This window comes from Mixophyes fleayi, chromosome 1 (genome assembly GCF_038048845.1).
Source record: "Mixophyes fleayi isolate aMixFle1 chromosome 1, aMixFle1.hap1, whole genome shotgun sequence".
Classification (NCBI taxonomy): domain Eukaryota; kingdom Metazoa; phylum Chordata; class Amphibia; order Anura; family Limnodynastidae; genus Mixophyes; species Mixophyes fleayi.
Window position 1 is genome coordinate 160972263 of NC_134402.1, and position 144179 is coordinate 161116441.

Below are 144179 nucleotides of genomic sequence, written 5' to 3' on the forward strand. Positions count from 1 at the left end.
TTGATGAGGAAACAAGTGATTCTGCAGTAAATAGCCATATTATTTGAACAAAAATACAAGAAACTCCACGCATAACGCAAGATAATTTATTGATTTAGCTGATGAACTTCTCTTCACATTTTACAAATTCACAGTATGACTGGATTATAATGCCATTACTCAAGCATGACATTAGTGTACATCTGTAAATAAAGTGTACAGATGAAATTGAGTCTTGGAGGGTATGAATACTTATAGTGTACTAAGATCTCTATGATCAACCAAGGTGAAATAAACTTTTTTTTTATCGCAAGTGGATTTATTGACTTAGTTGGTCAACTTCTCTTACCATTACACAATTTCACATTATGATTACATTACACTGTCATGTACTGATAAAAGCTGGACATTAGTGAACATCTGTAAGTGCAAGCCAGGTCAGTCCAATCCAAATACATAATTTCCTAGAAACTTGAGATGCTATGTGGGACTTAAAGTGGTGCAGCTTCTAAATAAAATGCTACGAGGCAAATATTACTTGTAGAATAAATTCTAAGTATATTAAGGTTAGACATTTCACCTCATTTCCTATCTAACCCAACTTCATCCCAATTTGTTAGCAACATAGTAATTAAATTAGACAGCAAACAAATTAATCCCCCATGCAGTATAGTTGAAAATGAATCTTGAAGGGCATTAAGACTTACAGTTTGGTGGGATCTAAATGTTCAACCAAGGGACAATCAAAGCTTTGTGCATCCTGAGACCTTCCAACCAAGCCTTTCGGCTCACACTTTACAGAACATTGGCCACGATTAAATTAGCATTGGTTACAGAACTGCCCATTTTCCAGATGAGTAGAAGACAAAAAGAGAGCCTGGATAGCTCAGTCGGTAGAGCATCAGACTTTTAATCTGAGGGTCCAGGGTTCAAGTCCCTGTTCAGGTGTGTATGCCTTTTAACCGATGGCAATCTATATTCTCTGTGCCATGCAAAACGTATGCTGTGAAGGATTTCCACGATAAAAGTGAAAAAGGTCATTATCATCATTTCTCACATTGTTGATAAGGAAACAAGTGATTCTGCAGTAAATAGCCATATTATTTGGACAATAATACCAGAAACTTCACGCATAACGCAAGATAATTTATTGATTTAGCTGATGAACTTCTCTTCACATTTTACAAATTCACAGTATGACTGGATTATAATGCCATTACTCAAGCATGACATTAGTGTACATCTGTAAATAAAGTGTACAGATGAAATTGAGTCTTGAAGGGTATGAATACTTATAGTGTACTAAGATCTCTATGATCAACCAAGGTGAAATAAACTTTTTTTTTTATCGCAAGTGGATTTATTGACTTAGTTGGTCAACTTCTCTTACCATTACACAATTTCACAGTATGATTACATTACACTGTCATGTACTGATAAAAGCTGGACATTAGTGAACATCTGTAAGTGCAAGTCAGGTCAGTCCAATCCAAATACATAATTTCCTAGAAACTTGAGATGCTATGTGGGACTTAAAGTGGTGCAGCATCTAAATAAAATGCTACGAGGCAAATATTACTTGTAGATTAAATTCTAAGTATATTAAGGTTAGACATTTCACCTCATTTCCTATCTAACCCAACTTCATCCCAATTTGTTAGCAACATAGTAATTAAATTAGACAGCAAACAAATTAATCCCCCATGCTGTATAGTTGAAAATGAATCTTGAAGGGCATTAAGACTTACAGTTTGGTGGGATCTAAATGTTCAACCAAGGGACAATCAAAGCTTTGTGCATCCTGAGACCTTCCAACCAAGCCTTTCGGCTCACACTTTACAGAACATTGGCCACGATTAAATTAGCATTGGTTACAGAACTGCCCATTTTCCAGATGAGTAGAAGACAAAAAGAGAGCCTGGATAGCTCAGTCGGTAGAGCATCAGACTTTTAATCTGAGGGTCCAGGGTTCAAGTCCCTGTTCATGCCTTTTAAACAATGGCAATCTATATTCTCTGTGCCATGCAAAACGTATGCTGTGAAGGATTTCCGCGATAAAAGTGAAAAAGGTCATTATCATCATTTCTCAAATTGTTGTTGAGGAAACAAGTGATTCTGCAGTAAATAGCCATATTATTTGAACAAAAATACAAGAAACTCCACGCATAACGCAAGATAATTTATTGATTTAGCTGATGAACTTCTCTTCACATTTTACAAATTCACAGTATGACTGGATTATAATGCCATTACTCAAGCATGACATTAGTGTACATCTGTAAATAAAGTGTACAGATGAAATTGAGTCTTGAAGGGTATGAATACTTATAGTGTACTAAGATCTCTATGATCAACCAAGGTGAAATAAACTTTTTTTTTATCGCAAGTGGATTTATTGACTTAGTTGTTCAACTTCTCTTACCATTACACAATTTCACAGTATGATTACATTACACTGTCATGTACTGATAAAAGCTGGACATTAGTGAACATCTGTAAGTGCAAGTCAGGTCAGTCCAATCTAAATACATAATTTCCTAGAAACTTGAGATGCTATGTGGGACTTAAAGTGGTGCAGCATCTAAATAAAATGCTACGAGGCAAATATTACTTGTAGATTAAATTCTAAGTATATTAAGGTTAGACATTTCACCTCATTTCCTATCTAACCCAACTTCATCCCAATTTGTTAGCAACATAGTAATTAAATTAGACAGCAAACAAATTAATCCCCCAAGCAGTATAGTTGAAAATGAATCTTGAATGGCATTAAGTCTTACAGTTTGGTGGGATCTAAATGTTCAACCAAGGGACAATCAAAGCTTTTTGCATCCTGAGACCTTCCAACCAAGCCTTTCGGCTCACACTTTACAGAACATTGGCCACGATTAAATTGGCATTGGTTACAGAACTGCCCATTTTCCAGATGAGTACAAGATGAAAAGAGAGCGTGGATAGCTCAGTCGGTAGAGCATCAGACTTTTAATCTGAGGGTCCAGGCTTCAAGTCCCTGTTCAGGCATGTATGCCTTTTAAACGATGGCAATCTATATTCTCTGTGCCATGCAAAACGTATGCTGTGAAGGATTTCCGCAATAAAAGTGAAAAAGGTCATTATCATCATTTCTCAAATTGTTGATGAGGAAACAAGTGATTCTGCAGTAAATAGCCATATTATTTGAACAAAAATACAAGAAACTCCACGCATAACGCAAGATAATTTATTGATTTAGCTGATGAACTTCTCTTCACATTTTACAAATTCACAGTATGACTGGATTATAATACCACTACACAAGCATGACATTAGTGTACATCTGTAAATTAGGTGTACAGATGAAATTGAGTCTTGAAGGGTATGAATACTTATAGTGTACTAAGATCTCTATGATCAATGAAGGTGAAATAAACTTTTTTTTTATCGCAAGTGGATTTATTGATTTAGTTGGTCAACTTTTCTTACTATTTCACAAATTCACAGTATGATTACATTACACTGTCATGTACTGATAAAAGCTGGACATTAGTGAACATCTGTAAGTGCAAGTCAGGTCAGTCCAATCCAAATACATAATTTCCTAGAAACTTGAGATGCTATGTGGGACTTAAAGTGGTGCAGCATCTAAATAAAATGCTACAAGGCAAATATTACTTGTAGATTAAATTCTAAGTATATTAAGGTTAGACATTTCACCTCATTTCCTATCTAACCCAACTTCATCCCAATTTGTTAGCAACATAGTAATTAAATTAGACAGCAAACAAATTAATCCCCCAAGCAGTAAAGTTGAAAATGAATCTTGAATGGCATTAAGTCTTACAGTTTGGTGGGATCTAAATGTTCAACCAAGGGACAATCAAAGCTTTTTGCATCCTGAGACCTTCCAACCAAGCCTTTCGGCTCACACTTTACAGAACATTGGCCACGATTAAATTGGCATTGGTTACAGAACTGCCCATTTTCCAGATGAGTACAAGATAAATAGAGAGCGTGGATAGCTCAGTCGGTAGAGCATCAGACTTTTAATGTGAGGGTCCAGGCTTCAAATCCCTGTTCAGGCAAGTATGCCTTTTAAACGATGGCAATCTATATTCTCTGTGCCATGCAAAACGTATGCTGTGAAGGATTTCCGCGATAAAAGTGAAAAAGGTCATTATCATCATTTCTCAAATTGTTGATGAGGACACAAGTGATTCTGCAGTAAATAGCCATATTATTTGGACAATAATACCAGAAACTTCACGCATAACGCAAGATAATTTATTGATTTAGCTGATGAACTTCTCTTCACATTTTACAAATTCACAGTATGACTGGATTATAATGCCATTACTCAAGCATGACATTAGTGTACATCTGTAAATAAAGTGTACAGATGAAATTGAGTCTTGAAGGGTATGAATACTTATAGTGTACTAAGATCTCTATGATCAACCAAGGTGAAATAAACTTTTTTTTTTATCGCAAGTGGATTTATTGACTTAGTTGGTCAACTTCTCTTACCATTACACAATTTCACAGTATGATTACATTACACTGTCATGTACTGATAAAAGCTGGACATTAGTGAACATCTGTAAGTGCAAGTCAGGTCAGTCCAATCCAAATACATAATTTCCTAGAAACTTGAGATGCTATGTGGGACTTAAAGTGGTGCAGCATCTAAATAAAATGCTACGAGGCAAATATTACTTGTAGATTAAATTCTAAGTATATTAAGGTTAGACATTTCACCTCATTTCCTATCTAACCCAACTTCATCCCAATTTGTTAGCAACATAGTAATTAAATTAGACAGCAAACAAATTAATCCTCCATGCAGTATAGTTAAAAATGAATCTTGAAGGGCATTAAGACTTACAGTTTGGTGGGATCTAAATGTTCAACCAAGGGACAATCAAAGCTTTGTGCATCCTGAGACCTTCCAACCAAGCCTTTCGGCTCACACTTTACAGAACATTGGCCACGATTAAATTAGCATTGGTTACAGAACTGCCCATTTTCCAGATGAGTAGAAGACAAAAAGAGAGCCTGGATAGCTCAGTCGGTAGAGCATCAGACTTTTAATCTGAGGGTCCAGGGTTCAAGTCCCTGTTCATGCCTTTTAAACAATGGCAATCTATATTCTCTGTGCCATGCAAAACGTATGCTGTGAAGGATTTCCGCGATAAAAGTGAAAAAGGTCATTATCATCATTTCTCAAATTGTTGTTGAGGAAACAAGTGATTCTGCAGTAAATAGCCATATTATTTGAACAAAAATACAAGAAACTCCACGCATAACGCAAGATAATTTATTGATTTAGCTGATGAACTTCTCTTCACATTTTACAAATTCACAGTATGACTGGATTATAATGCCATTACTCAAGCATGACATTAGTGTACATCTGTAAATAAAGTGTACAGATGAAATTGAGTCTTGAAGGGTATGAATACTTATAGTGTACTAAGATCTCTATGATCAACCAAGGTGAAATAAACTTTTTTTTTATCGCAAGTGGATTTATTGACTTAGTTGGTCAACTTCTCTTACCATTACACAATTTCACAGTATGATTACATTACACTGTCATGTACTGATAAAAGCTGGACATTAGTGAACATCTGTAAGTGCAAGTCAGGTCAGTCCAATCTAAATACATAATTTCCTAGAAACTTGAGATGCTATGTGGGACTTAAAGTGGTGCAGCATCTAAATAAAATGCTACGAGGCAAATATTACTTGTAGATTAAATTCTAAGTATATTAAGGTTAGACATTTCACCTCATTTCCTATCTAACCCAACTTCATCCCAATTTGTTAGCAACATAGTAATTAAATTAGACAGCAAACAATTTAATCCCCCAAGCAGTATAGTTGAAAATGAATCTTGAATGGCATTAAGACTTACAGTTTGGTGGGATCTAAATGTTCAACCAAGGGACAATCAAAGCTTTTTGCATCCTGAGACCTTCCAACCAAGCCTTTCGGCTCACACTTTACAGAACATTGGCCACGATTAAATTGGCATTGGTTACAGAACTGCCCATTTTCCAGATGAGTACAAGATAAAAAGAGAGCCTGGATAGCTCAGTCGGTAGAGCATCAGACTTTTAATCTGAGGGTCCAGGCTTCAAGTCCCTGTTCAGGCATGTATGCCTTTTAAACGATGGCAATCTATATTCTCTGTGCCATGCAAAACGTATGCTGTGAAGGATTTCCGCGATAAAAGTGAAAAAGGTCATTATCATCATTTCTCAAATTGTTGATGAGGAAACAAGTGATTCTGCAGTAAATAGCCATATTATTTAAACAAAAATACAAGAAACTCCACGCATAACGCAAGATAATTTATTGATTTAGCTGATGAACTTCTCTTCACATTTTACAAATTCACAGTATGACTGGATTATAATGCCATTACTCAAGCATGACATTAGTGTACATCTGTAAATAAAGTGTACAGATGAAATTGAGTCTTGAAGGGTATGAATACTTATAGTGAACTAAGATCTCTATGATCAACCAAGGTGAAATAAACTTTTTTTTTATCGCAAGTGGATTTATTGACTTAGTTGGTCAACTTCTCTTACCATTACACAATTTCACAGTATGATTACATTACACTGTCATGTACTGATAAAAGCTGGACATTAGTGAACATCTGTAAGTGCAAGTCAGGTCAGTCCAATCTAAATACATAATTTCCTAGAAACTTGAGATGCTATGTGGGACTTAAAGTGGTGCAGCATCTAAATAAAATGCTACGAGGCAAATATTACTTGTAGATTAAATTCTAAGTATATTAAGGTTAGACATTTCACCTCATTTCCTATCTAACCCAACTTCATCCCAATTTGTTAGCAACATAGTAATTAAATTAGACAGCAAACAATTTAATCCCCCAAGCAGTATAGTTGAAAATGAATCTTGAATGGCATTAAGACTTACAGTTTGGTGGGATCTAAATGTTCAACCAAGGGACAATCAAAGCTTTTTGCATCCTGAGACCTTCCAACCAAGCCTTTCGGCTCACACTTTACAGAACATTGGCCACGATTAAATTGGCATTGGTTACAGAACTGCCCATTTTCCAGATGAGTACAAGATAAAAAGAGAGCCTGGATAGCTCAGTCGGTAGAGCATCAGACTTTTAATCTGAGGGTCCAGGCTTCAAGTCCCTGTTCAGGCATGTATGCCTTTTAAACGATGGCAATCTATATTCTCTGTGCCATGCAAAACGTATGCTGTGAAGGATTTCCGCGATAAAAGTGAAAAAGGTCATTATCATCATTTCTCAAATTGTTGATGAGGAAACAAGTGATTCTGCAGTAAATAGCCATATTATTTAAACAAAAATACAAGAAACTCCACGCATAACGCAAGATAATTTATTGATTTAGCTGATGAACTTCTCTTCACATTTTACAAATTCACAGTATGACTGGATTATAATGCCATTACTCAAGCATGACATTAGTGTACATCTGTAAATAAAGTGTACAGATGAAATTGAGTCTTGAAGGGTATGAATACTTATAGTGAACTAAGATCTCTATGATCAACCAAGGTGAAATAAACTTTTTTTTTATCGCAAGTGGATTTATTGACTTAGTTGGTCAACTTCTCTTACCATTACACAATTTCACAGTATGATTACATTACACTGTCATGTACTGATAAAAGCTGGACATTAGTGAACATCTGTAAGTGCAAGTCAGGTCAGTCCAATCTAAATACATAATTTCTTAGAAACTTGAGATGCTATGTGGGACTTAAAGTGGTGCAGCATCTAAATAAAATGCTATGAGGCAAATATTACTTGTAGATTAAATTCTAAGTATATTAAGGTTAGACATTTCACCTCATTTCCTATCTAACCCAACTTCATCCCAATTTGTTAGCACCATAGTAATTAAATTAGACAGCAAACAAATTAATCCCCCAAGCAGTATAGTTGAAAATGAATCTTGAATGGCATTAAGACTTACAGTTTGGTGGGATCTAAATGTTCAACCAAGGGACAATCAAAGGTTTTTGCATCCTGAGACCTTCCAACCAAGCCTTTCGGCTCACACTTTACAGAACATTGGCCACGATTAAATTGGCATTGGTTACAGAACTGCCCATTTTCCAGATGAGTACAAGATGAAAAGAGAGCCTGGATAGCTCAGTCGGTAGAGCATCAGACTTTTAATCTGAGGGTCCAGGCTTCAAGTCCCTGTTCAGGCATGTATGCCTTTTAAACGATGGCAATCTATATTCTCTGTGCCATGCAAAACGTATGCTGTGAAGGATTTCCGCAATAAAAGTGAAAAAGGTCATTATCATCATTTCTCAAATTGTTGATGAGGAAACAAGTGATTCTGCAGTAAATAGCCATATTATTTGAACAAAAATACAAGAAACTCCACGCATAACGCAAGATAATTTATTGATTTAGCTGATGAACTTCTCTTCACATTTTACAAATTCACAGTATGACTGGATTATAATGCCATTACTCAAGCATGACATTAGTGTACATCTGTAAATAAAGTGTACAGATGAAATTGAGTCTTGAAGGGTATGAATACTTATAGTGAACTAAGATCTCTATGATCAACCAAGGTGAAATAAACTTTTTTTTTATCGCAAGTGGATTTATTGACTTAGTTGGTCAACTTCTCTTACCATTACACAATTTCACAGTATGATTACATTACACTGTCATGTACTGATAAAAGCTGGACATTAGTGAACATCTGTAAGTGCAAGTCAGGTCAGTCCAATCTAAATACATAATTTCCTAGAAACTTGAGATGCTATGTGGGACTTAAAGTGGTGCAGCATCTAAATAAAATGCTACGAGGCAAATATTACTTGTAGATTAAATTCTAAGTATATTAAGGTTAGACATTTCACCTCATTTCCTATCTAACCCAACTTCATCCCAATTTGTTAGCAACATAGTAATTAAATTAGACAGCAAACAATTTAATCCCCCAAGCAGTATAGTTGAAAATGAATCTTGAATGGCATTAAGACTTACAGTTTGGTGGGATCTAAATGTTCAACCAAGGGACAATCAAAGCTTTTTGCATCCTGAGACCTTCCAACCAAGCCTTTCGGCTCACACTTTACAGAACATTGGCCACGATTAAATTGGCATTGGTTACAGAACTGCCCATTTTCCAGATGAGTACAAGATAAAAAGAGAGCCTGGATAGCTCAGTCGGTAGAGCATCAGACTTTTAATCTGAGGGTCCAGGCTTCAAGTCCCTGTTCAGGCATGTATGCCTTTTAAACGATGGCAATCTATATTCTCTGTGCCATGCAAAACGTATGCTGTGAAGGATTTCCGCGATAAAAGTGAAAAAGGTCATTATCATCATTTCTCAAATTGTTGATGAGGAAACAAGTGATTCTGCAGTAAATAGCCATATTATTTAAACAAAAATACAAGAAACTCCACGCATAACGCAAGATAATTTATTGATTTAGCTGATGAACTTCTCTTCACATTTTACAAATTCACAGTATGACTGGATTATAATGCCATTACTCAAGCATGACATTAGTGTACATCTGTAAATAAAGTGTACAGATGAAATTGAGTCTTGAAGGGTATGAATACTTATAGTGAACTAAGATCTCTATGATCAACCAAGGTGAAATAAACTTTTTTTTTATCGCAAGTGGATTTATTGACTTAGTTGGTCAACTTCTCTTACCATTACACAATTTCACAGTATGATTACATTACACTGTCATGTACTGATAAAAGCTGGACATTAGTGAACATCTGTAAGTGCAAGTCAGGTCAGTCCAATCTAAATACATAATTTCTTAGAAACTTGAGATGCTATGTGGGACTTAAAGTGGTGCAGCATCTAAATAAAATGCTACGAGGCAAATATTACTTGTAGATTAAATTCTAAGTATATTAAGGTTAGACATTTCACCTCATTTCCTATCTAACCCAACTTCATCCCAATTTGTTAGCACCATAGTAATTAAATTAGACAGCAAACAAATTAATCCCCCAAGCAGTATAGTTGAAAATGAATCTTGAATGGCATTAAGACTTACAGTTTGGTGGGATCTAAATGTTCAACCAAGGGACAATCAAAGGTTTTTGCATCCTGAGACCTTCCAACCAAGCCTTTCGGCTCACACTTTACAGAACATTGGCCACGATTAAATTGGCATTGGTTACAGAACTGCCCATTTTCCAGATGAGTACAAGATGAAAAGAGAGCCTGGATAGCTCAGTCGGTAGAGCATCAGACTTTTAATCTGAGGGTCCAGGCTTCAAGTCCCTGTTCAGGCATGTATGCCTTTTAAACGATGGCAATCTATATTCTCTGTGCCATGCAAAACGTATGCTGTGAAGGATTTCCGCAATAAAAGTGAAAAAGGTCATTATCATCATTTCTCAAATTGTTGATGAGGAAACAAGTGATTCTGCAGTAAATAGCCATATTATTTGAACAAAAATACAAGAAACTCCACGCATAACGCAAGATAATTTATTGATTTAGCTGATGAACTTCTCTTCACATTTTACAAATTCACAGTATGACTGGATTATAATACCACTACACAAGCATGACATTAGTGTACATCTGTAAATTAGGTGTACAGATGAAATTGAGTCTTGAAGGGTATGAATACTTATAGTGTACTAAGATCTCTATGATCAATGAAGGTGAAATAAACTTTTTTTTTATCGCAAGTGGATTTATTGATTTAGTTGGTCAACTTCTCTTACTATTTCACAAATTCACAGTATGATTACATTACACTGTCATGTACTGATAAAAGCTGGACATTAGTGAACATCTGTAAGTGCAAGTCAGGTCAGTCCAATCCAAATACATAATTTCCTAGAAACTTGAGATGCTATGTGGGACTTAAAGTGGTGCAGCATCTAAATAAAATGCTACAAGGCAAATATTACTTGTAGATTAAATTCTAAGTATATTAAGGTTAGACATTTCACCTCATTTCCTATCTAACCCAACTTCATCCCAATTTGTTAGCAACATAGTAATTAAATTAGACAGCAAACAAATTAATCCCCCAAGCAGTATAGTTGAAAATGAATCTTGAATGGCATTAAGTCTTACAGTTTGGTGGGATCTAAATGTTCAACCAAGGGACAATCAAAGCTTTTTGCATCCTGAGACCTTCCAACCAAGCCTTTCGGCTCACACTTTACAGAACATTGGCCACGATTAAATTGGCATTGGTTACAGAACTGCCCATTTTCCAGATGAGTACAAGATAAATAGAGAGCGTGGATAGCTCAGTCGGTAGAGCATCAGACTTTTAATGTGAGGGTCCAGGCTTCAAATCCCTGTTCAGGCAAGTATGCCTTTTAAACGATGGCAATCTATATTCTCTGTGCCATGCAAAACGTATGCTGTGAAGGATTTCCGCGATAAAAGTGAAAAAGGTCATTATCATCATTTCTCAAATTGTTGATGAGGAAACAAGTGATTCTGCAGTAAATAGCCATATTATTTGAACAAAAATACAAGAAACTCCACGCATAACGCAAGATAATTTATTGATTTAGCTGATGAACTTCTCTTCACATTTTACAAATTCACAGTATGACTGGATTATAATGCCATTACTCAAGCATGACATTAGTGTACATCTGTAAATAAAGTGTACAGATGAAATTGAGTCTTGGAGGGTATGAATACTTATAGTGTACTAAGATCTCTATGATCAACCAAGGTGAAATAAACTTTTTTTTTATCGCAAGTGGATTTATTGACTTAGTTGGTCAACTTCTCTTACCATTACACAATTTCACATTATGATTACATTACACTGTCATGTACTGATAAAAGCTGGACATTAGTGAACATCTGTAAGTGCAAGTCAGGTCAGTCCAATCCAAATACATAATTTCCTAGAAACTTGAGATGCTATGTGGGACTTAAAGTGGTGCAGCTTCTAAATAAAATGCTACGAGGCAAATATTACTTGTAGAATAAATTCTAAGTATATTAAGGTTAGACATTTCACCTCATTTCCTATCTAACCCAACCTTATCCCAATTTGTTAGCAACATAGTAATTAAATTAGACAGCAAACAAATTAATACCCCATGCAGTATAGTTGAAAATGAATCTTGAAGGGCATTAAGACTTACAGTTTGGTGGGATCTAAATGTTCAACCAAGGGACAATCAAAGCTTTGTGCATCCTGAGACCTTCCAACCAAGCCTTTCGGCTCACACTTTACAGAACATTGGCCACGATTAAATTAGCATTGGTTACAGAACTGCCCATTTTCCAGATGAGTAGAAGACAAAAAGAGAGCCTGGATAGTTCAGTCAGTAGAGCATCAGACTTTTAATCTGAGGGTCCAGGGTTCAAGTCCCTGTTCATGCCTTTTAAACGATGGCAATCTATATTCTCTGTGCCATGCAAAACGTATGCTGTGAAGGATTTCCGCGATAAAAGTGAAAAAGGTCATTATCATCATTTCTCAAATTGTTGATGAGGAAACAAGTGATTCTGCAGTAAATAGCCATATTATTTGAACAAAAATACAAGAAACTCCACGCATAACGCAAGATAATTTATTGATTTAGCTGATGAACTTCTCTTCACATTTTACAAATTCACAGTATGACTGGATTATAATACCACTACACAAGCATGACATTAGTGTACATCTGTAAATAAAGTGTACAGATGAAATTGAGTATTGAAGGGTATGAATACTTATAGTGTACTAAGATCTCTATGATCAACCAAGGTGAAATAAACTTTTTTTTTTATCGCAAGTGGATTTATTGACTTAGTTGGTCAACTTCTGTTACCATTACACAATTTCACAGTATGATTACATTACACTGTCATGTACTGATAAAAGCTGGACATTAGTGAACATCTGTAAGTGCAAGTCAGGTCAGTCCAATCCAAATACATAATTTCCTAGAAACTTGAGATGCTATGTGGGACTTAAAGTGGTGAAGCATCTAAATAAAATGCTACGAGGCAAATATTACTTGTAGATTAAATTCTAAGTATATTAAGGTTAGACATTTCACCTCATTTCCTATCTAACCCAACTTCATCCCAATTTGTTAGCAACATAGTAATTAAATTAGACAGCAAACAAATTAATCCCCCAAGCAGTATAGTTGAAAATGAATCTTGAATGGCATTAAGACTTACAGTTTGGTGGGATCTAAATGTTCAACCAAGGGACAATCAAAGCTTTTTGAATCCTGAGACCTTCCAACCAAGCCTTTCGGCTCACACTTTACAGAACATTGGCCACGATTAAATTGGCATTGGTTACAGAACTGCCCCGTTTCCAGATGAGTACAAGATAAAAAGAGAGCCTGGATAGCTCAGTCGGTAGAGCATCAGACTTTTAATCTGAGGGTCCAGGCTTCAAGTCCCTGTTCAGGCATGTATGCCTTTTAAACGATGGCAATCTATATTCTCTGTGCCATGCAAAACGTATGCTGTGAAGGATTTCCGCGATAAAAGTGAAAAAGGTCATTATCATCATTTCTCAAATTGTTGATGAGGAAACAAGTGATTCTGCAGTAAATAGCCATATTATTTGAATAATAATACAAGAAACTCCACGCATAACGCAAGATAATTTATTAATTTAGCTGATGAACTTCTCTTCACATTTTAGAAATTCACAGTATGACTGGATTATAATACCACTACACAAGCATGACATTAGTGTACATCTGTAAATTAGGTGTACAGATGAAATTGTGTCTTGAAGGGTATGAATACTTATAGTGTACTAAGATCTCTATGATCAACCAAGGTGAAATAAACTTTTTTTTTATCGCAAGTGGATTTATTGATTTAGTTGGTCAACTTCTCTTACTATTTCACAAATTCACAGTATGATTACATTACACTGCCATGTACTGATAAAAGCTGGACATTAGTGAACATCTGTAAGTGCAAGTCAGGTCAGTCCAATCCAAATACATAATTTCCTAGAAACTTGAGATGCTATGTGGGACTTAAAGAGGTGCAGTATCTAAACAAAATGCTACGAGGCAAATATTACTTGTAGAATAAATTCTAAGTATATTAAGGTTAGACATTTCACCTCATTTCCTATCTAACCCAACTTCATCCCAATTTGTTAGCAACATAGTAATTAAATTATACAGCTAACAAATTAATCCCCCAAGCAGTATAGTTGAAATTGAATCTTGAAGGGCATTAAGACTTACAGTTTGGTGGGATCTAAATGTTCAACCAAGGGACAATCAAAGCTTTTTGCATCCTGAGACCTTCCAACCAAGCCTTTCGGCTCACACTTTACAGAACATTGGCCACGATTAAATTGGCATTGGTTACAGAACTGCCCATTTTCCAGATGAGTACAAGATAAAAAGAGAGCCTGGATAGCTCAGTCGGTAGAGCATCAGACTTTTAATCTGAGGGTCCAGGCTTCAAGTCCCTGTTCAGGCATGTATGCCTTTAAAACGATGGCAATCTATATTCTCTGTGCCGTGCAAAACATATGCTGTGAAGGATTTCCGTGATAAAAGTGAAAAAGGTCATTATCATCATTTCTCAAATTGTTGATGAGGAAACAAGTGATTCTGCAGTAAATAGCCATATTATTTGAACAAAAATACCAGAAACTCCAAGCATAACGCAAGATAATTTATTGATTTAGCTGATGAACTTCTCTTCACATTTTACAAATTCACAGTATGACTGGATTATAATACCACTACACAAGCATGACATTAGTGTACATCTGTATATTAAATGTACAGATGAAATTGAGTCTTGAAGGGTATGAATACTTATAGTGTACTAAGATCTCTATGATCAACCAAGGTGAAATAAACTTTTTTTTTATCGCAAGTGGATTTATTGATTTAGTTGGTCAACTTCTCTTACTATTTCACAAATTCACAGTATGATTACATTACACTGTCATGTACTGATAAAAGCTGGACATTAGTGAACATCTGTAAGTGCAAGTCAGGTCAGTCCAATCCAAATACATAATTTCCTAGAAACTTGAGATGCTATGTGGGACTTAAAGAGGTGCAGTATCTAAACAAAATGCTACGAGGCAAATATTACTTGTAGATTAAATTCTAAGTATATTAAGGTTAGACATTTCACCTCATTTCCTATCTAACCCAACTTCATCCCAATTTGTTAGCAACATAGTAATTAAATTATACAGCTAACAAATTAATCCCCCAAGCAGTATAGTTGAAATTGAATCTTGAAGGGCATTAAGACTTACAGTTTGGTGGGATCTAAATGTTCAACCAAGGGACAATCAAAGCTTTTTGCATCCTGAGACCTTCCAACCAAGCCTTTCGGCTCACACTTTACAGAACATTGGCCACGATTAAATTGGCATTGGTTACAGAACTGCCCATTTTCCAGATGAGTACAAGATGAAAAGAGAGCCTGGATAGCTCAGTCGGTAGAGCATCAGACTTTTAATCTGAGGGTCCAGGCTTCAAGTCCCTGTTCAGGCATGTATGCCTTTTAAACGATGGCAATCTATATTCTCTGTGCCGTGCAAAACATATGCTGTGAAGGATTTCCGTGATAAAAGTGAAAAAGGTCATTATCATCATTTCTCAAATTGTTGATGAGGAAACAAGTGATTCTGCAGTAAATAGCCATATTATTTGAACAAAAATACCAGAAACTCCAAGCATAACGCAAGATAATTTATTGATTTAGCTGATGAACTTCTCTTCACATTTTACAAATTCACAGTATGACTGGATTATAATACCACTACACAAGCATGACATTAGTGTACATCTGTAAATTAGGTGTACAGATGAAATTGAGTCTTGAAGGGTATGAATACTTATAGTGTACTAAGATCTCTATGATCAACCAAGGTGAAATAAACTTTTTTTTTATCGCAAGTGGATTTATTGATTTAGTTGGTCAACTTCTCTTACTATTTCACAAATTCACAGTATGATTACATTACACTGTCATGTACTGATAAAAGCTGGACATTAGTGAACATCTGTAAGTGCAAGTCAGGTCAGTCCAATCCAAATACATAATTTCCTAGAAACTTGAGATGCTATGTGGGACTTAAAGTGGTGCAGCATCTAAATAAAATGCTACGAGGCAAATATTACTTGTAGATTAAATTCTAAGTATATTAAGGTTAGACATTTCACCTCATTTCCTATCTAACCCAACTTCATCCCAATTTGTTAGCAACATAGTAATTAAATTAGACAGCAAACAAATTAATCCCCCAAGCAGTATAGTTGAAATTGAATCTTGAAGGGCATTAAGACTTACAGTTTGGTGGGATCTAAATGTTCAACCAAGGGACAATCAAAGCTTTTTGCATCCTGAGACCTTCCAACCAAGCCTTTCGGCTCACACTTTACAGAACATTGGCCACGATTAAATTGGCATTGGTTACAGAACTGCCCATTTTCCAGATGAGTACAAGATAAAAAGAGAGCCTGGATAGCTCAGTCGGTAGAGCATCAGACTTTTAATCTGAGGGTCCAGGCTTCAAGTCCCTGTTCAGGCATGTATGCCTTTAAAACGATGGCAATCTATATTCTCTGTGCCGTGCAAAATATATGCTGTGAAGGATTTCCGCGATAAAAGTGAAAAAGGTCATTATCATCATTTCTCAAATTGTTGATGAGGAAACAAGTGATTCTGCAGTAAATAGCCATATTATTTGAACAAAAATACCAGAAACTCCACGCATAACGCAAGATAATTTATTGATTTAGCTGATGAACTTCTCTTCACATTTTACAAATTCACAGTATGACTGGATTATAATGCCATTACACAAGCATGACATTAGTGTACATCTGTAAATTAAGTGTACAGGTGAAATTGAGTCTTAAAGGGTATGAATACTTATAGTGTACTAAGATCTCTATGATCAACCAAGGTGAAATAAACTTTTTTTTTTATCGCAAGTGGATTTATTGACTTAGTTGGTCAACTTCTCTTACCATTACACAATTTCACAGTATGATTACATTACACTGTCATGTACTGATAAAAGCTGGACATTAGTGAACATCTGTAAGTGCAAGTCAGGTCAGTCCAATCCAAATACATAATTTCCTAGAAACTTGAGATGCTATGTGGGACTTAAAGTGGTGCAGTATCTAAACAAAATGCTACGAGGCAAATATTACTTTTAGATTAAATTCTAAGTATATTAAGGCTAGACATTTCACCTCAATTCCTATGTAACCCAACTTCATCCCAATTTGTTAGCAACATAGTAATTAAATTAGACAGCTAAGAAATTAATCCGGTAGAGCATCAGACTTTTAATCTGAGGGTCCAGGCTTCAAGTCCCTGTTCAGGCATGTATGCCTTTTAAACGATGGCAATCTATATTCTCTGTGCCATGCAAAACGTATGCTGTGAAGGATTTCCGCGATAAAAGTGAAAAAGGTCATTATCATCATTTCTCAAATTGTTGATGAGAAAACAAGTGATTCTGCAGTAAATAGACATATTATTTGAACAAAATTACAAGAAACTCCACGCATAACGCAAGATAATTTATTGATTTAGCTGATGAACTTCTCTTCACATTTTACAAATTCACAGTATGACTGGATTATAATGCCATTACACAAGCATGACATTAGTGTACATCTGTAAATTAAGTGTACAGGTGAAATTGAGTCTTAAAGGGTATGAATACTTATAGTGTACTAAGATCTCTATGATCAACCAAGGTGAAATAAACTTTTTTTTTTATCGCAAGTGGATTTATTGACTTAGTTGGTCAACTTCTCTTACCATTACACAATTTCACAGTATGATTACATTACACTGTCATGTACTGATAAAAGCTGGACATTAGTGAACATCTGTAAGTGCAAGTCAGGTCAGTCCAATCCAAATACATAATTTCCTAGAAACTTGAGATGCTATGTGGGACTTAAAGTGGTGCAGCATCTAAATAAAATGCTACGAGGCAAATATTACTTGTAGATTAAATTCTAAGTATATTAAGGTTAGACATTTCACCTCATTTCCTATCTAACCCAACTTCATCCCAATTTGTTAGCAACATAGTAATTAAATTATACAGCTAACAAATTAATCCCCCAAGCAGTATAGTTGAAATTGAATCTTAAAGGGCATTAAGACTTACAGTTTGGTGGGATCTAAATGTTCAACCAAGGGACAATCAAAGCTTTTTGCATCCTGAGACCTTCCAACCAAGCCTTTCGGCTCACACTTTACAGAACATTGGCCACGATTAAATTGGCATTGGTTACAGAACTGCCCATTTTCCAGATGAGTACAAGATAAAAAGAGAGCCTGGATAGCTCAGTCAGTAGAGCATCAGACTTTTAATCTGAGGGTCCAGGCTTCAAGTCCCTGTTCAGGCATGTATGCCTTTAAAACGATGGCAATCTATATTCTCTGTGCCGTGCAAAACATATGCTGTGAAGGATTTCCGCGATAAAAGTGAAAAAGGTCATTATCATCATTTCTCAAATTGTTGATGAGGAAACAAGTGATTCTGCAGTAAATAGCCATATTATTTGAACAAAAATACCAGAAACTCCAAGCATAACGCAAGATAATTTATTGATTTAGCTGATGAACTTCTCTTCACATTTTAGAAATTCACAGTATGACTGGATTATAATACCACTACACATGCATGACATTAGTGTACATCTGTAAATTAGGTGTACAGATGAAATTGAGTCTTGAAGGGTATGAATACTTATAGTGTACTAAGATCTCTATGATCAACCAAGGTGAAATAAACTTTTTTTTTATCGCAAGTGGATTTATTGATTTAGTTGGTCAACTTCTCTTACTATTTCACAAATTCACAGTATGATTACATTACACTGTCATGTACTGATAAAAGCTGGACATTAGTGAACATCTGTAAGTGCAAGTCAGGTCAGTCCAATCCAAATACATAATTTCCTAGAAACTTGAGATGCTATGTGGGACTTAAAGAGGTGCAGTATCTAAACAAAATGCTACGAGGCAAATATTACTTGTAGATTAAATTCTAAGTATATTAAGGTTAGACATTTCACCTCATTTCCTATCTAACCCAACTTCATCCCAATTTGTTAGCAACATAGTAATTAAATTATACAGCTAACAAATTAATCCCCCAAGCAGTATAGTTGAAATTGAATCTTGAAGGGCATTAAGACTTACAGTTTGGTGGGATCTAAATGTTCAACCAAGGGACAATCAAAGCTTTTTGCATCCTGAGACCTTCCAACCAAGCCTTTCGGCTCACACTTTACAGAACATTGGCCACGATTAAATTGGCATTGGTTACAGAACTGCCCATTTTCCAGATGAGTACAAGATAAAAAGAGAGCCTGGATAGCTCAGTCGGTAGAGCATCAGACTTTTAATCTGAGGGTCCAGGCTTCAAGTCCCTGTTCAGGCATGTATGCCTTTTAAACGATGGCAATCTATATTCTCTGTGCCATGCAAAACGTATGCTGTGAAGGATTTCCGCGATAAAAGTGAAAAAGGTCATTATCATCATTTCTCAAATTGTTGATGAGAAAACAAGTGATTCTGCAGTAAATAGCCATATTATTTGAACAAAAATACAAGAAACTCCACGCATAACGCAAGATAATTTATTGATTTAGCTGATGAACTTCTCTTCACATTTTACAAATTCACAGTATGACTGGATTATAATACCACTACACAAGCATGACATTAGTGTACATCTGTAAATTAGGTGTACAGATGAAATTGAGTCTTGAAGGGTATGAATACTTATAGTGTACTAAGATCTCTATGATCAACCAAGGTGAAATAAACTTTTTTTTTATCGCAAGTGGATTTATTAATTTAGTTGGTCAACTTCTCTTACTATTTCACAAATTCACAGTATGATTACATTACACTGTCATGTACTGATAAAAGCTGGACATTAGTGAACATCTGTAAGTGCAAGTCAGGTCAGTCCAATCCAAATACATAATTTCCTAGAAACTTGAGATGCTATGTGGGACTTAAAGTGGTGCAGTATCTAAACAAAATGCTACGAGGCAAATATTACTTTTAGATTAAATTCTAAGTATATGAAGGCTAGACATTTCACCTCAATTCCTATGTAACCCAACTTCATCCCAATTTGTTAGCAACATAGTAATTAAATTAGACAGCTAAGAAATTAATCCGGTAGAGCATCAGACTTTTAATCTGAGGGTCCAGGCTTCAAGTCCCTGTTCAGGCATGTATGCCTTTTAAACGATGGCAATCTATATTCTCTGTGCCATGCAAAACGTATGCTGTGAAGGATTTCCGCGATAAAAGTGAAAAAGGTCATTATCATCATTTCTCAAATTGTTGATGAGAAAACAAGTGATTCTGCAGTAAATAGACATATTATTTGAACAAAATTACAAGAAACTCCACGCATAACGCAAGATAATTTATTGATTTAGCTGATGAACTTCTCTTCACATTTTACAAATTCACAGTATGACTGGATTATAATGCCATTACACAAGCATGACATTAGTGTACATCTGTAAATTAAGTGTACAGGTGAAATTGAGTCTTAAAGGGTATGAATACTTATAGTGTACTAAGATCTCTATGATCAACCAAGGTGAAATAAACTTTTTTTTTTATCGCAAGTGGATTTATTAATTTAGTTGGTCAACTTCTCTTACTATTTCACAAATTCACAGTATGATTACATTACACTGTCATGTACTGATAAAAGCTGGACATTAGTGAACATCTGTAAGTGCAAGTCAGGTCAGTCCAATCCAAATACATAATTTCCTAGAAACTTGAGATGCTATGTGGGACTTAAAGTTGTGCAGCATCTAAATAAAATGCTACGAGGCAAATATTACTTGTAGATTAAATTCTAAGTATATTAAGGTTAGACATTTCAACTCATTTCCTATCTAACCCAACTTCATCCCAATTTGTTAGCAACATAGTAATTAAATTAGACAGCAAACAAATTAATTCCCCAAGCAGTATAGTTGAAAATGAATCTTGAAGGGCATTAAGACTTACAGTTTGGTGGGATCTAAATGTTCAACCAAGGGACAATCAAAGCTTTTTGCTTCCTGAGACCTTCCAACCAAGCCTTTCGGCTCACACTTTACAGAACATTGGCCACGATTAAATTGGCATTGGTTACAGAACTGCCCATTTTCCAGATGAGTACAAGATAAAAAGAGAGCCTGGATAGCTCAGTCGGTAGAGCATCAGACTTTTAATCTGAGGGTCCAGGGTTTAAGTCCCTGTTCAGGCGTGTATGCCTTTTAAACGATGGCAATCTATATTCTCTGTGCCATGCAAAACGTATACTGTGAATGATTTCAGCGATAAAAGTGAAAAAGGTCATTATCATCATTTCTCAAATTGTTGATAAGGAAACAAGTGATTCTGCAGTAAATAGCCATATTATTTGGACAAAAATACCAGAAACTCCACGCATAACGCAAGATAATTTGTTGATTTAGCTGATGAACTAATCTTCACATTTTACAAATTCACAGTATGACTGGATTATAATGCCATTACACAAGCATGACATTAGTGTACATCTGTAAATTAAGTGTACAGATGAAATTGAGTCTTGAAGGGTATGAATACTTATAGTGTACTAAGATCTCTATGATCAACCAAGGTGAAATAAACTTTTTTTTTTATCGCAAGTGGATTTATTGATTTAGTTGGTCCACTTCTCTTACCATTTCACAATTTCACAGTATGATTACATTACACTGTCATGTACTGATAAAAGCTGGACATTAGTTAACATCTGTAAGTGCAAGTCAGGTTAGTCCAATCCAAATACATAATTTCCTAGAAACTTGAGATGCTATGTGGGACTTAAAGTGGTGCAGCATCTAAACAAAATGCTATGAGGCAAATATTACTTGTAGATTAAATGCTAAGTATATTAAGGTTAGACATTTCACCTCATTTCCTATCTAACCCAACTTCATCCCAATTTGTTAGCAACATAGTAATTAAATTAGTCAGCTAACAAATTAATCCCCCAAGCAGTATAGTTGAAAATGAATCTTGATGGGCATTAAGACTTACAGTTTTGTGGGATCTAAATGTTCAACCAAGGGATAATGAAAGCTTTTTGCATCCTGAGACCTTCCAACCAAGCCTTTTGGCTCACACTTTACAGAACATTGGCCACGATTAAATTGGCATTGGTTACAGAACTGCCCATTTTGCAGATGAGTACAAGATAAAAAGAGAGCCTGGATAGCTCTATATGGCAATCTATATTCTCTGTGCCATGCAAAACGTATACTGTGAATGATTTCCGCGATAAAAGTGAAAAAGGTCATTATCATCATTTCTCAAATTGTTGATAAGGAAACAAGTGATTCTGCAGTAAATAGCCATATTATTTGGACAAAAATACCAGAAACTCCACGCATAACGCAAGATAATTTGTTGATTTAGCTGATGAACTAATCTTCACATTTTACAAATTCACAGTATGACTGGATTATAATGCCATTACACAAGCATGACATTAGTGTACATCTGTAAATTAAGTGTACAGATGAAATTGAGTCTTGAAGGGTATGAATACTTATAGTGTACTAAGATCTCTATGATCAACCAAGGTGAAATAAACTTTTTTTTTTATCGCAAGTGGATTTATTGATTTAGTTGGTCAACTTCTCTTACCATTTCACAATTTCACAGTATGATTACATTACACTGTCATGTACTGATAAAAGCTGGACATTAGTTAACATCTGTAAGTGCAAGTCAGGTCAGTCCAATCCAAATACATAATTTCCTAGAAACTTGAGATGCTATGTGGGACTTAAAGTGGTGCAGCATCTAAACAAAATGCTATGAGGCAAATATTACTTGTAGATTAAATGCTAAGTATATTAAGGTTAGACATTTCACCTCATTTCCTATCTAACCCAACTTCATCCCAATTTGTTAGCAACATAGTAATTAAATTAGACAGCAAACAAATTAATCCCCCAAGCAGTATAGTTGAAAATGAATCTTGAAGGGCATTAAGACTTACAGTTTTGTGGGATCTAAATGTTCAACCAAGGGATAATCAAAGCTTTTTGCATCCTGAGACCTTCCAACCAAGCCTTTTGGCTCACACTTTACAGAACATTGGCCACGATTAAATTGGCATTGGTTACAGAACTGCCCATTTTCCAGATGAGTACAAGATAAAAAGAGAGCCTGGATAGCTCTATATGGCAATCTATATTCTCTGTGCCATGCAAAACGTATACTGTGAATGATTTCCGCGATAAAAGTGAAAAAGGTCATTATCATCATTTCTTAAATTGTTGATAAGGAAACAAGTGATTCTGCAGTAAATAGCCATATTATTTGGACAAAAATACCAGAAACTCCACGCATAACGCAAGATAATTTGTTGATTTAGCTGATGAACTAATCTTCACATTTTACAAATTCACAGTATGACTGGATTATAATGCCATTACACAAGCATGACATTAGTGTACATCTGTAAATTAAGTGTACAGATGAAATTGAGTCTTGAAGGGTATGAATACTTATAGTGTACTAAGATCTCTATGATCAACCAAGGTGAAATAAACTTTTTTTTTTATCGCAAGTGGATTTATTGATTTAGTTGGTCAACTTCTCTTACCATTTCACTATTTCACAGTATGATTACATTACACTGTCATGTACTGATAAAAGCTGGACATTAGTTAACATCTGTAAGTGCAAGTCAGGTCAGTCCAATCCAAATACATAATTTCCTAGAAACTTGAGATGCTATGTGGGACTTAAAGTGGTGCAGCATCTAAACAAAATGCTATGAGGCAAATATTACTTGTAGATTAAATGCTAAGTATATTAAGGTTAGACATTTCACCTCATTTCCTATCTAACCCAACTTCATCCCAATTTGTTAGCAACATAGTAATTAAATTATTTAGCTAACAAATTAATCCCCCAAGCAGTATAGTTGAAAATGAATCTTGAAGGGCATTAAGACTTACAGTTTGGTGGGATCTAAATGTTCAACCAAGGGACAATCAAAGGTTTTTGCATCCTGAGACCTTCCAACCAAGCCTTTCGGCTCACACTTTACAGAACATTGGCCACGATTAAATTGGCATTGGTTACAGAACTGCCCATTTTCCAGATGAGTACAAGATAAAAAGAGAGCCTGGATAGCTCAGTCGGTAGAGCATCAGACTTTTAATCTGATGGTCCAGGGTTCAAGTCCATGTTCAGGTGTGTATGCCTTTTAAACCATGGCAATCTATATTCTCTGTGCCATGCAAAACGTATACTGTGAATGATTTCCGCGATAAAAGTGAAAAAGGTCATTATCATCATTTCTGAAATTGTTGATAAGGAAACAAGTGATTCTGCAGTAAATAGCCATATTATTTGGACAAAAATACCAGAAACTCCACGCATAACGCAAGATAATTTGTTGATTTAGCTGATGAACTACTCTTCACATTTTACAAATTCACAGTATGACTGGATTATAATGCAATTACACAAGCATGACATTAGTGTACATCTGTAAATTAGGTGTACAGATGAAATTGAGTCTTGAAGGGTATGAATACTTATAGAGTACTAAGATCTCTATGATCAACCAAGGTGAAATAAACTTTTTTTTTATCGCAAGTGGATTTATTGACTTAGTTGGTCAACTTCTCTTACCATTACACAATTTCACAGTATGATTACATTACACTGTCATGTACTGATAAAAGCTGGACATTAGAGAACATCTGTAAGTGCAAGTCAGGTCAGTCCAATCCAAATACATAACTTCCTAGAAACTTGAGATGCTATGTGGGACTTAAAGTGGTGCAGCATCTAAATAAAATGCTACGAGGCAAATATTACTTGTAGATTAAATTCTAAGTATATTAAGGTTAGACATTTCACCTCATTTCCTATCTAACCCAACTTCATCCCAATTTGTTAGCAACATAGTAATTAAATTAGACAGCAAACAAATTAATCCCCCAAGCAGTATAGTTGAAAATGAATCTTGAAGGGCATTAAGACTTACAGTTTGGTGGGATCTAAATGTTCAACCAAGGGACAATCAAAGCTTTTTGCATCCTGAGACCTTCCAACCAAGCCTTTCGGCTCACACTTTACAGAACATTGGCCACGATTAAATTGGCATTGGTTACAGAACTGCCCATTTTCCAGATGAGTACAAGATAATAAGAGAGCCTGGATAGCTCAGTCGGTAGAGCATCAGACTTTTAATCTCAGGGTCCAGGGTTCAAGTCCCTGTTCAGGCATGTATGCCTTTTAAACGATGGCAATCTATATTCTCTGTGCCATGCAAAACGTATGCTGTGAAGGATTTCCGCAATAAAAGTGAAAAAGGTCATTATCATCATTTCTCAAATTGTTGATGAGGAAACAAGTGATTCTGAAGTAAATAGCCATATTATTTGAACAAAAATACAAGAAACTCAACGCATAACGCAAGATAATTTATTGATTTAGCTGATGAACTTCTCTTCACATTTTAGAAATTCACAGTATGACTGGATTATAATGCCATTACACAAGCATGACATTAGTGTACATCTGTAAATTAAGTGTACAGATGAAATTGAGTCTTGGAGGGTATGAATACTTATAGTGTACTAAGATCTCTATGATCAACCAAGGTGAAATAAACTTTTTTTTTTATCGCAAGTGGATTTATTGACTTAGTTGGTCAACTTCTCTTACCATTACACAATTTCACAGTATGATTACATTACACTGTCATGTACTGATAAAAGCTGGACATTAGAGAACATCTGTAAGTGCAAGTCAGGTCAGTCCAATCCAAATACATAACTTCCTAGAAACTTGAGATGCTATGTGGGACTTAAAGTGGTGCAGCATCTAAATAAAATGCTACGAGGCAAATATTACTTGTAGATTAAATTCTAAGTATATTAAGGTTAGACATTTCACCTCATTTCCTATCTAACCCAACTTCATCCCAATTTGTTAGCAACATAGTAATTAAATTAGACAGCAAACAAATTAATCCCCCAAGCAGTATAGTTGAAAATGAATCTTGAAGGGCATTAAGACTTACAGTTTGGTGGGATCTAAATGTTCAACCAAGGGATAATGAAAGCTTTTTGCATCCTGAGACCTTCCAACCAAGCCTTTTGGCTCACACTTTACAGAACATTGGCCACGATTAAATTGGCATTGGTTACAGAACTGCCCATTTTCCAGATGAGTACAAGATAAAAAGAGAGCCTGGATAGCTCTATATGGCAATCTATATTCTCTGTGCCATGCAAAACGTATACTGTGAATGATTTCCGCGATAAAAGTGAAAAAGGTCATTATCATCATTTCTCAAATTGTTGATAAGGAAACAAGTGATTCTGCAGTAAATAGCCATATTATTTGGACAAAAATACCAGAAACTCCACGCATAACGCAAGATAATTTGTTGATTTAGCTGATGAACTAATCTTCACATTTTACAAATTCACAGTATGACTGGATTATAATGCCATTACACAAGCATGACATTAGTGTACATCTGTAAATTAAGTGTACAGATGAAATTGAGTCTTGAAGGGTATGAATACTTATAGTGTACTAAGATCTCTATGATCAACCAAGGTGAAATAAACTTTTTTTTTTATCGCAAGTGGATTTATTGATTTAGTTGGTCAACTTCTCTTACCATTTCACAATTTCACAGTATGATTACATTACACTGTCATGTACTGATAAAAGCTGGACATTAGTTAACATCTGTAAGTGCAAGTCAGGTCAGTCCAATCCAAATACATAATTTCCTAGAAACTTGAGATGCTATGTGGGACTTAAAGTGGTGCAGCATCTAAATAAAATGCTACGAGGCAAATATTACTTGTAGATTAAATTCTAAGTATATTAAGGTTAGACATTTCAACTCATTTCCTATCTAACCCAACTTCATCCCAATTTGTTAGCAACATAGTAATTAAATTAGACAGCAAACAAATTAATTCCCCAAGCAGTATAGTTGAAAATGAATCTTGAAGGGCATTAAGACTTACAGTTTGGTGGGATCTAAATGTTCAACCAAGGGACAATCAAAGCTTTTTGCTTCCTGAGACCTTCCAACCAAGCCTTTCGGCTCACACTTTACAGAACATTGGCCACGATTAAATTGGCATTGGTTACAGAACTGCCCATTTTCCAGATGAGTACAAGATAAAAAGAGAGCCTGGATAGCTTAGTCGGTAGAGCATCAGACTTTTAATCTGAGGGTCCAGGGTTTAAGTCCCTGTTCAGGCGTGTATGCCTTTTAAACGATGGCAATCTATATTCTCTGTGCCATGCAAAACGTATACTGTGAATGATTTCAGCGATAAAAGTGAAAAAGGTCATTATCATCATTTCTCAAATTGTTGATAAGGAAACAAGTGATTCTGCAGTAAATAGCCATATTATTTGGACAAAAATACCAGAAACTCCACGCATAACGCAAGATAATTTGTTGATTTAGCTGATGAACTAATCTTCACATTTTACAAATTCACAGTATGACTGGATTATAATGCCATTACACAAGCATGACATTAGTGTACATCTGTAAATTAAGTGTACAGATGAAATTGAGTCTTGAAGGGTATGAATACTTATAGTGTACTAAGATCTCTATGATCAACCAAGGTGAAATAAACTTTTTTTTTTATCGCAAGTGGATTTATTGATTTAGTTGGTCCACTTCTCTTACCATTTCACAATTTCACAGTATGATTACATTACACTGTCATGTACTGATAAAAGCTGGACATTAGTTAACATCTGTAAGTGCAAGTCAGGTTAGTCCAATCCAAATACATAATTTCCTAGAAACTTGAGATGCTATGTGGGACTTAAAGTGGTGCAGCATCTAAACAAAATGCTATGAGGCAAATATTACTTGTAGATTAAATGCTAAGTATATTAAGGTTAGACATTTCACCTCATTTCCTATCTAACCCAACTTCATCCCAATTTGTTAGCAACATAGTAATTAAATTAGTCAGCTAACAAATTAATCCCCCAAGCAGTATAGTTGAAAATGAATCTTGATGGGCATTAAGACTTACAGTTTTGTGGGATCTAAATGTTCAACCAAGGGATAATGAAAGCTTTTTGCATCCTGAGACCTTCCAACCAAGCCTTTTGGCTCACACTTTACAGAACATTGGCCACGATTAAATTGGCATTGGTTACAGAACTGCCCATTTTGCAGATGAGTACAAGATAAAAAGAGAGCCTGGATAGCTCTATATGGCAATCTATATTCTCTGTGCCATGCAAAACGTATACTGTGAATGATTTCCGCGATAAAAGTGAAAAAGGTCATTATCATCATTTCTCAAATTGTTGATAAGGAAACAAGTGATTCTGCAGTAAATAGCCATATTATTTGGACAAAAATACCAGAAACTCCACGCATAACGCAAGATAATTTGTTGATTTAGCTGATGAACTAATCTTCACATTTTACAAATTCACAGTATGACTGGATTATAATGCCATTACACAAGCATGACATTAGTGTACATCTGTAAATTAAGTGTACAGATGAAATTGAGTCTTGAAGGGTATGAATACTTATAGTGTACTAAGATCTCTATGATCAACCAAGGTGAAATAAACTTTTTTTTTTATCGCAAGTGGATTTATTGATTTAGTTGGTCAACTTCTCTTACCATTTCACAATTTCACAGTATGATTACATTACACTGTCATGTACTGATAAAAGCTGGACATTAGTTAACATCTGTAAGTGCAAGTCAGGTCAGTCCAATCCAAATACATAATTTCCTAGAAACTTGAGATGCTATGTGGGACTTAAAGTGGTGCAGCATCTAAACAAAATGCTATGAGGCAAATATTACTTGTAGATTAAATGCTAAGTATATTAAGGTTAGACATTTCACCTCATTTCCTATCTAACCCAACTTCATCCCAATTTGTTAGCAACATAGTAATTAAATTAGACAGCAAACAAATTAATCCCCCAAGCAGTATAGTTGAAAATGAATCTTGAAGGGCATTAAGACTTACAGTTTTGTGGGATCTAAATGTTCAACCAAGGGATAATCAAAGCTTTTTGCATCCTGAGACCTTCCAACCAAGCCTTTTGGCTCACACTTTACAGAACATTGGCCACGATTAAATTGGCATTGGTTACAGAACTGCCCATTTTCCAGATGAGTACAAGATAAAAAGAGAGCCTGGATAGCTCTATATGGCAATCTATATTCTCTGTGCCATGCAAAACGTATACTGTGAATGATTTCCGCGATAAAAGTGAAAAAGGTCATTATCATCATTTCTTAAATTGTTGATAAGGAAACAAGTGATTCTGCAGTAAATAGCCATATTATTTGGACAAAAATACCAGAAACTCCACGCATAACGCAAGATAATTTGTTGATTTAGCTGATGAACTAATCTTCACATTTTACAAATTCACAGTATGACTGGATTATAATGCCATTACACAAGCATGACATTAGTGTACATCTGTAAATTAAGTGTACAGATGAAATTGAGTCTTGAAGGGTATGAATACTTATAGTGTACTAAGATCTCTATGATCAACCAAGGTGAAATAAACTTTTTTTTTTATCGCAAGTGGATTTATTGATTTAGTTGGTCAACTTCTCTTACCATTTCACTATTTCACAGTATGATTACATTACACTGTCATGTACTGATAAAAGCTGGACATTAGTTAACATCTGTAAGTGCAAGTCAGGTCAGTCCAATCCAAATACATAATTTCCTAGAAACTTGAGATGCTATGTGGGACTTAAAGTGGTGCAGCATCTAAACAAAATGCTATGAGGCAAATATTACTTGTAGATTAAATGCTAAGTATATTAAGGTTAGACATTTCACCTCATTTCCTATCTAACCCAACTTCATCCCAATTTGTTAGCAACATAGTAATTAAATTATTTAGCTAACAAATTAATCCCCCAAGCAGTATAGTTGAAAATGAATCTTGAAGGGCATTAAGACTTACAGTTTGGTGGGATCTAAATGTTCAACCAAGGGACAATCAAAGGTTTTTGCATCCTGAGACCTTCCAACCAAGCCTTTCGGCTCACACTTTACAGAACATTGGCCACGATTAAATTGGCATTGGTTACAGAACTGCCCATTTTCCAGATGAGTACAAGATAAAAAGAGAGCCTGGATAGCTCAGTCGGTAGAGCATCAGACTTTTAATCTGATGGTCCAGGGTTCAAGTCCATGTTCAGGTGTGTATGCCTTTTAAACGATGGCAATCTATATTCTCTGTGCCATGCAAAACGTATACTGTGAATGATTTCCGCGATAAAAGTGAAAAAGGTCATTATCATCATTTCTGAAATTGTTGATAAGGAAACAAGTGATTCTGCAGTAAATAGCCATATTATTTGGACAAAAATACCAGAAACTCCACGCATAACGCAAGATAATTTGTTGATTTAGCTGATGAACTACTCTTCACATTTTACAAATTCACAGTATGACTGGATTATAATGCCATTACACAAGCATGACATTAGTGTACATCTGTAAATTAGGTGTACAGATGAAATTGAGTCTTGAAGGGTATGAATACTTATAGAGTACTAAGATCTCTATGATCAACCAAGGTGAAATAAACTTTTTTTTTATCGCAAGTGGATTTATTGACTTAGTTGGTCAACTTCTCTTACCATTACACAATTTCACAGTATGATTACATTACACTGTCATGTACTGATAAAAGCTGGACATTAGAGAACATCTGTAAGTGCAAGTCAGGTCAGTCCAATCCAAATACATAACTTCCTAGAAACTTGAGATGCTATGTGGGACTTAAAGTGGTGCAGCATCTAAATAAAATGCTACGAGGCAAATATTACTTGTAGATTAAATTCTAAGTATATTAAGGTTAGACATTTCACCTCATTTCCTATCTAACCCAACTTCATCCCAATTTGTTAGCAACATAGTAATTAAATTAGACAGCAAACAAATTAATCCCCCAAGCAGTATAGTTGAAAATGAATCTTGAAGGGCATTAAGACTTACAGTTTGGTGGGATCTAAATGTTCAACCAAGGGACAATCAAAGCTTTTTGCATCCTGAGACCTTCCAACCAAGCCTTTCGGCTCACACTTTACAGAACATTGGCCACGATTAAATTGGCATTGGTTACAGAACTGCCCATTTTCCAGATGAGTACAAGATAATAAGAGAGCCTGGATAGCTCAGTCGGTAGAGCATCAGACTTTTAATCTCAGGGTCCAGGGTTCAAGTCCCTGTTCAGGCATGTATGCCTTTTAAACGATGGCAATCTATATTCTCTGTGCCATGCAAAACGTATGCTGTGAAGGATTTCCGCGATAAAAGTGAAAAAGGTCATTATCATCATTTCTCAAATTGTTGATGAGGAAACAAGTGATTCTGAAGTAAATAGCCATATTATTTGAACAAAAATACAAGAAACTCAACGCATAACGCAAGATAATTTGTTGATTTAGCTGATGAACTAATCTTCACATTTTACAAATTCACAGTATGACTGGATTATAATGCCATTACACAAGCATGACATTAGTGTACATCTGTAAATTAGGTGTACAGATGAAATTGAGTCTTGAAGGGTATGAATACTTATAGTGTACTAAGATCTCTATGATCAACCAAGGTGAAATAAACTTTTTTTTTATCGCAAGTGGATTTATTGACTTAGTTGGTCAACTTCTCTTACCATTACACAATTTCACAGTATGATTACATTACACTGTCATGTACTGATAAAAGCTGGACATTAGTGAACATCTGTAAGTGCAAGTCAGGTCAGTCCAATCCAAATACATAATTTCCTAGAAACTTGAGATGCTATGTGGGACTTAAAGTGGTGCAGCATCTAAATAAAATGCTACGAGGCAAATATTACTTGTAGATTAAATTCTAAGTATATTAAGGTTAGACATTTCACCTCATTTCCTATCTAACCCAACTTCATCCCAATTTGTTAGCAACATAGTAATTAAATTAGACAGCAAACAAATTAATCCCCCAAGCAGTATAGTTGAAAATGAATCTTGAAGGGCATTAAGACTTACAGTTTGGTGGGATCTAAATGTTCAACCAAGGGACAATCAAAGGTTTTTGCATCCTGAGACCTTCCAACCAAGCCTTTCGGCTCACACTTTACAGAACATTGGCCACGATTAAATTGGCATTGGTTACAGAACTGCCCATTTTCCAGATGAGGACAAGATAATAAGAGAGCCTGGATAGCTCAGTCGGTAGAGCATCAGACTTTTAATCTGAGGGTCCAGGGTTCAAGTCCCTGTTCAGGCGTGTATGCCTTTTAAACAATGGCAATCTATATTCTCTGTGCCATGCAAAACGTATGCTGTGAAGGATTTCCGCGATAAAAGTGAAAAAGGTCATTATCATCATTTCTCAAATTGTTGATGAGGAAACAAGTGATTCTGAAGTAAATAGCCATATTATTTGAACAAAAATACAAGAAACTCAACGCATAACGCAAGATAATTTATTGATTTAGCTGATGAACTTCTCTTCACATTTTAGAAATTCACAGTATGACTGGATTATAATGCCATTACACAAGCATGACATTAGTGTACATCTGTAAATTAAGTGTACAGATGAAATTGAGTCTTGGAGGGTATGAATACTTATAGTGTACTAATATCTCTATGATCAACCAAGGTGAAATAAACTTTGTTTTTATCGCAAGTGGATTTATTGACTTAGTTGGTCAACTTCTCTTACCATTACACAATTTCACAGTACGATTACATTACACTGTCATGTACTGATAAAAGCTGGACATTAGTGAACATCTGTAAGTGCAAGTCAGGTCAGTCCAATCCAAATACATAATTTCCTAGAAACTTGAGATGCTATGTGGGACTTAAAGTGGTGCAGCATCTAAATAAAATGCTACGAGGCAAATATTACTTGTAGATTAAATTCTAAGTATATTAAGGTTAGACATTTCACCTCATTTCCTATCTAACCCAACTTCATCCCAATTTGTTAGCAAAATAGTAATTAAATTAGACAGCAAACAAATTAATCCCCCAAGCAGTATAGTTGAAAATGAATCTTGAAGGGCATTAAGACTTACAGTTTGGTGGGATCTAAATGTTCAACCAAGGGAGAATCAAAGGTTTTTGCATCCTGAGACCTTCCAACCAAGCCTTTCGGCTCACACTTTACAGAACATTGGCCACGATTAAATTGGCATTGGTTACAGAACTGCCCATTTTCCAGATGAGTAGAAGACAAAAAGAGAGCCTGGATAACTCAGTCGGTAGAGCATCAGACTTTTAATCTGAGGGTCCAGGGTTCAAGTCCCTGTTCAGGCATGTATGCCTTTTAAACGATGGCAATCTATATTCTCTGTGCCATGCAAAACGTATGCTGTGAAGGATTTCCGCGATAAAAGTGAAAAAGGTCATTATCATCATTTCTCAAATTGTTGATGAGGAAACAAGTGATTCTGAAGTAAATAGCCATATTATTTGAACAAAAATACAAGAAACTCAACGCATAACGCAAGATAATTTGTTGATTTAGCTGATGAACTAATCTTCACATTTTACAAATTCACAGTATGACTGGATTATAATGCCATTACACAAGCATGACATTAGTGTACATCTGTAAATTAGGTGTACAGATGAAATTGAGTCTTGAAGGGTATGAATACTTATAGTGTACTAAGATCTCTATGATCAACCAAGGTGAAATAAACTTTTTTTTTATCGCAAGTGGATTTATTGACTTAGTTGGTCAACTTCTCTTACCATTACACAATTTCACAGTATGATTACATTACACTGTCATGTACTGATAAAAGCTGGACATTAGTGAACATCTGTAAGTGCAAGTCAGGTCAGTCCAATCCAAATACATAATTTCCTAGAAACTTGAGATGCTATGTGGGACTTAAAGTGGTGCAGCATCTAAATAAAATGCTACGAGGCAAATATTACTTGTAGATTAAATTCTAAGTATATTAAGGTTAGACATTTCACCTCATTTCCTATCTAACCCAACTTCATCCCAATTTGTTAGCAACATAGTAATTAAATTAGACAGCAAACAAATTAATCCCCCAAGCAGTATAGTTGAAAATGAATCTTGAAGGGCATTAAGACTTACAGTTTGGTGGGATCTAAATGTTCAACCAAGGGACAATCAAAGGTTTTTGCATCCTGAGACCTTCCAACCAAGCCTTTCGGCTCACACTTTACAGAACATTGGCCACGATTAAATTGGCATTGGTTACAGAACTGCCCATTTTCCAGATGAGGACAAGATAATAAGAGAGCCTGGATAGCTCAGTCGGTAGAGCATCAGACTTTTAATCTGAGGGTCCAGGGTTCAAGTCCCTGTTCAGGCGTGTATGCCTTTTAAACAATGGCAATCTATATTCTCTGTGCCATGCAAAACGTATGCTGTGAAGGATTTCCGCGATAAAAGTGAAAAAGGTCATTATCATCATTTCTCAAATTGTTGATGAGGAAACAAGTGATTCTGAAGTAAATAGCCATATTATTTGAACAAAAATACAAGAAACTCAACGCATAACGCAAGATAATTTATTGATTTAGCTGATGAACTTCTCTTCACATTTTAGAAATTCACAGTATGACTGGATTATAATGCCATTACACAAGCATGACATTAGTGTACATCTGTAAATTAAGTGTACAGATGAAATTGAGTCTTGGAGGGTATGAATACTTATAGTGTACTAAGATCTCTATGATCAACCAAGGTGAAATAAACTTTGTTTTTATCGCAAGTGGATTTATTGACTTAGTTGGTCAACTTCTCTTACCATTACACAATTTCACAGTACGATTACATTACACTGTCATGTACTGATAAAAGCTGGACATTAGTGAACATCTGTAAGTGCAAGTCAGGTCAGTCCAATCCAAATACATAATTTCCTAGAAACTTGAGATGCTATGTGGGACTTAAAGTGGTGCAGCATCTAAATAAAATGCTACGAGGCAAATATTACTTGTAGATTAAATTCTAAGTATATTAAGGTTAGACATTTCACCTCATTTCCTATCTAACCCAACTTCATCCCAATTTGTTAGCAAAATAGTAATTAAATTAGACAGCAAACAAATTAATCCCCCAAGCAGTATAGTTGAAAATGAATCTTGAAGGGCATTAAGACTTACAGTTTGGTGGGATCTAAATGTTCAACCAAGGGAGAATCAAAGGTTTTTGCATCCTGAGACCTTCCAACCAAGCCTTTCGGCTCACACTTTACAGAACATTGGCCACGATTAAATTGGCATTGGTTACAGAACTGCCCATTTTCCAGATGAGTAGAAGACAAAAAGAGAGCCTGGATAACTCAGTCGGTAGAGCATCAGACTTTTAATCTGAGGGTCCAGGGTTCAAGTCCCTGTTCAGGCATGTATGCCTTTTAAACGATGGCAATCTATATTCTCTGTGCCATGCAAAACGTATGCTGTGAAGGATTTCCGCGATAAAAGTGAAAAAGGTCATTATCATCATTTCTCAAATTGTTGATGAGGAAACAAGTGATTCTGAAGTAAATAGCCATATTATTTGAACAAAAATACAAGAAACTCAACGCATAACGCAAGATAATTTATTGATTTAGCTGATGAACTTCTCTTCACATTTTAGAAATTCACAGTATGACTGGATTATAATGCCATTACACAAGCATGACATTAGTGTACATCTGTAAATTAGGTGTACAGATGAAATTGAGTCTTGAAGGGTATGAATACTTATAGTGTACTAAGATCTCTATGATCAACCAAGGTGAAATAAACTTTTTTTTTTATCGCAAGTGGATTTATTGACTTAGTTGGTCAACTTCTCTTACCATTACACAATTTCACAGTATGATTACATTACACTGTCATGTACTGATAAAAGCTGGACATTAGAGAACATCTGTAAGTGCAAGTCAGGTCAGTCCAATCCAAATACATAACTTCCTAGAAACTTGAGATGCTATGTGGGACTTAAAGTGGTGCAGCATCTAAATAAAATGCTACGAGGCAAATATTACTTGTAGATTAAATTCTAAGTATATTAAGGTTAGACATTTCACCTCATTTCCTATCTAACCCAACTTCATCCCAATTTGTTAGCAACATAGTAATTAAATTAGACAGCAAACAAATTAATCCCCCAAGCAGTATAGTTGAAAATGAATCTTGAAGGGCATTAAGACTTACAGTTTCGTGGGATCTAAATGTTCAACCAAGGGACAATCAAAGGTTTTTGCATCCTGAGACCTTCCAACCAAGCCTTTCGGCTCACACTTTACAGAACATTGGCCACGATTAAATTGGCATTGGTTACAGAACTGCCCATTTTCCAGATGAGTACAAGACAATAAGAGAGCCTGGATAGCTCAGTCGGTAGAGCATCAGACTTTTAATCTGAGGGTCCAGGGTTCAAGTCCCTGTTCAGGCGTGTATGCCTTTTAAACAATGGCAATCTATATTCTCTGTGCCATGCAAAACGTATGCTGTGAAGGATTTCCGCGATAAAAGTGAAAAAGGTCATTATCATCATTTCTCAAATTGTTGATGAGGAAACAAGTGATTCTGAAGTAAATAGCCATATTATTTGAACAAAAATACAAGAAACTCAACGCATAACGCAAGATAATTTATTGATTTAGCTGATGAACTTCTCTTCACATTTTAGAAATTCACAGTATGACTGGATTATAATGCCATTACACAAGCATGACATTAGTGTACATCTGTAAATTAAGTGTACAGATGAAATTGAGTCTTGGAGGGTATGAATACTTATAGTGTACTAAGATCTCTATGATCAACCAAGGTGAAATAAACTTTGTTTTTATCGCAAGTGGATTTATTGACTTAGTTGGTCAACTTCTCTTACCATTACACAATTTCACAGTACGATTACATTACACTGTCATGTACTGATAAAAGCTGGACATTAGTGAACATCTGTAAGTGCAAGTCAGGTCAGTCCAATCCAAATACATAATTTCCTAGAAACTTGAGATGCTATGTGGGACTTAAAGTGGTGCAGCATCTAAATAAAATGCTACGAGGCAAATATTACTTGTAGATTAAATTCTAAGTATATTAAGGTTAGACATTTCACCTCATTTCCTATCTAACCCAACTTCATCCCAATTTGTTAGCAAAATAGTAATTAAATTAGACAGCAAACAAATTAATCCCCCAAGCAGTATAGTTGAAAATGAATCTTGAAGGGCATTAAGACTTACAGTTTGGTGGGATCTAAATGTTCAACCAAGGGAGAATCAAAGGTTTTTGCATCCTGAGACCTTCCAACCAAGCCTTTCGGCTCACACTTTACAGAACATTGGCCACGATTAAATTGGCATTGGTTACAGAACTGCCCATTTTCCAGATGAGTAGAAGACAAAAAGAGAGCCTGGATAACTCAGTCGGTAGAGCATCAGACTTTTAATCTGAGGGTCCAGGGTTCAAGTCCCTGTTCAGGCGTGTATGCCTTTTAAACGATGGCAATCTATATTCTCTGTGCCATGCAAAACGTATGCTGTGAAGGATTTCCGCGATAAAAGTGAAAAAGGTCATTATCATCATTTCTGAAATTGTTGATAAGGAAACAAGTGATTCTGCAGTAAATAGCTATATTATTTGGACAAAAATACCAGAAACTCCACGCATAACGCAAGATAATTTGTTGATTTAGCTGATGAACTAATCTTCACATTTTACAAATTCACAGTATGACTGGATTATAATGCCATTACACAAGCATGACATTAGTGTACATCTGTAAATTAGGTGTACAGATGAAATTGAGTCTTGAAGGGTATGAATACTTATAGTGTACTAAGATCTCTATGATCAACCAAGGTGAAATAAACTTTTTTTTTATCGCAAGTGGATTTATTGACTTAGTTGGTCAACTTCTCTTACCATTACACAATTTCACAGTATGATTACATTACACTGTCATGTACTGATAAAAGCTGGACATTAGTGAACATCTGTAAGTGCAAGTCAGGTCAGTCCAATCCAAATACATAATTTCCTAGAAACTTGAGATGCTATGTGGGACTTAAAGTGGTGCAGCATCTAAATAAAATGCTACGAGGCAAATATTACTTGTAGATTAAATTCTAAGTATATTAAGGTTAGACATTTCACCTCATTTCCTATCTAACCCAACTTCATCCCAATTTGTTAGCAACATAGTAATTAAATTAGACAGCAAACAAATTAATCCCCCAAGCAGTATAGTTGAAAATGAATCTTGAAGGGCATTAAGACTTACAGTTTCGTGGGATCTAAATGTTCAACCAAGGGACAATCAAAGGTTTTTGCATCCTGAGACCTTCCAACCAAGCCTTTCGGCTCACACTTTACAGAACATTGGCCACGATTAAATTGGCATTGGTTACAGAACTGCCCATTTTCCAGATGAGTACAAGACAATAAGAGAGCCTGGATAGCTCAGTCGGTAGAGCATCAGACTTTTAATCTGAGGGTCCAGGGTTCAAGTCCCTGTTCAGGCGTGTATGCCTTTTAAACAATGGCAATCTATATTCTCTGTGCCATGCAAAACGTATGCTGTGAAGGATTTCCGCGATAAAAGTGAAAAAGGTCATTATCATCATTTCTCAAATTGTTGATGAGGAAACAAGTGATTCTGAAGTAAATAGCCATATTATTTGAACAAAAATACAAGAAACTCAACGCATAACGCAAGATAATTTATTGATTTAGCTGATGAACTTCTCTTCACATTTTAGAAATTCACAGTATGACTGGATTATAATGCCATTACACAAGCATGACATTAGTGTACATCTGTAAATTAAGTGTACAGATGAAATTGAGTCTTGAAGGGTATGAATACTTATAGTGTACTAAGATCTCTATGATCAACCAAGGTGAAATAAACTTTTTTTTTAATCGCAAGTGGATTTATTGATTTAGTTGGTCAACTTCTCTTACCATTACACAATTTCACAGTATGATTACATTACACTGTCATGTACTGATAAAAGCTGGACATTAGTGAACATCTGTAAGTGCAAGTCAGGTCAGTCCAATCCAAATACATAATTTCCTAGAAACTTGAGATGCTATGCGAGATTTAAAGTGGTGCAGCATCTAAATAAAATGCTACGAGGCAAATATTACTTGTAGATTAAATTCTAAGTATATTAAGGTTAGACATTTCACCTCATTTCCTATCTAACCCAACTTCATCCCAATTTGTTAGCAACATAGTAATTAAATTAGACAGCAAAAAAATTAATCCCCCAAGCAGTATAGTTGAAAATGAATCTTGAAGGGCATTATGACTTGCAGTTTGGTGGGATCTAAATGTTCAACCAAGGGACAATCAAAGCTTTTTGCATCCTGAGACCTTCCAAACAAGCCTTTCGGCTCACACTTTACAGAACATTGGCCACGATTAAATTGGCATTGGTTACAGAACTGCCCATTTTCCAGATGAGTACAAGATGAAAGGAGAGAGCCTGGATAGCTCAGTCGGTAGAGCATCAGACTTTTAATCTGAGGGTCCAGGGTTCAAGTCCCTGTTCAGGCGTGTATGCCTTTTAAACAATGGCAATCTATGTTCTCTGTGCCATGCAAAACGTATGCTGTGAAGGATTTCCGCGATAAAAGTGAAAAAGGTCATTATCATCATTTCTCAAATTGTTGATGAGGAAACAAGTGATTCTGAAGTAAATAGCCATATTATTTGAACAAAAATACAAGAAACTCCACGCATAACGCAAGATAATTTATTGATTTAGCTGATGAACTTCTCTTCACATTTTAGAAATTCACAGTATGACTGGATTATAATGCCATTACACAAGCATGACATTAGTGTACATCTGTAAATTAAGTGTACAGATGAAATTGAGTCTTGAAGGGTATGAATACTTATAGTGTACTAAGATCTCTATGATCAACCAAGGTGAAATAAACTTTTTTTTTAATCGCAAGTGGATTTATTGATTTAGTTGGTCAACTTCTCTTACCATTACACAATTTCACAGTATGATTACATTACACTGTCATGTACTGATAAAAGCTGGACATTAGTGAACATCTGTAAGTGCAAGTCAGGTCAGTCCAATCCAAATACATAATTTCCTAGAAACTTGAGATGCTATGCGAGATTTAAAGTGGTGCAGCATCTAAATAAAATGCTACGAGGCAAATATTACTTGTAGATTAAATTCTAAGTATATTAAGGTTAGACATTTCACCTCATTTCCTATCTAACCCAACTTCATCCCAATTTGTTAGCAACATAGTAATTAAATTAGACAGCAAAAAAATTAATCCCCCAAGCAGTATAGTTGAAAATGAATCTTGAAGGGCATTATGACTTGCAGTTTGGTGGGATCTAAATGTTCAACCAAGGGACAATCAAAGCTTTTTGCATCCTGAGACCTTCCAAACAAGCCTTTCGGCTCACACTTTACAGAACATTGGCCACGATTAAATTGGCATTGGTTACAGAACTGCCCATTTTCCAGATGAGTACAAGATGAAAGGAGAGAGCCTGGATAGCTCAGTCGGTAGAGCATCAGACTTTTAATCTGAGGGTCCAGGGTTCAAGTCCCTGTTCAGGCGTGTATGCCTTTTAAACAATGGCAATCTATGTTCTCTGTGCCATGCAAAACGTATGCTGTGAAGGATTTCCGCGATAAAAGTGAAAAAGGTCATTATCATCATTTCTCAAATTGTTGATGAGGAAACAAGTGATTCTGCAGTAAATAGCCATATTATTTGAACAAAAATACAAGAAACTCCACGCATAACGCAAGATAATTTATTGATTTAGCTGATGAACTTCTCTTCACATTTTACAAATTCACAGTAAGACTGGATTATAATGCCATTACACAAGCATGACATTAGTGTACATCTGTAAATTAAGTGTAAAGATGAAATTGAGTCTTGAAGGGTATAAATACTTATAGTGTACTAAGATCTCTATGATCAACCAAGGTGAAATAAACTTTTTTTTTTATCGCAAGTGGATTTATTGACTTAGTTGGTCAACTTCTCTTACTATTTCACAAATTCACAGTATGATTACATTACACTGTCATGTACTGATAAAAGCTGGACATTAGTGAACATCTGTAAGTGCAAGTCAGGTCAGTCCAATCCAAATACATAATTTCCTAGAAACTTGAGATGCAATGCGAGATTTAAAGTGGTGCAGCATCTAAATAAAATGCTACGAGGCAAATATTACTTGTAGATTAAATTCTAAGTATATTAAGGTTAGACATTTCACCTCATTTCCTATCTAACCCAACTTCATCCCAATTTGTTAGCAACATAGTAATTAAATTAGACAGCAAAAAAATTAATCCCCCAAGCAGTATAGTTGAAAATGAATCTTGAAGGGCATTATGACTTGCAGTTTGGTGGGATCTAAATGTTCAACCAAGGGACAATCCAAGCTTTTTGCATCCTGAGACCTTCCAAACAAGCCTTTCGGCTCACACTTTACAGAACATTGGCCACGATTAAATTGGCATTGGTTACAGAACTGCCCATTTTCCAGATGAGTACAAGATGAAAGAAGAGAGCCTGGATAGCTCAGTCGGTAGAGCATCAGACTTTTAATCTGAGGGTCCAGGGTTCAAGTCCCTGTTCAGGTGTGTATGCCTTTTAAACGATGGCAATCTATGTTCTCTGTGCCATGCAAAACGTATGCTGTGAAGGATTTCCGCGATAAAAGTGAAAAAGGTCATTATCATCATTTCTCAAATTGTTGATGAGGAAACAAGTGATTCTGCAGTAAATAGCCATATTATTTGAACAAAAATACAAGAAACTCCACGCATAACGCAAGATAATTTATTGATTTAGCTGATGAACTTCTCTTCACATTTTACAAATTCACAGTATGACTGGATTATAATGCCATTACACAAGCATGACATTAGTGTACATCTGTAAATTAAGTGTACAGATGAAATTGAGTCTTGGAGGGTATGAATACTTATAGTGTACTAAGATCTCTATGATCAACCAAGGTGAAATAAACTTTTTTTTTTATCGCAAGTGGATTTATTGACTTAGTTGGTCAACTTCTCTTACCATTACACAATTTCACAGTATGATTACATTACACTGTCATGTACTGATAAAAGCTGGACATTAGTGAACAGCTGTAAGTGCAAGTCAGGTCAGTCCAATCCAAATACATAATTTCCTAGAAACTTGAGATGCTATGCGAGATTTAAAGTGGTGCAGCATCTAAATAAAATGCTACGAGGCAAATATTACTTGTAGATTAAATTCTAAGTATATTAAGGTTAGACATTTCACCTCATTTCCTATCTAACCCAACTTCATCCCAATTTGTTAGCAACATAATAATTAAATTAGACAGCAAACAAATTAATCCCCCAAGCAGTATAGTTGAAAATGAATCTTGAAGGGCATTATGACTTGCAGTTTGGTGGGATCTAAATGTTCAACCAAGGGACAATCAAAGCCTTTGGCATCCTGAGACCTTCCAAACAAGCCTTTCGGCTCACACTTTACAGAACATTGGCCACGATTAAATTGGCATTGGTTACAGAACTGCCCATTTTCCAGATGAGTACAAGATGAAAGGAGAGAGCCTGGATAGCTCAGTCGGTAGAGCATCAGACTTTTAATCTGAGGGTCCAGGGTTCAAGTCCCTGTTCAGGCATGTATGCCTTTTAAACGATGGCAATCTATGTTCTCTGTGCCATGCAAAACGTATGCTGTGAAGGATTTCCGCGATAAAAGTGAAAAAGGTCATTATCATCATTTCTCAAATTGTTGATGAGGAAACAAGTGATTCTGCAGTAAATAGCCATATTATTTGAACAAAAATACAAGAAACTCCACGCATAACGCAAGATAATTTATTGATTTAGCTGATGAACTTCTCTTCACATTTTACAAATTCACAGTAAGACTGGATTATAATGCCATTACACAAGCATGACATTAGTGTACATCTGTAAATTAAGTGTAAAGATGAAATTGAGTCTTGAAGGGTATAAATACTTATAGTGTACTAAGATCTCTATGATCAACCAAGGTGAAATAAACTTTTTTTTTTATCGCATGTGGATTTATTGATTTAGTTGGTCAACTTCTCTTACTATTTCACAAATTCACAGTATGATTACATTACACTGTCATGTACTGATAAAAGCTGGACATTAGTGAACATCTGTAAGTGCAAGCCAGGTCAGTCCAATCCAAATACATAATTTCCAAGAAACTTGAGATGCTATGTGGGACTTAAAGTGGTGCAGCATCTAAATAAAATGCTACGAGGCAAATATTACTTGTAGATTAAATTCTAAGTATATTAAGGTTAGACATTTCACCTCATTTCCTATCTAACCCAACTTCATCCCAATTTGTTAGCAACATAATAATTAAATTAGACAGCAAACAAATTAATCCCCCAAGCAGTATAGTTGAAAATGAATCTTGAAGGGCATTAAGACTTACAGTTTGGTGGGATCTAAATGTTCAACCAAGGGACAATCAAAGGTTTTTGCATCCTGAGACCTTCCAACCAAGCCTTTCGGCTCACACTTTACAGAACATTGGCCACGATTAAATTGGCATTGGTTACAGAACTGCCCATTTTCCAGATGAGTACAAGATGAAAGGAGAGAGCCTGAATAGCTCAGTCGGTAGAGCATCAGACTTTTAATCTGAGGGTCCAGGGTTCAAGTCCCTGTTCAGGTGTGTATGCCTCTTAAACGATGGCAATCTATGTTCTCTGTGCCATGCAAAACGTATGCTGTGAAGGATTTCCGCGATAAAAGTGAAAAAGGTCATTATCATCATTTCTCAAATTGTTGATGAGGAAACAAGTGATTCTGCAGTAAATAGCCATATTATTTGAACAAAAATACAAGAAACTCCACGCATAACGCAAGATAATTTATTGATTTAGCTGATGAACTTCTCTTCACATTTTACAAATTCACAGTATGACTGGATTATAATGCCATTACACAAGCATGACATTAGTGTACATCTGTAAATTAAGTGTACAGATGAAATTGAGTCTTGGAGGGTATGAATACTTATAGTGTACTAAGATCTCTATGATCAACCAAGGTGAAATAAACTTTTTTTTTTATCGCAAGTGGATTTATTGACTTAGTTGGTCAACTTCTCTTACCATTACACAATTTCACAGTATGATTACATTACACTGTCATGTACTGATAAAAGATGGACATTAGTGAACATCTGTAAGTGCAAGTCAGGTCAGTCCAATCCAAATACATAATTTCCTAGAAACTTGAGATGCTATGCGAGATTTAAAGTGGTGCAGCATCTAAATAAAATGCTACGAGGCAAATATTACTTGTAGATTAAATTCTAAGTATATTAAGGTTAGACATTTCACCTCATTTCCTATCTAACCCAACTTCATCCCAATTTGTTAGCAACATAGTAATTAAATTAGACAGCAAAAAAAATAATCCCCCAAGCAGTATAGTTGAAAATGAATCTTGAAGGGCATTATGACTTGCAGTTTGGTGGGATCTAAATGTTCAACCAAGGGACAATCAAAGCTTTTTGCATCCTGAGACCTTCCAAACAAGCCTTTCGGCTCACACTTTACAGAACATTGGCCACGATTAAATTGGCATTGGTTACAGAACTGCCCATTTTCCAGATGAGTACAAGATGAAAGGAGAGAGCCTGGATAGCTCAGTCGGTAGAGCATCAGACTTTTAATCTGAGGGTCCAGGGTTCAAGTCCCTGTTCAGGTGTGTATGCCTTTTAAACGATGGCAATCTATGTTCTCTGTGCCATGCAAAACGTATGCTGTGAAGGATTTCCGCGATAAAAGTGAAAAAGGTCATTATCATCATTTCTCAAATTGTTGATGAGGAAACAAGTGATTCTGCAGTAAATAGCCATATTATTTGAACAAAAATACAAGAAACTCCACGCATAACGCAAGATAATTTATTGATTTAGCTGATGAACTTCTCTTCACATTTTACAAATTCACAGTAAGACTGGATTATAATGCCATTACACAAGCATGACATTAGTGTACATCTGTAAATTAAGTGTAAAGATGAAATTGAGTCTTGAAGGGTATAAATACTTATAGTGTACTAAGATCTCTATGATCAACCAAGGTGAAATAAACTTTTTTTTTTATCGCAAGTGGATTTATTGACTTAGTTGGTCAACTTCTCTTACTATTTCACAAATTCACAGTATGATTACATTACACTGTCATGTACTGATAAAAGCTGGACATTAGTGAACATCTGTAAGTGCAAGTCAGGTCAGTCCAATCCAAATACATAATTTCCTAGAAACTTGAGATGCAATGCGAGATTTAAAGTGGTGCAGCATCTAAATAAAATGCTACGAGGCAAATATTACTTGTAGATTAAATTCTAAGTATATTAAGGTTAGACATTTCACCTCATTTCCTATCTAACCCAACTTCATCCCAATTTGTTAGCAACATAGTAATTAAATTAGACAGCAAAAAAATTAATCCCCCAAGCAGTATAGTTGAAAATGAATCTTGAAGGGCATTATGACTTGCAGTTTGGTGGGATCTAAATGTTCAACCAAGGGACAATCCAAGCTTTTTGCATCCTGAGACCTTCCAAACAAGCCTTTCGGCTCACACTTTACAGAACATTGGCCACGATTAAATTGGCATTGGTTACAGAACTGCCCATTTTCCAGATGAGTACAAGATGAAAGAAGAGAGCCTGGATAGCTCAGTCGGTAGAGCATCAGACTTTTAATCTGAGGGTCCAGGGTTCAAGTCCCTGTTCAGGTGTGTATGCCTTTTAAACGATGGCAATCTATGTTCTCTGTGCCATGCAAAACGTATGCTGTGAAGGATTTCCGCGATAAAAGTGAAAAAGGTCATTATCATCATTTCTCAAATTGTTGATGAGGAAACAAGTGATTCTGCAGTAAATAGCCATATTATTTGAACAAAAATACAAGAAACTCCACGCATAACGCAAGATAATTTATTGATTTAGCTGATGAACTTCTCTTCACATTTTACAAATTCACAGTATGACTGGATTATAATGCCATTACACAAGCATGACATTAGTGTACATCTGTAAATTAAGTGTACAGATGAAATTGAGTCTTGGAGGGTATGAATACTTATAGTGTACTAAGATCTCTATGATCAACCAAGGTGAAATAAACTTTTTTTTTTATCGCAAGTGGATTTATTGACTTAGTTGGTCAACTTCTCTTACCATTACACAATTTCACAGTATGATTACATTACACTGTCATGTACTGATAAAAGCTGGACATTAGTGAACAGCTGTAAGTGCAAGTCAGGTCAGTCCAATCCAAATACATAATTTCCTAGAAACTTGAGATGCTATGCGAGATTTAAAGTGGTGCAGCATCTAAATAAAATGCTACGAGGCAAATATTACTTGTAGATTAAATTCTAAGTATATTAAGGTTAGACATTTCACCTCATTTCCTATCTAACCCAACTTCATCCCAATTTGTTAGCAACATAATAATTAAATTAGACAGCAAACAAATTAATCCCCCAAGCAGTATAGTTGAAAATGAATCTTGAAGGGCATTATGACTTGCAGTTTGGTGGGATCTAAATGTTCAACCAAGGGACAATCAAAGCCTTTGGCATCCTGAGACCTTCCAAACAAGCCTTTCGGCTCACACTTTACAGAACATTGGCCACGATTAAATTGGCATTGGTTACAGAACTGCCCATTTTCCAGATGAGTACAAGATGAAAGGAGAGAGCCTGGATAGCTCAGTCGGTAGAGCATCAGACTTTTAATCTGAGGGTCCAGGGTTCAAGTTCCTGTTCAGGCGTGTATGCCTTTTAAACGATGGCAATCTATGTTCTCTGTGCCATGCAAAACGTATGCTGTGAAGGATTTCCGCGATAAAAGTGAAAAAGGTCATTATCATCATTTCTCAAATTGTTGATGAGGAAACAAGTGATTCTGCAGTAAATAGCCATATTATTTGAACAAAAATACAAGAAACTCCACGCATAACGCAAGATAATTTATTGATTTAGCTGATGAACTTCTCTTCACATTTTACAAATTCACAGTAAGACTGGATTATAATGCCATTACACAAGCATGACATTAGTGTACATCTGTAAATTAAGTGTAAAGATGAAATTGAGTCTTGAAGGGTATAAATACTTATAGTGTACTAAGATCTCTATGATCAACCAAGGTGAAATAAACTTTTTTTTTTATCGCATGTGGATTTATTGATTTAGTTGGTCAACTTCTCTTACTATTTCACAAATTCACAGTATGATTACATTACACTGTCATGTACTGATAAAAGCTGGACATTAGTGAACATCTGTAAGTGCAAGCCAGGTCAGTCCAATCCAAATACATAATTTCCAAGAAACTTGAGATGCTATGTGGGACTTAAAGTGGTGCAGCATCTAAATAAAATGCTACGAGGCAAATATTACTTGTAGATTAAATTCTAAGTATATTAAGGTTAGACATTTCACCTCATTTCCTATCTAACCCAACTTCATCCCAATTTGTTAGCAACATAATAATTAAATTAGACAGCAAACAAATTAATCCCCCAAGCAGTATAGTTGAAAATGAATCTTGAAGGGCATTAAGACTTACAGTTTGGTGGGATCTAAATGTTCAACCAAGGGACAATCAAAGGTTTTTGCATCCTGAGACCTTCCAACCAAGCCTTTCGGCTCACACTTTACAGAACATTGGCCACGATTAAATTGGCATTGGTTACAGAACTGCCCATTTTCCAGATGAGTACAAGATGAAAGGAGAGAGCCTGAATAGCTCAGTCGGTAGAGCATCAGACTTTTAATCTGAGGGTCCAGGGTTCAAGTCCCTGTTCAGGTGTGTATGCCTCTTAAACAATGGCAATCTATGTTCTCTGTGCCATGCAAAACGTATGCTGTGAAGGATTTCCGCGATAAAAGTGAAAAAGGTCATTATCATCATTTCTCAAATTGTTGATGAGGAAACAAGTGATTCTGCAGTAAATAGCCATATTATTTGAACAAAAATACAAGAAACTCCACGCATAACGCAAGATAATTTATTGATTTAGCTGATGAACTTCTCTTCACATTTTACAAATTCACAGTAAGACTGGATTATAATGCCATTACACAAGCATGACATTAGTGTACATCTGTAAATTAAGTGTAAAGATGAAATTGAGTCTTGAAGGGTATAAATACTTATAGTGTACTAAGATCTCTATGATCAACCAAGGTGAAATAAACTTTTTTTTTTATCGCAAGTGGATTTATTGACTTAGTTGGTCAACTTCTCTTACTATTTCACAAATTCACAGTATGATTACATTACACTGTCATGTACTGATAAAAGCTGGACATTAGTGAACATCTGTAAGTGCAAGTCAGGTCAGTCCAATCCAAATACATAATTTCCTAGAAACTTGAGATGCAATGCGAGATTTAAAGTGGTGCAGCATCTAAATAAAATGCTACGAGGCAAATATTACTTGTAGATTAAATTCTAAGTATATTAAGGTTAGACATTTCACCTCATTTCCTATCTAACCCAACTTCATCCCAATTTGTTAGCAACATAGTAATTAAATTAGACAGCAAAAAAATTAATCCCCCAAGCAGTATAGTTGAAAATGAATCTTGAAGGGCATTATGACTTGCAGTTTGGTGGGATCTAAATGTTCAACCAAGGGACAATCCAAGCTTTTTGCATCCTGAGACCTTCCAAACAAGCCTTTCGGCTCACACTTTACAGAACATTGGCCACGATTAAATTGGCATTGGTTACAGAACTGCCCATTTTCCAGATGAGTACAAGATGAAAGAAGAGAGCCTGGATAGCTCAGTCGGTAGAGCATCAGACTTTTAATCTGAGGGTCCAGGGTTCAAGTCCCTGTTCAGGTGTGTATGCCTTTTAAACGATGGCAATCTATGTTCTCTGTGCCATGCAAAACGTATGCTGTGAAGGATTTCCGCGATAAAAGTGAAAAAGGTCATTATCATCATTTCTCAAATTGTTGATGAGGAAACAAGTGATTCTGCAGTAAATAGCCATATTATTTGAACAAAAATACAAGAAACTCCACGCATAACGCAAGATAATTTATTGATTTAGCTGATGAACTTCTCTTCACATTTTACAAATTCACAGTATGACTGGATTATAATGCCATTACACAAGCATGACATTAGTGTACATCTGTAAATTAAGTGTACAGATGAAATTGAGTCTTGGAGGGTATGAATACTTATAGTGTACTAAGATCTCTATGATCAACCAAGGTGAAATAAACTTTTTTTTTTATCGCAAATGGATTTATTGACTTAGTTGGTCAACTTCTCTTACCATTACACAATTTCACAGTATGATTACATTACACTGTCATGTACTGATAAAAGCTGGACATTAGTGAACAGCTGTAAGTGCAAGTCAGGTCAGTCCAATCCAAATACATAATTTCCTAGAAACTTGAGATGCTATGCGAGATTTAAAGTGGTGCAGCATCTAAATAAAATGCTACGAGGCAAATATTACTTGTAGATTAAATTCTAAGTATATTAAGGTTAGACATTTCACCTCATTTCCTATCTAACCCAACTTCATCCCAATTTGTTAGCAACATAATAATTAAATTAGACAGCAAACAAATTAATCCCCCAAGCAGTATAGTTGAAAATGAATCTTGAAGGGCATTATGACTTGCAGTTTGGTGGGATCTAAATGTTCAACCAAGGGACAATCAAAGCCTTTGGCATCCTGAGACCTTCCAAACAAGCCTTTCGGCTCACACTTTACAGAACATTGGCCACGATTAAATTGGCATTGGTTACAGAACTGCCCATTTTCCAGATGAGTACAAGATGAAAGGAGAGAGCCTGGATAGCTCAGTCGGTAGAGCATCAGACTTTTAATCTGAGGGTCCAGGGTTCAAGTCCCTGTTCAGGCGTGTATGCCTTTTAAACGATGGCAATCTATGTTCTCTGTGCCATGCAAAACGTATGCTGTGAAGGATTTCCGCGATAAAAGTGAAAAAGGTCATTATCATCATTTCTCAAATTGTTGATGAGGAAACAAGTGATTCTGCAGTAAATAGCCATATTATTTGAACAAAAATACAAGAAACTCCACGCATAACGCAAGATAATTTATTGATTTAGCTGATGAACTTCTCTTCACATTTTACAAATTCACAGTAAGACTGGATTATAATGCCATTACACAAGCATGACATTAGTGTACATCTGTAAATTAAGTGTAAAGATGAAATTGAGTCTTGAAGGGTATAAATACTTATAGTGTACTAAGATCTCTATGATCAACCAAGGTGAAATAAACTTTTTTTTTTATCGCATGTGGATTTATTGATTTAGTTGGTCAACTTCTCTTACTATTTCACAAATTCACAGTATGATTACATTACACTGTCATGTACTGATAAAAGCTGGACATTAGTGAACATCTGTAAGTGCAAGCCAGGTCAGTCCAATCCAAATACATAATTTCCAAGAAACTTGAGATGCTATGTGGGACTTAAAGTGGTGCAGCATCTAAATAAAATGCTACGAGGCAAATATTACTTGTAGATTAAATTCTAAGTATATTAAGGTTAGACATTTCACCTCATTTCCTATCTAACCCAACTTCATCCCAATTTGTTAGCAACATAATAATTAAATTAGACAGCAAACAAATTAATCCCCCAAGCAGTATAGTTGAAAATGAATCTTGAAGGGCATTAAGACTTACAGTTTGGTGGGATCTAAATGTTCAACCAAGGGACAATCAAAGGTTTTTGCATCCTGAGACCTTCCAACCAAGCCTTTCGGCTCACACTTTACAGAACATTGGCCACGATTAAATTGGCATTGGTTACAGAACTGCCCATTTTCCAGATGAGTACAAGATGAAAGGAGAGAGCCTGAATAGCTCAGTCGGTAGAGCATCAGACTTTTAATCTGAGGGTCCAGGGTTCAAGTCCCTGTTCAGGTGTGTATGCCTCTTAAACGATGGCAATCTATGTTCTCTGTGCCATGCAAAACGTATGCTGTGAAGGATTTCCGCGATAAAAGTGAAAAAGGTCATTATCATCATTTCTCAAATTGTTGATGAGGAAACAAGTGATTCTGCAGTAAATAGCCATATTATTTGAACAAAAATACAAGAAACTCCACGCATAACGCAAGATAATTTATTGATTTAGCTGATGAACTTCTCTTCACATTTTACAAATTCACAGTATGACTGGATTATAATGCCATTACACAAGCATGACATTAGTGTACATCTGTAAATTAAGTGTACAGATGAAATTGAGTCTTGGAGGGTATGAATACTTATAGTGTACTAAGATCTCTATGATCAACCAAGGTGAAATAAACTTTTTTTTTTATCGCAAGTGGATTTATTGACTTAGTTGGTCAACTTCTCTTACCATTACACAATTTCACAGTATGATTACATTACACTGTCATGTACTGATAAAAGATGGACATTAGTGAACATCTGTAAGTGCAAGTCAGGTCAGTCCAATCCAAATACATAATTTCCTAGAAACTTGAGATGCTATGCGAGATTTAAAGTGGTGCAGCATCTAAATAAAATGCTACGAGGCAAATATTACTTGTAGATTAAATTCTAAGTATATTAAGGTTAGACATTTCACCTCATTTCCTATCTAACCCAACTTCATCCCAATTTGTTAGCAACATAGTAATTAAATTAGACAGCAAAAAAAATAATCCCCCAAGCAGTATAGTTGAAAATGAATCTTGAAGGGCATTATGACTTGCAGTTTGGTGGGATCTAAATGTTCAACCAAGGGACAATCAAAGCTTTTTGCATCCTGAGACCTTCCAAACAAGCCTTTCGGCTCACACTTTACAGAACATTGGCCACGATTAAATTGGCATTGGTTACAGAACTGCCCATTTTCCAGATGAGTACAAGATGAAAGGAGAGAGCCTGGATAGCTCAGTCGGTAGAGCATCAGACTTTTAATCTGAGGGTCCAGGGTTCAAGTCCCTGTTCAGGTGTGTATGCCTTTTAAACGATGGCAATCTATGTTCTCTGTGCCATGCAAAACGTATGCTGTGAAGGATTTCCGCGATAAAAGTGAAAAAGGTCATTATCATCATTTCTCAAATTGTTGATGAGGAAACAAGTGATTCTGCAGTAAATAGCCATATTATTTGAACAAAATACAAGAAACTCCACGCATAACGCAAGATAATTTATTGATTTAGCTGATGAACTTCTCTTCACATTTTACAAATTCACAGTAAGACTGGATTATAATGCCATTACACAAGCATGACATTAGTGTACATCTGTAAATTAAGTGTAAAGATGAAATTGAGTCTTGAAGGGTATAAATACTTATAGTGTACTAAGATCTCTATGATTAACCAAGGTGAAATAAACTTTTTTTTTTTATCGCAAGTGGATTTATTGACTTAGTTGGTCAACTTCTCTTACTATTTCACAAATTCACAGTATGATTACATTACACTGTCATGTACTGATAAAAGCTGGACATTAGTGAACATCTGTAAGTGCAAGTCAGGTCAGTCCAATCCAAATACATAATTTCCTAGAAACTTGAGATGCAATGCGAGATTTAAAGTGGTGCAGCATCTAAATAAAATGCTACGAGGCAAATATTACTTGTAGATTAAATTCTAAGTATATTAAGGTTAGACATTTCACCTCATTACCTATCTAACCCAACTTCATCCCAATTTGTTAGCAACATAGTAATTAAATTAGACAGCAAAAAAATTAATCCCCCAAGCAGTATAGTTGAAAATGAATCTTGAAGGGCATTATGACTTGCAGTTTGGTGGGATCTAAATGTTCAACCAAGGGACAATCCAAGCTTTTTGCATCCTGAGACCTTCCAAACAAGCCTTTCGGCTCACACTTTACAGAACATTGGCCACGATTAAATTGGCATTGGTTACAGAACTGCCCATTTTCCAGATGAGTACAAGATGAAAGAAGAGAGCCTGGATAGCTCAGTCGGTAGAGCATCAGACTTTTAATCTGAGGGTCCAGGGTTCAAGTCCCTGTTCAGGTGTGTATGCCTTTTAAACGATGGCAATCTATGTTCTCTGTGCCATGCAAAACGTATGCTGTGAAGGATTTCCGCGATAAAAGTGAAAAAGGTCATTATCATCATTTCTCAAATTGTTGATGAGGAAACAAGTGATTCTGCAGTAAATAGCCATATTATTTGAACAAAAATACAAGAAACTCCACGCATAACGCAAGATAATTTATTGATTTAGCTGATGAACTTCTCTTCACATTTTACAAATTCACAGTATGACTGGATTATAATGCCATTACACAAGCATGACATTAGTGTACATCTGTAAATTAAGTGTACAGATGAAATTGAGTCTTGGAGGGTATGAATACTTATAGTGTACTAAGATCTCTATGATCAACCAAGGTGAAATAAACTTTTTTTTTTATCGCAAGTGGATTTATTGACTTAGTTGGTCAACTTCTCTTACCATTACACAATTTCACAGTATGATTACATTACACTGTCATGTACTGATAAAAGCTGGACATTAGTGAACAGCTGTAAGTGCAAGTCAGGTCAGTCCAATCCAAATACATAATTTCCTAGAAACTTGAGATGCTATGCGAGATTTAAAGTGGTGCAGCATCTAAATAAAATGCTACGAGGCAAATATTACTTGTAGATTAAATTCTAAGTATATTAAGGTTAGACATTTCACCTCATTTCCTATCTAACCCAACTTCATCCCAATTTGTTAGCAACATAATAATTAAATTAGACAGCAAACAAATTAATCCCCCAAGCAGTATAGTTGAAAATGAATCTTGAAGGGCATTATGACTTGCAGTTTGGTGGGATCTAAATGTTCAACCAAGGGACAATCAAAGCCTTTGGCATCCTGAGACCTTCCAAACAAGCCTTTCGGCTCACACTTTACAGAACATTGGCCACGATTAAATTGGCATTGGTTACAGAACTGCCCATTTTCCAGATGAGTACAAGATGAAAGGAGAGAGCCTGGATAGCTCAGTCGGTAGAGCATCAGACTTTTAATCTGAGGGTCCAGGGTCAAGTCCCTGTTCAGGCGTGTATGCCTTTTAAACGATGGCAATCTATGTTCTCTGTGCCATGCAAAACGTATGCTGTGAAGGATTTCCGCGATAAAAGTGAAAAAGGTCATTATCATCATTTCTCAAATTGTTGATGAGGAAACAAGTGATTCTGCAGTAAATAGCCATATTATTTGAACAAAAATACAAGAAACTCCACGCATAACGCAAGATAATTTATTGATTTAGCTGATGAACTTCTCTTCACATTTTACAAATTCACAGTAAGACTGGATTATAATGCCATTACACAAGCATGACATTAGTGTACATCTGTAAATTAAGTGTAAAGATGAAATTGAGTCTTGAAGGGTATAAATACTTATAGTGTACTAAGATCTCTATGATCAACCAAGGTGAAATAAACTTTTTTTTTTATCGCATGTGGATTTATTGATTTAGTTGGTCAACTTCTCTTACTATTTCACAAATTCACAGTATGATTACATTACACTGTCATGTACTGATAAAAGCTGGACATTAGTGAACATCTGTAAGTGCAAGCCAGGTCAGTCCAATCCAAATACATAATTTCCAAGAAACTTGAGATGCTATGTGGGACTTAAAGTGGTGCAGCATCTAAATAAAATGCTACGAGGCAAATATTACTTGTAGATTAAATTCTAAGTATATTAAGGTTAGACATTTCACCTCATTTCCTATCTAACCCAACTTCATCCCAATTTGTTAGCAACATAATAATTAAATTAGACAGCAAACAAATTAATCCCCCAAGCAGTATAGTTGAAAATGAATCTTGAAGGGCATTAAGACTTACAGTTTGGTGGGATCTAAATGTTCAACCAAGGGACAATCAAAGGTTTTTGCATCCTGAGACCTTCCAACCAAGCCTTTCGGCTCACACTTTACAGAACATTGGCCACGATTAAATTGGCATTGGTTACAGAACTGCCCATTTTCCAGATGAGTACAAGATGAAAGGAGAGAGCCTGAATAGCTCAGTCGGTAGAGCATCAGACTTTTAATCTGAGGGTCCAGGGTTCAAGTCCCTGTTCAGGCGTGTATGCCTTTTAAACGATGGCAATCTATGTTCTCTGTGCCATGCAAAACGTATGCTGTGAAGGATTTCCGCGATAAAAGTGAAAAAGGTCATTATCATCATTTCTCAAATTGTTGATGAGGAAACAAGTGATTCTGCAGTAAATAGCCATATTATTTGAACAAAAATACAAGAAACTCCACGCATAACGCAAGATAATTTATTGATTTAGCTGATGAACTTCTCTTCACATTTTACAAATTCACAGTAAGACTGGATTATAATGCCATTACACAAGCATGACATTAGTGTACATCTGTAAATTAAGTGTAAAGATGAAATTGAGTCTTGAAGGGTATAAATACTTATAGTGTACTAAGATCTCTATGCTCAACCAAGGTGAAATAAACTTTTTTTTTTATCGCATGTGGATTTATTGATTTAGTTGGTCAACTTCTCTTACTATTTCACAAATTCACAGTATGATTACATTACACTGTCATGTACTGATAAAAGCTGGACATTAGTGAACATCTGTAAGTGCAAGCCAGGTCAGTCCAATCCAAATACATAATTTCCAAGAAACTTGAGATGCTATGTGGGACTTAAAGTGGTGCAGCATCTAAATAAAATGCTACGAGGCAAATATTACTTGTAGATTAAATTCTAAGTATATTAAGGTTAGACATTTCACCTCATTTCCTATCTAACCCAACTTCATCCCAATTTGTTAGCAACATAATAATTAAATTAGACAGCAAACAAATTAATCCCCCAAGCAGTATAGTTGAAAATGAATCTTGAAGGGCATTAAGACTTACAGTTTGGTGGGATCTAAATGTTCAACCAAGGGACAATCAAAGGTTTTTGCATCCTGAGACCTTCCAACCAAGCCTTTCGGCTCACACTTTACAGAACATTGGCCACGATTAAATTGGCATTGGTTACAGAACTGCCCATTTTCCAGATGAGTACAAGATGAAAGGAGAGAGCCTGAATAGCTCAGTCGGTAGAGCATCAGACTTTTAATCTGAGGGTCCAGGGTTCAAGTCCCTGTTCAGGTGTGTATGCCTTTTAAACGATGGCAATCTATGTTCTCTGTGCCATGCAAAACGTATGCTGTGAAGGATTTCCGCGATAAAAGTGAAAAAGGTCATTATCATCATTTCTCAAATTGTTGATGAGGAAACAAGTGATTCTGCAGTAAATAGCCATATTATTTGAACAAAAATACAAGAAACTCCACGCATAACGCAAGATAATTTATTGATTTAGCTGATGAACTTCTCTTCACATTTTACAAATTCACAGTATGACTGGATTATAATGCCATTACACAAGCATGACATTAGTGTACATCTGTAAATTAAGTGTACAGATGAAATTGAGTCTTGGAGGGTATGAATACTTATAGTGTACTAAGATCTCTATGATCAACCAAGGTGAAATAAACTTTTTTTTTTATCGCAAGTGGATTTATTGACTTAGTTGGTCAACTTCTCTTACCATTACACAATTTCACAGTATGATTACATTACACTGTCATGTACTGATAAAAGCTGGACATTAGTGAACATCTGTAAGTGCAAGTCAGGTCAGTCCAATCCAAATACATAATTTCCTAGAAACTTGAGATGCTATGCGAGATTTAAAGTGGTGCAGCATCTAAATAAAATGCTACGAGGCAAATATTACTTGTAGATTAAATTCTAAGTATATTAAGGTTAGACATTTCACCTCATTTCCTATCTAACCCAACTTCATCCCAATTTGTTAGCAACATAGTAATTAAATTAGACAGCAAAAAATTAATCCCCAAGCAGTATAGTTGAAAATGAATCTTGAAGGGCATTATGACTTGCAGTTTGGTGGATCTAAATGTTCAACCAAGGGACAATCAAAGCTTTTTGCATCCTGAGACCTTCCAACCAAGCCTTTCGGCTCACACTTTACAAATTCACAGTATGACTGGATTATAATGCCATTACACAAGCATGACATTAGTGTACATCTGTAAATTAAGTGTAAAGATGAAATTGAGTCTTGAAGGGTATGAATACTTATAGTGTACTAAGATCTCTATGATCAACCAAGGTGAAATAAACTTTTTTTTTTATCGCATGTGGATTTATTGATTTAGTTGGTCAACTTCTCTTACTATTTCACAAATGCACAGTATGATTACATTACACTGTCATGTACTGATAAAAGCTGGACATTAGTGAACATCTGTAAGTGCAAGCCAGGTCAGTCCAATCCAAATACATAATTTCCAAGAAACTTGAGATGCTATGTGGGACTTAAAGTGGTGCAGTATCTAAACAAAATGCTACGAGGCAAAAATTACTTGTAGATTAATTTCTAAGTATATTAAGGTTAGACATTTCACCTCATTTCCTATCTAACCCAACTTCATCCCAATTTGTTAGCAACATAATAATTAAATTAGACAGCAAACAAATTAATCCCCCAAGCAGTATAGTTGAAAATGAATCTTGAAGGGCATTAAGACTTACAGTTTGGTGGGATCTAAATGTTCAACCAAGGGACAATCAAAGGTTTTTGCATCCTGAGACCTTCCAACCAAGCCTTTCGGCTCACACTTTACAGAACATTGGCCACGATTAAATTGGCATTGGTTACAGAACTGCCCATTTTCCAGATGAGTACAAAATGAAAGGAGAGAGCCTGAATAGCTCAGTCGGTAGAGCATCAGACTTTTAATCTGAGGGTCCAGGGTTCAAGTCCCTGTTCAGGTGTGTATGCCTTTTAAACGATGGCAATCTATGTTCTCTGTGCCATGCAAAACGTATGCTGTGAAGGATTCCGCGATAAAAGTGAAAAAGGTCATTATCATCATTTCTCAAATTGTTGATGAGGAAACAAGTGATTCTGCAGTAAATAGCCATATTATTTGAACAAAAATACAAGAAACTCCACGCATAACGCAAGATAATTTATTGATTTAGCTGATGAACTTCTCTTCACATTTTACAAATTCACAGTATGACTGGATTATAATGCCATTACACAAGCATGACATTAGTGTACATCTGTAAATTAAGTGTACAGATGAAATTGAGTCTTGGAGGGTATGAATACTTATAGTGTACTAAGATCTCTATGATCAACCAAGGTGAAATAAACTTTTTTTTTTATCGCAAGTGGATTTATTGACTTAGTTGGTCAACTTCTCTTACCATTACACAATTTCACAGTATGATTACATTACACTGTCATGTACTGATAAAAGATGGACATTAGTGAACATCTGTAAGTGCAAGTCAGGTCAGTCCAATCCAAATACATAATTTCCTAGAAACTTGAGATGCTATGCGAGATTTAAAGTGGTGCAGCATCTAAATAAAATGCTACGAGGCAAATATTACTTGTAGATTAAATTCTAAGTATATTAAGGTTAGACATTTCACCTCATTTCCTATCTAACCCAACTTCATCCCAATTTGTTAGCAACATAGTAATTAAATTAGACAGCAAAAAAAATAATCCCCCAAGCAGTATAGTTGAAAATGAATCTTGAAGGGCATTATGACTTGCAGTTTGGTGGGATCTAAATGTTCAACCAAGGGACAATCAAAGCTTTTTGCATCCTGAGACCTTCCAAACAAGCCTTTCGGCTCACACTTTACAGAACATTGGCCACGATTAAATTGGCATTGGTTACAGAACTGCCCATTTTCCAGATGAGTACAAGATGAAAGGAGAGAGCCTGGATAGCTCAGTCGGTAGAGCATCAGACTTTTAATCTGAGGGTCCAGGGTTCAAGTCCCTGTTCAGGTGTGTATGCCTTTTAAACGATGGCAATCTATGTTCTCTGTGCCATGCAAAACGTATGCTGTGAAGGATTTCCGCGATAAAAGTGAAAAAGGTCATTATCATCATTTCTCAAATTGTTGATGAGGAAACAAGTGATTCTGCAGTAAATAGCCATATTATTTGAACAAAAATACAAGAAACTCCACGCATAATGCAAGATAATTTATTGATTTAGCTGATGAACTTCTCTTCACATTTTACAAATTCACAGTAAGACTGGATTATAATGCCATTACACAAGCATGACATTAGTGTACATCTGTAAATTAAGTGTAAAGATGAAATTGAGTCTTGAAGGGTATAAATACTTATAGTGTACTAAGATCTCTATGATCAACCAAGGTGAAATAAACTTTTTTTTTATCGCATGTGGATTTATTGATTTAGTTGGTCAACTTCTCTTACTATTTCACAAATTCACAGTATGATTACATTACACTGTCATGTACTGATAAAAGCTGGACATTAGTGAACATCTGTAAGTGCAAGCCAGGTCAGTCCAATCCAAATACATAATTTCCAAGAAACTTGAGATGCTATGTGGGACTTAAAGTGGTGCAGTATCTAAACAAAATGCTACGAGGCAAAAATTACTTGTAGATTAATTTCTAAGTATATTAAGGTTAGACATTTCACCTCATTTCCTATCTAACCCAACTTCATCCCAATTTGTTAGCAACATAATAATTAAATTAGACAGCAAACAAATTAATCCCCCAAGCAGTATAGTTGAAAATGAATCTTGAAGGGCATTAAGACTTACAGTTTGGTGGGATCTAAATGTTCAACCAAGGGACAATCAAAGCTTTTTGCATCCTGAGACCTTCCAACCAAGCCTTTCGGCTCACACTTTACAAATTCACGTTATGACTGGATTATAATGCCATTACACAAGCATGACATTAGTGTACATCTGTAAATTAAGTGTAAAGATGAAATTGAGTCTTGAAGGGTATGAATACTTATACTGTACTAAGATCTCTATGATCAACCAAGGTGAAATAAACTTTTTTTTTTATCGCATGTGGATTTATTGATTTAGTTGGTCAACTTCTCTTACTATTTTATAAATTCACAGTATGATTACATTACACTGTCATGTACTGATAAAAGCTGGACATTAGTGAACATCTGTAAGTGCAAGCCAGGTCAGTCCAATCCAAATACATAATTTCCAAGAAACTTGAGATGCTATGTGGGACTTAAAGTGGTGCAGTATCTAAACAAAATGCTACGAGGCAAAAATTACTTGTAGATTAAATTCTAAGTATATTAAGGTTAGACATTTCACCTCATTTCCTATCTAACCCAACTTCATCCCAATTTGTTTTCAACATAATAATTAAATTAGACAGAAAAAAAATAATCCCCCAAGCAGTATAGTTGAAAATGAATCTTGAAGGGCATTAAGACTTACAGTTTGGTGGGATCTAAATGTTCAACCAAGGGACAATCAAAGGTTTTTGCATCCTGAGACCTTCCAACCAAGCCTTTCGGCTCACACTTTACAGAACATTGGCCACGATTAAATTGGCATTGGTTACAGAACTGCCCATTTTCCAGATGAGTACAAGATGAAAGGAGAGAGCCTGGATAGCTCAGTCGGTAGAGCATCAGACTTTTAATCTGAGGGTCCAGGGTTCAAGTCCCTGTTCAGGCGTGTATGCCTTTTAAACGATGGCAATCTATGTTCTCTGTGCCATGCAAAACGTATGCTGTGAAGGATTTCCACGATAAAAGTGAAAAAGGTCATTATCATCATTTCTCAAATTGTTGATGAGGAAACAAGTGATTCTGAAGTAAATAGCCATATTATTTGAACAAAAATACAAGAAACTCCACGCATAACGCAAGATAATTTATTGATTTAGCTGATGAACTTCTCTTCACATTTTACAAATTCACAGTATGACTGGATTATAATGCCATTACACAAGCATGACATTAGTGTACATCTGTAAATTAAGTGTACAGATGAAATTGAGTCTTGGAGGGTATGAATACTTATAGTGTACTAAGATCTCTATGATCAACCAAGGTGAAATAAACTTTTTTTTTTATCGCAAGTGGATTTATTGACTTAGTTGGTCAACTTCTCTTACCATTACACAATTTCACAGTATGATTACATTACACTGTCATGTACTGATAAAAGCTGGACATTAGTGAACATCTGTAAGTGCAAGTCAGGTCAGTCCAATCCAAATACATAATTTCCTAGAAACTTGAGATGCTATGCGAGATTTAAAGTGGTGCAGCATCTAAATAAAATGCTACGAGGCAAATATTACTTGTAGATTAAATTCTAAGTATATTAAGGTTAGACATTTCACCTCATTTCCTATCTAACCCAACTTCATCCCAATTTGTTAGCAACATAGTAATTAAATTAGACAGCAAAAAAATTAATCCCCCAAGCAGTATAGTTGAAAATGAATCTTGAAGGGCATTATGACTTGCAGTTTGGTGGGATCTAAATGTTCAACCAAGGGACAATCAAAGCTTTTTGCATCCTGAGACCTTCCAACCAAGCCTTTCGGCTCACACTTTACAAATTCACAGTATGACTGGATTATAATGCCATTACACAAGCATGACATTAGTGTACATCTGTAAATTAAGTGTAAAGATGAAATTGAGTCTTGAAGGGTATGAATACTTATAGTGTACTAAGATCTCTATGATCAACCAAGGTGAAATAAACTTTTTTTTTTATCGCATGTGGATTTATTGATTTAGTTGGTCAACTTCTCTTACTATTTCACAAATGCACAGTATGATTACATTACACTGTCATGTACTGATAAAAGCTGGACATTAGTGAACATCTGTAAGTGCAAGCCAGGTCAGTCCAATCCAAATACATAATTTCCAAGAAACTTGAGATGCTATGTGGGACTTAAAGTGGTGCAGTATCTAAACAAAATGCTACGAGGCAAAAATTACTTGTAGATTAATTTCTAAGTATATTAAGGTTAGACATTTCACCTCATTTCCTATCTAACCCAACTTCATCCCAATTTGTTAGCAACATAATAATTAAATTAGACAGCAAACAAATTAATCCCCCAAGCAGTATAGTTGAAAATGAATCTTGAAGGGCATTAAGACTTACAGTTTGGTGGGATCTAAATGTTCAACCAAGGGACAATCAAAGGTTTTTGCATCCTGAGACCTTCCAACCAAGCCTTTCGGCTCACACTTTACAGAACATTGGCCACGATTAAATTGGCATTGGTTACAGAACTGCCCATTTTCCAGATGAGTACAAAATGAAAGGAGAGAGCCTGAATAGCTCAGTCGGTAGAGCGTCAGACTTTTAATCTGAGGGTCCAGGGTTCAAGTCCCTGTTCAGGTGTGTATGCCTTTTAAACGATGGCAATCTATGTTCTCTGTGCCATGCAAAACGTATGCTGTGAAGGATTTCCGCGATAAAAGTGAAAAAGGTCATTATCATCATTTCTCAAATTGTTGATGAGGAAACAAGTGATTCTGCAGTAAATAGCCATATTATTTGAACAAAAATACAAGAAACTCCACGCATAACGCAAGATAATTTATTGATTTAGCTGATGAACTTCTCTTCACATTTTACAAATTCACAGTATGACTGGATTATAATGCCATTACACAAGCATGACATTAGTGTACATCTGTAAATTAAGTGTAAAGATGAAATTGAGTCTTGAAGGGTATGAATACTTATACTGTACTAAGATCTCTATGATCAACCAAGGTGAAATAAACTTTTTTTTTTATCGCAAGTGGATTTATTGACTTAGTTGGTCAACTTCTCTTACTATTTTATAAATTCACAGTATGATTACATTACACTGTCATGTACTGATAAAAGCTGGACATTAGTGAACATCTGTAAGTGCAAGCCAGGTCAGTCCAATCCAAATACATAATTTCCAAGAAACTTGAGATGCTATGTGGGACTTAAAGTGGTGCAGTATCTAAACAAAATGCTACGAGGCAAAAATTACTTGTAGATTAAATTCTAAGTATATTAAGGTTAGACATTTCACCTCATTTCCTATCTAACCCAACTTCATCCCAATTTGTTAGCAACATAGTAATTAAATTAGACAGCAAACAAATTAATCCCCCAAGCAGTATAGTTGAAAATGAATCTTGAAGGGGCATTAAGACTTACAGTTTGGTGGGATCTAAATGTTCAACCAAGGGACAATCAAAGGTTTTTGCATCCTGAGACCTTCCAACCAAGCCTTTCGGCTCACACTTTACAGAACATTGGCCACGATTAAATTGGCATTGGTTACAGAACTGCCCATTTTCCAGATGAGTACAAGATGAAAGGAGAGAGCCTGAATAGCTCAGTCGGTAGAGCATCAGACTTTTAATCTGAGGGTCCAGGGTTCAAGTCCCTGTTCAGGCGTGTATGCCTTTTAAACGATGGCAATCTATGTTCTCTGTGCCATGCAAAACTTATGCTGTGAAGGATTTCCACGATAAAAGTGAAAAAGGTCATTATCATCATTTCTCAAATTGTTGATGAGGAAACAAGTGATTCTGAAGTAAATAGCCATATTATTTGAACAAAAATACAAGAAACTCCACGCATAACGCAAGATAATTTATTGATTTAGCTGATGAACTTCTCTTCACATTTTACAAATTCACAGTATGACTGGATTATAATGCCATTACACAAGCATGACATTAGTGTACATCTGTAAATTAAGTGTACAGATGAAATTGAGTCTTGGAGGGTATGAATACTTATAGTGTACTAAGATCTCTATGATCAACCAAGGTGAAATAAACTTTTTTTTTTATCGCAAGTGGATTTATTGACTTAGTTGGTCAACTTCTCTTACCATTACACAATTTCACAGTATGATTACATTACACTGTCATGTACTGATAAAAGCTGGACATTAGTGAACATCTGTAAGTGCAAGTCAGGTCAGTCCAATCCAAATACATAATTTCCTAGAAACTTGAGATGCTATGCGAGATTTAAAGTGGTGCAGCATCTAAATAAAATGCTACGAGGCAAATATTACTTGTAGATTAAATTCTAAGTATATTAAGGTTAGACATTTCACCTCATTTCCTATCTAACCCAACTTCATCCCAATTTGTTAGCAACATAGTAATTAAATTAGACAGCAAAAAAATTAATCCCCCAAGCAGTATAGTTGAAAATGAATCTTGAAGGGCATTATGACTTGCAGTTTGGTGGGATCTAAATGTTCAACCAAGGGACAATCAAAGCTTTTTGCATCCTGAGACCTTCCAAACAAGCCTTTCGGCTCACACTTTACAGAACATTGGCCACGATTAATTTGGCATTGGTTACAGAACTGCCCATTTTCCAGATGAGTACAAGATGAAAGGAGAGAGCCTGGATAGCTCAGTCGGTAGAGCATCAGACTTTTAATCTGAGGGTCCAGGGTTCAAGTCCCTGTTCAGGTGTGTATGCCTTTTAAACAATGGCAATCTATGTTCTCTGTGCCATGCAAAACGTATGCTGTGAAGGATTTCCGCGATAAAAGTGAAAAAGGTCATTATCATCATTTCTCAAATTGTTGATGAGGAAACAAGTGATTCTGCAGTAAATAGCCATATTATTTGAACAAAAATACAAGAAACTCCACGCATAACGCAAGATAATTTATTGATTTAGCTGATGAACTTCTCTTCACATTTTACAAATTCACAGTATGACTGGATTATAATGCCATTACACAAGCATGACATTAGTGTACATCTGTAAATTAAGTGTACAGATGAAATTGAGTCTTGGAGGGTATGAATACTTATAGTGTACTAAGATCTCTATGATCAACCAAGGTGAAATAAACTTTTTTTTTTATCGCAAGTGGATTTATTGACTTAGTTGGTCAACTTCTCTTACCATTACACAATTTCACAGTATGATTACATTACACTGTCATGTACTGATAAAAGCTGGACATTAGTGAACATCTGTAAGTGCAAGTCAGGTCAGTCCAATCCAAATACATAATTTCCTAGAAACTTGAGATGCTATGCGAGATTTAAAGTGGTGCAGCATCTAAATAAAATGCTACGAGGCAAATATTACTTGTAGATTAAATTCTAAGTATATTAAGGTTAGACATTTCACCTCATTTCCTATCTAACCCAACTTCATCCCAATTTGTTAGCAACATAGTAATTAAATTAGACAGCAAAAAAATTAATCCCCCAAGCAGTATAGTTGAAAATGAATCTTGAAGGGCATTATGACTTGCAGTTTGGTGGGATCTAAATGTTCAACCAAGGGACAATCAAAGCTTTTTGCATCCTGAGACCTTCCAACCAAGCCTTTCGGCTCACACTTTACAAATTCACAGTATGACTGGATTATAATGCCATTACACAAGCATGACATTAGTGTACATCTGTAAATTAAGTGTAAAGATGAAATTGAGTCTTGAAGGGTATGAATACTTATAGTGTACTAAGATCTCTATGATCAACCAAGGTGAAATAAACTTTTTTTTTTATCGCATGTGGATTTATTGATTTAGTTGGTCAACTTCTCTTACTATTTTACAAATTCACAGTATGATTACATTACACTGTCATGTACTGATAAAAGCTGGACATTAGTGAACATCTGTAAGTGCAAGTCAGGTCAGTCCAATCCAAATACATAATTTCCTAGAAACTTGAGATTCTACGTGGGACTTAAAGTGGTGCAGCATCTAAATAAAATGCTACGAGGCAAATATTACTTGTAGATTAAATTCTAAGTATATTAAGGTTAGACATTTCACCTCATTTCCTATCTAACCCAACTTCATCCCAATTTGTTAGCAACATAGTAATTAAATTAGACAGCAAACAAATTAATCCCCCAAGCAGTATAGTTGAAAATAAATCTTGAAGGGCATTAAGACTTACAGTTTGGTGGGATCTAAATGTTCAACCAAGGGACAATCAAAGGTTTTTGCATCCTGAGACCTTCCAACCAAGCCTTTCGGCTCACACTTTACAGAACATTGGCCACGATTAAATTGGCATTGGTTACAGAACTGCCCATTTTCCAGATGAGTACAAGATAAAAAGAGAGCCTGGATAGCTCAGTCGGTAGAGCATCAGACTTTTAATCTGAGGGTCCAGGGTTCAAGTCCCTGTTCAGGCATGTATGCCTTTTAAACGATGGCAATCTATGTTCTCTGTGCCATGCAAAACGTATGCTGTGAAGGATTTCCGCGATAAAAGTGAAAAAGGTCATTATCATCATTTCTCAAATTGTTGATGAGGAAACAAGTGATTCTGCAGTAAATAGCCATATTATTTGAACAAAAATACAAGAAACTCCACGCATAACGCAAGATAATTTATTGATTTAGCTGATGAACTTCTCTTCACATTTTACAAATTCACAGTATGACTGGATTATAATGCCATTACACAAGCATGACATTAGTGTACATCTGTAAATTAAGTGTAAAGATGAAATTGAGTCTTGAAGGGTATGAATACTTATAGTGTACTAAGATCTCTATGATCAACCAAGGTGAAATAAACTTTTTTTTTTATCGCATGTGGATTTATTGATTTAGTTGGTCAACTTCTCTTACTATTTTACAAATTCACAGTATGATTACATTACACTGTCATGTACTGATAAAAGCTGGACATTAGTGAACATCTGTAAGTGCAAGTCAGGTCAGTCCAATCCAAATACATAATTTCCTAGAAACTTGAGATTCTACGTGGGACTTAAAGTGGTGCAGCATCTAAATAAAATGCTACGAGGCAAATATTACTTGTAGATTAAATTCTAAGTATATTAAGGTTAGACATTTCACCTCATTTCCTATCTAACCCAGCTTCATCCCAATTTGTTAGCAACATAGTAATTAAATTAGACAGCAAACAAATTAATCCCCCAAGCAGTATAGTTGAAAATGAATCTTGAAGGGCATTAAGACTTACAGTTTGGTGGGATCTAAATGTTCAACCAAGGGACAATCAAAGGTTTTTGCATCCTGAGACCTTCCAACCAAGCCTTTCGGCTCACACTTTACAGAACATTGGCCACGATTAAATTGGCATTGGTTACAGAACTGCCCATTTTCCAGATGAGTACAAGATGAAAGGAGAGAGCCTGAATAGCTCAGTCGGTAGAGCATCAGACTTTTAATCTGAGGGTCCAGGGTTCAAGTCCCTGTTCAGGCGTGTATGCCTTTTAAACGATGGCAATCTATGTTCTCTGTGCCATGCAAAACGTATGCTGTGAAGGATTTCCGCGATAAAAGTGAAAAAGGTCATTATCATCATTTCTCAAATTGTTGATGAGGAAACAAGTGATTCTGAAGTAAATAGCCATATTATTTGAACAAAAATACAAGAAACTCCACGCATAACGCAAGATAATTTATTGATTTAGCTGATGAACTTCTCTTCACATTTTACAAATTCACAGTATGACTGGATTATAATGCCATTACACAAGCATGACATTAGTGTACATCTGTAAATTAAGTGTACAGATGAAATTGAGTCTTGGAGGGTATGAATACTTATAGTGTACTAAGATCTCTATGATCAACCAAGGTGAAATAAACTTTTTTTTTATCGCATGTGGATTTATTGATTTAGTTGGTCAACTTCTCTTACTATTTTACAAATTCACAGTATGATTACATTACACTGTCATGTACTGATAAAAGCTGGACATTAGTGAACATCTGTAAGTGCAAGTCAGGTCAGTCCAATCCAAATACATAATTTCCTAGAAACTTGAGATGCTATGTGGGACTTAAAGTGGTGCAGCATCTAAATAAAATGCTACGAGGCAAATATTACTTGTAGATTAAATTCTAAGTATATTAAGGTTAGACATTTCACCTCATTTCCTATCTAACCCAACTTCATCCCAATTTGTTAGCAACATAGTAATTAAATTAGACAGCAAACAAATTAATCCCCCAAGCAGTATAGTTGAAAATGAATCTTGAAGGGCATTAAGACTTACAGTTTGGTGGGATCTAAATGTTTAACCAAGGGACAATCAAAGGTTTTTGCATCCTGAGACCTTCCAACCAAGCCTTTCGGCTCACACTTTACAGAACATTGGCCACGATTAAATTGGCATTGGTTACAGAACTGCCCATTTTCCAGATGAGTACAAGATAAAAAGAGAGCCTGGATAGCTCAGTCGGTAGAGCATCAGACTTTTAATCTGAGGGTCCAGGGTTCAAGTCCCTGTTCAGGCGTGTATGCCTTTTAAACGATGGCAATCTATGTTCTCTGTGCCATGCAAAACGTATGCTGTGAAGGATTTCCGCGATAAAAGTGAAAAAGGTCATTATCATCATTTCTCAAATTGTTGATGAGGAAACAAGTGATTCTGCAGTAAATAGCCATATTATTTGAATAAAAATACAAGAAACTCCACGCATAACGCAAGATAATTTATTGATTTAGCTGATGAACTTCTCTTCACATTTTACAAATTCACAGTATGACTGGATTATAATGCCATTACACAAGCATGACATTAGTGTACATCTGTAAATTAAGTGTAAAGATGAAATTGAGTCTTGAAGGGTATGAATACTTATAGTGTACTAAGATCTCTATGATCAACCAAGGTGAAATAAACTTTTTTTTTATCGCATGTGGATTTATTGATTTAGTTGGTCAACTTCTCTTACTATTTTACAAATTCACAGTATGATTACATTACACTGTCATGTACTGATAAAAGCTGGACATTAGTGAACATCTGTAAGTGCAAGTCAGGTCAGTCCAATCCAAATACATAATTTCCTAGAAACTTGAGATGCTATGTGGGACTTAAAGTGGTGCAGCATCTAAATAAAATGCTACGAGGCAAATATTACTTGTAGATTAAATTCTAAGTATATTAAGGTTAGACATTTCACCTCATTTCCTATCTAACCCAACTTCATCCCAATTTGTTAGCAACATAGTAATTAAATTAGACAGCAAACAAATTAATCCCCCAAGCAGTATAGTTGAAAATGAATCTTGAAGGGCATTAAGACTTACAGTTTGGTGGGATCTAAATGTTTAACCAAGGGACAATCAAAGCTTTTTGCATCCTGAGACCTTCCAACCAAGCCTTTCGGCTCACACTTTACAGAACATTGGCAACGATTAAATTGGCATTGGTTACATAACTGCCCATTTTCCAGATGAGTACAAGATAAAAAGAGAGCCTGGATAGCTCAGTCGGTAGAGCATCAGACTTTTAATCTGAGGGTCCAGAATTCAAGTCCCTGTTCAGGCGTGTATGCCTTTTAAACGATGGCAATCTATGTTCTCTGTGCCATGCAAAACGTATGCTGTGAAGGATTTCCGCGATAAAAGTGAAAAAGGTCATTATCATCATTTCTCAAATTGTTGATGAGGAAACAAGTGATTCTGAAGTAAATAGCCATATTATTTGAACAAAAATACAAGAAACTCCACGCATAACGCAAGATAATTTATTGATTTAGCTGATGAACTTCTCTTCACATTTTACAAATTCACAGTATGACTGGATTATAATGCCATTACACAAGCATGACATTAGTGTACATCTGTAAATTAAGTGTACAGATGAAATTGAGTCTTGGAGGGTATGAATACTTATAGTGTACTAAGATCTCTATGATCAACCAAGGTGAAATAAACTTTTTTTTTTATCGCAAGTGGATTTATTGATTTAGTTGGTCAACTTCTCTTACTATTTTACAAATTCACAGTATGATTACATTACACTGTCATGTACTGATAAAAGCTGGACATTAGTGAACATCTGTAAGTGCAAGTCAGGTCAGTCCAATCCAAATACATAATTTCCTAGAAACTTGAGATGCTATGTGGGACTTAAAGTGGTGCAGCATCTAAATAAAATGCTACGAGGCAAATATTACTTGTAGATTAAATTCTAAGTATATTAAGGTTAGACATTTCACCTCATTTCCTATCTAACCCAACTTCATCCCAATTTGTTAGCAACATAATAATTAAATTAGACAGCAAACAAATTAATCCCCCAAGCAGTATAGTTGAAATTAAGACTTACAGTTTGGTGGGATCTAAATGTTCAACCAAGGGACAATCAAAGGTTTTTGCATCCTGAGACCTTCCAACCAAGCCTTTCGGCTCACACTTTACAGAACATTGGCCACGATTAAATTGGCATTGGTTACAGAACTGCCCATTTTCCAGATGAGTACAAGATAAAAAGAGAGCCTGGATAGCTCAGTCGGTAGAGCATCAGACTTTTAATCTGAGGGTCCAGGGTTCAAGTCCCTGTTCAGGCGTGTATGCCTTTTAAACGATGGCAATCTATGTTCTCTGTGCCATGCAAAACGTATGCTGTGAAGGATTTCCGCGATAAAAGTGAAAAAGGTCATTATCATCATTTCTCAAATTGTTGATGAGGAAACAAGTGATTCTGCAGTAAATAGCCATATTATTTGAACAAAAATACAAGAAACTCCACGCATAACGCAAGATAATTTATTCATTTAGCTGATGAACTTCTCTTCACATTTTACAAATTCACAGTATGACTGGATTATAATGCCATTACACAAGCATGACATTAGTGTACATCTGTAAATTAAGTGTACAGATGAAATTGAGTCTTGAAGGGTATGAATACTTATAGTGTACTAAGATCTCTATGATCAACCAAGGTGAAATAAACTTTTTTTTTTATCGCATGTGGATTTATTGATTTAGTTGGTCAACTTCTCTTACTATTTCACAAATTCACAGTATGATTACATTACACTGTCATGTACTGATAAAAGCTGGACATTAGTGAACATCTGTAAGTGCAAGCCAGGTCAGTCCAATCCAAATACATAATTTCCAAGAAACTTGAGATGCTATGTGGGACTTAAAGTGGTGCAGTATCTAAACAAAATGCTACGAGGCAAATATTACTTGTAGATTAAATTCTAAGTATATTAAGGTTAGACATTTCACCTCATTTCCTATCTAACCCAACTTCATCCCAATTTGTTAGCAACATAGTAATTAAATTAGACAGCAAACAAATTAATCCCCCAAGCAGTATAGTTGAAAATGAATCTTGAAGGGCAATAAGACTTACAGTTTGGTGGGATCTAAATGTTAACCAAGGGACAATCAAAGCTTTTTGCATCCTGAGACCTTCCAACCAAGCCTTTCGGCTCACACTTTACAGAACATTGGCCACGATTAAATTGGCATTGGTTACAGAACTGCCCATTTTCCAGATGAGTACAAGATAAAAAGAGAGCCTGGATAGCTCAGTCGGTAGAGCATCAGACTTTTAATCTGAGGGTCCAGGGTTCAAGTCCCTGTTCAGGCGTGTATGCCTTTTAAACGATGGCAATCTATGTTCTCTGTGCCATGCAAAACGTATGCTGTGAAGGATTTCCGCGATAAAAGTGAAAAAGGTCATTATCATCATTTCTCAAATTGTTGATGAGAAAACAAGTGATTCTGCAGTAAATAGCCATATTATTTGAACAAAAATACAAGAAACTCCACGCATAACGCAAGATAATTTATTGATTTAGCTGATGAACTTCTCTTCACATTTTACAAATTCACAGTATGACTGGATTATAATGCCATTACACAAGCATGACATTAGTGTACATCTGTAAATTAAGTGTACAGATAAAATTGAGTCTTGGAGGGTATGAATACTTATAGTGTACTAAGATCTCTATGATCAACCAAGGTGAAATAAACTTTTTTTTTTATCGCAAGTGGATTTATTGACTTAGTTGGTCAACTTCTCTTACTATTTTACAAATTCACAGTATGATTACATTACACTGTCATGTACTGATAAAAGCTGGACATTAGTGAACATCTGTAAGTGCAAGTCAGGTCAGTCCAATCCAAATACATAATTTCCTAGAAACTTGCGATGCTATGTGGGACTTAAAGTGGTGCAGCATCTAAATAAAATGCTACGAGGCAAATATTACTTGTAGATTAAATTCTAAGTATATTAAGGTTAGACATTTCACCTCATTTCCTATCTAACCCAACTTCATCCCAATTTGTTAGCAACATAATAATTAAATTAGACAGCAAACAAATTAATCCCCCAAGCAGTATAGTTGAAAATGAATCTTGAAGGGCATTAAGACTTACAGTTTGGTGGGATCTAAATGTTCAACCAAGGGACAATCAAAGGTTTTTGCATCCTGAGACCTTCCAACCAAGCCTTTCGGCTCACACTTTACAGAACATTGGCCACGATTAAATTGGCATTGGTTACAGAACTGCCCATTTTCCAGATGAGTACAAGATAAAAAGAGAGCCTGGATAGCTCAGTCGGTAGAGCATCAGACTTTTAATCTGAGGGTCCAGGGTTCAAGTCCCTGTTCAGGCGTGTATGCCTTTTAAACGATGGCAATCTATGTTCTCTGTGCCATGCAAAACGTATGCTGTGAAGGATTTCCGCGATAAAAGTGAAAAAGGTCATTATCATCATTTCTCAAATTGTTGATGAGGAAACAAGTGATTCTGCAGTAAATAGCCATATTATTTGAACAAAAATACAAGAAACTCCACGCATAACGCAAGATAATTTATTCATTTAGCTGATGAACTTCTCTTCACATTTTACAAATTCACAGTATGACTGGATTATAATGCCATTACACAAGCATGACATTAGTGTACATCTGTAAATTAAGTGTACAGATGAAATTGAGTCTTGAAGGGTATGAATACTTATAGTGTACTAAGATCTCTATGATCAACCAAGGTGAAATAAACTTTTTTTTTTATCGCATGTGGATTTATTGATTTAGTTGGTCAACTTCTCTTACTATTTCACAAATTCACAGTATGATTACATTACACTGTCATGTACTGATAAAAGCTGGACATTAGTGAACATCTGTAAGTGCAAGCCAGGTCAGTCCAATCCAAATACATAATTTCCAAGAAACTTGAGATGCTATGTGGGACTTAAAGTGGTGCAGTATCTAAACAAAATGCTACGAGGCAAATATTACTTGTAGATTAAATTCTAAGTATATTAAGGTTAGACATTTCACCTCATTTCCTATCTAACCCAACTTCATCCCAATTTGTTAGCAACATAGTAATTAAATTAGACAGCAAAAAAATTAATCCCCCAAGCAGTATAGTTGAAAATGAATCTTGAAGGGCAATAAGACTTACAGTTTGGTGGGATCTAAATGTTAACCAAGGGACAATCAAAGCTTTTTGCATCCTGAGACCTTCCAACCAAGCCTTTCGGCTCACACTTTACAGAACATTGGCCACGATTAAATTGGCATTGGTTACAGAACTGCCCATTTTCCAGATGAGTACAAGATAAAAAGAGAGCCTGGATAGCTCAGTCGGTAGAGCATCAGACTTTTAATCTGAGGGTCCAGGGTTCAAGTCCCTGTTCAGGCGTGTATGCCTTTTAAACGATGGCAATCTATGTTCTCTGTGCCATGCAAAACGTATGCTGTGAAGGATTTCCGCGATAAAAGTGAAAAAGGTCATTATCATCATTTCTCAAATTGTTGATGAGGAAACAAGTGATTCTGCAGTAAATAGCCATATTATTTGAACAAAAATACAAGAAACTCCACGCATAACGCAAGATAATTTATTCATTTAGCTGATGAACTTCTCTTCACATTTTACAAATTCACAGTATGACTGGATTATAATGCCATTACACAAGCATGACATTAGTGTACATCTGTAAATTAAGTGTACAGATGAAATTGAGTCTTGAAGGGTATGAATACTTATAGTGTACTAAGATCTCTATGATCAACCAAGGTGAAATAAACTTTTTTTTTTATCGCATGTGGATTTATTGATTTAGTTGGTCAACTTCTCTTACTATTTCACAAATTCACAGTATGATTACATTACACTGTCATGTACTGATAAAAGCTGGACATTAGTGAACATCTGTAAGTGCAAGCCAGGTCAGTCCAATCCAAATACATAATTTCCAAGAAACTTGAGATGCTATGTGGGACTTAAAGTGGTGCAGTATCTAAACAAAATGCTACGAGGCAAATATTACTTGTAGATTAAATTCTAAGTATATTAAGGTTAGACATTTCACCTCATTTCCTATCTAACCCAACTTCATCCCAATTTGTTAGCAACATAGTAATTAAATTAGACAGCAAAAAAATTAATCCCCCAAGCAGTATAGTTGAAAATGAATCTTGAAGGGCAATAAGACTTACAGTTTGGTGGGATCTAAATGTTAACCAAGGGACAATCAAAGCTTTTTGCATCCTGAGACCTTCCAACCAAGCCTTTCGGCTCACACTTTACAGAACATTGGCCACGATTAAATTGGCATTGGTTACAGAACTGCCCATTTTCCAGATGAGTACAAGATAAAAAGAGAGCCTGGATAGCTCAGTCGGTAGAGCATCAGACTTTTAATCTGAGGGTCCAGGGTTCAAGTCCCTGTTCAGGCGTGTATGCCTTTTAAACGATGGCAATCTATGTTCTCTGTGCCATGCAAAACGTATGCTGTGAAGGATTTCCGCGATAAAAGTGAAAAAGGTCATTATCATCATTTCTCAAATTGTTGATGAGAAAACAAGTGATTCTGCAGTAAATAGCCATATTATTTGAACAAAAATACAAGAAACTCCACGCATAACGCAAGATAATTTATTGATTTAGCTGATGAACTTCTCTTCACATTTTACAAATTCACAGTATGACTGGATTATAATGCCATTACACAAGCATGACATTAGTGTACATCTGTAAATTAAGTGTACAGATGAAATTGAGTCTTGGAGGGTATGAATACTTATAGTGTACTAAGATCTCTATTATCAACCAAGGTGAAATAAACTTTTTTTTTTATCGCAAGTGGATTTATTGACTTAGTTGGTCAACTTCTCTTACTATTTTACAAATTCACAGTATGATTACATTACACTGTCATGTACTGATAAAAGCTGGACATTAGTGAACATCTGTAAGTGCAAGTCAGGTCAGTCCAATCCAAATACATAATTTCCTAGAAACTTGCGATGCTATGTGGGACTTAAAGTGGTGCAGCATCTAAATAAAATGCTACGAGGCAAATATTACTTGTAGATTAAATTCTAAGTATATTAAGGTTAGACATTTCACCTCATTTCCTATCTAACCCAACTTCATCCCAATTTGTTAGCAACATAATAATTAAATTAGACAGCAAACAAATTAATCCCCCAAGCAGTATAGTTGAAAATGAATCTTGAAGGGCATTAAGACTTACAGTTTGGTGGGATCTAAATGTTCAACCAAGGGACAATCAAAGGTTTTTGCATCCTGAGACCTTCCAACCAAGCCTTTCGGCTCACACTTTACAGAACATTGGCCACGATTAAATTGGCATTGGTTACAGAACTGCCCATTTTCCAGATGAGTACAAGATAAAAAGAGAGCCTGGATAGCTCAGTCGGTAGAGCATCAGACTTTTAATCTGAGGGTCCAGAATTCAAGTCCCTGTTCAGGCGTGTATGCCTTTTAAACGATGGCAATCTATGTTCTCTGTGCCATGCAAAACGTATGCTGTGAAGGATTTCCGCGATAAAAGTGAAAAAGGTCATTATCATCATTTCTCAAATTGTTGATGAGGAAACAAGTGATTCTGCAGTAAATAGCCATATTATTTGAACAAAAATACAAGAAACTCCACGCATAACGCAAGATAATTTATTCATTTAGCTGATGAACTTCTCTTCACATTTTACAAATTCACAGTATGACTGGATTATAATGCCATTACACAAGCATGACATTAGTGTACATCTGTAAATTAAGTGTACAGATGAAATTGAGTCTTGGAGGGTATGAATACTTATAGTGTACTAAGATCTCTATGATCAACCAAGGTGAAATAAACTTTTTTTTTTATCGCAAGTGGATTTATTGACTTAGTTGGTCAACTTCTCTTACTATTTTACAAATTCACAGTATGATTACATTACACTGTCATGTACTGATAAAAGCTGGACATTAGTGAACATCTGTAAGTGCAAGTCAGGTCAGTCCAATCCAAATACATAATTTCCTAGAAACTTGCGATGCTATGTGGGACTTAAAGTGGTGCAGCATCTAAATAAAATGCTACGAGGCAAATATTACTTGTAGATTAAATTCTAAGTATATTAAGGTTAGACATTTCACCTCATTTCCTATCTAACCCAACTTCATCCCAATTTGTTAGCAACATAGTAATTAAATTAGATAGCAAACAAATTAATCCCCCAAGCAGTATAGTTGAAAATGAATCTTGAAGGGCATTAAGACTTACAGTTTGGTGGGATCTAAATGTTTAACCAAGGGACAATCAAAGGTTTTTGCATCCTGAGACCTTCCAACCAAGCCTTTCGGCTCACACTTTACAGAACATTGGCCACGATTAAATTGGCATTGGTTACAGAACTGCCCATTTTCCAGATGAGTACAAGATAAAAAGAGAGCCTGGATAGCTCAGTCGGTAGAGCATCAGACTTTTAATCTGAGGGTCCAGGGTTCAAGTCCCTGTTCAGGCGTGTATGCCTTTTAAACGATGGCAATCTATGTTCTCTGTGCCATGCAAAACGTATGCTGTGAAGGATTTCCGCGATAAAAGTGAAAAAGGTCATTATCATCATTTCTCAAATTGTTGATGAGGAAACAAGTGATTCTGCAGTAAATAGCCATATTATTTGAACAAAAATACAAGAAACTCCACGCATAACGCAAGATAATTTATTGATTTAGCTGATGAACTTCTCTTCACATTTTACAAATTCACAGTATGACTGGATTATAATGCCATTACACAAGCATGACATTAGTGTACATCTGTAAATTAAGTGTAAAGATGAAATTGAGTCTTGAAGGGTATGAATACTTATAGTGTACTAAGATCTCTATGATCAACCAAGGTGAAATAAACTTTTTTTTTTATCGCATGTGGATTTATTGATTTAGTTGGTCAACTTCTCTTACTATTTTACAAATTCACAGTATGATTACATTACACTGTCATGTACTGATAAAAGCTGGACATTAGTGAACATCTGTAAGTGCAAGTCAGGTCAGTCCAATCCAAATACATAATTTCCTAGAAACTTGAGATGCTATGTGGGACTTAAAGTGGTGCAGCATCTAAATAAAATGCTACGAGGCAAATATTACTTGTAGATTAAATTCTAAGTATATTAAGGTTAGACATTTCACCTCATTTCCTATCTAACCCAACTTCATCCCAATTTGTTAGCAACATAGTAATTAAATTAGACAGCAAACAAATTAATCCCCCAAGCAGTATAGTTGAAAATGAATCTTGAAGGGCATTAAGACTTACAGTTTGGTGGGATCTAAATGTTTAACCAAGGGACAATCAAAGGTTTTTGCATCCTGAGACCTTCCAACCAAGCCTTTCGGCTCACACTTTACAGAACATTGGCCACGATTAAATTGGCATTGGTTACAGAACTGCCCATTTTCCAGATGAGTACAAGATAAAAAGAGAGCCTGGATAGCTCAGTCGGTAGAGCATCAGACTTTTAATCTGAGGGTCCAGGGTTCAAGTCCCTGTTCAGGCGTGTATGCCTTTTAAACGATGGCAATCTATGTTCTCTGTGCCATGCAAAACGTATGCTGTGAAGGATTTCCGCGATAAAAGTGAAAAAGGTCATTATCATCATTTCTCAAATTGTTGATGAGAAAACAAGTGATTCTGCAGTAAATAGCCATATTATTTGAACAAAAATACAAGAAACTCCACGCATAACGCAAGATAATTTATTGATTTAGCTGATGAACTTCTCTTCACATTTTACAAATTCACAGTATGACTGGATTATAATGCCATTACACAAGCATGACATTAGTGTACATCTGTAAATTAAGTGTAAAGATGAAATTGAGTCTTGGAGGGTATGAATACTTATAGTGTACTAAGATCTCTATGATCAACCAAGGTGAAATAAATTTTTTTTGTTATCGCATGTGGATTTATTGATTTAGTTGGTCAACTTCTCTTACTATTTTACAAATTCACAGTATGATTACATTACACTGTCATGTACTGATAAAAGCTGGACATTAGTGAACATCTGTAAGTGCAAGTCAGGTCAGTCCAATCCAAATACATAATTTCCTAGAAACTTGCGATGCTATGTGGGACTTAAAGTGGTGCAGCATCTAAATAAAATGCTACGAGGCAAATATTACTTGTAGATTAAATTCTAAGTATATTAAGGTTAGACATTTCACCTCATTTCCTATCTAACCCAACTTCATCCCAATTTGTTAGCAACATAGTAATTAAATTAGATAGCAAACAAATTAATCCCCCAAGCAGTATAGTTGAAAATGAATCTTGAAGGGCATTAAGACTTACAGTTTGGTGGGATCTAAATGTTTAACCAAGGGACAATCAAAGGTTTTTGCATCCTGAGACCTTCCAACCAAGCCTTTCGGCTCACACTTTACAGAACATTGGCCACGATTAAATTGGCATTGGTTACAGAACTGCCCATTTTCCAGATGAGTACAAGATAAAAAGAGAGCCTGGATAGCTCAGTCGGTAGAGCATCAGACTTTTAATCTGAGGGTCCAGGGTTCAAGTCCCTGTTCAGGCGTGTATGCCTTTTAAACGATGGCAATCTATGTTCTCTGTGCCATGCAAAACGTATGCTGTGAAGGATTTCCGCGATAAAAGTGAAAAAGGTCATTATCATCATTTCTCAAATTGTTGATGAGGAAACAAGTGATTCTGCAGTAAATAGCCATATTATTTGAACAAAAATACAAGAAACTCCACGCATAACGCAAGATAATTTATTGATTTAGCTGATGAACTTCTCTTCACATTTTACAAATTCACAGTATGACTGGATTATAATGCCATTACACAAGCATGACATTAGTGTACATCTGTAAATTAAGTGTAAAGATGAAATTGAGTCTTGGAGGGTATGAATACTTATAGTGTACTAAGATCTCTATGATCAACCAAGGTGAAATAAACTTTTTTTTTTATCGCATGTGGATTTATTGATTTAGTTGGTCAACTTCTCTTACTATTTTACAAATTCACAGTATGATTACATTACACTGTCATGTACTGATAAAAGCTGGACATTAGTGAACATCTGTAAGTGCAAGTCAGGTCAGTCCAATCCAAATACATAATTTCCTAGAAACTTGCGATGCTATGTGGGACTTAAAGTGGTGCAGCATCTAAATAAAATGCTACGAGGCAAATATTACTTGTAGATTAAATTCTAAGTATATTAAGGTTAGACATTTCACCTCATTTCCTATCTAACCCAACTTCATCCCAATTTGTTAGCAACATAATAATTAAATTAGACAGCAAACAAATTAATCCCCCAAGCAGTATAGTTGAAATTAAGACTTACAGTTTGGTGGGATCTAAATGTTCAACCAAGGGACAATCAAAGGTTTTTGCATCCTGAGACCTTCCAACCAAGCCTTTCGGCTCACACTTTACAGAACATTGGCCACGATTAAATTGGCATTGGTTACAGAACTGCCCATTTTCCAGATGAGTACAAGATAAAAAGAGAGCCTGGATAGCTCAGTCGGTAGAGCATCAGACTTTTAATCTGAGGGTCCAGGGTTCAAGTCCCTGTTCAGGCATGTATGCCTTTTAAACGATGGCAATCTATGTTCTCTGTGCCATGCAAAACGTATGCTGTGAAGGATTTCCGCGATAAAAGTGAAAAAGGTCATTATCATCATTTCTCAAATTGTTGATGAGGAAACAAGTGATTCTGCAGTAAATAGCCATATTATTTGAACAAAAATACAAGAAACTCCACGCATAACGCAAGATAATTTATTCATTTAGCTGATGAACTTCTCTTCACATTTTACAAATTCACAGTATGACTGGATTATAATGCCATTACACAAGCATGACATTAGTGTACATCTGTAAATTAAGTGTACAGATGAAATTGAGTCTTGAAGGGTATGAATACTTATAGTGTACTAAGATCTCTATGATCAACCAAGGTGAAATAAACTTTTTTTTTTATCGCATGTGGATTTATTGATTTAGTTGGTCAACTTCTCTTACTATTTCACAAATTCACAGTATGATTACATTACACTGTCATGTACTGATAAAAGCTGGACATTAGTGAACATCTGTAAGTGCAAGCCAGGTCAGTCCAATCCAAATACATAATTTCCAAGAAACTTGAGATGCTATGTGGGACTTAAAGTGGTGCAGTATCTAAACAAAATGCTACGAGGCAAATATTACTTGTAGATTAAATTCTAAGTATATTAAGGTTAGACATTTCACCTCATTTCCTATCTAACCCAACTTCATCCCAATTTGTTAGCAACATAGTAATTAAATTAGACAGCAAAAAAATTAATCCCCCAAGCAGTATAGTTGAAAATGAATCTTGAAGGGCAATAAGACTTACAGTTTGGTGGGATCTAAATGTTAACCAAGGGACAATCAAAGCTTTTTGCATCCTGAGACCTTCCAACCAAGCCTTTCGGCTCACACTTTACAGAACATTGGCCACGATTAAATTGGCATTGGTTACAGAACTGCCCATTTTCCAGATGAGTACAAGATAAAAAGAGAGCCTGGATAGCTCAGTCGGTAGAGCATCAGACTTTTAATCTGAGGGTCCAGGGTTCAAGTCCCTGTTCAGGCGTGTATGCCTTTTAAACGATGGCAATCTATGTTCTCTGTGCCATGCAAAACGTATGCTGTGAAGGATTTCCGCGATAAAAGTGAAAAAGGTCATTATCATCATTTCTCAAATTGTTGATGAGAAAACAAGTGATTCTGCAGTAAATAGCCATATTATTTGAACAAAAATACAAGAAACTCAACGCATAACGCAAGATAATTTATTGATTTAGCTGATGAACTTCTCTTCACATTTTACAAATTCACAGTATGACTGGATTATAATGCCATTACACAAGCATGACATTAGTGTACATCTGTAAATTAAGTGTACAGATGAAATTGAGTCTTGGAGGGTATGAATACTTATAGTGTACTAAGATCTCTATGATCAACCAAGGTGAAATAAACTTTTTTTTTTATCGCAAGTGGATTTATTGACTTAGTTGGTCAACTTCTCTTACTATTTTACAAATTCACAGTATGATTACATTACACTGTCATGTACTGATAAAAGCTGGACATTAGTGAACATCTGTAAGTGCAAGTCAGGTCAGTCCAATCCAAATACATAATTTCCTAGAAACTTGCGATGCTATGTGGGACTTAAAGTGGTGCAGCATCTAAATAAAATGCTACGGGGCAAATATTACTTGTAGATTAAATTCTAAGTATATTAAGGTTAGACATTTCACCTCATTTCCTATCTAACCCAACTTCATCCCAATTTGTTAGCAACATAATAATTAAATTAGACAGCAAACAAATTAATCCCCCAAGCAGTATAGTTGTAAATGAATGTTGAAGGGCATTAAGACTTACAGTTTGGTGGGATCTAAATGTTCAACCAAGGGACAATCAAAGGTTTTTGCATCCTGAGACCTTCCAACCAAGCCTTTCGGCTCACACTTTACAGAACATTGGCCACGATTAAATTGGCATTGGTTACAGAACTGCCCATTTTCCAGATGAGTACAAGATAAAAAGAGAGCCTGGATAGCTCAGTCGGTAGAGCATCAGAATTTTAATCTGAGGGTCCAGGGTTCAAGTCCCTGTTCAAGCATGTATGCCTTTTAAACGATGACAATCTATATTCTCTGTGCCATGCAAAACGTATGCTGTGAAGGATTTCCGCGATAAAAGTGAAAAAGGTCATTATCATCATTTATCAAATTGTTGATGAGGAAACAAGTGATTCTGCAGTAAATAGCCATATTATTTGAACAAAAATACAAGAAACTCCACGCATAACGCAAGATAATTTATTGATTTAGCTGATGAACTTCTCTTCACATTTTAGAAATTCACAGTATGACTGGATTATAATGCCATTACACAAGCATGACATTAGTGTACATCTGTAAATTAAGTGTACAGATGAAATGGAGTCTTGAAGGGTATGAATACTTATAGTGTACTAAGATCTCTATGATCAACCAAGGTGAAATAAACTTTTTTTTTTATCGCAAGTGGATTTATTGACTTAGTTGGTCAACTTCTCTTACTATTTTACAAATTCACAGTATGATTACATTACACTGTCATGTACTGATAAAAGCTGGACATTAGTGAACATCTGTAAGTGCAAGTCAGGTCAGTCCAATCCAAATACATAATTTCCTAGAAACTTGCGATGCTATGTGGGACTTAAAGTGGTGCAGCATCTAAATAAAATGCTACGGGGCAAATATTACTTGTAGATTAAATTCTAAGTATATTAAGGTTAGACATTTCACCTCATTTCCTATCTAACCCAACTTCATCCCAATTTGTTAGCAACATAATAATTAAATTAGACAGCAAACAAATTAATCCCCCAAGCAGTATAGTTGTAAATGAATGTTGAAGGGCATTAAGACTTACAGTTTGGTGGGATCTAAATGTTCAACCAAGGGACAATCAAAGGTTTTTGCATCCTGAGACCTTCCAACCAAGCCTTTCGGCTCACACTTTACAGAACATTGGCCACGATTAAATTGGCATTGGTTACAGAACTGCCCATTTTCCAGATGAGTACAAGATAAAAAGAGAGCCTGGATAGCTCAGTCGGTAGAGCATCAGAATTTTAATCTGAGGGTCCAGGGTTCAAGTCCCTGTTCAAGCATGTATGCCTTTTAAACGATGACAATCTATATTCTCTGTGCCATGCAAAACGTATGCTGTGAAGGATTTCCGCGATAAAAGTGAAAAAGGTCATTATCATCATTTATCAAATTGTTGATGAGGAAACAAGTGATTCTGCAGTAAATAGCCATATTATTTGAACAAAAATACAAGAAACTCCACGCATAACGCAAGATAATTTATTGATTTAGCTGATGAACTTCTCTTCACATTTTAGAAATTCACAGTATGACTGGATTATAATGCCATTACACAAGCATGACATTAGTGTACATCTGTAAATTAAGTGTACAGATGAAATGGAGTCTTGAAGGGTATGAATACTTATAGTGTACTAAGATCTCTATGATCAACCAAGGTGAAATAAACTTTTTTTTTTATCGCAAGTGGATTTATTGACTTAGTTGGTCAACTTCTCTTACTATTTTACAAATTCACAGTATGATTACATTACACTGTCATGTACTGATAAAAGCTGGACATTAGTGAACATCTGTAAGTGCAAGTCAGGTCAGTCCAATCCAAATACATAATTTCCTAGAAACTTGAGATGCTATGTGGGACTTAAAGTGGTGCAGCATCTAAATAAAATGCTACGAGGCAAATATTACTTGTAGATTAAATTCTAAGTATATTAAGGTTAGACATTTCACCTCATTTCCTATCTAACCCAACTTCATCCCAATTTGTTAGCAACATAGTAATTAAATTAGACAGCAAACAAATTAATCCCCCAAGCAGTATAGTTGAAAATGAATCTTGAAGGGCATTAAGACTTACAGTTTGGTGGGATCTAAATGTTTAACCAAGGGACAATCAAAGGTTTTTGCATCCTGAGACCTTCCAACCAAGCCTTTCGGCTCACACTTTACAGAACATTGGCCACGATTAAATTGGCATTGGTTACAGAACTGCCCATTTTCCAGATGAGTACAAGATAAAAAGAGAGCCTGGATAGCTCAGTCGGTAGAGCATCAGACTTTTAATCTGAGGGTCCAGAATTCAAGTCCCTGTTCAGGCGTGTATGCCTTTTAAACGATGGCAATCTATGTTCTCTGTGCCATGCAAAACGTATGCTGTGAAGGATTTCCGCGATAAAAGTGAAAAAGGTCATTATCATCATTTCTCAAATTGTTGATGAGGAAACAAGTGATTCTGAAGTAAATAGCCATATTATTTGAACAAAAATACAAGAAACTCAACGCATAACGCAAGATAATTTATTGATTTAGCTGATGAACTTCTCTTCACATTTTACAAATTCACAGTATGACTGGATTATAATGCCATTACACAAGCATGACATTAGTGTACATCTGTAAATTAAGTGTACAGATGAAATTGAGTCTTGGAGGGTATGAATACTTATAGTGTACTAAGATCTCTATGATCAACCAAGGTGAAATAAACTTTTTTTTTTATCGCAAGTGGATTTATTGACTTAGTTGGTCAACTTCTCTTACTATTTTACAAATTCACAGTATGATTACATTACACTGTCATGTACTGATAAAAGCTGGACATTAGTGAACATCTGTAAGTGCAAGTCAGGTCAGTCCAATCCAAATACATAATTTCCTAGAAACTTGCGATGCTATGTGGGACTTAAAGTGGTGCAGCATCTAAATAAAATGCTACGGGGCAAATATTACTTGTAGATTAAATTCTAAGTATATTAAGGTTAGACATTTCACCTCATTTCCTATCTAACCCAACTTCATCCCAATTTGTTAGCAACATAATAATTAAATTAGACAGCAAACAAATTAATCCCCCAAGCAGTATAGTTGTAAATGAATGTTGAAGGGCATTAAGACTTACAGTTTGGTGGGATCTAAATGTTCAACCAAGGGACAATCAAAGGTTTTTGCATCCTGAGACCTTCCAACCAAGCCTTTCGGCTCACACTTTACAGAACATTGGCCACGATTAAATTGGCATTGGTTACAGAACTGCCCATTTTCCAGATGAGTACAAGATAAAAAGAGAGCCTGGATAGCTCAGTCGGTAGAGCATCAGAATTTTAATCTGAGGGTCCAGGGTTCAAGTCCCTGTTCAAGCATGTATGCCTTTTAAACGATGACAATCTATATTCTCTGTGCCATGCAAAACGTATGCTGTGAAGGATTTCCGCGATAAAAGTGAAAAAGGTCATTATCATCATTTATCAAATTGTTGATGAGGAAACAAGTGATTCTGCAGTAAATAGCCATATTATTTGAACAAAAATACAAGAAACTCCACGCATAACGCAAGATAATTTATTGATTTAGCTGATGAACTTCTCTTCACATTTTAGAAATTCACAGTATGACTGGATTATAATGCCATTACACAAGCATGACATTAGTGTACATCTGTAAATTAAGTGTACAGATGAAATGGAGTCTTGAAGGGTATGAATACTTATAGTGTACTAAGATCTCTATGATCAACCAAGGTGAAATAAACTTTTTTTTTTATCGCAAGTGGATTTATTGACTTAGTTGGTCAACTTCTCTTACTATTTTACAAATTCACAGTATGATTACATTACACTGTCATGTACTGATAAAAGCTGGACATTAGTGAACATCTGTAAGTGCAAGTCAGGTCAGTCCAATCCAAATACATAATTTCCTAGAAACTTGAGATGCTATGTGGGACTTAAAGTGGTGCAGCATCTAAATAAAATGCTACGAGGCAAATATTACTTGTAGATTAAATTCTAAGTATATTAAGGTTAGACATTTCACCTCATTTCCTATCTAACCCAACTTCATCCCAATTTGTTAGCAACATAGTAATTAAATTAGACAGCAAACAAATTAATCCCCCAAGCAGTATAGTTGAAAATGAATCTTGAAGGGCATTAAGACTTACAGTTTGGTGGGATCTAAATGTTTAACCAAGGGACAATCAAAGGTTTTTGCATCCTGAGACCTTCCAACCAAGCCTTTCGGCTCACACTTTACAGAACATTGGCCACGATTAAATTGGCATTGGTTACAGAACTGCCCATTTTCCAGATGAGTACAAGATAAAAAGAGAGCCTGGATAGCTCGGTCGGTAGAGCATCAGACTTTTAATCTGAGGGTCCAGGGTTCAAGTCCCTGTTCAGGCGTGTATGCCTTTTAAACGATGGCAATCTATGTTCTCTGTGCCATGCAAAACGTATGCTGTGAAGGATTTCCGCGATAAAAGTGAAAAAGGTCATTATCATCATTTCTCAAATTGTTGATGAGGAAACAAGTGATTCTGCAGTAAATAGCCATATTATTTGAATAAAAATACAAGAAACTCCACGCATAACGCAAGATAATTTATTGATTTAGCTGATGAACTTCTCTTCACATTTTACAAATTCACAGTATGACTGGATTATAATGCCATTACACAAGCATGACATTAGTGTACATCTGTAAATTAAGTGTAAAGATGAAATTGAGTCTTGAAGGGTATGAATACTTATAGTGTACTAAGATCTCTATGATCAACCAAGGTGAAATAAACTTTTTTTTTATCGCATGTGGATTTATTGATTTAGTTGGTCAACTTCTCTTACTATTTTACAAATTCACAGTATGATTACATTACACTGTCATGTACTGATAAAAGCTGGACATTAGTGAACATCTGTAAGTGCAAGTCAGGTCAGTCCAATCCAAATACATAATTTCCTAGAAACTTGAGATGCTATGTGGGACTTAAAGTGGTGCAGCATCTAAATAAAATGCTACGAGGCAAATATTACTTGTAGATTAAATTCTAAGTATATTAAGGTTAGACATTTCACCTCATTTCCTATCTAACCCAACTTCATCCCAATTTGTTAGCAACATAGTAATTAAATTAGACAGCAAACAAATTAATCCCCCAAGCAGTATAGTTGAAAATGAATCTTGAAGGGCATTAAGACTTACAGTTTGGTGGGATCTAAATGTTTAACCAAGGGACAATCAAAGCTTTTTGCATCCTGAGACCTTCCAACCAAGCCTTTCGGCTCACACTTTACAGAACATTGGCAACGATTAAATTGGCATTGGTTACATAACTGCCCATTTTCGAGATGAGTACAAGATAAAAAGAGAGCCTGGATAGCTCAGTCGGTAGAGCATCAGACTTTTAATCTGAGGGTCCAGAATTCAAGTCCCTGTTCAGGCGTGTATGCCTTTTAAACGATGGCAATCTATGTTCTCTGTGCCATGCAAAACGTATGCTGTGAAGGATTTCCGCGATAAAAGTGAAAAAGGTCATTATCATCATTTCTCAAATTGTTGATGAGGAAACAAGTGATTCTGAAGTAAATAGCCATATTATTTGAACAAAAATACAAGAAACTCCACGCATAACGCAAGATAATTTATTGATTTAGCTGATGAACTTCTCTTCACATTTTACAAATTCACAGTATGACTGGATTATAATGCCATTACACAAGCATGACATTAGTGTACATCTGTAAATTAAGTGTACAGATGAAATTGAGTCTTGGAGGGTATGAATACTTATAGTGTACTAAGATCTCTATGATCAACCAAGGTGAAATAAACTTTTTTTTTTATCGCAAGTGGATTTATTGATTTAGTTGGTCAACTTCTCTTACTATTTTACAAATTCACAGTATGATTACATTACACTGTCATGTACTGATAAAAGCTGGACATTAGTGAACATCTGTAAGTGCAAGTCAGGTCAGTCCAATCCAAATACATAATTTCCTAGAAACTTGAGATGCTATGTGGGACTTAAAGTGGTGCAGCATCTAAATAAAATGCTACGAGGCAAATATTACTTGTAGATTAAATTCTAAGTATATTAAGGTTAGACATTTCACCTCATTTCCTATCTAACCCAACTTCATCCCAATTTGTTAGCAACATAATAATTAAATTAGACAGCAAACAAATTAATCCCCCAAGCAGTATAGTTGAAATTAAGACTTACAGTTTGGTGGGATCTAAATGTTCAACCAAGGGACAATCAAAGGTTTTTGCATCCTGAGACCTTCCAACCAAGCCTTTCGGCTCACACTTTACAGAACATTGGCCACGATTAAATTGGCATTGGTTACAGAACTGCCCATTTTCCAGATGAGTACAAGATAAAAAGAGAGCCTGGATAGCTCAGTCGGTAGAGCATCAGACTTTTAATCTGAGGGTCCAGGGTTCAAGTCCCTGTTCAGGCGTGTATGCCTTTTAAACAATGGCAATCTATGTTCTCTGTGCCATGCAAAACGTATGCTGTGAAGGATTTCCGCGATAAAAGTGAAAAAGGTCATTATCATCATTTCTCAAATTGTTGATGAGAAAACAAGTGATTCTGCAGTAAATAGCCATATTATTTGAACAAAAATACAAGAAACTCCACGCATAACGCAAGATAATTTATTGATTTAGCTGATGAACTTCTCTTCACATTTTACAAATTCACAGTATGACTGGATTATAATGCCATTACACAAGCATGACATTAGTGTACATCTGTAAATTAAGTGTAAAGATGAAATTGAGTCTTGGAGGGTATGAATACTTATAGTGTACTAAGATCTCTATGATCAACCAAGGTGAAATAAACTTTTTTTTTTATCGCATGTGGATTTATTGATTTAGTTGGTCAACTTCTCTTACTATTTTACAAATTCACAGTATGATTACATTACACTGTCATGTACTGATAAAAGCTGGACATTAGTGAACATCTGTAAGTGCAAGTCAGGTCAGTCCAATCCAAATACATAATTTCCTAGAAACTTGCGATGCTATGTGGGACTTAAAGTGGTGCAGCATCTAAATAAAATGCTACGAGGCAAATATTACTTGTAGATTAAATTCTAAGTATATTAAGGTTAGACATTTCACCTCATTTCCTATCTAACCCAACTTCATCCCAATTTGTTAGCAACATAGTAATTAAATTAGATAGCAAACAAATTAATCCCCCAAGCAGTATAGTTGAAAATGAATCTTGAAGGGCATTAAGACTTACAGTTTGGTGGGATCTAAATGTTTAACCAAGGGACAATCAAAGGTTTTTGCATCCTGAGACCTTCCAACCAAGCCTTTCGGCTCACACTTTACAGAACATTGGCCACGATTAAATTGGCATTGGTTACAGAACTGCCCATTTTCCAGATGAGTACAAGATAAAAAGAGAGCCTGGATAGCTCAGTCGGTAGAGCATCAGACTTTTAATCTGAGGGTCCAGGGTTCAAGTCCCTGTTCAGGCGTGTATGCCTTTTAAACGATGGCAATCTATGTTCTCTGTGCCATGCAAAACGTATGCTGTGAAGGATTTCCGCGATAAAAGTGAAAAAGGTCATTATCATCATTTCTCAAATTGTTGATGAGGAAACAAGTGATTCTGCAGTAAATAGCCATATTATTTGAACAAAAATACAAGAAACTCCACGCATAACGCAAGATAATTTATTCATTTAGCTGATGAACTTCTCTTCACATTTTACAAATTCACAGTATGACTGGATTATAATGCCATTACACAAGCATGACATTAGTGTACATCTGTAAATTAAGTGTACAGATGAAATTGAGTCTTGGAGGGTATGAATACTTATAGTGTACTAAGATCTCTATGATCAACCAAGGTGAAATAAACTTTTTTTTTTATCGCAAGTGGATTTATTGACTTAGTTGGTCAACTTCTCTTACTATTTTACAAATTCACAGTATGATTACATTACACTGTCATGTACTGATAAAAGCTGGACATTAGTGAACATCTGTAAGTGCAAGTCAGGTCAGTCCAATCCAAATACATAATTTCCTAGAAACTTGCGATGCTATGTGGGACTTAAAGTGGTGCAGCATCTAAATAAAATGCTACGAGGCAAATATTACTTGTAGATTAAATTCTAAGTATATTAAGGTTAGACATTTCACCTCATTTCCTATCTAACCCAACTTCATCCCAATTTGTTAGCAACATAGTAATTAAATTAGACAGCAAAAAAATTAATCCCCCAAGCAGTATAGTTGAAAATGAATCTTGAAGGGCAATAAGACTTACAGTTTGGTGGGATCTAAATGTTCAACCAAGGGACAATCAAAGGTTTTTGCATCCTGAGACCTTCCAACCAAGCCTTTCGGCTCACACTTTACAGAACATTGGCCACGATTAAATTGGCATTGGTTACAGAACTGCCCATTTTCCAGATGAGTACAAGATAAAAAGAGAGCCTGGATAGCTCAGTCGGTAGAGCATCAGACTTTTAATCTGAGGGTCCAGGGTTCAAGTCCCTGTTCAGGCATGTATGCCTTTTAAACGATGGCAATCTATGTTCTCTGTGCCATGCAAAACGTATGCTGTGAAGGATTTCCGCGATAAAAGTGAAAAAGGTCATTATCATCATTTCTCAAATTGTTGATGAGAAAACAAGTGATTCTGCAGTAAATAGCCATATTATTTGAACAAAAATACAAGAAACTCCACGCATAACGCAAGATAATTTATTGATTTAGCTGATGAACTTCTCTTCACATTTTACAAATTCACAGTATGACTGGATTATAATGCCATTACACAAGCATGACATTAGTGTACATCTGTAAATTAAGTGTACAGATGAAATTGAGTCTTGGAGGGTATGAATACTTATAGTGTACTAAGATCTCTATGATCAACCAAGGTGAAATAAACTTTTTTTTTTATCGCAAGTGGATTTATTGACTTAGTTGGTCAACTTCTCTTACTATTTTACAAATTCACAGTATGATTACATTACACTGTCATGTACTGATAAAAGCTGGACATTAGTGAACATCTGTAAGTGCAAGTCAGGTCAGTCCAATCCAAATACATAATTTCCTAGAAACTTGCGATGCTATGTGGGACTTAAAGTGGTGCAGCATCTAAATAAAATGCTACGAGGCAAATATTACTTGTAGATTAAATTCTAAGTATATTAAGGTTAGACATTTCACCTCATTTCCTATCTAACCCAACTTCATCCCAATTTGTTAGCAACATAGTAATTAAATTAGACAGCAAAAAAATTAATCCCCCAAGCAGTATAGTTGAAAATGAATCTTGAAGGGCAATAAGACTTACAGTTTGGTGGGATCTAAATGTTAACCAAGGGACAATCAAAGCTTTTTGCATCCTGAGACCTTCCAACCAAGCCTTTCGGCTCACACTTTACAGAACATTGGCCACGATTAAATTGGCATTGGTTACAGAACTGCCCATTTTCCAGATGAGTACAAGATAAAAAGAGAGCCTGGATAGCTCAGTCGGTAGAGCATCAGACTTTTAATCTGAGGGTCCAGGGTTCAAGTCCCTGTTCAGGCGTGTATGCCTTTTAAACGATGGCAATCTATGTTCTCTGTGCCATGCAAAACGTATGCTGTGAAGGATTTCCGCGATAAAAGTGAAAAAGGTCATTATCATCATTTCTCAAATTGTTGATGAGAAAACAAGTGATTCTGCAGTAAATAGCCATATTATTTGAACAAAAATACAAGAAACTCCACGCATAACGCAAGATAATTTATTGATTTAGCTGATGAACTTCTCTTCACATTTTACAAATTCACAGTATGACTGGATTATAATGCCATTACACAAGCATGACATTAGTGTACATCTGTAAATTAAGTGTACAGATGAAATTGAGTCTTGAAGGGTATGAATACTTATAGTGTACTAAGATCTCTATGATCAACCAAGGTGAAATAAACTTTTTTTTTTATCGCATGTGGATTTATTGATTTAGTTGGTCAACTTCTCTTACTATTTCACAAATTCACAGTATGATTACATTACACTGTCATGTACTGATAAAAGCTGGACATTAGTGAACATCTGTAAGTGCAAGTCAGGTCAGTCCAATCCAAATACATAATTTCCTAGAAACTTGCGATGCTATGTGGGACTTAAAGTGGTGCAGCATCTAAATAAAATGCTACGAGGCAAATATTACTTGTAGATTAAATTCTAAGTATATTAAGGTTAGACATTTCACCTCATTTCCTATCTAACCCAACTTCATCCCAATTTGTTAGCAACATAGTAATTAAATTAGACAGCAAAAAAATTAATCCCCCAAGCAGTATAGTTGAAAATGAATCTTGAAGGGCAATAAGACTTACAGTTTGGTGGGATCTAAATGTTCAACCAAGGGACAATCAAAGGTTTTTGCATCCTGAGACCTTCCAACCAAGCCTTTCGGCTCACACTTTACAGAACATTGGCCACGATTAAATTGGCATTGGTTACAGAACTGCCCATTTTCCAGATGAGTACAAGATAAAAAGAGAGCCTGGATAGCTCAGTCGGTAGAGCATCAGACTTTTAATCTGAGGGTCCAGGGTTCAAGTCCCTGTTCAGGCATGTATGCCTTTTAAACGATGGCAATCTATGTTCTCTGTGCCATGCAAAACGTATGCTGTGAAGGATTTCCGCGATAAAAGTGAAAAAGGTCATTATCATCATTTCTCAAATTGTTGATGAGAAAACAAGTGATTCTGCAGTAAATAGCCATATTATTTGAACAAAAATACAAGAAACTCCACGCATAACGCAAGATAATTTATTGATTTAGCTGATGAACTTCTCTTCACATTTTACAAATTCACAGTATGACTGGATTATAATGCCATTACACAAGCATGACATTAGTGTACATCTGTAAATTAAGTGTACAGATGAAATTGAGTCTTGGAGGGTATGAATACTTATAGTGTACTAAGATCTCTATGATCAACCAAGGTGAAATAAACTTTTTTTTTTATCGCAAGTGGATTTATTGACTTAGTTGGTCAACTTCTCTTACTATTTTACAAATTCACAGTATGATTACATTACACTGTCATGTACTGATAAAAGCTGGACATTAGTGAACATCTGTAAGTGCAAGTCAGGTCAGTCCAATCCAAATACATAATTTCCTAGAAACTTGCGATGCTATGTGGGACTTAAAGTGGTGCAGCATCTAAATAAAATGCTACGAGGCAAATATTACTTGTAGATTAAATTCTAAGTATATTAAGGTTAGACATTTCACCTCATTTCCTATCTAACCCAACTTCATCCCAATTTGTTAGCAACATAGTAATTAAATTAGACAGCAAAAAAATTAATCCCCCAAGCAGTATAGTTGAAAATGAATCTTGAAGGGCAATAAGACTTACAGTTTGGTGGGATCTAAATGTTAACCAAGGGACAATCAAAGCTTTTTGCATCCTGAGACCTTCCAACCAAGCCTTTCGGCTCACACTTTACAGAACATTGGCCACGATTAAATTGGCATTGGTTACAGAACTGCCCATTTTCCAGATGAGTACAAGATAAAAAGAGAGCCTGGATAGCTCAGTTGGTAGAGCATCAGACTTTTAATCTGAGGGTCCAGGGTTCAAGTCCCTGTTCAGGCGTGTATGCCTTTTAAACGATGGCAATCTATGTTCTCTGTGCCATGCAAAACGTATGCTGTGAAGGATTTCCGCGATAAAAGTGAAAAAGGTCATTATCATCATTTCTCAAATTGTTGATGAGAAAACAAGTGATTCTGCAGTAAATAGCCATATTATTTGAACAAAAATACAAGAAACTCCACGCATAACGCAAGATAATTTATTGATTTAGCTGATGAACTTCTCTTCACATTTTACAAATTCACAGTATGACTGGATTATAATGCCATTACACAAGCATGACATTAGTGTACATCTGTAAATTAAGTGTACAGATGAAATTGAGTCTTGGAGGGTATGAATACTTATAGTGTACTAAGATCTCTATGATCAACCAAGGTGAAATAAACTTTTTTTTTTATCGCAAGTGGATTTATTGACTTAGTTGGTCAACTTCTCTTACTATTTTACAAATTCACAGTATGATTACATTACACTGTCATGTACTGATAAAAGCTGGACATTAGTGAACATCTGTAAGTGCAAGTCAGGTCAGTCCAATCCAAATACATAATTTCCTAGAAACTTGCGATGCTATGTGGGACTTAAAGTGGTGCAGCATCTAAATAAAATGCTACGAGGCAAATATTACTTGTAGATTAAATTCTAAGTATATTAAGGTTAGACATTTCACCTCATTTCCTATCTAACCCAACTTCATCCCAATTTGTTAGCAACATAGTAATTAAATTAGACAGCAAAAAAATTAATCCCCCAAGCAGTATAGTTGAAAATGAATCTTGAAGGGCAATAAGACTTACAGTTTGGTGGGATCTAAATGTTAACCAAGGGACAATCAAAGCTTTTTGCATCCTGAGACCTTCCAACCAAGCCTTTCGGCTCACACTTTACAGAACATTGGCCACGATTAAATTGGCATTGGTTACAGAACTGCCCATTTTCCAGATGAGTACAAGATAAAAAGAGAGCCTGGATAGCTCAGTTGGTAGAGCATCAGACTTTTAATCTGAGGGTCCAGGGTTCAAGTCCCTGTTCAGGCGTGTATGCCTTTTAAACGATGGCAATCTATGTTCTCTGTGCCATGCAAAACGTATGCTGTGAAGGATTTCCGCGATAAAAGTGAAAAAGGTCATTATCATCATTTCTCAAATTGTTGATGAGAAAACAAGTGATTCTGCAGTAAATAGCCATATTATTTGAACAAAAATACAAGAAACTCCACGCATAACGCAAGATAATTTATTGATTTAGCTGATGAACTTCTCTTCACATTTTACAAATTCACAGTATGACTGGATTATAATGCCATTACACAAGCATGACATTAGTGTACATCTGTAAATTAAGTGTACAGATGAAATTGAGTCTTGGAGGGTATGAATACTTATAGTGTACTAAGATCTCTATGATCAACCAAGGTGAAATAAACTTTTTTTTTTATCGCAAGTGGATTTATTGACTTAGTTGGTCAACTTCTCTTACTATTTTACAAATTCACAGTATGATTACATTACACTGTCATGTACTGATAAAAGCTGGACATTAGTGAACATCTGTAAGTGCAAGTCAGGTCAGTCCAATCCAAATACATAATTTCCTAGAAACTTGCGATGCTATGTGGGACTTAAAGTGGTGCAGCATCTAAATAAAATGCTACGAGGCAAATATTACTTGTAGATTAAATTCTAAGTATATTAAGGTTAGACATTTCACCTCATTTCCTATCTAACCCAACTTCATCCCAATTTGTTAGCAACATAATAATTAAATTAGACAGCAAAAAAATTAATCCCCCAAGCAGTATAGTTGAAAATGAATCTTGAAGGGCATTAAGACTTACAGTTTGGTGGGATCTAAATGTTCAACCAAGGGACAATCAAAGGTTTTTGCATCCTGAGACCTTCCAACCAAGCCTTTCGGCTCACACTTTACAGAACATTGGCCACGATTAAATTGGCATTGGTTACAGAACTGCCCATTTTCCAGATGAGTACAAGATAAAAAGAGAGCCTGGATAGCTCAGTCGGTAGAGCATCAGACTTTTAATCTGAGGGTCCAGGGTTCAAGTCCCTGTTCAGGCGTGTATGCCTTTTAAACGATGGCAATCTATGTTCTCTGTGCCATGCAAAACGTATGCTGTGAAGGATTTCCGCGATAAAAGTGAAAAAGGTCATTATCATCATTTCTCAAATTGTTGATGAGAAAACAAGTGATTCTGCAGTAAATAGCCATATTATTTGAACAAAAATACAAGAAACTCCACGCATAACGCAAGATAATTTATTGATTTAGCTGATGAACTTCTCTTCACATTTTACAAATTCACAGTATGACTGGATTATAATGCCATTACACAAGCATGACATTAGTGTACATCTGTAAATTAAGTGTACAGATGAAATTGAGTCTTGGAGGGTATGAATACTTATAGTGTACTAAGATCTCTATGATCAACCAAGGTGAAATAAACTTTTTTTTTTATCGCATGTGGATTTATTGACTTAGTTGGTCAACTTCTCTTACTATTTTACAAATTCACAGTATGATTACATTACACTGTCATGTACTGATAAAAGCTGGACATTAGTGAACATCTGTAAGTGCAAGTCAGGTCAGTCCAATCCAAATACATAATTTCCTAGAAACTTGCGATGCTATGTGGGACTTAAAGTGGTGCAGCATCTAAATAAAATGCTACGAGGCAAATATTACTTGTAGATTAAATTCTAAGTATATTAAGGTTAGACATTTCACCTCATTTCCTATCTAACCCAACTTCATCCCAATTTGTTAGCAACATAGTAATTAAATTAGATAGCAAACAAATTAATCCCCCAAGCAGTATAGTTGAAAATGAATCTTGAAGGGCATTAAGACTTACAGTTTGGTGGGATCTAAATGTTTAACCAAGGGACAATCAAAGGTTTTTGCATCCTGAGACCTTCCAACCAAGCCTTTCGGCTCACACTTTACAGAACATTGGCCACGATTAAATTGGCATTGGTTACAGAACTGCCCATTTTCCAGATGAGTACAAAATAAAAAGAGAGCCTGGATAGCTCAGTCGGTAGAGCATCAGACTTTTAATCTGAGGGTCCAGGGTTCAAGTCCCTGTTCAGGCATGTATGCCTTTTAAACGATGGCAATCTATGTTCTCTGTGCCATGCAAAACGTATGCTGTGAAGGATTTCCGCGATAAAAGTGAAAAAGGTCATTTAATCTGATGGTCCAGGGTTCAAGTCCCTGTTCAGGCATGTATGCCTTTTAAACGATGGCAATCTATGTTCTCTGTGCCATGCAAAACGTATGCTGTGAAGGATTTCCGCGATAAAAGTGAAAAAGGTCATTATCATCATTTCTCAAATTGTTGATGAGAAAACAAGTGATTCTGCAGTAAATAGCCATATTATTTGAACAAAAATACAAGAAACTCCACGCATAACGCAAGATAATTTATTGATTTAGCTGATGAACTTCTCTTCACATTTTACAAATTCACAGTATGACTGGATTATAATGCCATTACACAAGCATGACATTAGTGTACATCTGTAAATTAAGTGTACAGATGAAATTGAGTCTTGGAGGGTATGAATACTTATAGTGTACTAAGATCTCTATGATCAACCAAGGTGAAATAAACTTTTTTTTTTATCGCAAGTGGATTTATTGACTTAGTTGGTCAACTTCTCTTACTATTTTACAAATTCACAGTATGATTACATTACACTGTCATGTACTGATAAAAGCTGGACATTAGTGAACATCTGTAAGTGCAAGTCAGGTCAGTCCAATCCAAATACATAATTTCCTAGAAACTTGCGATGCTATGTGGGACTTAAAGTGGTGCAGCATCTAAATAAAATGCTACGAGGCAAATATTACTTGTAGATTAAATTCTAAGTATATTAAGGTTAGACATTTCACCTCATTTCCTATCTAACCCAACTTCATCCCAATTTGTTAGCAACATAGTAATTAAATTAGACAGCAAACAAATTAATCCCCCAAGCAGTATAGTTGAAAATAAATCTTGAAGGGCATTAAGACTTACAGTTTGGTGGGATCTAAATGTTCAACTAAGGGACAATCAAAGGTTTTTGCATCCTGAGACCTTCCAACCAAGCCTTTCGGCTCACACTTTACAGAACATTGGCCACGATTAAATTGGCATTGGTTACAGAACTGCCCATTTTCCAGATGAGTACAAGATAAAAAGAGAGCCTGGATAGCTCAGTCGGTAGAGCATCAGACTTTTAATCTGAGGGTCCAGGGTTCAAGTCCCTGTTCAGGCGTGTATGCCTTTTAAACGATGGCAATCTATGTTCTCTGTGCCATGCAAAACGTATGCTGTGAAGGATTTCCGCGATAAAAGTGAAAAAGGTCATTTAATCTGAGGGTCCAGGGTTCAAGTCCCTGTTCAGGCATGTATGCCTTTTAAACGATGGCAATCTATGTTCTCTGTGCCATGCAAAACGTATGCTGTGAAGGATTTCCGCGATAAAAGTGAAAAAGGTCATTATCATCATTTCTCAAATTGTTGATGAGAAAACAAGTGATTCTGCAGTAAATAGCCATATTATTTGAACAAAAATACAAGAAACTCCACGCATAACGCAAGATAATTTATTGATTTAGCTGATGAACTTCTCTTCACATTTTACAAATTCACAGTATGACTGGATTATAATGCCATTACACAAGCATGACATTAGTGTACATCTGTAAATTAAGTGTAAAGATGAAATTGAGTCTTGAAGGGTATGAATACTTATAGTGTACTAAGATCTCTATGATCAACCAAGGTGAAATAAACTTTTTTTTTTATCGCATGTGGATTTATTGATTTAGTTGGTCAACTTCTCTTACTATTTTACAAATTCACAGTATGATTACATTACACTGTCATGTACTGATAAAAGCTGGACATTAGTGAACATCTGTAAGTGCAAGTCAGGTCAGTCCAATCCAAATACATAATTTCCTAGAAACTTGAGATGCTATGTGGGACTTAAAGTGGTGCAGCATCTAAATAAAATGCTACGAGGCAAATATTACTTGTAGATTAAATTCTAAGTATATTAAGGTTAGACATTTCACCTCATTTTCTATCTAACCCAACTTCATGCCAATTTGTTAGCAACATAGTAATTAAATTAGACAGCAAAAAAATTAATCCCCCAAGCAGTATAGTTGAAAATGAATCTTGAAGGGCATTAATACTTACAGTTTAGTGGGATCTAAATGTTCAACCAAGGGACAATCAAAGGTTTTTGCATCCTGAGACCTTCCAACCAAGCCTTTCGGCTCACACTTTACAGAACATTGGCCACGATTAAATTGGCATTGGTTACAGAACTGCCCATTTTCCAGATGAGTACAAGATAAAAAGAGAGCCTGGATAGCTCAGTCGGTAGAGCATCAGACTTTTAATCTGAGGGTCCAGGGTTCAAGTCCCTGTTCAGGCATGTATGCCTTTTAAACGATGGCAATCTATGTTCTCTGTGCCATGCAAAACGTATGCTGTGAAGGATTTCCGCGATAAAAGTGAAAAAGGTCATTTAATCTGATGGTCCAGGGTTCAAGTCCCTGTTCAGGCATGTATGCCTTTTAAACGATGGCAATCTATGTTCTCTGTGCCATGCAAAACGTATGCTGTGAAGGATTTCCGCGATAAAAGTGAAAAAGGTCATTATCATCATTTCTCAAATTGTTGATGAGAAAACAAGTGATTCTGCAGTAAATAGCCATATTATTTGAACAAAAATACAAGAAACTCCACGCATAACGCAAGATAATTTATTGATTTAGCTGATGAACTTCTCTTCACATTTTACAAATTCACAGTATGACTGGATTATAATGCCATTACACAAGCATGACATTAGTGTACATCTGTAAATTAAGTGTACAGATGAAATTGAGTCTTGGAGGGTATGAATACTTATAGTGTACTAAGATCTCTATGATCAACCAAGGTGAAATAAACTTTTTTTTTTATCGCAAGTGGATTTATTGACTTAGTTGGTCAACTTCTCTTACTATTTTACAAATTCACAGTATGATTACATTACACTGTCATGTACTGATAAAAGCTGGACATTAGTGAACATCTGTAAGTGCAAGTCAGGTCAGTCCAATCCAAATACATAATTTCCTAGAAACTTGCGATGCTATGTGGGACTTAAAGTGGTGCAGCATCTAAATAAAATGCTACGAGGCAAATATTACTTGTAGATTAAATTCTAAGTATATTAAGGTTAGACATTTCACCTCATTTCCTATCTAACCCAACTTCATCCCAATTTGTTAGCAACATAGTAATTAAATTAGACAGCAAACAAATTAATCCCCCAAGCAGTATAGTTGAAAATAAATCTTGAAGGGCATTAAGACTTACAGTTTGGTGGGATCTAAATGTTCAACTAAGGGACAATCAAAGGTTTTTGCATCCTGAGACCTTCCAACCAAGCCTTTCGGCTCACACTTTACAGAACATTGGCCACGATTAAATTGGCATTGGTTACAGAACTGCCCATTTTCCAGATGAGTACAAGATAAAAAGAGAGCCTGGATAGCTCAGTCGGTAGAGCATCAGACTTTTAATCTGAGGGTCCAGGGTTCAAGTCCCTGTTCAGGCGTGTATGCCTTTTAAACGATGGCAATCTATGTTCTCTGTGCCATGCAAAACGTATGCTGTGAAGGATTTCCGCGATAAAAGTGAAAAAGGTCATTTAATCTGAGGGTCCAGGGTTCAAGTCCCTGTTCAGGCATGTATGCCTTTTAAACGATGGCAATCTATGTTCTCTGTGCCATGCAAAACGTATGCTGTGAAGGATTTCCGCGATAAAAGTGAAAAAGGTCATTATCATCATTTCTCAAATTGTTGATGAGAAAACAAGTGATTCTGCAGTAAATAGCCATATTATTTGAACAAAAATACAAGAAACTCCACGCATAACGCAAGATAATTTATTGATTTAGCTGATGAACTTCTCTTCACATTTTACAAATTCACAGTATGACTGGATTATAATGCCATTACACAAGCATGACATTAGTGTACATCTGTAAATTAAGTGTACAGATGAAATTGAGTCTTGGAGGGTATGAATACTTATAGTGTACTAAGATCTCTATGATCAACCAAGGTGAAATAAACTTTTTTTTTTATCGCAAGTGGATTTATTGACTTAGTTGGTCAACTTCTCTTACTATTTTACAAATTCACAGTATGATTACATTACACTGTCATGTACTGATAAAAGCTGGACATTAGTGAACATCTGTAAGTGCAAGTCAGGTCAGTCCAATCCAAATACATAATTTCCTAGAAACTTGCGATGCTATGTGGGACTTAAAGTGGTGCAGCATCTAAATAAAATGCTACGAGGCAAATATTACTTGTAGATTAAATTCTAAGTATATTAAGGTTAGACATTTCACCTCATTTCCTATCTAACCCAACTTCATCCCAATTTGTTAGCAACATAGTAATTAAATTAGACAGCAAACAAATTAATCCCCCAAGCAGTATAGTTGAAAATAAATCTTGAAGGGCATTAAGACTTACAGTTTGGTGGGATCTAAATGTTCAACTAAGGGACAATCAAAGGTTTTTGCATCCTGAGACCTTCCAACCAAGCCTTTCGGCTCACACTTTACAGAACATTGGCCACGATTAAATTGGCATTGGTTACAGAACTGCCCATTTTCCAGATGAGTACAAGATAAAAAGAGAGCCTGGATAGCTCAGTCGGTAGAGCATCAGACTTTTAATCTGAGGGTCCAGGGTTCAAGTCCCTGTTCAGGCGTGTATGCCTTTTAAACGATGGCAATCTATGTTCTCTGTGCCATGCAAAACGTATGCTGTGAAGGATTTCCGCGATAAAAGTGAAAAAGGTCATTATCATCATTTCTCAAATTGTTGATGAGAAAACAAGTGATTCTGCAGTAAATAGCCATATTATTTGAACAAAAATACAAGAAACTCCACGCATAACGCAAGATAATTTATTGATTTAGCTGATGAACTTCTCTTCACATTTTACAAATTCACAGTATGACTGGATTATAATGCCATTACACAAGCATGACATTAGTGTACATCTGTAAATTAAGTGTACAGATGAAATTGAGTCTTGGAGGGTATGAATACTTATAGTGTACTAAGATCTCTATGATCAACCAAGGTGAAATAAACTTTTTTTTTTATCGCAAGTGGATTTATTGACTTAGTTGGTCAACTTCTCTTACTATTTTACAAATTCACAGTATGATTACATTACACTGTCATGTACTGATAAAAGCTGGACATTAGTGAACATCTGTAAGTGCAAGTCAGGTCAGTCCAATCCAAATACATAATTTCCTAGAAACTTGCGATGCTATGTGGGACTTAAAGTGGTGCAGCATCTAAATAAAATGCTACGAGGCAAATATTACTTGTAGATTAAATTCTAAGTATATTAAGGTTAGACATTTCACCTCATTTCCTATCTAACCCAACTTCATCCCAATTTGTTAGCAACATAATAATTAAATTAGACAGCAAACAAATTAATCCCCCAAGCAGTATAGTTGAAAATGAATCTTGAAGGGCATTAAGACTTACAGTTTGGTGGGATCTAAATGTTCAACCAAGGGACAATCAAAGGTTTTTGCCTCCTGAGACCTTCCAACCAAGCCTTTCGGCTCACACTTTACAGAACATTGGCCACGATTAAATTGGCATTGGTTACAGAACTGCCCATTTTCCAGATGAGTACAAGATAAAAAGAGAGCCTGGATAGCTCAGTCGGTAGAGCATCAGACTTTTAATCTGAGGGTCCAGGGTTCAAGTCCCTGTTCAGGCGTGTATGCCTTTTAAACGATGGCAATCTATGTTCTCTGTGCCATGCAAAACGTATGCTGTGAAGGATTTCCGCGATAAAAGTGAAAAAGGTCATTATTATCATTTCTCAAATTGTTGATGAGGAAACAAGTGATTCTGCAGTAAATAGCCATATTATTTGAACAAAAATACAAGAAACTCCACGCATAACGCAAGATAATTTATTGATTTAGCTGATGAACTTCTCTTCACATTTTACAAATTCACAGTATGACTGGATTATAATGCCATTACACAAGCATGACATTAGTGTACATCTGTAAATTAAGTGTAAAGATGAAATTGAGTCTTGGAGGGTATGAATACTTATAGTGTACTAAGATCTCTATGATCAACCAAGGTGAAATAAACTTTTTTTTTTATCGCATGTGGATTTATTGATTTAGTTGGTCAACTTCTCTTACTATTTTACAAATTCACAGTATGATTACATTACACTGTCATGTACTGATAAAAGCTGGACATTAGTGAACATCTGTAAGTGCAAGTCAGGTCAGTCCAATCCAAATACATAATTTCCTAGAAACTTGCGATGCTATGTGGGACTTAAAGTGGTGCAGCATCTAAATAAAATGCTACGAGGCAAATATTACTTGTAGATTAAATTCTAAGTATATTAAGGTTAGACATTTCACCTCATTTCCTATCTAACCCAACTTCATCCCAATTTGTTAGCAACATAATAATTAAATTAGACAGCAAACAAATTAATCCCCCAAGCAGTATAGTTGAAAATGAATCTTGAAGGGCATTAAGACTTACAGTTTGGTGGGATCTAAATGTTCAACCAAGGGACAATCAAAGGTTTTTGCATCCTGAGACCTTCCAACCAAGCCTTTCGGCTCACACTTTACAGAACATTGGCCACGATTAAATTGGCATTGGTTACAGAACTGCCCATTTTCCAGATGAGTACAAGATAAAAAGAGAGCCTGGATAGCTCAGTCGGTAGAGCATCAGACTTTTAATCTGAGGGTCCAGGGTTCAAGTCCCTGTTCAGGCATGTATGCCTTTTAAACGATGGCAATCTATGTTCTCTGTGCCATGCAAAACGTATGCTGTGAAGGATTTCCGCGATAAAAGTGAAAAAGGTCATTATTATCATTTCTCAAATTGTTGATGAGGAAACAAGTGATTCTGCAGTAAATAGCCATATTATTTGAACAAAAATACAAGAAACTCCACGCATAACGCAAGATAATTTATTGATTTAGCTGATGAACTTCTCTTCACATTTTACAAATTCACAGTATGACTGGATTATAATGCCATTACACAAGCATGACATTAGTGTACATCTGTAAATTAAGTGTAAAGATGAAATTGAGTCTTGGAGGGTATGAATACTTATAGTGTACTAAGATCTCTATGATCAACCAAGGTGAAATAAACTTTTTTTTTTTATCGCATGTGGATTTATTGATTTAGTTGGTCAACTTCTCTTACTATTTTACAAATTCACAGTATGATTACATTACACTGTCATGTACTGATAAAAGCTGGACATTAGTGAACATCTGTAAGTGCAAGTCAGGTCAGTCCAATCCAAATACATAATTTCCTAGAAACTTGCGATGCTATGTGGGACTTAAAGTGGTGCAGCATCTAAATAAAATGCTACGAGGCAAATATTACTTGTAGATTAAATTCTAAGTATATTAAGGTTAGACATTTCACCTCATTTCCTATCTAACCCAACTTCATCCCAATTTGTTAGCAACATAGTAATTAAATTAGATAGCAAACAAATTAATCCCCCAAGCAGTATAGTTGAAAATGAATCTTGAAGGGCATTAAGACTTACAGTTTGGTGGGATCTAAATGTTTAACCAAGGGACAATCAAAGGTTTTTGCATCCTGAGACCTTCCAACCAAGCCTTTCGGCTCACACTTTACAGAACATTGGCCACGATTAAATTGGCATTGGTTACAGAACTGCCCATTTTCCAGATGAGTACAAGATAAAAAGAGAGCCTGGATAGCTCAGTCGGTAGAGCATCAGACTTTTAATCTGAGGGTCCAGGGTTCAAGTCCCTGTTCAGGCATGTATGCCTTTTAAACGATGGCAATCTATGTTCTCTGTGCCATGCAAAACGTATGCTGTGAAGGATTTCCGCGATAAAAGTGAAAAAGGTCATTTAATCTGAGGGTCCAGGGTTCAAGTCCCTGTTCAGGCATGTATGCCTTTTAAACGATGGCAATCTATGTTCTCTGTGCCATGCAAAACGTATGCTGTGAAGGATTTCCGCGATAAAAGTGAAAAAGGTCATTATCATCATTTCTCAAATTGTTGTAGAGAAAACAAGTGATTCTGCAGTAAATAGCCATATTATTTGAACAAAAATACAAGAAACTCCACGCATAACGCAAGATAATTTATTGATTTAGCTGATGAACTTCTCTTCACATTTTACAAATTCACAGTATGACTGGATTATAATGCCATTACACAAGCATGACATTAGTGTACATCTGTAAATTAAGTGTACAGATGAAATTGAGTCTTGGAGGGTATGAATACTTATAGTGTACTAAGATCTCTATGATCAACCAAGGTGAAATAAACTTTTTTTTTTATCGCAAGTGGATTTATTGACTTAGTTGGTCAACTTCTCTTACTATTTTACAAATTCACAGTATGATTACATTACACTGTCATGTACTGATAAAAGCTGGACATTAGTGAACATCTGTAAGTGCAAGTCAGGTCAGTCCAATCCAAATACATAATTTCCTAGAAACTTGCGATGCTATGTGGGACTTAAAGTGGTGCAGCATCTAAATAAAATGCTACGAGGCAAATATTACTTGTAGATTAAATTCTAAGTATATTAAGGTTAGACATTTCACCTCATTTCCTATCTAACCCAACTTCATCCCAATTTGTTAGCAACATAGTAATTAAATTAGACAGCAAACAAATTAATCCCCCAAGCAGTATAGTTGAAAATAAATTTTGAAGGGCATTAAGACTTACAGTTTGGTGGGATCTAAATGTTCAACTAAGGGACAATCAAAGGTTTTTGCATCCTGAGACCTTCCAACCAAGCCTTTCGGCTCACACTTTACAGAACATTGGCCACGATTAAATTGGCATTGGTTACAGAACTGCCCATTTTCCAGATGAGTACAAGATAAAAAGAGAGCCTGGATAGCTCAGTCGGTAGAGCATCAGACTTTTAATCTGAGGGTCCAGGGTTCAAGTCCCTGTTCAGGCGTGTATGCCTTTTAAACGATGGCAATCTATGTTCTCTGTGCCATGCAAAACGTATGCTGTGAAGGATTTCCGCGATAAAAGTGAAAAAGGTCATTATTATCATTTCTCAAATTGTTGATGATTCTGCAGTAAATAGCCATATTATTTGAACAAAAATACAAGAAACTCCACGCATAACGCAAGATAATTTATTCATTTAGCTGATGAACTTCTCTTCACATTTTACAAATTCACAGTATGACTGGATTATAATGCCATTACACAAGCATGACATTAGTGTACATCTGTAAATTAAGTGTAAAGATGAAATTGAGTCTTGAAGGGTATGAATACTTATAGTGTACTAAGATCTCTATGATCAACCAAGGTGAAATAAACTTTTTTTTTTATCGCATGTGGATTTATTGATTTAGTTGGTCAACTTCTCTTACTATTTCACAAATTCACAGTATGATTACATTACACTGTCATGTACTGATAAAAGCTGGACATTAGTGAACATCTGTAAGTGCAAGCCAGGTCAGTCCAATCCAAATACATAATTTCCAAGAAACTTGAGATGCTATGTGGGACTTAAAGTGGTGCAGTATCTAAACAAAATGCTACGAGGCAAATATTACTTGTAGATTAAATTCTCAGTATATTAAGGTTAGACATTTCACCTCATTTCCTATCTAACCCAACTTCATCCCAATTTGTTAGCAACATAGTAATTAAATTAGACAGCAAAAAAATTAATCCCCCAAGCAGTATAGTTGAAAATGAATCTTGAAGGGCAATAAGACTTACAGTTTGGTGGGATCTAAATGTTAACCAAGGGACAATCAAAGCTTTTTGCATCCTGAGACCTTCCAACCAAGCCTTTCGGCTCACACTTTACAGAACATTGGCCACGATTAAATTGGCATTGGTTACAGAACTGCCCATTTTCCAGATGAGTACAAGATAAAAAGAGAGCCTGGATAGCTCAGTCGGTAGAGCATCAGACTTTTAATCTGAGGGTCCAGGGTTCAAGTCCCTGTTCAGGCGTGTATGCCTTTTAAACAATGGCAATCTATGTTCTCTGTGCCATGCAAAACGTATGCTGTGAAGGATTTCCGCGATAAAAGTGAAAAAGGTCATTATCATCATTTCTCAAATTGTTGATGAGAAAACAAGTGATTCTGCAGTAAATAGCCATATTATTTGAACAAAAATACAAGAAACTCCACGCATAACGCAAGATAATTTATTGATTTAGCTGATGAACTTCTCTTCACATTTTACAAATTCACAGTATGACTGGATTATAATGCCATTACACAAGCATGACATTAGTGTACATCTGTAAATTAAGTGTACAGATGAAATTGAGTCTTGGAGGGTATGAATACTTATAGTGTACTAAGATCTCTATGATCAACCAAGGTGAAATAAACTTTTTTTTTTATCGCAAGTGGATTTATTGACTTAGTTGGTCAACTTCTCTTACTATTTTACAAATTCACAGTATGATTACATTACACTGTCATGTACTGATAAAAGCTGGACATTAGTGAACATCTGTAAGTGCAAGTCAGGTCAGTCCAATCCAAATACATAATTTCCTAGAAACTTGCGATGCTATGTGGGACTTAAAGTGGTGCAGCATCTAAATAAAATGCTACGAGGCAAATATTACTTGTAGATTAAATTCTAAGTATATTAAGGTTAGACATTTCACCTCATTTCCTATCTAACCCAACTTCATCCCAATTTGTTAGCAACATAATAATTAAATTAGACAGCAAACAAATTAATCCCCCAAGCAGTATAGTTGAAAATGAATCTTGAAGGGCATTAAGACTTACAGTTTGGTGGGATCTAAATGTTCAACCAAGGGACAATCAAAGGTTTTTGCATCCTGAGACCTTCCAACCAAGCCTTTCGGCTCACACTTTACAGAACATTGGCCACGATTAAATTGGCATTGGTTACAGAACTGCCCATTTTCCAGATGAGTACAAGATAAAAAGAGAGCCTGGATAGCTCAGTCGGTAGAGCATCAGACTTTTAATCTGAGGGTCCAGGGTTCAAGTCCCTGTTCAGGCGTGTATGCCTTTTAAACGATGGCAATCTATGTTCTCTGTGCCATGCAAAACGTATGCTGTGAAGGATTTCCGCGATAAAAGTGAAAAAGGTCATTATTATCATTTCTCAAATTGTTGATGAGGAAACAAGTGATTCTGCAGTAAATAGCCATATTATTTGAACAAAAATACAAGAAACTCCACGCATAACGCAAGATAATTTATTCATTTAGCTGATGAACTTCTCTTCACATTTTACAAATTCACAGTATGACTGGATTATAATGCCATTACACAAGCATGACATTAGTGTACATCTGTAAATTAAGTGTAAAGATGAAATTGAGTCTTGAAGGGTATGAATACTTATAGTGTACTAAGATCTCTATGATCAACCAAGGTGAAATAAACTTTTTTTTTTATCGCATGTGGATTTATTGATTTAGTTGGTCAACTTCTCTTACTATTTCACAAATTCACAGTATGATTACATTACACTGTCATGTACTGATAAAAGCTGGACATTAGTGAACATCTGTAAGTGCAAGCCAGGTCAGTCCAATCCAAATACATAATTTCCAAGAAACTTGAGATGCTATGTGGGACTTAAAGTGGTGCAGTATCTAAACAAAATGCTACGAGGCAAATATTACTTGTAGATTAAATTCTAAGTATATTAAGGTTAGACATTTCACCTCATTTCCTATCTAACCCAACTTCATCCCAATTTGTTAGCAACATAGTAATTAAATTAGACAGCAAAAAAATTAATCCCCCAAGCAGTATAGTTGAAAATGAATCTTGAAGGGCAATAAGACTTACAGTTTGGTGGGATCTAAATGTTAACCAAGGGACAATCAAAGCTTTTTGCATCCTGAGACCTTCCAACCAAGCCTTTCGGCTCACACTTTACAGAACATTGGCCACGATTAAATTGGCATTGGTTACAGAACTGCCCATTTTCCAGATGAGTACAAGATAAAAAGAGAGCCTGGATAGCTCAGTCGGTAGAGCATCAGACTTTTAATCTGAGGGTCCAGGGTTCAAGTCCCTGTTCAGGCGTGTATGCCTTTTAAACGATGGCAATCTATGTTCTCTGTGCCATGCAAAACGTATGCTGTGAAGGATTTCCGCGATAAAAGTGAAAAAGGTCATTATTATCATTTCTCAAATTGTTGATGAGGAAACAAGTGATTCTGCAGTAAATAGCCATATTATTTGAACAAAAATACAAGAAACTCCACGCATAACGCAAGATAATTTATTGATTTAGCTGATGAACTTCTCTTCACATTTTACAAATTCACAGTATGACTGGATTATAATGCCATTACACAAGCATGACATTAGTGTACATCTGTAAATTAAGTGTAAAGATGAAATTGAGTCTTGGAGGGTATGAATACTTATAGTGTACTAAGATCTCTATGATCAACCAAGGTGAAATAAACTTTTTTTTTTATCGCATGTGGATTTATTGATTTAGTTGGTCAACTTCTCTTACTATTTTACAAATTCACAGTATGATTACATTACACTGTCATGTACTGATAAAAGCTGGACATTAGTGAACATCTGTAAGTGCAAGTCAGGTCAGTCCAATCCAAATACATAATTTCCTAGAAACTTGCGATGCTATGTGGGACTTAAAGTGGTGCAGCATCTAAATAAAATGCTACGAGGCAAATATTACTTGTAGATTAAATTCTAAGTATATTAAGGTTAGACATTTCACCTCATTTCCTATCTAACCCAACTTCATCCCAATTTGTTAGCAACATAGTAATTAAATTAGATAGCAAACAAATTAATCCCCCAAGCAGTATAGTTGAAAATGAATCTTGAAGGGCATTAAGACTTACAGTTTGGTGGGATCTAAATGTTTAACCAAGGGACAATCAAAGGTTTTTGCATCCTGAGACCTTCCAACCAAGCCTTTCGGCTCACACTTTACAGAACATTGGCCACGATTAAATTGGCATTGGTTACAGAACTGCCCATTTTCCAGATGAGTACAAGATAAAAAGAGAGCCTGGATAGCTCAGTCGGTAGAGCATCAGACTTTTAATCTGAGGGTCCAGGGTTCAAGTCCCTGTTCAGGCGTGTATGCCTTTTAAACGATGGCAATCTATGTTCTCTGTGCCATGCAAAACGTATGCTGTGAAGGATTTCCGCGATAAAAGTGAAAAAGGTCATTATTATCATTTCTCAAATTGTTGATGAGGAAACAAGTGATTCTGCAGTAAATAGCCATATTATTTGAACAAAAATACAAGAAACTCCACGCATAACGCAAGATAATTTATTGATTTAGCTGATGAACTTCTCTTCACATTTTACAAATTCACAGTATGACTGGATTATAATGCCATTACACAAGCATGACATTAGTGTACATCTGTAAATTAAGTGTAAAGATGAAATTGAGTCTTGGAGGGTATGAATACTTATAGTGTACTAAGATCTCTATGATCAACCAAGGTGAAATAAACTTTTTTTTTTATCGCATGTGGATTTATTGATTTAGTTGGTCAACTTCTCTTACTATTTTACAAATTCACAGTATGATTACATTACACTGTCATGTACTGATAAAAGCTGGACATTAGTGAACATCTGTAAGTGCAAGTCAGGTCAGTCCAATCCAAATACATAATTTCCTAGAAACTTGCGATGCTATGTGGGACTTAAAGTGGTGCAGCATCTAAATAAAATGCTACGAGGCAAATATTACTTGTAGATTAAATTCTAAGTATATTAAGGTTAGACATTTCACCTCATTTCCTATCTAACCCAACTTCATCCCAATTTGTTAGCAACATAGTAATTAAATTAGATAGCAAACAAATTAATCCCCCAAGCAGTATAGTTGAAAATGAATCTTGAAGGGCATTAAGACTTACAGTTTGGTGGGATCTAAATGTTTAACCAAGGGACAATCAAAGGTTTTTGCATCCTGAGACCTTCCAACCAAGCCTTTCGGCTCACACTTTACAGAACATTGGCCACGATTAAATTGGCATTGGTTACAGAACTGCCCATTTTCCAGATGAGTACAAGATAAAAAGAGAGCCTGGATAGCTCAGTCGGTAGAGCATCAGACTTTTAATCTGAGGGTCCAGGGTTCAAGTCCCTGTTCAGGCATGTATGCCTTTTAAACGATGGCAATCTATGTTCTCTGTGCCATGCAAAACGTATGCTGTGAAGGATTTCCGCGATAAAAGTGAAAAAGGTCATTTAATCTGAGGGTCCAGGGTTCAAGTCCCTGTTCAGGCATGTATGCCTTTTAAACGATGGCAATCTATGTTCTCTGTGCCATGCAAAACGTATGCTGTGAAGGATTTCCGCGATAAAAGTGAAAAAGGTCATTATCATCATTTCTCAAATTGTTGATGAGAAAACAAGTGATTCTGCAGTAAATAGCCATATTATTTGAACAAAAATACAAGAAACTCCACGCATAACGCAAGATAATTTATTGATTTAGCTGATGAACTTCTCTTCACATTTTACAAATTCACAGTATGACTGGATTATAATGCCATTACACAAGCATGACATTAGTGTACATCTGTAAATTAAGTGTACAGATGAAATTGAGTCTTGGAGGGTATGAATACTTATAGTGTACTAAGATCTCTATGATCAACCAAGGTGAAATAAACTTTTTTTTTTATCGCAAGTGGATTTATTGACTTAGTTGGTCAACTTCTCTTACTATTTTACAAATTCACAGTATGATTACATTACACTGTCATGTACTGATAAAAGCTGGACATTAGTGAACATCTGTAAGTGCAAGTCAGGTCAGTCCAATCCAAATACATAATTTCCTAGAAACTTGCGATGCTATGTGGGACTTAAAGTGGTGCAGCATCTAAATAAAATGCTACGAGGCAAATATTACTTGTAGATTAAATTCTAAGTATATTAAGGTTAGACATTTCACCTCATTTCCTATCTAACCCAACTTCATCCCAATTTGTTAGCAACATAGTAATTAAATTAGACAGCAAACAAATTAATCCCCCAAGCAGTATAGTTGAAAATAAATCTTGAAGGGCATTAAGACTTACAGTTTGGTGGGATCTAAATGTTCAACTAAGGGACAATCAAAGGTTTTTGCATCCTGAGACCTTCCAACCAAGCCTTTCGGCTCACACTTTACAGAACATTGGCCACGATTAAATTGGCATTGGTTACAGAACTGCCCATTTTCCAGATGAGTACAAGATAAAAATAGAGCCTGGATAGCTCAGTCGGTAGAGCATCAGACTTTTAATCTGAGGATCCAGGGTTCAAGTCCCTGTTCAGGCGTGTATGCCTTTTAAACGATGGCAATCTATGTTCTCTGTGCCATGCAAAACGTATGCTGTGAAGGATTTCCGCGATAAAAGTGAAAAAGGTCATTATTATCATTTCTCAAATTGTTGATGATTCTGCAGTAAATAGCCATATTATTTGAACAAAAATACAAGAAACTCCACGCATAACGCAAGATAATTTATTCATTTAGCTGATGAACTTCTCTTCACATTTTACAAATTCACAGTATGACTGGATTATAATGCCATTACACAAGCATGACATTAGTGTACATCTGTAAATTAAGTGTAAAGATGAAATTGAGTCTTGAAGGGTATGAATACTTATAGTGTACTAAGATCTCTATGATCAACCAAGGTGAAATAAACTTTTTTTTTTATCGCATGTGGATTTATTGATTTAGTTGGTCAACTTCTCTTACTATTTCACAAATTCACAGTATGATTACATTACACTGTCATGTACTGATAAAAGCTGGACATTAGTGAACATCTGTAAGTGCAAGCCAGGTCAGTCCAATCCAAATACATAATTTCCAAGAAACTTGAGATGCTATGTGGGACTTAAAGTGGTGCAGTATCTAAACAAAATGCTACGAGGCAAATATTACTTGTAGATTAAATTCTAAGTATATTAAGGTTAGACATTTCACCTCATTTCCTATCTAACCCAACTTCATCCCAATTTGTTAGCAACATAGTAATTAAATTAGACAGCAAAAAAATTAATCCCCCAAGCAGTATAGTTGAAAATGAATCTTGAAGGGCAATAAGACTTACAGTTTGGTGGGATCTAAATGTTCAACTAAGGGACAATCAAAGGTTTTTGCATCCTGAGACCTTCCAACCAAGCCTTTCGGCTCACACTTTACAGAACATTGGCCACGATTAAATTGGCATTGGTTACAGAACTGCCCATTTTCCAGATGAGTACAAGATAAAAAGAGAGCCTGGATAGCTCAGTCGGTAGAGCATCAGACTTTTAATCTGAGGGTCCAGGGTTCAAGTCCCTGTTCAGGCATGTATGCCTTTTAAACGATGGCAATCTATGTTCTCTGTGCCATGCAAAACGTATGCTGTGAAGGATTTCCGCGATAAAAGTGAAAAAGGTCATTTAATCTGATGGTCCAGGGTTCAAGTCCCTGTTCAGGCGTGTATGCCTTTTAAACGATGGCAATCTATGTTCTCTGTGCCATGCAAAACGTATGCTGTGAAGGATTTCCGCGATAAAAGTGAAAAAGGTCATTATTATCATTTCTCAAATTGTTGATGAGGAAACAAGTGATTCTGCAGTAAATAGCCATATTATTTGAACAAAAATACAAGAAACTCCACGCATAACGCAAGATAATTTATTCATTTAGCTGATGAACTTCTCTTCACATTTTACAAATTCACAGTATGACTGGATTATAATGCCATTACACAAGCATGACATTAGTGTACATCTGTAAATTAAGTGTAAAGATGAAATTGAGTCTTGAAGGGTATGAATACTTATAGTGTACTAAGATCTCTATGATCAACCAAGGTGAAATAAACTTTTTTTTTTATCGCATGTGGATTTATTGATTTAGTTGGTCAACTTCTCTTACTATTTCACAAATTCACAGTATGATTACATTACACTGTCATGTACTGATAAAAGCTGGACATTAGTGAACATCTGTAAGTGCAAGCCAGGTCAGTCCAATCCAAATACATAATTTCCAAGAAACTTGAGATGCTATGTGGGACTTAAAGTGGTGCAGTATCTAAACAAAATGCTACGAGGCAAATATTACTTGTAGATTAAATTCTAAGTATATTAAGGTTAGACATTTCACCTCATTTCCTATCTAACCCAACTTCATCCCAATTTGTTAGCAACATAGTAATTAAATTAGACAGCAAAAAAATTAATCCCCCAAGCAGTATAGTTGAAAATGAATCTTGAAGGGCAATAAGACTTACAGTTTGGTGGGATCTAAATGTTAACCAAGGGACAATCAAAGCTTTTTGCATCCTGAGACCTTCCAACCAAGCCTTTCGGCTCACACTTTACAGAACATTGGCCACGATTAAATTGGCATTGGTTACAGAACTGCCCATTTTCCAGATGAGTACAAGATAAAAAGAGAGCCTGGATAGCTCAGTCGGTAGAGCATCAGACTTTTAATCTGAGGGTCCAGGGTTCAAGTCCCTGTTCAGGCGTGTATGCCTTTTAAACGATGGCAATCTATGTTCTCTGTGCCATGCAAAACGTATGCTGTGAAGGATTTCCGCGATAAAAGTGAAAAAGGTCATTATCATCATTTCTCAAATTGTTGATGAGAAAACAAGTGATTCTGCAGTAAATAGCCATATTATTTGAACAAAAATACAAGAAACTCCACGCATAACGCAAGATAATTTATTGATTTAGCTGATGAACTTCTCTTCACATTTTACAAATTCACAGTATGACTGGATTATAATGCCATTACACAAGCATGACATTAGTGTACATCTGTAAATTAAGTGTACAGATGAAATTGAGTCTTGGAGGGTATGAATACTTATAGTGTACTAAGATCTCTATGATCAACCAAGGTGAAATAAACTTTTTTTTTTATCGCAAGTGGATTTATTGACTTAGTTGGTCAACTTCTCTTACTATTTTACAAATTCACAGTATGATTACATTACACTGTCATGTACTGATAAAAGCTGGACATTAGTGAACATCTGTAAGTGCAAGTCAGGTCAGTCCAATCCAAATACATAATTTCCTAGAAACTTGCGATGCTATGTGGGACTTAAAGTGGTGCAGCATCTAAATAAAATGCTACGAGGCAAATATTACTTGTAGATTAAATTCTAAGTATATTAAGGTTAGACATTTCACCTCATTTCCTATCTAACCCAACTTCATCCCAATTTGTTAGCAACATAATAATTAAATTAGACAGCAAACAAATTAATCCCCCAAGCAGTATAGTTGAAAATGAATCTTGAAGGGCATTAAGACTTACAGTTTGGTGGGATCTAAATGTTCAACCAAGGGACAATCAAAGGTTTTTGCATCCTGAGACCTTCCAACCAAGCCTTTCGGCTCACACTTTACAGAACATTGGCCACGATTAAATTGGCATTGGTTACAGAACTGCCCATTTTCCAGATGAGTACAAGATAAAAAGAGAGCCTGGATAGCTCAGTCGGTAGAGCATCAGACTTTTAATCTGAGGGTCCAGGGTTCAAGTCCCTGTTCAGGCGTGTATGCCTTTTAAACGATGGCAATCTATGTTCTCTGTGCCATGCAAAACGTATGCTGTGAAGGATTTCCGCGATAAAAGTGAAAAAGGTCATTATCATCATTTCTCAAATTGTTGATGAGAAAACAAGTGATTCTGCAGTAAATAGCCATATTATTTGAACAAAAATACAAGAAACTCCACGCATAACGCAAGATAATTTATTGATTTAGCTGATGAACTTCTCTTCACATTTTACAAATTCACAGTATGACTGGATTATAATGCCATTACACAAGCATGACATTAGTGTACATCTGTAAATTAAGTGTAAAGATGAAATTGAGTCTTGAAGGGTATGAATACTTATAGTGTACTAAAATCTCTATGATCAACCAAGGTGAAATAAACTTTTTTTTTTATCGCATGTGGATTTATTGATTTAGTTGGTCAACTTCTCTTACTATTTTACAAATTCACAGTATGATTACATTACACTGTCATGTACTGATAAAAGCTGGACATTAGTGAACATCTGTAAGTGCAAGTCAGGTCAGTCCAATCCAAATACATAATTTCCTAGAAACTTGCGATGCTATGTGGGACTTAAAGTGGTGCAGCATCTAAATAAAATGCTACGAGGCAAATATTACTTGTAGATTAAATTCTAAGTATATTAAGGTTAGACATTTCACCTCATTTCCTATCTAACCCAACTTCATCCCAATTTGTTAGCAACATAGTAATTAAATTAGATAGCAAACAAATTAATCCCCCAAGCAGTATAGTTGAAAATGAATCTTGAAGGGCATTAAGACTTACAGTTTGGTGGGATCTAAATGTTTAACCAAGGGACAATCAAAGCTTTTTGCATCCTGAGACCTTCCAACCAAGCCTTTCGGCTCACACTTTACAGAACATTGGCCACGATTAAATTGGCATTGGTTACAGAACTGCCCATTTTCCAGATGAGTACAAGATAAAAAGAGAGCCTGGATAGCTCAGTCGGTAGAGCATCAAACATTTAATCTGAGGGTCCAGGGTTCAAGTCCCTGTTCAGGCGTGTATGCCTTTTAAACGATGGCAATCTATATTCTCTGTGCCATGCAAAACGTATGCTGTGAAGGATTTCCGCGATAAAAGTGAAAAAGGTCATTATCATCATTTCTCAAATTGTTGATGAGGAAACAAGTGATTCTGCAGTAAATAGCCATATTATTTGAACAAAAATACAAGAAACTCCACGCATAACGCAAGATAATTTATTCATTTAGCTGATGAACTTCTCTTCACATTTTACAAATTCACAGTATGACTGGATTATGATGCCACTACACAAGCATGACATTAGTGTACATCTGTAAATTAGGTGTACAGATGAAATTGAGTCTTGAAGGGTATGAATACTTATAGTGTACTAAGATCTCTATGATCAACCAAGGTGAAATAAACTTTTTTTTTTATCGCAAGTGGATTTATTGACTTAGTTGGTCAACTTCTCTTACCATTACACAATTTCACAGTATGATTACATTACACTGTCATGTACTGATAAAAGCTGGACATTAGTGAACATCTGTAAGTGCAAGTCAGGTCAGTCCAATCCAAATACATAATTTCCTAGAAACTTGAGAAGCTATGTGGGACTTAAAGTGGTGCAGTATCTAAACAAAATGCTACGAGGCAAATATTACTTGTAGATTAAATTCTAAGTATATTAAGGTTAGACATTTCACCTCATTTTCTATCTAACCCAACTTCATGCCAATTTGTTAGCAACATAGTAATTAAATTAGACAGCAAAAAAATTAATCCCCCAAGCAGTATAGTTGAAAATGAATCTTGAAGGGCATTAATACTTACAGTTTGGTGGGATCTAAATATTCAACCAAGGGACAAGCAAAGGTTTTTGCATCCTGAGACCTTCCAACCAAGCCTTTCGGCTCACACTTTACAGAACATTGGCCACGATTAAATTGGCATTGGTTACAGAACTGCCCATTTTCCAGATGAGTACAACATAAAAAGAGAGCCTGGATAGCTCAGTCGGTAGAGCATCAAACATTTAATCTGAGTGTCCAGGGTTTAAGTCCCTGTTCATGCAGTGCATGCTTTTTAAACGATTGCAATCTATATTCTCTGTGCCATGCAAAACGTATACTGTGAATGATTTCCGCGATAAAAGTGAAAAAGGTCATTATCATCATTTCTCAAATTGTTGATGAGGAAACAAGTGATTCTGCAGTAAATAGCCATATTATTTGAACAAAAATACAAGAAACTCCATAACGCAAGATAATTTATTGATTTAGCTGATGAACTTCTCTTCACATTTTACAAATTCACAGTATGACTGGATTATAATGCCACTACACAAGCATGACATTAGTGTACATCTGTAAATTAGGTGTACAGATGAAATTGAGTCTTGAAGGGTATGAATACTTATAGTGTACTAAGATCTCTATGATCAACCAAGGTGAAATAAACTTTTTTTTTATCGCAAGTGGATTTATTGATTTAGTTGGTCAACTTCTCTTACTATTTCACAAATTCACAGTATGATTACATTACACTGTCATGTACTGATAAAAGCTGGACATTAGTGAACATCTGTAAGTGCAAGTCAGGTCAGTCCAATCCAAATACATAATTTCCTAGAAACTTGAGAAGCTATGTGGGACTTAAAGTGGTGCAGTATCTAAACAAAATGCTACGAGGCAAATATTACTTGTAGATTAAATTCTAAGTATATTAAGGTTAGACATTTCACCTCATTTCCTATCTAACCCAACTTCATCCCAATTTGTTAGCAACATAGTAATTAAATTAGACAGCAAAAAAATTAATCCCCCAAGCAGTATAGTTGAAAATGAATCTTGAAGGGCAATAAGACTTACAGTTTGGTGGGATCTAAATGTTAACCAAGGGACAATCAAAGCTTTTTGCATCCTGAGACCTTCCAACCAAGCCTTTCGGCTCACACTTTACAGAACATTGGCCACGATTAAATTGGCATTGGTTACAGAACTGCCCATTTTCCAGATGAGTACAAGATGAAAAGAGAGCCTGGATAGCTCAGTCGGTAGAGCACCAGACTTTTAATCTGAGGGTCCAGGCTTCAAGTCGCTGTTCAGGCATGTATGCCTTTTAAACGATGGCAATCTATATTCTCTGTGCCATGCAAAACGTATGCTTTGAAGGATTTCCGCGATAAAAGTGAAAAAGGTCATTATCATCATTTCTCACATTGTTGATAAGGAAATAAGTGATTCTGCAGTAAATAGCCATACTATTTGGACAAAAATACAAGAAACTCCATAACGCAAGATAATTTATTGATTTAGCTGATGAAATTCTCTTCACATTTTACAAATTCACAGTATGACTGGATTATAATGCCACTACACAAGTATGACATTAGTGTACATCTGTAAATTAGGTGTACAGATGAAATTGAGTCTTGAAGGGTATGAATACTTATAGTGTACTAAGATCTCTATGATCAACCAAGGTGAAATAAACTTTTTTTTTATCGCAAGAGGATTTATTGATTTAGTTGGTCAACTTCTCTTACTATTTCACAAATTCACAGTATGATTACATTACACTGTCATGTACTGATAAAAGCTGGACATTAGTGAACATCTGTAAGTGCAAGTCAGGTCAGTCCAATCCAAATACATAATTTCCTAGAAACTTGAGAAGCTATGTGGGACTTAAAGTGGTGCAGTATCTAAACAAAATGCTACGAGGCAAATATTACTTGTAGATTAAATTCTAAGTATATTAAGGTTAGACATTTCACCTCATTTTCTATCTAACCCAACTTCATGCCAATTTGTTAGCAACATAGTAATTAAATTAGACAGCAAAAAAATTAATCCCCCAAGCAGTATAGTTGAAAATGAATCTTGAAGGGCATTAATACTTACAGTTTGGTGGGATCTAAATATTCAACCAAGGGACAAGCAAAGGTTTTTGCATCCTGAGACCTTCCAACCAAGCCTTTCGGCTCACACTTTACAGAACATTGGCCACGATTAAATTGGCATTGGTTACAGAACTGCCCATTTTCCAGATGAGTACAACATAAAAAGAGAGCCTGGATAGCTCAGTCGGTAGAGCATCAAACATTTAATCTGAGTGTCCAGGGTTTAAGTCCCTGTTCATGCAGTGCATGCTTTTTAAACGATTGCAATCTATATTCTCTGTGCCATGCAAAACGTATACTGTGAATGATTTCCGCGATAAAAGTGAAAAAGGTCATTATCATCATTTCTCAAATTGTTGATGAGGAAACAAGTGATTCTGCAGTAAATAGCCATATTATTTGAACAAAAATACAAGAAACTCCATAACGCAAGATAATTTATTGATTTAGCTGATGAACTTCTCTTCACATTTTACAAATTCACAGTATGACTGGATTATAATGCCACTACACAAGCATGACATTAGTGTACATCTGTAAATTAGGTGTACAGATGAAATTGAGTCTTGAAGGGTATGAATACTTATAGTGTACTAAGATCTCTATGATCAACCAAGGTGAAATAAACTTTTTTTTTATCGCAAGTGGATTTATTGATTTAGTTGGTCAACTTCTCTTACTATTTCACAAATTCACAGTATGATTACATTACACTGTCATGTACTGATAAAAGCTGGACATTAGTGAACATCTGTAAGTGCAAGTCAGGTCAGTCCAATCCAAATACATAATTTCCTAGAAACTTGAGAAGCTATGTGGGACTTAAAGTGGTGCAGTATCTAAACAAAATGCTACGAGGCAAATATTACTTGTAGATTAAATTCTAAGTATATTAAGGTTAGACATTTCACCTCATTTCCTATCTAACCCAACTTCATCCCAATTTGTTAGCAACATAGTAATTAAATTAGACAGCAAAAAAATTAATCCCCCAAGCAGTATAGTTGAAAATGAATCTTGAAGGGCAATAAGACTTACAGTTTGGTGGGATCTAAATGTTAACCAAGGGACAATCAAAGCTTTTTGCATCCTGAGACCTTCCAACCAAGCCTTTCGGCTCACACTTTACAGAACATTGGCCACGATTAAATTGGCATTGGTTACAGAACTGCCCATTTTCCAGATGAGTACAACATAAAAAGAGAGCCTGGATAGCTCAGTCAGTAGAGCATCAAACATTTAATCTGAGGGTCCAGGGTTCAAGTCCCTGTTCAGGCGTGTATGCCTTTTAAACAATGGCAATCTATATTCTCTGTGCCATGCAAAACGTATGCTGTGAAGGATTTCCGCGATAAAAGTGAAAAAGGTCATTATCATCATTTCTCAAATTGTTGATGAGGAAACAAGTGATTCTGCAGTAAATAGCCATATTATTTGAACAAAAATACAAGAAACTCCACGCATAACGCAAGATAATTTATTCATTTAGCTGATGAACTTCTCTTCACATTTTACAAATTCACAGTATGACTGGATTATGATGCCACTACACAAGCATGACATTAGTGTACATCTGTAAATTAGGTGTACAGATGAAATTGAGTCTTGAAGGGTATGAATACTTATAGTGTACTAAGATCTCTATGATCAACCAAGGTGAAATAAACTTTTTTTTTTATCGCAAGTGGATTTATTGACTTAGTTGGTCAACTTCTCTTACCATTACACAATTTCACAGTATGATTACATTACACTGTCATGTACTGATAAAAGCTGGACATTAGTGAACATCTGTAAGTGCAAGTCAGGTCAGTCCAATCCAAATACATAATTTCCTAGAAACTTGAGAAGCTATGTGGGACTTAAAGTGGTGCAGTATCTAAACAAAATGCTACGAGGCAAATATTACTTGTAGATTAAATTCTAAGTATATTAAGGTTAGACATTTCACCTCATTTTCTATCTAACCCAACTTCATGCCAATTTGTTAGCAACATAGTAATTAAATTAGACAGCAAAAAAATTAATCCCCCAAGCAGTATAGTTGAAAATGAATCTTGAAGGGCATTAATACTTACAGTTTGGTGGGATCTAAATATTCAACCAAGGGACAAGCAAAGGTTTTTGCATCCTGAGACCTTCCAACCAAGCCTTTCGGCTCACACTTTACAGAACATTGGCCACGATTAAATTGGCATTGGTTACAGAACTGCCCATTTTCCAGATGAGTACAACATAAAAAGAGAGCCTGGATAGCTCAGTCGGTAGAGCATCAAACATTTAAACTGAGTGTCCAGGGTTTAAGTCCCTGTTCATGCAGTGCATGCTTTTTAAACGATTGCAATCTATATTCTCTGTGCCATGCAAAACGTATACTGTGAATGATTTCCGCGATAAAAGTGAAAAAGGTCATTATCATCATTTCTCAAATTGTTGATGAGGAAACAAGTGATTCTGCAGTAAATAGCCATATTATTTGAACAAAAATACAAGAAACTCCACGCATAACGCAAGATAATTTATTCATTTAGCTGATGAACTTCTCTTCACATTTTACAAATTCACAGTATGACTGGATTATGATGCCACTACACAAGCATGACATTAGTGTACATCTGTAAATTAGGTGTACAGATGAAATTGAGTCTTGAAGGGTATGAATACTTATAGTGTACTAAGATCTCTATGATCAACCAAGGTGAAATAAACTTTTTTTTTTATCGCAAGTGGATTTATTGACTTAGTAGGTCAACTTCTCTTACCATTACACAATTTCACAGTATGATTACATTACACTGTCATGTACTGATAAAAGCTGGACATTAGTGAACATCTCTAAGTGCAAGCCAGGTCAGTCCAATCCAAATACATAATTTCCTAGAAACTTGAGATGCTATGTGAGACTTAAAGTGGTGCAGCATCTAAATAAAATGCTACGAGGCAAATATTACTTGTAGATTAAATTCTAAGTATATTAAGGTTAGACATTTCACCTCATTTCCTATCTAACCCAACTTCATCCCAATTTGTTAGCAACATAGTAATTAAATTAGACAGCAAAAAAATTAATCCCCCAAGCAGTATAGTTGAAAATGAATCTTGAAGGGCAATAAGACTTACAGTTTGGTGGGATCTAAATGTTAACCAAGGGACAATCAAAGCTTTTTGCATCCTGAGACCTTCCAACCAAGCCTTTCGGCTCACACTTTACAGAACATTGGCCACGATTAAATTGGCATTGGTTACAGAACTGCCCATTTTCCAGATGAGTACAACATAAAAAGAGAGCCTGGATAGCTCAGTCGGTAGAGCATCAAACATTTAATCTGAGGGTCCAGGGTTCAAGTCCCTGTTCAGGCGTGTATGCCTTTTAAACGATGGCAATCTATATTCTCTGTGCCATGCAAAACGTATGCTGTGAAGGATTTCCGCGATAAAAGTGAAAAAGGTCATTATCATCATTTCTCAAATTGTTGATGAGGAAACAAGTGATTCTGCAGTAAATAGCCATATTATTTGAACAAAAATACAAGAAACTCCACGCATAACGCAAGATAATTTATTCATTTAGCTGATGAACTTCTCTTCACATTTTACAAATTCACAGTATGACTGGATTATGATGCCACTACACAAGCATGACATTAGTGTACATCTGTAAATTAGGTGTACAGATGAAATTGAGTCTTGAAGGGTATGAATACTTATAGTGTACTAAGATCTCTATGATCAACCAAGGTGAAATAAACTTTTTTTTTTATCGCAAGTGGATTTATTGACTTAGTTGGTCAACTTCTCTTACCATTACACAATTTCACAGTATGATTACATTACACTGTCATGTACTGATAAAAGCTGGACATTAGTGAACATCTCTAAGTGCAAGCCAGGTCAGTCCAATCCAAATACATAATTTCCTAGAAACTTGAGATGCTATGTGAGACTTAAAGTGGTGCAGCATCTAAATAAAATGCTACGAGGCAAATATTACTTGTAGATTAAATTCTAAGTATATTAAGGTTAGACATTTCACCTCATTTCCTATCTAACCCAACTTCATCCCAATTTGTTAGCAACATAGTAATTAAATTAGACAGCAAAAAAATTAATCCCCCAAGCAGTATAGTTGAAAATGAATCTTGAAGGGCAATAAGACTTACAGTTTGGTGGGATCTAAATGTTAACCAAGGGACAATCAAAGCTTTTTGCATCCTGAGACCTTCCAACCAAGCCTTTCGGCTCACACTTTACAGAACATTGGCCACGATTAAATTGGCATTGGTTACAGAACTGCCCATTTTCCAGATGAGTACAACATAAAAAGAGAGCCTGGATAGCTCAGTCGGTAGAGCATCAAACATTTAATCTGAGGGTCCAGGGTTCAAGTCCCTGTTCAGGCGTGTATGCCTTTTAAACGATGGCAATCTATATTCTCTGTGCCATGCAAAACGTATGCTGTGAAGGATTTCCGCGATAAAAGTGAAAAAGGTCATTATCATCATTTCTCAAATTGTTGATGAGGAAACAAGTGATTCTGCAGTAAATAGCCATATTATTTGAACAAAAATACAAGAAACTCCACGCATAACGCAAGATAATTTATTCATTTAGCTGATGAACTTCTCTTCACATTTTACAAATTCACAGTATGACTGGATTATGATGCCACTACACAAGCATGACATTAGTGTACATCTGTAAATTAGGTGTACAGATGAAATTGAGTCTTGAAGGGTATGAATACTTATAGTGTACTAAGATCTCTATGATCAACCAAGGTGAAATAAACTTTTTTTTTTATCACAAGTGGATTTATTGACTTAGTTGGTCAACTTCTCTTACCATTACACAATTTCACAGTATGATTACATTACACTGTCATGTACTGATAAAAGCTGGACATTAGTGAACATCTCTAAGTGCAAGCCAGGTCAGTCCAATCCAAATACATAATTTCCTAGAAACTTGAGATGCTATGTGAGACTTAAAGTGGTGCAGCATCTAAATAAAATGCTACGAGGCAAATATTACTTGTAGATTAAATTCTAAGTATATTAAGGTTAGACATTTCACCTCATTTCCTATCTAACCCAACTTCATCCCAATTTGTTAGCAACATAGTAATTAAATTAGACAGCAAAAAAATTAATCCCCCAAGCAGTGTAGTTGAAAATGAATCTTGAAGGGCAATAAGACTTACAGTTTGGTGGGATCTAAATGTTAACCAAGGGACAATCAAAGCTTTTTGCATCCTGAGACCTTCCAACCAAGCCTTTCGGCTCACACTTTACAGAACATTGGCCACGATTAAATTGGCATTGGTTACAGAACTGCCCATTTTCCAGATGAGCACAAGATAAAAAGAGAGCCTGGATAGCTCAGTCGGTAGAGCATCAGACTTTTAATCTGAGGGTCCAGGGTTCAAGTCCCTGTTCAGGCGTGTATGCCTTTTAAACAATGGCAATCTATATTCTCTGTGCCATGCAAAACGTATGCTGTGAAGGATTTCCGCGATAAAAGTGAAAAAGGTCATTATCATCATTTCTCAAATTGTTGATGAGGAAACAAGTGATTCTGCAGTAAATAGCCATATTATTTGAACAAAAATACAAGAAACTCCACGCATAACGCAAGATAATTTATTCATTTAGCTGATGAACTTCTCTTCACATTTTACAAATTCACAGTATGACTGGATTATGATGCCACTACACAAGCATGACATTAGTGTACATCTGTAAATTAGGTGTACAGATGAAATTGAGTCTTGAAGGGTATGAATACTTATAGTGTACTAAGATCTCTATGATCAACCAAGGTGAAATAAACTTTTTTTTTTATCGCAAGTGGATTTATTGACTTAGTTGGTCAACTTCTCTTACCATTACACAATTTCACAGTATGATTACATTACACTGTCATGTACTGATAAAAGCTGGACATTAGTGAACATCTCTAAGTGCAAGCCAGGTCAGTCCAATCCAAATACATAATTTCCTAGAAACTTGAGATGCTATGTGAGACTTAAAGTGGTGCAGCATCTAAATAAAATGCTACGAGGCAAATATTACTTGTAGATTAAATTCTAAGTATATTAAGGTTAGACATTTCACCTCATTTCCTATCTAACCCAACTTCATCCCAATTTGTTAGCAACATAGTAATTAAATTAGACAGCAAACAAATTAATCCCCCAAGCAGTATAGTTGAAAATGAATCTTGAAGGGCATTTAAATGTTCAACCAAGGGACAATCAAAGCTTTTTGCATCCTGAGACCTTCCAACCAAGCCTTTCGGCTCACACTTTACAGAACATTGGCCACGATTAAATTGGCATTGGTTACAGAACTGCCCATTTTCCAGATGAGTACAAGATAAAAAGAGAGCCTGGATAGCTCAGTCGGTAGAGCATCAGACTTTTAATCTGAGGGTCCAGGGTTCAAGTTCCTGTTCAGATGGCCTTTTAAATGATGGCAATCTATGTTCTCTGTGCCATGCAAAACGTATGCTGTGAAGGATTTCCGCGATAAAAGTGAAAAAGGTCATTATCATCATTTCTCAAATTGTTGATGAGGAAACAAGTGATTCTGCAGTAAATAGCCATATTATTTGAACAAAAATACAAGAAACTCCACGCATAACGCAAGATAATTTATTCATTTAGTTGATGAACTTCTCTTCACATTTTACAAATTCACAGTATGACTGGATTATGATTCCACTACACAAGCATGACATTAGTGTACATCTGTAAATTAGGTGTACAGATGAAATTGAGTCTTGAAGGGTATGAATACTTATAGTGTACTAAGATCTCTATGATCAACCAAGGTGAAATAAACTTTTTTTTTTTATCGCAAGTGGATTTATTGACTTAGTTGGTCAACTTCTCTTACCATTACACAATTTCACAGTATGATTACATTACACTGTCATGTACTGATAAAAGCTGGACATTAGTGAACATCTCTAAGTGCAAGCCAGGTCAGTCCAATCCAAATACATAATGTCCTAGAAACTTGAGATGCTATGTGAGACTTAAAGTGGTGCAGCATCTAAATAAAATGCTACGAGGCAAATATTACTTGTAGATTAAATTCTAAGTATATTAAGGTTAGACATTTCACCTCATTTCCTATCTAACCCAACTTCATCCCAATTTGTTAGCAACATAGTAATTAAATTAGACAGCAAACAAATTAATCCCCCAAGCAGTATAGTTGAAAATGAATCTTGAAGGGCATTAAGACTTACAGTTTGGTGGGATCTAAATGTTCAACCAAGGGACAATCAAAGCTTTTTGCATCCTGAGACCTTCCAACCAAGCCTTTCAGCTCACACTTTACAGAACATTGGCCACGATTAAATTGGCATTGGTTACAGAACTGCCCATTTTCCAGATGAGTACAGGATGAAAGGAGAGAGCCTGGATAGCTCAGTCGGTAGAGCATCAGACTTTTAATCTGAGGGTCCAGGGTTCAAGTCCCTGTTCATCCCACATTGTTGATAAGGAAACAAGTGATTCTGCAGTAAATAGCCATACTATTTGGACAAAAATACAAGAAACTCCACGCATAACGCAAGATAATTTATTGATTTAGCTGATGATCTTCTCTTCACATTTTACAAATTCACAGTATGACTGGATTATAATGCCACTACACAAGCATGACATTAGTGTACATCTGTAAATTAGGTGTACAGATGAAATTGAGTCTTGAAGGGTATGAATACTTATAGTGTACAAAGATCACTATGATCAACCAAGGTGAAATAAACTTTTTTTTTTATCGCAAGTGGATTTATTGACTTAGTTGGTCAACTTCTCTTACCATTACACAATTTCACAGTATGATTACATTACACTGTCATGTACTGATAAAAGCTGGACATTAGTGAACATCTGTAAGTGCAAGCCAGGTCATTCCAATCCAAATACATAATTTCCTAGAAACTTGAGATGCTATGTGAGACTTAAAGTGGTGCAGCATCTAAATAAAATGCTACGAGGCAAATATTACTTGTAGATTAAATTCTAAGTATATTAAGGTTAGACATTTCACCTCATTTCCTATCTAACCCAACTTCATCCCAATTTGTTAGCAACATAGTAATTAAATTAGACAGCAAACAAATTAATCCCCCAAGCAGTATAGTTGAAAATGAATCTTGAAGGGCATTAAGACTTACAGTTTGGTGGGATCTAAATGTTCAACCAAGAGACAATCAAAGCTTTTTGCATCCTGAGACCTTCCAACCAAGCCTTTCAGCTCACACTTTACAGAACATTGGCCACGATTAAATTGGCATTGGTTACAGAACTGCCCATTTTCCAGATGAGTACAAGATAAAAAGAGAGCCTGAATAGCTCAGTCGGTAGAGCATCAGACTTTTAATCTGATGGTCCAGGGTTCAAGTCCATGTTCAGGCGTGTATGCCTTTTAAACGATGGCAATCTATATTCTCTGTGCCATGCAAAACGTATACTGTGAATGATTTCCGCGATAAAAGTGAAAAAGGTCATTATCATCATTTCTGAAATTGTTGATAAGGAAACAAGAGATTCTGCAGTAAATAGCCATATTATTTGGACAAAAATACAAGAAACTCCACGCATAATGCAAGATAATTTATTGATTTAGCTGATGAACTTCTCTTCACATTTTAGAAATTCACAGTATGACTGGATTATAATGCCACTACACAAGCATGACATTAGTGTACATCTGTAAATTAGGTGTACAGATGAAATTGAGTCTTGAAGGGTATGAATACTTATAGTGTACTAAGATCACTATGATCAACCAAGGTGAAATAAACTTTTTTTTTTATCGCAAGTGGATTTATTGACTTAGTTGGTCAACTTCTCTTACCATTACACAATTTCACAGTATGATTACATTACACTGTCATGTACTGATAAAAGCTGGACATTAGTGAACATCTGTAAGTGCAAGCCAGGTCAGTCCAATCCAAATACATAATTTCCTAGAAACTTGAGATGCTATGTGAGACTTAAAGTGGTGCAGCATCTAAATAAAATGCTACGAGGCAAATATTACTTGTAGATTAAATTCTAAGTATATTAAGGTTAGACATTTCACCTCATTTCCTATCTAACCCAACTTCATCCCAATTTGTTAGCAACATAGTAATTAAATTAGACAGCAAAAAAATTAATCCCCCAAGCAGTATAGTTGAAAATGAATCTTGAAGGGCATTAATACTTACAGTTTGGTGGGATCTAAATGTTCAACCAAGGGACAATAAAAAGGTTTTTGCATCCTGAGACCTTCCAACCAAGCCTTTCGGCTCACACTTTACAGAACATTGGCCACGATTAAATTGGCATTGGTTACAGAACTGCCCATTATCCAGATAAGTACAAGATGAAAGGAGAGAGCCTGGATAGCTCAGTCGGTAGAGCATCAGACTTTTAATCTGAGGGTCCAGGGTTCAAGTCCCTGTTCAGGCATGTATGCCTTTTAAACGATGGCAATCTATGTTCTCTGTGCCATGCAAAACGTATGCTGTGAAGGATTTCCGCGATAAAAGTGAAAAAGGTCATTATCATCATTTCTCAAATTGTTGATGAGGAAACAAGTGATTCTGCAGTAAATAGCCATACTATTTGGACAAAAATACAAGAAACTCCACGCATAACACAAGATAATTTATTGATTTAGCTGATGATCTTCTCTTCACATTTTACAAATTCACAGTATGACTGGATTATAATGCCATTACACAAGCATGACATTAGTGTACATCTGTAAATTAAGTGTACAGATGAAATTGAGTCTTGAAGGGTATGAATACTTATAGTGTACTAAGATCTCTATGATCAACCAAGGTGAAATAAACTTTTTTTTTTATCGCAAGTGGATTTATTGACTTAGTTGGTCAACTTCTCTTACCATTACACAATTTCACAGTATGATTACATTACACTGTCATGTACTGATAAAAGCTGGACATTAGTGAACATCTGTAAGTGCAAGTCAGGTCAGTCCAATCCAAATACATAATTTCCTAGAAACTTGAGATGCTATGTGGGACTTAAAGTGGTGCAGCATCTAAATAAAATGCTACGAGGCAAATATTACTTGTAGATTAAATTCTAAGTATATTAAGGTTAGACATTTCACCTCATTTCCTATCTAACCCAACTTCATCCCAATTTGTTAGCAACATAGTAATTAAGTTAGACAGCAAACAAATTAATCCCCCAAGCAGTATAGTTGAAAATGAATCTTGAAGGGCATTAAGACTTACAGTTTGGTGGGATCTAAATGTTTAACCAAGGGACAATCAAAGCTTTTTGCATCCTGAGACCTTCCAACCAAGCCTTTCGGCTCACACTTTACAGAACATTGGCAACGATTAAATTGGCATTGGTTACATAACTGCCCATTTTCCAGATGAGTACAAGATAAAAAGAGACCCTGGATAGCTCAGTCGGTAGAGCATCAGACTTTTAATCTGAGGGTCCAGGGTTCAAGTCCCTGTTCAGGCGTGTATGCCTTTTAAACGATGGCAATCTATGTTCTCTGTGCCATGCAAAACGTATGCTGTGAAGGATTTCCGCGATAAAAGTGAAAAAGGTCATTATCATCATTTCTCAAATTGTTGATGAGGAAACAAGTGATTCTGCAGTAAATAGCCATATTATTTGAACAAAAATACAAGAAACTCCACGCATAACGCAAGATAATTTATTGATTTAGCTGATGAACTTCTCTTCATATTTTACAAATTCACAGTATGACTGGATTATAATGCCATTACACAAGCATGACATTAGTGTACATCTGTAAATTAAGTGTAAAGATGAAATTGAGTCTTGAAGGGTATGAATACTTATAGTGTACTAAGATCTCTATGATCAACCAAGGTGAAATAAACTTTTTTTTTTTATCGCATGTGGATTTATTGATTTAGTTGGTCAACTTCTCTTACTATTTCACAAATTCACAGTATGATTACATTACACTGTCATGTACTGATAAAAGCTGGACATTAGTGAACATCTGTAAGTGCAAGCCAGGTCAGTCCAATCCAAATACATAATTTCCAAGAAACTTGAGATGCTATGTGGGACTTAAAGTGGTGCAGTATCTAAACAAAATGCTACGAGGCAAAAATTACTTGTAGATTAAATTCTAAGTATATTAAGGTTAGACATTTCACCTCATTTCCTATCTAACCCAACTTCATCCCAATTTGTTAGCAACATAATAATTAAATTAGACAGCAAACAAATTAATCCCCCAAGCAGTATAGTTGAAAATGAATCTTGAAGGGCATTAAGACTTACAGTTTGGTGGGATCTAAATGTTCAACCAAGGGACAATCAAAGGTTTTTGCATCCTGAGACCTTCCAACCAAGCCTTTCGGCTCACACTTTACAGAACATTGGCCACGATTAAATTGGCATTGGTTACAGAACTGCCCATTTTCCAGATAAGTACAAGATGAAAGGAGAGAGCCTGGATAGCTCAGTCGGTAGAGCATCAGAATTTTAATCTGAGGGTCCAGGGTTCAAGTCCCTGTTCAGGCATGTATGCCTTTTAAACGATGGCAATCTATGTTCTCTGTGCCATGCAAAACGTATGCTGTGAAGGATTTCCGCGATAAAAGTGAAAAAGGTCATTATCATCATTTCTCAAATTGTTGATGAGGAAACAAGTGATTCTGCAGTAAATAGCCATATTATTTGAACAAAAATACAAGAAACTCCACGCATAACGCAAGATAATTTATTGATTTAGCTGATGAACTTCTCTTCATATTTTACAAATTCACAGTATGACTGGATTATAATGCCATTACACAAGCATGACATTAGTGTACATCTGTAAATTAAGTGTAAAGATGAAATTGAGTCTTGAAGGGTATGAATACTTATAGTGTACTAAGATCTCTATGATCAACCAAGGTGAAATAAACTTTTTTTTTTTATCGCATGTGGATTTATTGATTTAGTTGGTCAACTTCTCTTACTATTTCACAAATTCACAGTATGATTACATTACACTGTCATGTACTGATAAAAGCTGGACATTAGTGAACATCTGTAAGTGCAAGCCAGGTCAGTCCAATCCAAATACATAATTTCCAAGAAACTTGAGATGCTATGTGGGACTTAAAGTGGTGCAGTATCTAAACAAAATGCTACGAGGCAAAAATTACTTGTAGATTAAATTCTAAGTATATTAAGGTTAGACATTTCACCTCATTTCCTATCTAACCCAACTTCATCCCAATTTGTTAGCAACATAATAATTAAATTAGACAGCAAACAAATTAATCCCCCAAGCAGTATAGTTGAAAATGAATCTTGAAGGGCATTAAGACTTACAGTTTGGTGGGATCTAAATGTTCAACCAAGGGACAATCAAAGGTTTTTGCATCCTGAGACCTTCCAACCAAGCCTTTCGGCTCACACTTTACAGAACATTGGCCACGATTAAATTGGCATTGGTTACAGAACTGCCCATTTTCCAGATAAGTACAAGATGAAAGGAGAGAGCCTGGATAGCTCAGTCGGTAGAGCATCAGAATTTTAATCTGAGGGTCCAGGGTTCAAGTCCCTGTTCAGGCATGTATGCCTTTTAAACGATGGCAATCTATGTTCTCTGTGCCATGCAAAACGTATGCTGTGAAGGATTTCCGCGATAAAAGTGAAAAAGGTCATTATCATCATTTCTCAAATTGTTGATGAGGAAACAAGTGATTCTGCAGTAAATAGCCATATTATTTGAACAAAAATACAAGAAACTCCACGCATAACGCAAGATAATTTATTGATTTAGCTGATGAACTTCTCTTCATATTTTACAAATTCACAGTATGACTGGATTATAATGCCATTACACAAGCATGACATTAGTGTACATCTGTAAATTAAGTGTAAAGATGAAATTGAGTCTTGAAGGGTATGAATACTTATAGTGTACTAAGATCTCTATGATCAACCAAGGTGAAATAAACTTTTTTTTTTTTATCGCATGTGGATTTATTGATTTAGTTGGTCAACTTCTCTTACTATTTCACAAATTCACAGTATGATTACATTACACTGTCATGTACTGATAAAAGCTGGACATTAGTGAACATCTGTAAGTGCAAGCCAGGTCAGTCCAATCCAAATACATAATTTCCAAGAAACTTGAGATGCTATGTGGGACTTAAAGTGGTGCAGTATCTAAACAAAATGCTACGAGGCAAAAATTACTTGTAGATTAAATTCTAAGTATATTAAGGTTAGACATTTCACCTCATTTCCTATCTAACCCAACTTCATCCCAATTTGTTAGCAACATAATAATTAAATTAGACAGCAAACAAATTAATCCCCCAAGCAGTATAGTTGAAAATGAATCTTGAAGGGCATTAAGACTTACAGTTTGGTGGGATCTAAATGTTCAACCAAGGGACAATCAAAGGTTTTTGCATCCTGAGACCTTCCAACCAAGCCTTTCGGCTCACACTTTACAGAACATTGGCCACGATTAAATTGGCATTGGTTACAGAACTGCCCATTTTCCAGATAAGTACAAGATGAAAGGAGAGAGCCTGGATAGCTCAGTCGGTAGAGCATCAGACTTTTAATCTGAGGGTCCAGGGTTCAAGTTGCTGTTCAGATGGCCTTTTAAACAATGGCAATCTATGTTCTCTGTGCCATGCAAAACGTATGCTGTGAAGGATTTCCGCGATAAAAGTGAAAAAGGTCATTATCATCATTTCTCAAATTGTTGATGAGGAAACAAGTGATTCTGCAGTAAATAGCCATATTATTTGAACAAAAATACAAGAAACTCAACGCATAACGCAAGATAATTTATTCATTTAGCTGATGAACTTCTCTTCACATTTTACAAATTCACAGTATGACTGGATTATAATGTCATTACACAAGCATGACATTAGTGTACATCTGTAAATTAGGTGTACAGATGAAGTTGAGTCTTGAAGGGTATGAATACTTATAGTGTACTAAGATCTCTATGATCAACCAAGGTGAAATAAACTTTTTTTTTATCGCAAGTGGATTTATTGATTTAGTTGGTCAACTTCTCTTACTATTTCAAGCCAGGTCAGTCCAATCCAAATACATAATTTCCTAGAAACTTGAGAAGCTATGTGGGACTTAAAGTGGTGCAGTATCTAAACAAAATGCTACGAGGCAAATATTACTTGTAGATTAAATTCTAAGTATATTAAGGTTAGACATTTCACCTCATTTCCTATCTAACCCAACTTCATCCCAATTTGTTAGCAACATAGTAATTAAATTAGACAGCAAAAAAATTAATCCCCCAAGCAGTATAGTTGAAAATGAATCTTGAAGGGCATTAAGACTTACAGTTTGGTGGGATCTAAATGTTCAACCAAGGGACAATAAAAAGGTTTTTGCATCCTGAGACCTTCCAACCAAGCCTTTCGGCTCACACTTTACAGAACATTGGCCACGATTAAATTGGCATTGGTTGCAGAACTGCCCATTTTCCAGATGAGTACAAGATAAAAAGAGAGCCTGGATAGCTCAGTCGGTAGAGCATCAGACTTTTAATCTGAGGGTCCAGGGTTCAAGTTGCTGTTCAGATGGCCTTTTAAACAATGGCAATCTATGTTCTCTGTGCCATGCAAAACGTATGCTGTGAAGGATTTCCGCGATAAAAGTGAAAAAGGTCATTATCATCATTTCTCAAATTGTTGATGAGGAAACAAGTGATTCTGCAGTAAATAGCCATATTATTTGAACAAAAATACAAGAAACTCCACGCATAACGCAAGATAATTTATTCATTTAGCTGATGAACTTCTCTTCACATTTTACAAATTCACAGTATGACTGGATTATAATGCCATTACACAAGCATGACATTAGTGTACATCTGTAAATTAGGTGTACAGATGAAGTTGAGTCTTGAAGGGTATGAATACTTATAGTGTACTAAGATCTCTATGATCAACCAAGGTGAAATAAACTTTTTTTTTATCGCAAGTGGATTTATTGATTTAGTTGGTCAACTTCTCTTACTATTTCAAGCCAGGTCAGTCCAATCCAAATACATAATTTCCTAGAAACTTGAGAAGCTATGTGGGACTTAAAGTGGTGCAGTATCTAAACAAAATGCTACGAGGCAAATATTACTTGTAGATTAAATTCTAAGTATATTAAGGTTAGACATTTCACCTCATTTCCTATCTAACCCAACTTCATCCCAATTTGTTAGCAACATAGTAATTAAATTAGACAGCAAAAAAATTAATCCCCCAAGCAGTATAGTTGAAAATGAATCTTGAAGGGCATTAAGACTTACAGTTTGGTGGGATCTAAATGTTCAACCAAGGGACAATAAAAAGGTTTTTGCATCCTGAGACCTTCCAACCAAGCCTTTCGGCTCACACTTTACAGAACATTGGCCACGATTAAATTGGCATTGGTTGCAGAACTGCCCATTTTCCAGATGAGTACAAGATAAAAAGAGAGCCTGGATAGCTCAGTCGGTAGAGCATCAGACTTTTAATCTGAGGGTCCAGGGTTCAAGTTGCTGTTCAGATGGCCTTTTAAACAATGGCAATCTATGTTCTCTGTGCCATGCAAAACGTATGCTGTGAAGGATTTCCGCGATAAAAGTGAAAAAGGTCATTATCATCATTTCTCAAATTGTTGATGAGGAAACAAGTGATTCTGCAGTAAATAGCCATATTATTTGAACAAAAATACAAGAAACTCCACGCATAACGCAAGATAATTTATTCATTTAGCTGATGAACTTCTCTTCACATTTTACAAATTCACAGTATGACTGGATTATAATGCCATTACACAAGCATGACATTAGTGTACATCTGTAAATTAGGTGTACAGATGAAGTTGAGTCTTGAAGGGTATGAATACTTATAGTGTACTAAGATCTCTATGATCAACCAAGGTGAAATAAACTTTTTTTTTATCGCAAGTGGATTTATTGATTTAGTTGGTCAACTTCTCTTACTATTTCAAGCCAGGTCAGTCCAATCCAAATACATAATTTCCTAGAAACTTGAGAAGCTATGTGGGACTTAAAGTGGTGCAGTATCTAAACAAAATGCTACGAGGCAAATATTACTTGTAGATTAAATTCTAAGTATATTAAGGTTAGACATTTCACCTCATTTCCTATCTAACCCAACTTCATCCCAATTTGTTAGCAACATAGTAATTAAATTAGACAGCAAAAAAATTAATCCCCCAAGCAGTATAGTTGAAAATGAATCTTGAAGGGCATTAAGACTTACAGTTTGGTGGGATCTAAATGTTCAACCAAGGGACAATAAAAAGGTTTTTGCATCCTGAGACCTTCCAACCAAGCCTTTCGGCTCACACTTTACAGAACATTGGCCACGATTAAATTGGCATTGGTTGCAGAACTGCCCATTTTCCAGATGAGTACAAGATAAAAAGAGAGCCTGGATAGCTCAGTCGGTAGAGCATCAGACTTTTAATCTGAGTGTCCAGGGTTTAAGTCCCTGTTCAGGCAGTGCATGCCTTTTAAACTATGGCAATCTATATTCTCTGTGCCATGCAAAACGTATGCTGTTAAGGATTTCCGCGATAAAAGTGAAAAAGGTCATTATCATCATTTCTCACATTGTTGATAAGGAAACAAGTGATTCTGCAGTAAATAGCCATACTATTTGGACAAAAATACAAGAAACTCCACGCATAACACAAGATAATTTATTGATTTAGCTGATGATCTTCTCTTCACATTTTACAAATTCACAGTATGACTGGATTATAATGCCATTACACAAGCATGACATTAGTGTACATCTGTAAATTAAGTGTACAGATGAAATTGAGTCTTGAAGGGTATGAATACTTATAGTGTACTAAGATCTCTATGATCAACCAAGGTGAAATAAACTTTTTTTTTTATCGCAAGTGGATTTATTGACTTAGTTGGTCAACTTCTCTTACCATTACACAATTTCACAGTATGATTACATTACACTGTCATGTACTGATAAAAGCTGGACATTAGTGAACATCTGTAAGTGCAAGTCAGGTCAGTCCAATCCAAATACATAATTTCCTAGAAACTTGAGATGCTATGTGGGACTTAAAGTGGTGCAGCATCTAAATAAAATGCTACGAGGCAAATATTACTTGTAGATTAAATTCTAAGTATATTAAGGTTAGACATTTCACCTCATTTCCTATCTAACCCAACTTCATCCCAATTTGTTAGCAACATAGTAATTAAATTAGACAGCAAACAAATTAATCCCCCAAGCAGTATAGTTGAAAATGAATCTTGAAGGGCATTTAAATGTTCAACCAAGGGACAATCAAAGCTTTTTGCATCCTGAGACCTTCCAACCAAGCCTTTCGGCTCACACTTTACAGAACATTGGCCACGATTAAATTGGCATTGGTTACAGAACTGCCCATTTTCCAGATGAGTACAAGATAAAAAGAGAGCCTGGATAGCTCAGTCGGTAGAGCATCAGACTTTTAATCTGAGGGTCCAGGGTTCAAGTCCTTGTTCAGGCATGTATGCCTTTTAAACGATGGCAATCTATGTTCTCATATGCAAAACATATGCTGTGAAGGATTTCCGCGATAAAAGTGAAAAAGGTCATTATCATCATTTCTCAAATTGTTGATGAGGAAACAAGTGATTCTGCAGTAAATAGCCATATTATTTGAACAAAAATACAAGAAACTCCATAACGCAAGATAATTTATTGATTTAGCTGATGAACTTCTCTTCACATTTTACAAATTCACAGTATGACTGGATTATAATGCCACTACACAAGCATGACATTAGTGTACATCTGTAAATTAGGTGTACAGATGAAATTGAGTATTGAAGGGTATGAATACTTATAGTGTACTAAGATCTCTATGATCAACCAAGGTGAAATAAACTTTTTTTTTATCGCAAGAGGATTTATTGATTTAGTTGGTCAACTTCTCTTACTATTTCACAAATTCACAGTATGATTACATTACACTGTCATGTACTGATAAAAGCTGGACATTAGTGAACATCTGTAAGTGCAAGTCAGGTCAGTCCAATCCAAATACACAATTTCCTAGAAACTTGAGAAGCTATGTGGGACTTAAAGTGGTGCAGTATCTAAACAAAATGCTACGAGGCAAATATTACTTGTAGATTAAATTCTAAGTATATTAAGGTTAGACATTTCACCTCATTTTCTATCTAACCCAACTTCATGCCAATTTGTTAGCAACATAGTAATTAAATTAGACAGCAAAAAAATTAATCCCCCAAGCAGTATAGTTGAAAATGAATCTTGAAGGGCATTAATACTTACAGTTTAGTGGGATCTAAATGTTCAACCAAGGGACAATCAAAGGTTTTTGCATCCTGAGACCTTCCAACCAAGCCTTTCGGCTCACACTTTACAGAACATTGGCCACGATTAAATTGGCATTGGTTACAGAACTGCCCATTTTCCAGATGAGTACAAGATAAAAAGAGAGCCTGGATAGCTCAGTCGGTAGAGCATCAGACTTTTAATCTGAGGGTCCAGGGTTCAAGTCCTTGTTCAGGCATGTATGCCTTTTAAACGATGGCAATCTATGTTTTCATATGCAAAACATATGCTGTGAAGGATTTCCGCGATAAAAGTGAAAAAGGTCATTATCATCATTTCTCAAATTGTTGATGAGGAAACAAGTGATTCTGCAGTAAATAGCCATATTATTTGAACAAAAATACAAGAAACTCCATAACGCAAGATAATTTATTGATTTAGCTGATGAACTTCTCTTCACATTTTACAAATTCACAGTATGACTGGATTATAATGCCACTACACAAGCATGACATTAGTGTACATCTGTAAATTAGGTGTACAGATGAAATTGAGTATTGAAGGGTATGAATACTTATAGTGTACTAAGATCTCTATGATCAACCAAGGTGAAATAAACTTTTTTTTTATCGCAAGAGGATTTATTGATTTAGTTGGTCAACTTCTCTTACTATTTCACAAATTCACAGTATGATTACATTACACTGTCATGTACTGATAAAAGCTGGACATTAGTGAACATCTGTAAGTGCAAGTCAGGTCAGTCCAATCCAAATACACAATTTCCTAGAAACTTGAGAAGCTATGTGGGACTTAAAGTGGTGCAGTATCTAAACAAAATGCTACGAGGCAAATATTACTTGTAGATTAAATTCTAAGTATATTAAGGTTAGACATTTCACCTCATTTTCTATCTAACCCAACTTCATGCCAATTTGTTAGCAACATAGTAATTAAATTAGACAGCAAAAAAATTAATCCCCCAAGCAGTATAGTTGAAAATGAATCTTGAAGGGCATTAATACTTACAGTTTAGTGGGATCTAAATGTTCAACCAAGGGACAATCAAAGGTTTTTGCATCCTGAGACCTTCCAACCAAGCCTTTCGGCTCACACTTTACAGAACATTGGCCACGATTAAATTGGCATTGGTTACAGAACTGCCCATTTTCCAGATGAGTACAAGATAAAAAGAGAGCCTGGATAGCTCAGTCGGTAGAGCATCAGACTTTTAATCTGAGGGTCCAGGGTTCAAGTCCCTGTTCAGGCGTGTATGCCTTTTAAACGATGGCAATCTATATTCTCTGTGCCATGCAAAACATATGCTGTGAAGGATTTCCGCGATAAAAGTGAAAAAGGTCATTATCATCATTTCTCAAATTGTTGATGAGGAAACAAGTGATTCTGCAGTAAATAGCCATATTATTTGAACAAAAATACAAGAAACTCCACGCATAACGCAAGATAATTTATTGATTTAGCTGATGAACTTCTCTTCACATTTTACAAATTCACAGTATGACTGGATTATAATGCCATTACTCAAGCATGACATTAGTGTACATCTGTAAATTAAGTGTACAGATGAAATTGAGTCTTGAAGGGTATGAATACTTATAGTGTAATAAGATCTCTATGATCAACCAAGGTGAAATAAACTTTTTTTTTTATCGCAAGTGGATTATTGACTTAGTTGGTCAACTTCTCTTACCATTACACAATTTCACAGTATGATTACATTACACTGTCATGTACTGATAAAAGCTGGACATTAGTGAACATCTGTAAGTGCAAGTAAGGTCAGTCCAATCCAAATACATAATTTCCTAGAAACTTGAGATGCTATGTGGGACTTAAAGTGGTGCAGCATCTAAATAAAATGCTACGAGGCAAATATTACTTGTAGATTAAATTCTAAGTATATTAAGGTTAGACATTTCACCTCATTTCCTATCTAACCCAACTTCATCCCAATTTGTTAGCAACATAGTAATTAAATTAGACAGCAAACAAATTAATCCCCCAAGCAGTATAGTTGAAAATGAATCTTGAAGGGCATTAAGACTTACAGTTTGGTGGGATCTAAATATTCAACCAAGGGACAATCAAAGCTTTTTGCATCCTGAGACCTTCCAACCAAGCCTTTCGGCTCACACTTTACAGAACATTGGCCACGATTAAATTGGCATTGGTTACAGAACTGCCCATTTTCCAGATGAGTACAAGATGAAAAGAGAGCCTGGATAGCTCAGTCGGTAGAGCACCAGACTTTTAATCTGAGGGTCCAGGCTTCAAGTCGCTGTTCAGGCATGTATGCCTTTTAAACGATGGCAATCTATATTCTCTGTGCCATGCAAAACGTATGCTTTGAAGGATTTCCGCGATAAAAGTGAAAAAGGTCATTATCATCATTTCTCACATTGTTGATAAGGAAATAAGTGATTCTGCAGTAAATAGCCATACTATTTGGACAAAAATACAAGAAACTCCATAACGCAGGATAATTTATTGATTTAGCTGATGAAATTCTCTTCACATTTTACAAATTCACAGTATGACTGGATTATAATGCCACTACACAAGCATGACATTAGTGTACATCTGTAAATTAGGTGTACAGATGAAATTGAGTCTTGGAGGGTATGAATACTTATAGTGTACTAAGATCTCTATGATCAACCAAGGTGAAATAAACTTTTTTTTTATCGCAAGTGGATTTATTGATTTAGTTGGTCAACTTCTCTTACTATTTCACAAATTTACAGTATGATTACATTACACTGTCATGTACTGATAAAAGATGGACATTAGTGAACATCTGTAAATGCAAGTCAGGTCAGTCCAATCCAAATACATAATTTCCTAGAAACTTGAGAAGTTATGTGGGACTTAAAGTGGTGCAGTATCTAAACAAAATGCTACGAGGCAAATATTACTTGTAGATTAAATTCTAAGTATATTAAGGTTAGACATTTCACCTCATTTCCTATCTAACCCAACTTCATCCCAATTTGTTAGCAACATAGTAATTAAATTAGACAGCAAAAAAATTAATCCCCCAAGCAGTATAGTTGAAAATGAATCTTGAAGGGCAATAAGACTTACAGTTTGGTGGGATCTAAATGTTAACCAAGGGACAATCAAAGCTTTTTGCATCCTGAGACCTTCCAACCAAGCCTTTCGGCTCACACTTTACAGAACATTGGCCACGATTAAATTGGCATTGGTTACAGAACTGCCCATTTTCCAGATAAGTACAAGATAAAAAGAGAGCCTGGATAGCTCAGTCGGTAGAGCATCAGACTTTTAATCTGAGGGTCCAGGGTTCAAGTTCCTGTTCAGATGGCCTTTTAAACAATGGCAATCTATGTTCTCTGTGCCATGCAAAACGTATGCTGTGAAGGATTTCCGCGATAAAAGTGAAAAAGGTCATTATCATCATTTCTCAAATTGTTGATGAGGAAACAAGTGATTCTGCAGTAAATAGCCATATTATTTGAACAAAAATACAAGAAACTCCACGCATAACGCAAGATAATTTATTCATTTAGCTGATGAACTTCTCTTCACATTTTAGAAATTCACAGTATGACTGGATTATAATGCCACTACACAAGCATGACATTAGTGTACATCTGTAAATTAGGTGTACAGATGAAATTGAGTCTTGAAGGGTATGAATACTTATATTGTACTAAGATCTTTATGATCAACCAAGGTGAAATAAACTTTTTTTTTATCGCAAGTGGATTTATTGACTTAGTTGGTCAACTTCTCTTACCATTACACAATTTCACAGTATGATTACATTACACTGTCATGTACTGATAAAAGCTGGACATTAGTGAACATCTGTAAGTGCAAGCCAGGTCAGCCCAATCCAAATACATAATTTCCTAGAAACTTGAGATGCTATGTGGGACTTAAAGTGGTGCAGCATCTAAATAAAATGCTACGAGGCAAAAATTACTTGTAGATTAAATTCTAAGTATATTAAGGTTAGACATTTCACCTCATTTCCTATCTAACCCAACTTCATCCCAATTTGTTAGCAACATAATAATTAAATTAGACAGCAAACAAATTAATCCCCCAAGCAGTATAGTTGAAAATGAATCTTGAAGGGCATTAAGACTTACAGTTTGGTGGGATCTAAATGTTCAACCAAGGGACAATCAAAGGTTTTTGCATCCTGAGACCTTCCAACCAAGCCTTTCGGCTCACACTTTACAGAACATTGGCCACGATTAAATTGGCATTGGTTACAGAACTGCCCATTTTCCAGATAAGTACAAGATGAAAGGAGAGAGCCTGGATAGCTCAGTCGGTAGAGCATCAGACTTTTAATCTGAGGGTCCAGGGTTCAAGTTGCTGTTCAGATGGCCTTTTAAACAATGGCAATCTATGTTCTCTGTGCCATGCAAAACGTATGCTGTGAAGGATTTCCGCGATAAAAGTGAAAAAGGTCATTATCATCATTTCTCAAATTGTTGATGAGGAAACAAGTGATTCTGCAGTAAATAGCCATATTATTTGAACAAAAATACAAGAAACTCCACGCATAACGCAAGATAATTTATTCATTTAGCTGATGAACTTCTCTTCACATTTTACAAATTCACAGTATGACTGGATTATAATGCCACTACACAAGCATGACATTAGTGTACATCTGTAAATTAGGTGTACAGATGAAATTGAGTCTTGGAGGGTATGAATACTTATAGTGTACTAAGATCTCTATGATCAACCAAGGTGAAATAAACTTTTTTTTAATCGCAAGTGGATTTATTGATTTAGTTGGTCAACTTCTCTTACTATTTCACAAATTTACAGTATGATTACATTACACTGTCATGTACTGATAAAAGCTGGACATTAGTGAACATCTGTAAATGCAAGTCAGGTCAGTCCAATCCAAATACATAATTTCCTAGAAACTTGAGAAGTTATGTGGGACTTAAAGTGGTGCAGTATCTAAACAAAATGCTACGAGGCAAATATTACTTGTAGATTAAATTCTAAGTATATTAAGGTTAGACATTTCACCTCATTTCCTATCTAACCCAACTTCATCCCAATTTGTTAGCAACATAGTAATTAAATTAGACAGCAAAAAAATTAATCCCCCAAGCAGTATAGTTGAAAATGAATCTTGAAGGGCAATAAGACTTACAGTTTGGTGGGATCTAAATGTTAACCAAGGGACAATCAAAGCTTTTTGCATCCTGAGACCTTCCAACCAAGCCTTTCGGCTCACACTTTACAGAACATTGGCCACGATTAAATTGGCATTGGTTACAGAACTGCCAATTTTCCAGATGAGTACAAGATAAAAAGAGAGCCTGGATAGCTCAGTCGGTAGAGCATCAGACTTTTAATCTGAGGGTCCAGGGTTCAAGTCCCTGTTCAGGCGTGTATGCCTTTTAAACAATGGCAATCTATATTCTCTGTGCCATGCAAAACGTATGCTGTGAAGGATTTCCGCGATAAAAGTGAAAAAGGTCATTATCATCATTTCTCAAATTGTTGATGAGGAAACAAGTGATTCTGCAGTAAATAGCTATATTATTTGAACAAAAATACAAGAAACTCCACGCATAACGCAAGATAATTTATTCATTTAGCTGATGAACTTCTCTTCATATTTTAGAAATTCACAGTATGACTGGATTATAATGCCACTACACAAGCATGACATTAGTGTACATCTGTAAATTAGGTGTACAGATGAAATTGAGTCTTGAAGGGTATGAATACTTATAGTGTACTAAGATCTCTATGATCAACCAAGGTGAAATAAACTTTTTTTTTATCGCAAGTGGATTTATTGACTTAGTTGGTCAACTTCTCTTACCATTACACAATTTCACAGTATGATTACATTACACTGTCATGTACTGATAAAAGCTGGACATTAGTGAACATCTCTAAGTGCAAGCCAGGTCAGCCCAATCCAAATACATAATTTCCTAGAAACTTGAGATGCTATGTGAGACTTAAAGTGGTGCAGCATCTAAATAAAATGCTACGAGGCAAATATTACTTGTAGATTAAATTCTAAGTATATTAAGGTTAGACATTTCACCTCATTTCCTATCTAACCCAACTTCATCCCAATTTGTTAGCAACATAGTAATTAAATTAGACAGCAAAAAAATTAATCCCCCAAGCAGTATAGTTGAAAATGAATCTTGAAGGGCAATAAGACTTACAGTTTGGTGGGATCTAAATTTTCAACCAAGGGACAATCAAAGCTTTTTGCATCCTGAGACCTTCCAACCAAGCCTTTCGGCTCACACTTTACAGAACATTGGCCACGATTAAATTGGCATTGGTTACAGAACTGCCCATTTTCCAGATGAACACTAAATAAAAAGAGAGCCTGGATAGCTCGGTCGGTAGAGCATCAGACTTTTAATCTGAGGGTCCAGGGTTCAAGTCCCTGTTCAGGCGTGTATGCCTTTTAAACAATGGCAATCTATATTCTCTGTGCCATGCAAAACGTATGCTGTGAAGGATTTCCGCGATAAAAGTGAAAAAGGTCATTATCATCATTTCTCAAATTGTTGATGAGGAAACAAGTGATTCTGCAGTAAATAGCAATACTATTTGGACAAAAATACCAGAAACTCCACGCATAACGCAAGATAATTTATTGATTTAGCTGATGATCTCCTCTTCACATTTTACAAATTCACAGTATGACTGGATTATAATGCCATTACACAAGCATGACATTAGTGTACATCTGTAAATTAAGTGTACAGATGAAATTGAGTCTTGAAGGGTATGAATACTTATAGTGTACTAAGATCTCTATGATCAACCAAGGTGAAATAAACTTTTTTTTTTATCGCAAGTGGATTTATTGACTTAGTTGGTCAACTTCTCTTACCATTACACAATTTCACAGTATGATTACATTACACTGTCATGTACTGATAAAAGCTGGACATTAGTGAACATCTGTAAGTGCAAGTCAGGTCAG

General features: G+C 35.7%; 52 non-coding genes across 52 annotated transcripts; all 52 read left to right on the plus strand.

Annotated features, from left to right (window-relative positions):
* The first annotated feature begins 32248 nt into the window (after window positions 1-32248).
* TRNAK-UUU (transfer RNA lysine (anticodon UUU)) lies at window positions 32249-32321 on the plus strand. Its single transcript has one exon. It is a non-coding gene; the product is annotated as a tRNA-Lys (tRNA).
* Window positions 32322-34328: 2007 nt separating this feature from the next.
* TRNAK-UUU (transfer RNA lysine (anticodon UUU)) lies at window positions 34329-34401 on the plus strand. Its single transcript has one exon. It is a non-coding gene; the product is annotated as a tRNA-Lys (tRNA).
* A 2008-nt stretch (window positions 34402-36409) lies between these two features.
* Window positions 36410-36482, plus strand: TRNAK-UUU (transfer RNA lysine (anticodon UUU)). The gene has a single exon. It is a non-coding gene; the product is annotated as a tRNA-Lys (tRNA).
* A 2007-nt stretch (window positions 36483-38489) lies between these two features.
* Window positions 38490-38562, plus strand: TRNAK-UUU (transfer RNA lysine (anticodon UUU)). Its single transcript has one exon. It is a non-coding gene; the product is annotated as a tRNA-Lys (tRNA).
* A 970-nt stretch (window positions 38563-39532) lies between these two features.
* TRNAK-UUU (transfer RNA lysine (anticodon UUU)) lies at window positions 39533-39605 on the plus strand. The gene has a single exon. It is a non-coding gene; the product is annotated as a tRNA-Lys (tRNA).
* Window positions 39606-40575: 970 nt separating this feature from the next.
* On the plus strand, window positions 40576-40648 carry TRNAK-UUU (transfer RNA lysine (anticodon UUU)). Its single transcript has one exon. It is a non-coding gene; the product is annotated as a tRNA-Lys (tRNA).
* A 2013-nt stretch (window positions 40649-42661) lies between these two features.
* On the plus strand, window positions 42662-42734 carry TRNAK-UUU (transfer RNA lysine (anticodon UUU)). The gene has a single exon. It is a non-coding gene; the product is annotated as a tRNA-Lys (tRNA).
* A 7228-nt stretch (window positions 42735-49962) lies between these two features.
* On the plus strand, window positions 49963-50035 carry TRNAK-UUU (transfer RNA lysine (anticodon UUU)). The gene has a single exon. It is a non-coding gene; the product is annotated as a tRNA-Lys (tRNA).
* Window positions 50036-60652: 10617 nt separating this feature from the next.
* On the plus strand, window positions 60653-60725 carry TRNAK-UUU (transfer RNA lysine (anticodon UUU)). Its single transcript has one exon. It is a non-coding gene; the product is annotated as a tRNA-Lys (tRNA).
* A 2669-nt stretch (window positions 60726-63394) lies between these two features.
* On the plus strand, window positions 63395-63467 carry TRNAK-UUU (transfer RNA lysine (anticodon UUU)). The gene has a single exon. It is a non-coding gene; the product is annotated as a tRNA-Lys (tRNA).
* Window positions 63468-66133: 2666 nt separating this feature from the next.
* On the plus strand, window positions 66134-66206 carry TRNAK-UUU (transfer RNA lysine (anticodon UUU)). The gene has a single exon. It is a non-coding gene; the product is annotated as a tRNA-Lys (tRNA).
* Window positions 66207-67176: 970 nt separating this feature from the next.
* Window positions 67177-67249, plus strand: TRNAK-UUU (transfer RNA lysine (anticodon UUU)). The gene has a single exon. It is a non-coding gene; the product is annotated as a tRNA-Lys (tRNA).
* A 967-nt stretch (window positions 67250-68216) lies between these two features.
* Window positions 68217-68289, plus strand: TRNAK-UUU (transfer RNA lysine (anticodon UUU)). Its single transcript has one exon. It is a non-coding gene; the product is annotated as a tRNA-Lys (tRNA).
* A 1991-nt stretch (window positions 68290-70280) lies between these two features.
* Window positions 70281-70353, plus strand: TRNAK-UUU (transfer RNA lysine (anticodon UUU)). Its single transcript has one exon. It is a non-coding gene; the product is annotated as a tRNA-Lys (tRNA).
* A 967-nt stretch (window positions 70354-71320) lies between these two features.
* On the plus strand, window positions 71321-71393 carry TRNAK-UUU (transfer RNA lysine (anticodon UUU)). Its single transcript has one exon. It is a non-coding gene; the product is annotated as a tRNA-Lys (tRNA).
* A 968-nt stretch (window positions 71394-72361) lies between these two features.
* On the plus strand, window positions 72362-72434 carry TRNAK-UUU (transfer RNA lysine (anticodon UUU)). Its single transcript has one exon. It is a non-coding gene; the product is annotated as a tRNA-Lys (tRNA).
* Window positions 72435-73401: 967 nt separating this feature from the next.
* Window positions 73402-73474, plus strand: TRNAK-UUU (transfer RNA lysine (anticodon UUU)). The gene has a single exon. It is a non-coding gene; the product is annotated as a tRNA-Lys (tRNA).
* Window positions 73475-74441: 967 nt separating this feature from the next.
* Window positions 74442-74514, plus strand: TRNAK-UUU (transfer RNA lysine (anticodon UUU)). Its single transcript has one exon. It is a non-coding gene; the product is annotated as a tRNA-Lys (tRNA).
* A 2009-nt stretch (window positions 74515-76523) lies between these two features.
* TRNAK-UUU (transfer RNA lysine (anticodon UUU)) lies at window positions 76524-76596 on the plus strand. The gene has a single exon. It is a non-coding gene; the product is annotated as a tRNA-Lys (tRNA).
* Window positions 76597-77564: 968 nt separating this feature from the next.
* TRNAK-UUU (transfer RNA lysine (anticodon UUU)) lies at window positions 77565-77637 on the plus strand. Its single transcript has one exon. It is a non-coding gene; the product is annotated as a tRNA-Lys (tRNA).
* Window positions 77638-78605: 968 nt separating this feature from the next.
* TRNAK-UUU (transfer RNA lysine (anticodon UUU)) lies at window positions 78606-78678 on the plus strand. The gene has a single exon. It is a non-coding gene; the product is annotated as a tRNA-Lys (tRNA).
* Window positions 78679-79629: 951 nt separating this feature from the next.
* Window positions 79630-79702, plus strand: TRNAK-UUU (transfer RNA lysine (anticodon UUU)). The gene has a single exon. It is a non-coding gene; the product is annotated as a tRNA-Lys (tRNA).
* Window positions 79703-80669: 967 nt separating this feature from the next.
* TRNAK-UUU (transfer RNA lysine (anticodon UUU)) lies at window positions 80670-80742 on the plus strand. Its single transcript has one exon. It is a non-coding gene; the product is annotated as a tRNA-Lys (tRNA).
* Window positions 80743-87938: 7196 nt separating this feature from the next.
* Window positions 87939-88011, plus strand: TRNAK-UUU (transfer RNA lysine (anticodon UUU)). The gene has a single exon. It is a non-coding gene; the product is annotated as a tRNA-Lys (tRNA).
* Window positions 88012-88979: 968 nt separating this feature from the next.
* Window positions 88980-89052, plus strand: TRNAK-UUU (transfer RNA lysine (anticodon UUU)). Its single transcript has one exon. It is a non-coding gene; the product is annotated as a tRNA-Lys (tRNA).
* A 968-nt stretch (window positions 89053-90020) lies between these two features.
* TRNAK-UUU (transfer RNA lysine (anticodon UUU)) lies at window positions 90021-90093 on the plus strand. Its single transcript has one exon. It is a non-coding gene; the product is annotated as a tRNA-Lys (tRNA).
* A 967-nt stretch (window positions 90094-91060) lies between these two features.
* TRNAK-UUU (transfer RNA lysine (anticodon UUU)) lies at window positions 91061-91133 on the plus strand. Its single transcript has one exon. It is a non-coding gene; the product is annotated as a tRNA-Lys (tRNA).
* Window positions 91134-92101: 968 nt separating this feature from the next.
* TRNAK-UUU (transfer RNA lysine (anticodon UUU)) lies at window positions 92102-92174 on the plus strand. Its single transcript has one exon. It is a non-coding gene; the product is annotated as a tRNA-Lys (tRNA).
* A 967-nt stretch (window positions 92175-93141) lies between these two features.
* TRNAK-UUU (transfer RNA lysine (anticodon UUU)) lies at window positions 93142-93214 on the plus strand. The gene has a single exon. It is a non-coding gene; the product is annotated as a tRNA-Lys (tRNA).
* Window positions 93215-94181: 967 nt separating this feature from the next.
* On the plus strand, window positions 94182-94254 carry TRNAK-UUU (transfer RNA lysine (anticodon UUU)). The gene has a single exon. It is a non-coding gene; the product is annotated as a tRNA-Lys (tRNA).
* A 968-nt stretch (window positions 94255-95222) lies between these two features.
* TRNAK-UUU (transfer RNA lysine (anticodon UUU)) lies at window positions 95223-95295 on the plus strand. The gene has a single exon. It is a non-coding gene; the product is annotated as a tRNA-Lys (tRNA).
* A 968-nt stretch (window positions 95296-96263) lies between these two features.
* Window positions 96264-96336, plus strand: TRNAK-UUU (transfer RNA lysine (anticodon UUU)). The gene has a single exon. It is a non-coding gene; the product is annotated as a tRNA-Lys (tRNA).
* A 1100-nt stretch (window positions 96337-97436) lies between these two features.
* TRNAK-UUU (transfer RNA lysine (anticodon UUU)) lies at window positions 97437-97509 on the plus strand. Its single transcript has one exon. It is a non-coding gene; the product is annotated as a tRNA-Lys (tRNA).
* A 1100-nt stretch (window positions 97510-98609) lies between these two features.
* Window positions 98610-98682, plus strand: TRNAK-UUU (transfer RNA lysine (anticodon UUU)). The gene has a single exon. It is a non-coding gene; the product is annotated as a tRNA-Lys (tRNA).
* A 1100-nt stretch (window positions 98683-99782) lies between these two features.
* On the plus strand, window positions 99783-99855 carry TRNAK-UUU (transfer RNA lysine (anticodon UUU)). The gene has a single exon. It is a non-coding gene; the product is annotated as a tRNA-Lys (tRNA).
* A 1100-nt stretch (window positions 99856-100955) lies between these two features.
* Window positions 100956-101028, plus strand: TRNAK-UUU (transfer RNA lysine (anticodon UUU)). The gene has a single exon. It is a non-coding gene; the product is annotated as a tRNA-Lys (tRNA).
* Window positions 101029-101996: 968 nt separating this feature from the next.
* On the plus strand, window positions 101997-102069 carry TRNAK-UUU (transfer RNA lysine (anticodon UUU)). The gene has a single exon. It is a non-coding gene; the product is annotated as a tRNA-Lys (tRNA).
* A 968-nt stretch (window positions 102070-103037) lies between these two features.
* Window positions 103038-103110, plus strand: TRNAK-UUU (transfer RNA lysine (anticodon UUU)). Its single transcript has one exon. It is a non-coding gene; the product is annotated as a tRNA-Lys (tRNA).
* A 969-nt stretch (window positions 103111-104079) lies between these two features.
* Window positions 104080-104152, plus strand: TRNAK-UUU (transfer RNA lysine (anticodon UUU)). Its single transcript has one exon. It is a non-coding gene; the product is annotated as a tRNA-Lys (tRNA).
* A 1100-nt stretch (window positions 104153-105252) lies between these two features.
* TRNAK-UUU (transfer RNA lysine (anticodon UUU)) lies at window positions 105253-105325 on the plus strand. The gene has a single exon. It is a non-coding gene; the product is annotated as a tRNA-Lys (tRNA).
* A 955-nt stretch (window positions 105326-106280) lies between these two features.
* On the plus strand, window positions 106281-106353 carry TRNAK-UUU (transfer RNA lysine (anticodon UUU)). The gene has a single exon. It is a non-coding gene; the product is annotated as a tRNA-Lys (tRNA).
* A 968-nt stretch (window positions 106354-107321) lies between these two features.
* TRNAK-UUU (transfer RNA lysine (anticodon UUU)) lies at window positions 107322-107394 on the plus strand. The gene has a single exon. It is a non-coding gene; the product is annotated as a tRNA-Lys (tRNA).
* A 967-nt stretch (window positions 107395-108361) lies between these two features.
* TRNAK-UUU (transfer RNA lysine (anticodon UUU)) lies at window positions 108362-108434 on the plus strand. Its single transcript has one exon. It is a non-coding gene; the product is annotated as a tRNA-Lys (tRNA).
* A 968-nt stretch (window positions 108435-109402) lies between these two features.
* TRNAK-UUU (transfer RNA lysine (anticodon UUU)) lies at window positions 109403-109475 on the plus strand. Its single transcript has one exon. It is a non-coding gene; the product is annotated as a tRNA-Lys (tRNA).
* Window positions 109476-110443: 968 nt separating this feature from the next.
* Window positions 110444-110516, plus strand: TRNAK-UUU (transfer RNA lysine (anticodon UUU)). The gene has a single exon. It is a non-coding gene; the product is annotated as a tRNA-Lys (tRNA).
* A 2129-nt stretch (window positions 110517-112645) lies between these two features.
* TRNAK-UUU (transfer RNA lysine (anticodon UUU)) lies at window positions 112646-112718 on the plus strand. The gene has a single exon. It is a non-coding gene; the product is annotated as a tRNA-Lys (tRNA).
* Window positions 112719-113817: 1099 nt separating this feature from the next.
* TRNAK-UUU (transfer RNA lysine (anticodon UUU)) lies at window positions 113818-113890 on the plus strand. The gene has a single exon. It is a non-coding gene; the product is annotated as a tRNA-Lys (tRNA).
* Window positions 113891-114858: 968 nt separating this feature from the next.
* On the plus strand, window positions 114859-114931 carry TRNAK-UUU (transfer RNA lysine (anticodon UUU)). Its single transcript has one exon. It is a non-coding gene; the product is annotated as a tRNA-Lys (tRNA).
* Window positions 114932-124210: 9279 nt separating this feature from the next.
* TRNAK-UUU (transfer RNA lysine (anticodon UUU)) lies at window positions 124211-124283 on the plus strand. Its single transcript has one exon. It is a non-coding gene; the product is annotated as a tRNA-Lys (tRNA).
* Window positions 124284-128245: 3962 nt separating this feature from the next.
* TRNAK-UUU (transfer RNA lysine (anticodon UUU)) lies at window positions 128246-128318 on the plus strand. The gene has a single exon. It is a non-coding gene; the product is annotated as a tRNA-Lys (tRNA).
* A 10067-nt stretch (window positions 128319-138385) lies between these two features.
* Window positions 138386-138458, plus strand: TRNAK-UUU (transfer RNA lysine (anticodon UUU)). Its single transcript has one exon. It is a non-coding gene; the product is annotated as a tRNA-Lys (tRNA).
* Window positions 138459-142531: 4073 nt separating this feature from the next.
* TRNAK-UUU (transfer RNA lysine (anticodon UUU)) lies at window positions 142532-142604 on the plus strand. Its single transcript has one exon. It is a non-coding gene; the product is annotated as a tRNA-Lys (tRNA).
* The last annotated feature ends 1575 nt before the right edge of the window (window positions 142605-144179 follow it).